At 47.9% G+C, this 132,757-nt stretch overlaps 23 protein-coding genes across 34 annotated transcripts in view; 10 read left to right on the top strand and 13 right to left on the bottom strand.

Annotated features, from left to right (window-relative positions):
* Positions 1–3,449, bottom strand: part of LOC117848326 (uncharacterized) — a 6,569-nt gene extending 3,120 nt beyond the window's left edge. The window contains exons 1-4 of one of the 3 annotated variants that reach the window (XM_034729681.2): positions 3,435–3,449; positions 2,730–2,803; positions 2,522–2,635; positions 87–252 (exon numbers count right to left, since the gene is read on the bottom strand). In XM_034729681.2, the coding sequence (XP_034585572.1) occupies positions 87–252; positions 2,522–2,528 (173 nt within the window). In that variant the 5' untranslated portion in view covers positions 2,529–2,635; positions 2,730–2,803; positions 3,435–3,449. The other 2 variants (XM_034729677.2, XR_011897692.1) reach the window with 2 other exon arrangements.
* On the bottom strand, positions 3,224–5,268 carry LOC117848328 (uncharacterized). Its single transcript, XM_034729684.2, has 5 exons — positions 4,724–5,268; positions 4,588–4,637; positions 4,396–4,483; positions 3,663–3,779; positions 3,224–3,548 (listed from the first exon to the last, which is right to left on the bottom strand). Exons 1-5 carry the CDS (start codon positions 5,180–5,182, stop codon positions 3,498–3,500), a joined length of 765 nt encoding a protein of 254 aa, XP_034585575.1. The 5' UTR covers positions 5,183–5,268; the 3' UTR covers positions 3,224–3,497.
* A 48-nt stretch (positions 5,269–5,316) lies between these two features.
* LOC117848329 (ubiquinone biosynthesis protein COQ4 homolog, mitochondrial) lies at positions 5,317–7,453 on the top strand. Of its 2 annotated transcripts, none has more exons than XM_034729686.2 (3): positions 5,317–5,485; positions 6,051–6,234; positions 6,752–7,453. In XM_034729686.2, the coding sequence occupies exons 2-3, from the start codon at positions 6,055–6,057 to the stop codon at positions 7,253–7,255; spliced, it is 684 nt and encodes a 227-aa protein (XP_034585577.1). In that variant the 5' UTR covers positions 5,317–5,485; positions 6,051–6,054; the 3' UTR covers positions 7,256–7,453. The 2 variants fall into 2 exon arrangements, with proteins under 2 accessions (XP_034585577.1, XP_034585576.1); XM_034729685.2 differs by lacking the exon at positions 5,317–5,485 and adding an exon at positions 5,503–5,764.
* Positions 7,454–7,633: 180 nt separating this feature from the next.
* Positions 7,634–14,689, bottom strand: LOC117848325 (vacuolar protein sorting-associated protein 41 homolog). The gene is made up of 19 exons (XM_034729676.2): positions 14,243–14,689; positions 13,446–13,715; positions 13,185–13,364; positions 12,551–12,814; positions 12,315–12,447; positions 12,147–12,237; positions 11,757–11,859; positions 10,565–10,668; positions 10,336–10,429; positions 10,100–10,255; positions 9,945–10,007; positions 9,779–9,844; positions 9,455–9,655; positions 9,250–9,327; positions 9,053–9,172; positions 8,863–8,943; positions 8,693–8,778; positions 8,352–8,433; positions 7,634–8,277 (listed from the first exon to the last, which is right to left on the bottom strand). Exons 1-19 carry the CDS (start codon positions 14,525–14,527, stop codon positions 7,882–7,884), a joined length of 2,853 nt encoding a protein of 950 aa, XP_034585567.1. The 5' UTR covers positions 14,528–14,689; the 3' UTR covers positions 7,634–7,881.
* A 1,729-nt stretch (positions 14,690–16,418) lies between these two features.
* Positions 16,419–20,453, bottom strand: LOC117847165 (BTB/POZ domain-containing protein At1g50280). 2 transcript variants are annotated; one of them, XM_034728330.2, is made up of 3 exons: positions 20,138–20,445; positions 18,847–20,013; positions 16,419–17,082 (listed from the first exon to the last, which is right to left on the bottom strand). In XM_034728330.2, the coding sequence occupies exons 1-3, from the start codon at positions 20,198–20,200 to the stop codon at positions 16,615–16,617; spliced, it is 1,698 nt and encodes a 565-aa protein (XP_034584221.1). In that variant the 5' UTR covers positions 20,201–20,445; the 3' UTR covers positions 16,419–16,614. The 2 variants fall into 2 exon arrangements, with proteins under 2 accessions (XP_034584221.1, XP_034584222.1); XM_034728331.2 differs by lacking the exon at positions 16,419–17,082 and adding an exon at positions 17,979–18,512 and having other exon boundaries at positions 20,138–20,453.
* Positions 20,454–23,552: 3,099 nt separating this feature from the next.
* LOC117848935 (anamorsin homolog) lies at positions 23,553–26,566 on the top strand. The gene is made up of 8 exons (XM_034730524.2): positions 23,553–23,759; positions 23,841–23,972; positions 25,051–25,211; positions 25,298–25,393; positions 25,478–25,637; positions 25,730–25,866; positions 25,990–26,064; positions 26,186–26,566. Exons 2-8 carry the CDS (start codon positions 23,849–23,851, stop codon positions 26,222–26,224), a joined length of 792 nt encoding a protein of 263 aa, XP_034586415.1. The 5' UTR covers positions 23,553–23,759; positions 23,841–23,848; the 3' UTR covers positions 26,225–26,566.
* Positions 26,567–29,065: 2,499 nt separating this feature from the next.
* Positions 29,066–32,407, top strand: LOC117848933 (protein S-acyltransferase 11). Of its 2 annotated transcripts, XM_034730523.2 has the most exons (5): positions 29,067–29,332; positions 30,364–30,598; positions 30,751–31,049; positions 31,140–31,633; positions 31,711–32,407. In XM_034730523.2, exons 1-4 carry the CDS (start codon positions 29,300–29,302, stop codon positions 31,629–31,631), a joined length of 1,059 nt encoding a protein of 352 aa, XP_034586414.1. In that variant the 5' UTR covers positions 29,067–29,299; the 3' UTR covers positions 31,632–31,633; positions 31,711–32,407. The 2 variants fall into 2 exon arrangements, with proteins under 2 accessions (XP_072148608.1, XP_034586414.1); XM_072292507.1 differs by having other exon boundaries at positions 29,066–29,332; positions 31,140–32,407.
* Positions 32,408–39,259: 6,852 nt separating this feature from the next.
* Positions 39,260–42,728, bottom strand: LOC117847551 (probable metal-nicotianamine transporter YSL10). The gene is made up of 6 exons (XM_034728770.2): positions 42,092–42,728; positions 41,455–41,618; positions 41,265–41,362; positions 41,031–41,165; positions 40,747–40,936; positions 39,260–40,682 (listed from the first exon to the last, which is right to left on the bottom strand). Exons 1-6 carry the CDS (start codon positions 42,444–42,446, stop codon positions 39,561–39,563), a joined length of 2,064 nt encoding a protein of 687 aa, XP_034584661.1. The 5' UTR covers positions 42,447–42,728; the 3' UTR covers positions 39,260–39,560.
* A 3,295-nt stretch (positions 42,729–46,023) lies between these two features.
* LOC117850252 (2-methylpropanoate--CoA ligase CCL4) lies at positions 46,024–49,081 on the top strand. The gene is made up of 3 exons (XM_034732064.2): positions 46,024–46,414; positions 46,981–47,362; positions 47,473–49,081. Exons 1-3 carry the CDS (start codon positions 46,359–46,361, stop codon positions 48,943–48,945), a joined length of 1,911 nt encoding a protein of 636 aa, XP_034587955.1. The 5' UTR covers positions 46,024–46,358; the 3' UTR covers positions 48,946–49,081.
* A 768-nt stretch (positions 49,082–49,849) lies between these two features.
* Positions 49,850–56,905, top strand: LOC117847946 (uncharacterized). Of its 7 annotated transcripts, none has more exons than XM_072292503.1 (19): positions 49,855–50,173; positions 50,577–50,710; positions 51,505–51,567; positions 51,698–51,869; positions 51,980–52,126; positions 52,452–52,543; positions 52,642–52,738; positions 52,946–52,989; positions 53,110–53,198; positions 53,842–53,933; positions 54,017–54,163; positions 54,261–54,408; positions 54,507–54,583; positions 55,128–55,199; positions 55,452–55,499; positions 55,635–55,762; positions 55,842–56,001; positions 56,113–56,314; positions 56,518–56,905. In XM_072292503.1, exons 4-19 carry the CDS (start codon positions 51,741–51,743, stop codon positions 56,586–56,588), a joined length of 1,743 nt encoding a protein of 580 aa, XP_072148604.1. In that variant the 5' UTR covers positions 49,855–50,173; positions 50,577–50,710; positions 51,505–51,567; positions 51,698–51,740; the 3' UTR covers positions 56,589–56,905. The 7 variants fall into 7 exon arrangements, with proteins under 7 accessions (XP_072148606.1, XP_072148607.1, XP_072148605.1 ...); XM_034729251.2 differs by having other exon boundaries at positions 49,855–50,177; XM_034729252.2 differs by having other exon boundaries at positions 49,855–50,177; positions 50,556–50,710.
* Positions 56,906–58,536: 1,631 nt separating this feature from the next.
* On the bottom strand, positions 58,537–60,786 carry LOC117848025 (uncharacterized; the record flags this gene model as incomplete). Its single annotated transcript, XM_034729327.2, has 2 exons — positions 58,537–58,783; positions 59,200–60,786. A coding segment is annotated over one exon (1,581 nt), but the record flags the coding sequence as incomplete, so codon positions are not given.
* A 4,326-nt stretch (positions 60,787–65,112) lies between these two features.
* Positions 65,113–67,249, bottom strand: LOC117851045 (2-methylpropanoate--CoA ligase CCL4). The gene is made up of 2 exons (XM_034732945.2): positions 66,947–67,249; positions 65,113–66,812 (listed from the first exon to the last, which is right to left on the bottom strand). Exons 1-2 carry the CDS (start codon positions 67,142–67,144, stop codon positions 65,337–65,339), a joined length of 1,674 nt encoding a protein of 557 aa, XP_034588836.1. The 5' UTR covers positions 67,145–67,249; the 3' UTR covers positions 65,113–65,336.
* A 2,042-nt stretch (positions 67,250–69,291) lies between these two features.
* LOC117847873 (endoglucanase 13) lies at positions 69,292–72,042 on the bottom strand. Its single transcript, XM_034729169.2, has 7 exons — positions 71,786–72,042; positions 71,419–71,631; positions 71,125–71,325; positions 70,942–71,031; positions 70,031–70,826; positions 69,869–69,922; positions 69,292–69,778 (listed from the first exon to the last, which is right to left on the bottom strand). The coding sequence occupies exons 1-7, from the start codon at positions 71,999–72,001 to the stop codon at positions 69,483–69,485; spliced, it is 1,866 nt and encodes a 621-aa protein (XP_034585060.1). The 5' UTR covers positions 72,002–72,042; the 3' UTR covers positions 69,292–69,482.
* A 2,259-nt stretch (positions 72,043–74,301) lies between these two features.
* Positions 74,302–93,416, top strand: LOC117849706 (uncharacterized). The gene is made up of 13 exons (XM_034731349.2): positions 74,302–74,829; positions 75,306–76,035; positions 76,592–82,578; positions 82,683–84,169; positions 84,344–84,607; positions 85,611–85,828; positions 86,559–86,830; positions 86,987–89,996; positions 90,069–90,201; positions 90,782–91,302; positions 91,675–92,586; positions 92,668–92,841; positions 92,965–93,416. Exons 1-13 carry the CDS (start codon positions 74,486–74,488, stop codon positions 93,160–93,162), a joined length of 14,250 nt encoding a protein of 4,749 aa, XP_034587240.1. The 5' UTR covers positions 74,302–74,485; the 3' UTR covers positions 93,163–93,416.
* Positions 93,417–93,713: 297 nt separating this feature from the next.
* Positions 93,714–95,641, top strand: LOC117849707 (chaperone protein dnaJ C76, chloroplastic). Its single transcript, XM_034731352.2, has 3 exons — positions 93,714–94,524; positions 94,599–94,782; positions 94,861–95,641. The coding sequence occupies exons 1-3, from the start codon at positions 93,884–93,886 to the stop codon at positions 95,518–95,520; spliced, it is 1,485 nt and encodes a 494-aa protein (XP_034587243.1). The 5' UTR covers positions 93,714–93,883; the 3' UTR covers positions 95,521–95,641.
* A 4,904-nt stretch (positions 95,642–100,545) lies between these two features.
* On the bottom strand, positions 100,546–105,393 carry LOC117850355 (dolichyl-diphosphooligosaccharide--protein glycosyltransferase subunit STT3B). The gene is made up of 6 exons (XM_034732185.2): positions 104,362–105,393; positions 103,237–103,770; positions 102,255–102,709; positions 102,005–102,127; positions 101,363–101,422; positions 100,546–101,084 (listed from the first exon to the last, which is right to left on the bottom strand). The coding sequence occupies exons 1-6, from the start codon at positions 105,220–105,222 to the stop codon at positions 100,955–100,957; spliced, it is 2,163 nt and encodes a 720-aa protein (XP_034588076.1). The 5' UTR covers positions 105,223–105,393; the 3' UTR covers positions 100,546–100,954.
* Positions 105,394–106,312: 919 nt separating this feature from the next.
* On the bottom strand, positions 106,313–108,512 carry LOC117850357 (uncharacterized). Its single transcript, XM_034732186.2, has 2 exons — positions 106,598–108,512; positions 106,313–106,517 (listed from the first exon to the last, which is right to left on the bottom strand). Exon 1 carries the CDS (start codon positions 108,318–108,320, stop codon positions 106,671–106,673), a length of 1,650 nt encoding a protein of 549 aa, XP_034588077.1. The 5' UTR covers positions 108,321–108,512; the 3' UTR covers positions 106,313–106,517; positions 106,598–106,670.
* A 152-nt stretch (positions 108,513–108,664) lies between these two features.
* On the bottom strand, positions 108,665–113,513 carry LOC117850354 (plastid division protein CDP1, chloroplastic). Its single transcript, XM_034732184.2, has 12 exons — positions 113,104–113,513; positions 112,646–112,759; positions 112,407–112,544; positions 111,683–111,787; positions 111,453–111,575; positions 111,005–111,373; positions 110,829–110,924; positions 110,626–110,751; positions 110,432–110,497; positions 109,602–110,342; positions 109,319–109,512; positions 108,665–109,233 (listed from the first exon to the last, which is right to left on the bottom strand). The coding sequence occupies exons 1-12, from the start codon at positions 113,350–113,352 to the stop codon at positions 109,149–109,151; spliced, it is 2,406 nt and encodes an 801-aa protein (XP_034588075.1). The 5' UTR covers positions 113,353–113,513; the 3' UTR covers positions 108,665–109,148.
* Positions 113,514–113,785: 272 nt separating this feature from the next.
* Positions 113,786–118,499, bottom strand: LOC117851039 (pentatricopeptide repeat-containing protein At2g13600). Its single transcript, XM_072292502.1, has one exon. It carries the CDS (start codon positions 117,786–117,788, stop codon positions 115,998–116,000), a length of 1,791 nt encoding a protein of 596 aa, XP_072148603.1. The 5' UTR covers positions 117,789–118,499; the 3' UTR covers positions 113,786–115,997.
* Positions 114,155–115,733, top strand: LOC117851040 (thioredoxin X, chloroplastic). Its single transcript, XM_034732940.2, has 2 exons — positions 114,155–114,478; positions 115,290–115,733. The coding sequence occupies exons 1-2, from the start codon at positions 114,155–114,157 to the stop codon at positions 115,491–115,493; spliced, it is 528 nt and encodes a 175-aa protein (XP_034588831.1). The 3' UTR covers positions 115,494–115,733.
* A 318-nt stretch (positions 118,500–118,817) lies between the features above and the next one.
* Positions 118,818–120,570, bottom strand: LOC117848021 (serpin-Z1). The gene has a single exon (XM_034729324.2). The coding sequence runs from the start codon at positions 120,568–120,570 to the stop codon at positions 119,803–119,805; it is 768 nt and encodes a 255-aa protein (XP_034585215.1). The 3' UTR covers positions 118,818–119,802.
* Positions 120,571–120,858: 288 nt separating this feature from the next.
* Positions 120,859–124,758, top strand: LOC117846931 (dihydroorotate dehydrogenase (quinone), mitochondrial). Its single transcript, XM_034728054.2, has 11 exons — positions 120,859–121,137; positions 121,723–121,805; positions 122,001–122,324; positions 122,442–122,697; positions 122,912–122,992; positions 123,072–123,179; positions 123,262–123,291; positions 123,417–123,554; positions 123,706–123,743; positions 123,825–123,924; positions 124,321–124,758. Exons 1-11 carry the CDS (start codon positions 120,964–120,966, stop codon positions 124,393–124,395), a joined length of 1,407 nt encoding a protein of 468 aa, XP_034583945.1. The 5' UTR covers positions 120,859–120,963; the 3' UTR covers positions 124,396–124,758.
* A 6,859-nt stretch (positions 124,759–131,617) lies between these two features.
* LOC117846842 (uncharacterized) overlaps positions 131,618–132,757 on the top strand; it is a 2,102-nt gene continuing 962 nt past the window's right edge. The window contains exon 1 of the mRNA XM_034727941.2: positions 131,618–132,738. Within this exon, the coding sequence (XP_034583832.1) occupies positions 131,760–132,593 (834 nt within the window). The 5' untranslated portion in view covers positions 131,618–131,759 and the 3' untranslated portion in view covers positions 132,594–132,738. The remainder of the gene's footprint in view (positions 132,739–132,757) is intronic.

Here is a 132,757-nt window from a genome sequence, read left to right as displayed (position 1 = left end):
TGCAACAATGGCCAATGCTAGTGATTACAGGCAAAAGCAGAAACCACGGCTGAGAGCGGAAACCAGCAACTGGCCAAGAAAAATACCTGTGGGGCTGAGGCCGTTTGGTAGCGCTACAGTTGCCTCCACGCGTGCTTCGCTTTAGCGCCACGCATCCGAAGCGGTGGGAACGAAACGTCGGCGTGGGAAACTCCGGCTTCTTCGTCAGGTCAGGTCGCCGCCCATCGGCTTTGACCTCAGGGGAAACTTGAGCTGCAAACAAGTACACAACACATGGATAACGAGGACGAACAAGTCATAAGATAGAGTATAAGCCTGAAATTAAGGATCCGTTGATGTAGACAGATCATTTCATCAATTTGAACTGATGTTTACATGTGGGGAGGTACTCCTGAAGTTTGAAATGTGTAACCTTGAACTACGGCAAGCCCACAAGAATTAGAAGCTCACAGATCAATATTATAAAACCTGACATATTATAGCAATGAGTCCTAGCAGCCAGTAGAAACAAAGTTAAGTTACTGAAGCATTTGATTTGGCATATTGTAGCACTCAGGGAAATAAAAAACATGGGTTAACGCATGCTGTGACGGGGAATGGAATTACAAGTGCAGATCAATAGACACAGATGATTCAGCATATGAACAGATAATGAAATTTCTTACCAGTCAGCTAATCATTTTTCTAATACAGTTATTGATATCCCAGGGTAGTGCAAGTCACAACCATATATGATTTTGTTTATGCATGATCGCACCATAAAGGGCCTCGTGAACGCATGCCTGCAACTGTAACAAAATGGCTGGTATTGATGCAAGTATTCGGTGTAATATAAATGATATGACCATTTCAACAATCTTAATGTGCAAGACAGGATGCGGTGTTGACCCAAAGTCAGGCAGACAATGTGCAAGCTCAGTCCGTAAGCTTTCTTTCTGTACACTGCATCACACGGGCAGCAAATCAGCTAAACATCACAATCAAAACAGCTAACACTTCCTTTTTTAATTAAAAATAGCATGCTAACTTGCTAAGAATGTTCTTATCATCTTGCATGTGCTTAAAACAATCCAGCTGATGGCCCGCAGTATGTTTTTTTTTTGTGCTATGAAATAAACTACCTATTCCTATCTCTAAAGCTGGTTTGGAATCCCAGCAAGGTGGCAACTTGCTGGCAGCATGGCAAAATGGTCCGGTCAGCTTTGAAGACCAGAATTGCAAGTTCAGACTTCAATGTTGTGGGCCATATGTAGACCCATATCCTTGTATATAAAAATATTTATGCACAATTATTTTGGGGACAAAAAAAGAACTGGCTTCCCACAAAATACGGGTGAAGAAAATGATTGAATTCCATTATGTGGGACAGACGAGGGGTACATGTTGTTTGACATTCAGACATGATGATAAAACTTGATAGGAACAAGCTTACCTTCATCAACAAAAAGGAATGGGTAGCACCGTGAAAAAAGGATAAAGAAATAGAAAACTCCAGGCAAGACGCATCTGCTACAATTTGAATCCTACAAAATTAGTGCTGGGTGGTGCTGGGTGCTATTTTGCAAATGCTTGGCTATTATATTTGCTAAATGTGTTCATTAACAACTGGCCACCCGCTTCCATCCTATTTTTTTTCCTTTCTAGTTCTTGTCTCTTTCCCTTGTTAAGTTTGGAGAAAGCTTAAGATACCAAGCTTTTAGGAAAAAAAAACCACTATTTGAGCATGCTCGGACTTACGGTGAATGACTTCTGTAAGTTAAAAGACCAGCAATTTTTGATGTCCAATAACGTCGAACACTTCTATTAACACACCATCGCCGGCTTGCCGGCATATGTGGTAATATAATTCAGGTGGGACTCTTCGTCCCCCCGGTGACCCGTCAAAAAAAACACCAACAATAGTACCAACCACAATGCCAAGAAAAAGGTAAACTGGCAGTCAAGGACGTTATTCAGATTCTCATGATTTACATGTGCAGCCATTAGTTGTTACTTCAGAAAGACACCATGAAAAGAGGGGAAAGTCCTCTTTTAGATGCCAGCATGCCTGAGTTCCTTAAAAAATGAGCACAATATATCCGCTGCCAACAAATCCTCCAATAAATAAACTGAGTCGTCTGGATAGTAAGCCATGGTTAAACATTTTGGTTTCTTTGGTTTAGGTCAAGGGAGAAGGCACCAGTTTTAATTCAAGAAAAACTCAGAACAATCCTCCTAGATATTCGGATACGCAACAGGACTTAAAAAAGTTATCACTACACAGAATAACACCCAAAGGATCCAAAGCAAGATTAAGAAAGATTCTACCTAACAGATGCACAAGGAACACAAGGTAAGATAAAAGAAAGATAAAAGTACAATCAAAGGGACGCTAAACTATTTTCTGCAAAGGACACCTTCTGGTCATAAATCCTCAGATGCACAATGAGTACAAACTGCAATTTTCAATCAATTTCCAGAAAATATGCATAAAAATCATATGTATCTGAAGTTTCTAGTTGCACAGCATGGAAATACTTACCTAACATTTTGTGACAGCATTTGTTTGGTAGGAATCCAAATGGATGAACATATCAGCTGGGAACTGATGCAAGCCAATAACAATGAGGCATTGATCATTACAACCCCGGAAGCCCTGCTAACACAAAGGTAGACAATTTTATGCGTTCCATAAGAATAGAAAGAGTACAGAGGGTGAGGATAACTGATTATCAACATCAGGTTAGTACCTCCTACTAAATTGAGGCAATCGATAGGATACAGAAAATGATGATTCAATCTTGAAAAAGAAAACTCTGAGAATCTGTATAAAATCCAAGAGGAGGTTATGTATACCATATATCTTATCAAATAGGATGGTGCGATGAATGGATAGAGAGCGGCCAATAGTTATTTTTGTTGATGCTTAGAATTAAATCCTTGGGAGTATTCCCAATTTCTCATTTACCAATAAAAATAAATAAATGCTAACCAGATGAGAGTACAAATTCACATCTGAGTGAGAATGACTCACAATACATAACTGCATGGTTTGGAAATCAGTAGCTTATATAGTCAGGCACAAATATACAATAAGAGCTATAAGATTATACTAAGTTTGTACCACATAGATTAGTTCAGGTGGGAAAAACAACAATGCCTTCCATTCATATGAACTGTTCGACCCTCCAATCTGTTGCAACAAACAAATTCCTTAACATTTGTAGTGGCTGAAGCCTGAAAGTGTGTGAACGTAATTACTTTCACATGTTCAATCATCAACATCTTATATTGAAAAAAAATCCAAAAAGGGATTGCCAACATCTTAATCTCCTCATCCCATTTATTCCAAATATGAAATTGATAACAATAATCAAGAAGAGACTGTACACTGTGCACAGCTAACCATAAGGCAAGGGATGCAGCTAGCCATGGATTGAGCAATTCAGACCTACCAAGTACATATCTACATTACTTGTTGGGATGAACTTCTGACGGGGAGGAAGTTTTAAAATGAGCTATGGATTAGTGGCACTGACAAGCTTCTCTCGTAGCCTCTCGACTCGGGCCTGAACAAAGGAATGTGACAGAATGCATGAGCTATTGAGCTTTCAGAGCTAAATTAGGTAGCTACAACAGAATAGGAAATTGTAGTGTCTGCAAGGCAAATCTCTGATCCAAACCTTGAAAGACTTGGATCGGCGAATAGATGGATCAAGATCCAAGGCATCTGCATAAGCATCTTCTGCAGCACAATATTCGCCCATTGCAAGAAGCGCATCACCTCGCAATAAGTGAGCCTGCAAAACATCATCAATAAGGGCAGCAAAGACCATGACATGCTTAATAATAACAATAAAAACAGCGGCAGTTTGGAGAAAAGGCATGCCTGGCATGCCTAAGGATACAGTGAAGACTGCTGTTCGTCAAAGTCATACCATGGAAAATGCATTTCAGAAATGTAAGGATACAGAAGTGGAAGCCATTCAGATTATGAATGATGGATTACTTTCAGATAATGTGTATATACTAACTGTGAGCACATATCACCCAAAGGCCACTAACACCCTCTGCATTAAGAAAAACAAACATTTTACTAAAAGTACAGTTCGACTGGATGAGGGTACCACTTGGTTGTGTTGATTGTAACAAGTACCAAACCTTCCTCACTTCACCTATCACCCAGCTACTGTGTAGGCATTCACACAAGTTTGCAGCAAACATTAGTGACTGGAACCAAGCAACCAGCCAATTCATAATTGAGACAATGAAAACATAAATAGACATTATAATTGGTACTTTTCAAGCTTATTCCCGTGGAGGTAGACATCATAACGTGAACAGCAAGGCATGAATATGAATATACAAGCAAAGTGATACCTAGGAAATTTGGTGGTTCCAAAAAAAATCAAATACCTGAGGAAATCTGGGAGCTATTCTTAGTGCTTCCTCGGCGTCCTCAAGCCCACCAGAGATATCCCCTATTGCCAGTCTCGCCTTAGACCTGCATAATTTACAAAAATCGTCACATGGCAAACTTACATGGAGCACACTATTTGACTTAGAAACATTAATTCGCACGCCAAACTTAGAACAACAGAATGCGACCTGCTCCTATACACCAAATGCCGACCACCACAAGCATTGAGCCCAATAACCTACAAATAAACAAGTGTAATCAAGTTAGAACGAAGCAACTGATGGAGCATCATGCACAGTTGAAGAGTGGGGCGTTTGTCCAGACCTCATTCAGAAGGGCCTCTGCTTCAGCCGCGTTTCCCTTCTCGAGGGCAGCCTCCGCCTTCTCCCGCGCGGCGAACGCGGCGAGGCCTGCGGCCGCGTCGAACTCCGCAGCGCCGAGGAGGTGCTCCAGGAGCTGCGCGCCGCGCGCCGCCGTGCCGACGTGGCCGAACAGCGCGGCGCTCCCGGCAACGGAGGCGGCGACGTTGGGCCCCGCGCCGCAGCGGCCGAGGCACCCGCACGAGCTCACGTCGACGCGCGGGGGCGCGAGGCCCGTGAGCGCAGCCAGGACCTCGCGCCCGCCCTGGCGCGCGCACGTGCGGTTCGTGCAGACCCGCACCTCCACCGCCCCCGACGCGCGCGGCGTAGCAGGACGCCGGCGGCGATGCTGCGCCCGCCGGGGAGCGGAGGCGAGGCAGTAGGAACGGTGGGTCGTGGTCACTCCCGCAACTGCCACCGCCATCGCCGTCCGTGTGGCCTCAGGCACAGGCAGGATGATGGGCTGATGAGGCGGGGACCTTTTCCGCGAATAGTATTTCCTTCAAGGGCTCCTCTGTAATGTCGACCGTTATAGTTCGCACGGTCCACGGATCGGGACTTCAGGAGTCTGGGACTCTTGGTGTGGCAATTTTGCGTAAACACCCTTGCCATCTTGAGTCGGACGTCAGGTTGAGCGGCAAGAGGCTCGTCTCTTCGACAATCGCCGTTGTCTCGCGGCAGCCGGGAGGGCGCCACCGTTGTTCTCCGCTCCGGCGTGCTGTCAATCGTAAGTATCACCTCAGGAGGTCTTGCCTTGCCCCGCGCGGCCGAGGAGTGGCTTCCGGGCGTGTACGCATGGTTCCGCCCCTATCCCTAGCCCACCCTAGTACTTGATCTGGTGGATTTGAGTCTGGAATTAGACTGCGTCAGGGTTCTCGGTGCCGTAGTTACCCTCGGTGCTTCCAGGTTTTCGATGATACCATGCAAGCTTCGTATGTTATGGAGTTACCTTAATGGTCAATTGTGCCAGAGATGCTGCTCTCCATATGTTCGATGAAATGCCTATGTAAGTGTGGTATCTTGAAGGCACCGACTGGCACCTACTGATCAGTGACCCGTTGCTCGAGCAATGTCATGTTGCTGACTTGCTCTTTTTCGATATAGTCGCTTAGGATTTCATTTGCACGCAGCATGGTCATTGATCTTACTAGTAGAAAACACATTGTGGTATGTTGTGGTGTGTGTGGTTTCAGTTGTATGTTGCTTCTTGCTAATTGCAGTTGTGACTGTTCATAAACTACAAGGTGGCATGAGGTAGTACCTTTCTGAATGTTGTTTCTTGGTTTGTGTAGAGCCATGCTGGGGGCACGTGTGCAGCTGAAGGGGTGGCAACAGGCGGCTGTTGCATTTGGTTCTGCATTTGGGGCCTTGCTTGACCCTAGAAGGGCTGATCTGATAGCTGCTCTTGGGGAGACTACTGGGAAGCCAGCATTTGAGCGTGTGCTTCAGCGAATGAAGAATAGCGCAGAAGGCAGGGTAAACCTATACTGCCCCTCTTTTGTCAGAAAGTTAAAATTCCTAACTTTTGGTAGTAGCATTTTTTTAGGAAGTTTGGTACTTGTAATTCATATGCAGAATTATCCCCATTAGTGCAACATAGTTTTCTTTTCTCATTTGAAATGTGAACAATCACCAAGATGATGACACTGTGACACTAGGATGCTTGTGAATTATTTATTATTTTTCACTGTTCATCTGGATGTTTATATAGCATGCTAATGTTATCAAGGAGATCTGATTAAGTCACCCCTTGTGATTAAGTATATTGTAGCCAGTTGCTGTATTCTACATAGTACATATATATCCAATGTACGATTCCTTCTTGTGTTGAACTTTGATTTACCAATTGTCTGCGCAACACTGAATTTTGACTTGCAATCTTCCGATGTAATATGAAAAATAACTTCACCTGTCCCTGAATATGTAATTGTCTACTATTGTGGCATGGATCTTCTTCATCTATGCATATTACTGACAGACCATTTTTGTTCAGGAAGTTCTTTTGGAGCGTCCTCGTGTTATCTCCTCACAGGTTTCTCATGCCTGGGACATGCCCCAGAACACATTCGGTGCAGCCTATGCTCAGTTCATGGGATCAAGGAACTTCTCGCCAGATGATCGCCCACCTGTCCGTTTCATGGACACCGACGAGCTCGCCTATGTTGCGACACGTGCTCGTGAGGTGCATGACTTTTGGCACGTGCTGTTCGGCCTTCCAACAAACCTGATTGGCGAGACGGCCCTCAAGGTGATAGAATTTGAACAGATGTTCCTCCCAATGTGCATGCTGTCAGTTGTCGGGGGCTCTGCAAGGTTCAGTGAGAAACAAAGGACGTTGTTTTTCCAGCATTACTTCCCATGGGCAACAAAAGCAGGTCTCAAGTGCACGGACCTGATGTCTGTATACTATGAGAAGCACTTCCATGAAGATCTGGAGGAAGTGAGAAGAAACTGGGGAATTCTACCATGCTCTGATCCCAAAAGGAGAGGTGTGTAGACTGAGACTGGCATATTCTGCGTGAACTTGTATTTAGGTTTCATCTTTGCTTCTGTCAGTTCGTTCTTTTGGAATAACGTCATGAGTAATGTTTACTGATACCTTAGCAAGTTACAAAGTATGTACGCTTCTGACATTTGCAATGCTCTGGGAGTCGAACAAGTTGCTTATATTATTTATACCTGAGATTTACTTCGATGTTTTTTAGTTCTATGATATTCTGCTTTAGTCAAGTATGATTTCTAACTTCTAAGACAGAAGGCCGTAAACAAGTAGCACTCCACTTACTCTCAGCTTTGCAGAACCATACACAAACGAACAGAAGGGAAAATCAAAAAGTCATAAATTAGCTTCTCTTATAAGTTTCTGAAAGAGCAATTCTGCATCTTGTAATAAACTTTTCATTATCTGGCAAACGTGGCATTACAAAAAAAAAATGAAAGATGCCACACAACTTGCTCATGTTTGTTCATCAAATTTACACAAAACTCCTCTGGCTGAGGACATGGCTACCCTCAAAGAATCATGCTATTGTACATATGTAACACCAAAAGAACACAATACTTACAAGGCTCAAAACTTACAACACAACACAAGGTAGCATGGACTACCCAACAAGGCATAAATTATGCAGAGGCAGTAGTGCACAATACACAGCGCATACGAGACTCACCAGACGGGGAACCATCCTCGTCGTCTGAGCCATTGTCAGTATCCTGATTACTGTTTGATCTCATTAAGTCCAACCCACCTTCCAAGCAAGATAGATGATACGCATGGCAGCAGTAGAACAAAATGACGGATATGTCCTGAATTGGCAAAGGATCGAAGCATAAGCAACACCGGGCACCACATCTCGTTCTGGACTTAATATCTAGAGCCCGAACACTGGATGATCTCTCATTTGCTCGCGATGATCCATCATCAACCCTGTTTCCATGTACCTCCTCGTCCATGCTTGCCATGTAAACTCCACGCCGAGCCTCGTGGTAGTATTTAACCAAAAGGTTCACACAGTCAGCCTGTACAAGACCAAGTTTGGAAAATGTTCTGAATTTCAGATGGATGAAAGATGGTAAACCAAAATATAGTTAACCTTAAGTATATCGTTGCATCCATTTCGCAGTGAAGTTTCCGTCCGGTAGTCCGTCACAATTTTCACAAGCCGATCCCGCAACCTATCAAAAGCATGAGGAAACAGTCGGACTAAACAAGGGCATGTATCAGCTGGATGAAAATTGACAAAATCCTATGATGGCCACAGTTTTCAATTGATTCTGGTGTCATCAGAGTTTTACAATATCAACATATACTCCTATAATGATTCATGATAATCTCAACAAGGGGCCATGGTAGATCATTTAGAATTTTTTTTGCTATTGTCATGTAAGATATTTTATAGATTTTCAACAAAAAAAAATCCTGGTGCAAACATACCGAGGTATTTCTAACCCATCAGGAACCAAACTGACAATGTACAGAGGATCAAGATTGCCAACAGTATGTTCCAATAGCATCCCAACCTGCTCAATAATCATAGAAATTGAATTAAGAAATAAAGAAGATGCTTCAGTCTCAAGGAAGGTTAAGCACATTATGCCAATTACCATTTCAGGCTTCTGGAGGCACTGTCTAATCAGTTCATCCCATAGTTCGTCATCATGTTGGTCCATAACAAATTCAACAGCCTGTATGCAGTTCAAGATTAATGTTACCATCCAACCTCATATACAATTTAGATAATATAGAATATGATTTCTTATAAAGTGGTGAGATAATAGATAAGCAAGCTAGAACCTCCTCTATGTTTTCCAGTTTGTTTATGATTGTTGAAAGAGCTTCTTTAGCATTGCCCATTCGACCAAGGACAAAAACCTGTTCCCTTACAAGTTCCCTTTGTGCAAAGATTTCATATGCCTGGAAGAAAACAAATTGTCAAGCCCATAATTAATTAAAATATAAATTTTACGATGTTTTTTTTGGGGGACTATGACCTTGTCAAGCCTGTAATGCTGACTAGTACGGAGGAAGGGTAGTAGCATCCTTTGCTCATAGTCTGCATAAAGCTCCACCTATAAAGCAAACAGTTTTGACTTACTAGTTATTGTCAAAACACAAAGTAGATGTAAACAAATGGGCATAATAATTAACAATAGGTAGACATTACAAGAACTATGTTTAAAGGGAGTAACCGAATACCTGCATATCATGAAAATCTTTTCCAGCATGTATATCTATCTCAAATAGAGCATGCAAATATAGGTGCAAAAAATGTCTCTTGTCACATTTTTTATTGGTATGCAACAACTGCTCCACAACTTCATATGGGGGAATGATATCACGATGTTGGATCAGTAGGTGAACTGTTCTTTTACTATCCAGTATCATAAGATTGACGACCTGTAGAACATAAAAAAAGCAATAAGTTCTTTAAGTCCAGGATATGGATGGCTTTTTCTAATTTATATCCCTGAAGAATATAACTCTGTATTAGAGCTAAATTAGACTCCGTCCATTTGATACCTTATCACGAATGGCATCATGCAAGTTGTACTTTTCAATAAACTCGAATACTTCTGGCTTCAGGAGCTGAGCCAAATAAAGTTAAAGTTATATTAGAATTGTATTTTGATAGTAAAAAAATACTTTGAGATGTACGTACAAATACTAAAATTTAGGATGTACTTACTTCAGCATACAGGGAAAGTGCCTTTTCATATTGACTATTGATTACATACAACTCAGCTAACGCCTACAGGGCACATAAGACAAAGATATCAATCAAAGAACTAAAAAGAATGAGATGTATATGTTTCACATCCATCAAACAATGTTCCTCCGCACCTCTTTCAATGTATCAGTCATCGATGATGAGTCGAGCTGTGGCTCAATGGCAGATATGACAGGTGAAGCTGAGTACAGTGTAGGTGGCCAATTTTTTACAGTGGTCAGCAGAAGTTCATGGAAAGAAGGATTGGTAGTTAGAGCAACAAGGGCAACCTGCACAAGGAATTCAAAATTGTATTACAAACAGATAGGTATTGAAATAAGTAAACAGAACTTACAAATTAGCACCACACCTCATATGCAGTATCACTCAGCTGAGGATTTTCTGTAGGTATATATGGGACCAAAACAGGAAGTTGGCGGAGATGAGCAAAGTGAAAGACCCATCTGCGGAGTAAAAGTCTTGGTTAAAAAATGACTAAACTAACAGTCTAACACAAAGAGGCCCATCAAATCTTAAACTCTCATCAGAGTTAAACTAGATCACATGACTGAGACGTGAGTATCAACATATTTTCTAACCTCTCCCATGCTGAAGGAGATCCTCGCAGCAACTTTGGACAGCGTTGAGCAGCTTCAGCATATTTTCTTTCAATTATCAAGTGGTCAAGGTATCTTGAACCAACCTGTAATGAAATAACATGAAACTAACTTTAATACTCGAGTATTTTCTTATGACATTAAGTCTTAGTTCTGAAGGTCCTTCGCAGTTCTCATACATGGGCTCGCACGTGGTACACCAATTAAATTGGCTGTTAAACATGCCACACTTTTTTTTTGAAAATACATTGGACTAGGTAACATATAAGATAAAGAAAATGGGACACTTTATGTGTTATTTGCATTATTAGGGACGGTTTGGAACATGACTGGCATGGGCCAAGCACCCATGGGTTGGCTCAGCCCACCCAGCAGTAATCTTTAGAAGTCTCCATTTAGGAAGTTTGAGACTTTGAGTCTTGTTTCGGTTTAGGAAGTTGGAATTGAGTTTGTTTTGGAAGATGGATCCAATCTTTAAGGATTCTATCCTCAGGCGGCTAAGGGGTCTAGTCAAGAGTCATCACTAACTATGAAACTTGAGGGGAGGGGATGTAATCAATTGAATCAGGCAAGGAATAGAGGTCCTCTACACCCTGCCCCTGCCTCCCTACTTATGCCACTGCCCCCTCCCCCTCCTGCACAGCAGGCAGCACAGCTGCCGAACACCTCAACGCCGGCAACGACTGGAGCTTCCCAAAACCTAGATCAGGGCCAGAACTACAGTTGTTTACCCGGTCAGATGACAATGACAAATTTTAGCAAATCCTATACCAATTTGCTATTTACTAAGAAGACTTAGTGATGACTAGTGGAGCTGACCCTGATGATTTTTGTGCCTGGGTCCACCCCTGCCCTAGACCCACCTCCCACTATGGCTACAATCTCCCCAATCCGCCCACGACAAACCAACCGCCTGAAATGAAACTCTGAAAAGTCTAAAAATGACCCATTTTGAATGGAAACATTTATTCATGCATCACAGATATCTCGTTCTCTGAAAAATAGCTAATAACCAAGTTTTATATGCACAAAAAAAAAAAACCAATACTAGAGACCTTGGTTGACAACTCCTTAGAGGTGCACACTGGTAGGTTCTTAACAAAGTACTAAAAGGGGCATCCTCATAATCATAGGGGTGACATCTACTACCTAGCTTAACTATTTTCTAGCTCACCTCATCAAGAAGCTCAGTCGGCCCTTGCCCTGCCTCAACAGCAGCCAATGCTTTTTCGTGACAATCATGTTGAAGAAGCCAAGCAATATGATCTTCAGCATCTCTAATTAGAATGAACATATAATATTAGATGAAACGGCCATGGGATCGTTGTTACAGAAAGGACATAAACCTCAGAAAACTGGCCAAAACTAAAAAGACTCAAATATCTAACTAACCTAGACCTCTGTAGTCAAGAGTAATGAAATAGAACCATATTGACATTTTCTTAATTTTGTCACTAGCTAGCTCAGCTATGCATTACTCATTTAATTGAAATTAATCAGATACCATTGGATACAAAAAATTGGAGGTTAATGCAAGGTCTTGCTTTGTAACATTTTCACAAACCTTGGTTTCGCCACCACAATATCCTTAGGAGACACGATGTAATACAAAGGTTCGTCGCCAGCAGCCCACTGTCCACCTGCATTGCTACTTCCTGAACAGCAAATTTTCCTTCATTAGGAAAATTTCCATAAAAAAATGCCACTACTGATAGAACACAGTCTATTAAACCTGAGAAAGGTGCATGCGCAAGAGCATAATCTTTTGCCTTGTAATGTTCATAACCATGAATAGGCAGAGCATCTGTAGTAACTTCATCATTTTTCCATGACACAAGATGTATTTCAGGACGCTGTGCAGTTCCCTACAAAATGTTACAATCTTAGCAGCAGCATTTTACAAGCAAAGGTTGCAGACGCAACATAGATTTAAAGAGTGTGATGTGAAGGACGAGTACTGATGAATACCTGTCGTGAAGTAACAGAAGTACTAATTTTTTTCTCTTTTTCATCCTCATCGGGAATATAGGCGAGCACAACTAAAAGGTCACCAAAAGGAGCAATCCCAGATATGTGGTAGCCTGTTTGGAATGAACCAACAATATCTACATACTTCTCGGAACCCACTGCAGCGATGGTCCTTTGTATGCCATTGAGTCCCTGAGATGAATCTGTTCGAATTGCTGCAATCTTGACACTTGTTCCCCATCCAATAACTAAGACAGTATCATCCTAAGCATGTAAACATCAGTAAATACAACAAATACATTTTACATTAAACTATAGAATAGAAAAGAAAATTTTAGAAGTTTGTCTTGTGACTCAGACATGCTAAAAAGGTGAATACTTTCTTATCTCCCCATCAAATAAAACAGCTATCATGCTCCTTGACACAATTAACAGTATGTGTGTTTTGGCTAATAGCCTCTGTCTTCCACTCAGTAAAGTAACAAGCAAATCTTTGATCCTTATCGCATTCAGCTCGACAAAATCTTTTGCTTTTGCACCCTTCTAATAATATTTTCCTTGTATGTCGATAAAATTGAAATGTTCGAGTACATGGTTCGACTAAATTATGCCTAATTGATATAGAGATATTTACCTGCCATACTAGGTGGGGAAGTAAGAACTCTGGCCGAGGAATGCCTTTCGGTCGCTCTATGAATGCAATTCCTTTGTCTGTTTTCATATCATGCACTTTCACCCCTGCATCGTTAGCCCAAGCAAGTAGGTCTGTTCTCCACTTCATAGAATGGATTGGCCCTTCGCCATCACGCAAAACCTACAAAGGAAGAGATGAAACAACCATTAGAGTTCACTGAATACATCAGATTATCTGTTATCCTAAGGAAATCAATCTTACCTTCTTATGGTAACCACCCCAAGTCTTCTTTGTCAACACAAGTACTTGACCTGCTAAACCACCAGTAGCAAATCTCCTATAGTTCCGGGAATAATTAGGGTCTAGAGCAATTGCTTTCATGGGGCGATGGTACTCAAACTTCAGTTTTTCATCAGTGAAGAGGCTGCTTATTGCTACTGTGCCATCATCTGAGCAGCTGCCTATATATTCACCGTCTGCGTCAAAGCTGATGTCATTGACAGTTGCCGTGTGGGCAGCAATTTCCTTCACCTAAAGAACATATTGAACACAAAAATGGGAATTGATGAGTATTGGTAGCATTTCTGCAGATGGAAGGAATACACGCAGGATGACAAAAGGCATTGGAGCACACACTTTACTTGTGCATACCATGCGCCATTATTTGGCTCCATAAGTTCCACAAACCATCGGACTTAGAAATTTGAGGCAGGAAAAACTACAGTGGTGTGATCATTATTACCAAAACTATAACGTGATTTGAAGCTGCAATGAAGGAAACTAGCAGCAACCTCAATTTATGTCTCCAGTAACGGTGCAAGGCTTGCAGTCGCAGCTATGTCAAGTTAGTTTTAGAGTTTAGCAGGTATCCTAATCAATCATATATATCATATATAATCTCTCAAAATTTCAACATTGAAGTGGCCAGCAAGCAGGGAGGAAGTTTTCAGCGACGGTGCCCCAATGCCACGATCCCGGTTTACTCCACGCCACGCCTCCTCCATTCCCCCACCACAAATCCCAATTCCGAAAGGAGAGCGCCCCGTCGCGAGGGGTACCTGATTGCCCTGGAAGTCGAGGATGTGGAGGGTGCCGTTGTGGGTGCCGAGCGCGACCATGCGGTCGGCGACGGCGATGGACGCGGCGGCGTCGGTGGAGAGGATCGCCGGCACGCTCCCGCCCAGCCGCTGGTACTTGAGCCGCGGCTCCTCCTCCTCCTCCTCCGCCTCATCCTCCAATTCCTCCTCCCCCTCGTCGCCGTCCTCCTCCTCCCGCTCGTCGTCCCCGTCGTCTCCCCCCGCGCCGTTCTGCAGCGGCGGGTGGGCGCGCCGCTCGGTGGACATCCTCGCCGTCGTCGCCGGCCGGCCGCTGGCGCTGATGGGCCGCCCCCTCCCCGCGAGATCTCCCGTTCCGAGACGATTTCTGGCGAAGCCGGGGGTCCGCGTGTAAAAAAGTTCGAGCCGGGAGTCCGGGACTTTGCTTGCTTCCCGTGTGTTTGTATTGGTGTTCGTCTATCAATTTGTCGTTAACGCTTTAAACTACTCGAATCCAGCCGAGTCGGGTCGGCTGGCGTATATAGGAGGAAGGAGCCGAGCCGAGCCTCGGCTCGTGGCCGCGAGTTTGATTTGGTTCGGGGGCTTCGGCTTGCTGGACGGACCGTGCGGAGTGGGTACACGTGGGCCTCCAGGACCTTCTGGTTCGGTGGATTGGATTGGAAGCCCAGCACAGCAATTAAGAATGTCATCGTCTTGCTATTGACGATGGCAAACAGTAAACACTTGTCACCTGAAAAATGGTACGCACTTGAGTACCTCTGGAGAGATGATCAAAAACAGTCAGCACCTACGCCAGACTATGGAAAAAACATAAAAAAGTCTGTGCACAGCAAAAAAAACATGCTTCGACACGGCGTAGTACAGGCGTCTGTATTTGCGCCATCTGAAAAGCAACGCTAAGCTCAGCTGTTATTCCTTTCGGCGTGGGCCGGGGGCCAAGGCCTCCAAAACGGAACATGCTCCGTCATCCGGCGGCGTCTGCAGACAACGAGGAGCGCGTGCGATCCGGAAGTTGAGACAACCCAGCATTACGGCGGCACCGACCTGTTTGGACTGGACGCAACAGCCACCTCCTTTCGTTTTCCCAACTTTTTTGTACATGCGACATTGTCCACGCGATGAGATCACAGCACACCACGCCGCCCCCGCCGTCCATGGTCCCAAAGATTTATACGAAAATCATGAGCTGGATTTTCTCCCTTGTCTAAACTTTCGGGGGTCATGCATGGGTGCATGGCCTGAATCATGCTGGTTGAAGGGAGGTCCCAAGGAATACTCAGTAATAATTACGTGGGCCAATGAATACCGATGGGCTATGTGGCCTCGTTTGTTTGAGCTGGGCCGCGCGGGTTGCCGTTTTGGTGAGCCGCATATAGTAATGGGCCGAGGAATACTTGCGAATATTTGGGTGGTGCCGCGCGCCTGCGGTGTCGCACGGTGGCGGTCGGTGCACAGGTAGTCAGGGGCTCAGGGCTGTTACACGACCACCCCGTCGGCGGCGGCTCGTCGCCGGGCACAAGAGCGTCGCCACGACCCACCCGGACCCGGCTCGCAGGCACGGTGTGTGCTTGTATATTCGTCTGCCAACTCTACCGCCGCTCGGCCGGGCGCGCGTGGTGTACGTCCGCGAGGGAGCACCGGGGCGCGAGAGACGCGCGCTCCAACTTGGGGGCGTCGCGTGGACCACGCCGACCTGCTAGCAGCTGAGCAGCGGCGACATTCACCTAAACGCTTTGCTTTGCTCAATTGCTCTGTTCCAGCCAGCGGCCTCCTGACTCGGCAAGGCTGCGAGTTGGTCCGTGCCGGGGTGTTGGCGACCGTGCCCGTTTGGGATTGAACCGATACTGGATCTTTGGCCGCGCCTGCACACACTCTGGGAATCTGGACTCTGATCCTTGTTGGAATACCAGATTCGGTACCCAGAGGATGTGGAGATCCCTTCTTCCAGAGTTCCAGCTTCATTTTATCCCCGGACAAAGATAGATAAAAGCTGCTCTAGTCCACGCTCCACGCCACTAGCTTTCTGCTCAAAAAGGTTTCTCAACGGGAAGAGGGAACTCCAGGACCAATGGCGTCGGACGTGTCCAAAGGATGCATTTTTAGTTACCCCCTTCAATCGGAGTGAGAGTGAGGTTCCAGGGTAAAGGAAAAGAATAGAAGAAACTAAGGAAGCAAAAAGGGACAAGGGTAAAAACTTTACATCCCTCTCATTCTTGCTCATCTATCTCACTCGCAGCCAACACCACACAAAGTAAAAAGGACCAATGCACCACGGAGTAATCAGCTTTACAAAAAAGGGATCAATCAGGAGGAAAATCTGCAAGCTACTATGTGACAGTCTCTTACCACAAGAAGCTCCTGCTCCATTAGCAGTTTCAGCACAGCCTCGGCAGGCCCCTGCCGCCGGTCTGGTGGCAGGAGGCGGCGCCGAAGGAGGACTTGCCCTTGGCCATCTTGGACATCTGGCCCTTCATCTCCTTGCACGCCCGCTCCAGCTCCACCACCCGGCTCTGCATCCTCTGCAGGTTCAGCCGCAGCACCTCCTTCTCGTCGCCGCCGCCGTCTAGGTCCACGCTCACGCTGCGGGTGCGCGCGCTCGCGCGGCCGGCGACCCTCCTCGGCGTCGTCCGGGACGGGTCGGCCCGGCCTTCCTTGGCTGCCGCGGCAGCGGCGGGCTTGCTGATCTGCAGCTTGCACTGCTGCGAGGCCAGCGCCTGCACCGCCACGCCCGGCGGGATCCGCCGGTTCTTGGCCAGGTCCTTGCACGCCTCCAGGGTGAGCTTCTCGTAGTTCAGGCACCGGCACAGCGTCGTGCGATCCTCCAGGGACAGTGCCGGGTGCGACTGCGTTCATGCAAAAACGCACAATTCAGAGCAAATTCAAAATTATTTTGCTGATTGTAGTGAGAGCAAAATGTTAGATTCAGTCGTTCAGGGAGCATTGGATGAAGTCAAAACAGCAAGAAAAGAGGAAAAGCGCCCGCCCTGCACAAAGAATTGTTCAGTGCTTTTGGTTTGTCTGACCATGCTTGAAGAAGAAAAGGCAGTGGATGCATGGGAAATTACAATGCACAGACATAAAGGAGGGAGATGATTAAAGAAGATCCATTTGATCATAGAAAGCATCAAAGGCCAGGCTAAAGGCGATCTGGCACAATGGCCATTGCACCAGTGATAAACAAAGCCGAGATCTTAGTTGTAAAACGATCAGAGATCAAGACAAAGGGGAACCGGCTCGATGGGTTAATGACAAGATGAACCAAAAGCTCACTGCAAACAGGGCAAAAGGTTAAGGTTACCTCTGCATGCATGCAAATAAAGTTTTGACAGCCACTCTCACATCCGAGAGCCTGCAGCTGAACTGCTCACTCAGTATCATCTCACAGCAGAGAATGCTCATAAGTAAGAACTAGATTGACTCGACACTGAAAAGCGTTCTGCGTTGCTGAAGAACAACAACGATGAAATGGCTAACTGCCAATTGTTCTAGAACTACTGTTTTACTGGGAGAAGCAACCAAGTCGATGTCATAGAAATTCTCAGTAACTTGGATTTATGAACATGAATCAAAAGTTACTTCAGACACCAAGAAAAGGCAGAGACATGTACAGTACCCTAGCATAGCAGCAGACGCAAGGCTTTCGGATGCGATGACCCAACAGTGCACGCTTGCACAGTGCAAAAGGGCTAAAGGCATCGCAACTAAAGGCTCCCCTCCATAAACAAAGTACTAGGCGATCTATCTGTCCATCATTAGCATCCCATGATAGTACTGCCAACCTTTATTCAGTTGATGTCCCATGGACTAGATAAAGAACAATCACCAACAAATGGAAGAAAGAAAAAAGAAATGTGGAAGGGAAAACAACAACAACAACAACACAACAACAAAGGATAAAGAAGAGGAACGCCGAAATGCAAAATGTTCTGCCACCTTTATGTAAGAGAAATTACACGCCCCCGAATCCCTGATGGCCTGATTTTTACCCTTGTCACCGTCAGCTCAGTCCTGCCTTGTGCCTAGCTGATCGTGACGCCAATCATAAACTAACAGGATATTCGCTGCCAGGTGACATCGGAATCCCGGTGCCCTACACCGTGTAATGTCTATCATCACCATAGCACTGTTCAGTCAGGAGTCAGGAGTCGTGAAGCCAGAGTATATGAAACCAGGTGAAAAGGACTTGCAGGCTTGCAGCAAAGCTGGCAAATGCAGAACTCCAGCTTGTGGTTTCTCCAAGGAATTCAGATAAAATTTCAATGAACAGGGAATTCTGAACATTGCAAAAGGGTAAAAGTAAATTTCTACTAGCAGTCTCTACTTTCTACTAGTAATTTGTAAGGTACTACTTCTTTTTCTTTTTTTCTTATTTAATGTATTACTATGGTACGATAAAGTACTGCTGTGTCTAGTATCTACCCCTAGCACCCTATGATTAGTTACTCGATAGCATCAAGCTTTCAGTTATCATGTCCCAAGCATGGTTCCAAACAGTAGCAGTACTATGTGTCCACTAACTAGGATGAAAATCAGCAAGGTTCCCTGGAGAAATGAATTTCGTGAATTGACGCAACTTGTTCGTGAAAGAAATTAGTCGAGTTGTTTACCTCGAGGTAGATGTCCAATGCCCTGTACACGCCGTCATAGCAGTCCCTGGCCGAGTCCGGCAGGCTCTCGGCGACGGCGAGGAACTTGGACACCTTCAATGCATGGTCCGGCGAGATCTCCCCGAGGTACTTGTCGATCAGCCTCCCCACCTTCCTCATCCTCTGCGACGGCGCGTCGGCTTCCTCCTCGGAGCCCACGAACACCCTGACCAGCCTCATGACCAGGTTCACGTCGTAGACGCCGCCGTCGTCGCCGGAGACAAGGAGGTCGTCCAGCGTCGCGTGGTCCAGCATCAGGCCCATGAGCCTCTCCAGCTTGTGCCTGCACTCCTTGCTCAGCCCCACGGCCGACACGATTCTCAGCACCCAGAAGAGGCCCCGGCACGAGAACGCCGTGCCGCCGACGAGCGCCACGCCGTGCACGGCCGTGTCCGCGAGGCCGGCGAGGGTGGCCTCCTTGCAGAGCACCAGCGCCGGCCTGCGCGTGGCCGCGCGGAGGTAGTGGAGCAGGAACCGCGTCAGTATCAGGTTCTTGTTCTCGATGCCGTAGCACCCGAGCACTCGCATCACCTTCTCGATGGTCTGCGGGGACAGCGACGTCATGTCGTCGAACCACCACTCCCTGCCCACGCAGGGCCACATCGACTCCGGCGTCTTGGTGGACGACGACCGGCCGAAGCCCACCGTGTCCGGCGACGAGGAGCATGACGACGAGGAGCGGTTCGGCGTCCCCACGGCGGCGATGGCGGTGGGCGTCTCTGGGCTGGCAGTGATCTTGGAGAAGAGCGCGGAGATGAGCCTCTCGAGGAGGCCGGAGGCGTCGGCCGCCGCGGCGAATGGCTCGCAGCTCTTGACCGCGGTGAGCACGTCGGCCCAGGTCCAGTAGTAGAGCCCGTTCACGAAGGCCTCCGCCTGCGCCAGCAGGTTGCAGGGGCACACCTCCTCGGTCATCTCCAGGAACACGGCGGCGCAGTGCAGGAGCGGGAGGTTGGAGGGGCAGAGCAGGACGCGGCCATTGTTGTAGCAGAACCTGGCGACGAGCTCGAAGCCCTCGGCGCCGCCCGGGAAATCGGCGAGCTTGATAGACAAGGCTTCCTTTCTGCTCGCCTTCTTCTTCTCCTGCTTCACCATTGTCCTCAGCCTCCCCGAGAAGGCGCACATGACGCTCTGTTACATTGCAACGACGGTGAGATCAATTCAGACTTTCAGAGCCAGGAAAGAAGAAAAAGACGGCCTCTTGATCTGAGACGCCTTTAGGAGGAAGAAGAACTTGGCAGGTGGCGGTACGTGCCTGGTGGAGATGAAGCGTGTGATGGCCATTGATGTGCACCTTGAGGTCGCAGAGCTCATTCATGGCTCACGAGAGGAGGAAGGAGAAAGGGAGGAAATGGGACGTGCAGGTGCAGCCAGTGGAGTATAAAATCTGGGAAGGTGAGACTGGGGAGGGAGCCGATAGGAAGATTTGCCTGCTTGCACGGCCGCTTGGGACCGGCCTCCTCAAGGCATGCACAGTCACAAGGTCACAGTAGTATGGGTTACTGTGAGACGAGATGCAAGTTGAGTGCGCATGTGTTGTCCCGTGCAAAGATATTGGGTGACTCACGCATGATCCCTAAGAAGAAAACAAAAGAAAGTTCAGGGTAGGCTCCAGGTTCTCTGAACTCTTCAATGTTGGTGACTCTGCGCCTCAAAGCATACCGATCAAAAAAGGGAGGTTACCTTCGAAATGCACTAGAGCAACAAACAAAAACGCATTATTCTGTTGCGCTGCCCTGAATGGGGTACCTCATTCATGGACACTGTGGGTTGAGCTTTTGCGCTGTTCAGAATCTGTATGAGAGCTGTACGTGTCAAGACTTGATCGACGCACCAAAACATGCAACGAGGAGTACCTTGCAAGCTCTTCCAAAAAATTGTTAAAAGTTTTGCAACGGCAAGATGCACTTGAAAAAGCTCCTTCTCTGTGCTTTTTTAATTGCTTGGCACATCAGCTTTAATCCTAATTCGATCTATAAGTAAGACATAATAAAGCCTTTTGGTATTTATGATGTACAATTTCTAGAGCAAAGCTAGGATGTAAAATTCAACTAGCTGTTTCGCAATAATAATAATAATAATAATAATAATAATAATAATAATAATAATAATAATAATAAAACTAGCTGTTGCAAGTTGCAAATGTTGTCCCCGTACTTTTACCTGGCGATACACTCATCTGCACGTGCTAGCAAGGATCCTATAACAATGCACTGTGAAAATCTCAAATTAAGAAAAAAAATAAACATATGGAGCAAAGAGAAGACAACAGGACACATCACCCTCCATATTTTAGTTTACTTGTGAGGCCGTGACAATTTGTTCAGGCATGTGTGCTTTTGTCAGGAGCTGGTGCAATTGCCGTGGATTTACTAGTCCAAAAACTAATCGTGCCAGGTTTGTCACATTGGTGGCTCAGGCCATCCAAGGTTTTGTATTTGTCTCTCGCTCAGACAAGTTTTCTGGAACTTCACTGTAGCTAACAGCCTTACTCCATGTGGGAGTTGCAAGGGAGGGTCCTTTCATTCTTAAATTATTTGGAGGCGTAAGGTGTTCGTTGAGGAGGAGCAGGAGGAGCGAGAGACCATAAATGCATGGACCATTTGCAACAATGTCTTTTTTGGTGACATGTTAGTGGATTTAGCTGAAGAACCTAAAAACATTAGGAGGAACAAGAACAAGCATGCAAAAGCAACAGCATCTTCTGGTTCAGGGATGAGCTGTCTGATTGCTATGCTATTGCGAGTAATAAGCATGGCAAGATTTGCCGGAAGTTTGGTTATCAAATCTTCAGGTTTAGGCTCTAACCTCAGATTATAGTCGATAAACAATCGGAAGCTAACAAGGAACAAATCGATTGAAGGCTAGTTCATTATTGTAATGGCGTCGACAGAACTAGGAGAGGGTTAGGACGAATAGCGCGATAAGATAATGCTGCAGATGCCTCCAAGCTCGGCAAGAACAACAACATGATGCAGCAGCGCAATGGTACCAGTACTAGCTAAGGAATCCATTCACAAGTGACAGAAGAAATGCCTCTGGTGTTAATTAATCAGCAGGTGGTGCAGCAACTCCAAAATGTGCAGCCACAACAATACCACCACCAAGTACACCCGGCGTGGTTGTGATGGAAATTAACCACCTTGGGAGCAGGGTCTAGAGCCATTCATTAGGGGCAGAACTTGTTCAGACAAAATCTGACCCTAAATTGCTTTGACCCTGCAGAACAATGCTACAGAACATATTATTCGAGGAATCCAAATTCGGTGCGTTTTGCCAAAATCCTCTTTATGCAATATGATGTGCAAAAGATATAGCACTGAACGTGGCTTGGTTTCATCAGTAGCAATTCAAATACCTTTGCATGTGGTCATTTTAGCTTTTCCAGATGTATAAATTTTGCTATGCACCGAGCACAAGTGCAGTGGCTATGTTTTACATTTTGATCGGTGGATACAGCTGGTAGATGATCTAGAATCAGAGCAATGGCAAGAACGGTACTGCTACTGAATAGCTCAGGCAATGACCAATCTGCATTATCATACGTGTCCATATGGAGCAGATATCCACATTTCGCGGCAATTATTCCCGGCGATGGATCACGGGAGATGCTCCGGGAGACAGCCATAGGTTGGCGTCGGCTAAAATAAGGTGTTGGGAAGCGGAGATGAATGTTCTCTTGGTTCCACTCACCAACTGAAATGGATAGTGACAATTCCCTCGGCGCCACGGCGTTTTGCTGGGCAGGGCTCACGAGCGCCGGGAGGCGGGAGCCAAAGGCAGACAGCAAAGAGAGAAGGATAAACAAACGCCAGACCTATCGTTTTCCTTGCATGACCGTGAATGCTGTTCCCAGTCTACTACTCTACTTGGTTGACAATCTTGGCTAGAACTCAACAAGGGGGAAAAAATAAAGCCTTAAATTGTTCGGTGACAAAGGTTTACGAGGCACTAGATCTTGTGGACAGTTACTCCAATTTTGTTGCTGCATCATGCGAATTAAACACACATTTAAACATTTTCTAACTCTCTGGCCAAAGGACACAGCAGCGAGCATAGGAAATGTGGAACTCCACGGCAAGCCATGAACACATGACTGATGACTAACATGGCATTGGTTCGGACCAAGAGTAGCCAGAGATGCCAGTGACATTGGTACCAAGAGCAGCCAGGGATGCTCTTTCTTATGCAGGAGTGTTACGTTTCAGACAGTTAAATTACTCGCGGAGCTTTGATCCGGAGCTGGTTATCCAGGGAGAGGAACACAAACAAGCAACTGTCGAGCAAATAAACAGTTATGATGAAGAAAAGAAGTCAGGACACGGGGAAAGCAAGATCCATTCGGAGCATGGGCTGCCATGGCTTGACGGTTCACGTTTGGTTGCGCGCAGGAACTTGACGACAGCGCCGCCCACGATCGCCCTCTCCAACCGCGATACCGCGCCGATCAGGCCGGCCGCCGGCCGGAAGTGACGGGGGCGGCGCCGCGCCGCGCCGCGCGCTGGACTGCCCATGATCCCGTGAAACTCGCTCGCCAGCATCATCTGGGTAGTGGGTCGGGTCCATGGGCCAACCCAACGCAACGCCTGAACAAGGCAAGCGAGCCCAGTCCAACCGACCCGGTCGGGCCAGAGAGAAGTAGGCCACCGACCTGTCCACGGCTGCGCGGCCCGTTTACTCCCACAGAAACGTCATCGCTCACCTCGGCGACGGGCTGAAACGGCGGCGGGAGGCGGCACGAACCAAAGGGAGGATTTGGTGATTGCCGGAAGCTTCGAGAGGGAGCCACGAACCCAAAACCCAATTTCTCCTCCCCAATCGATTGCCCCAGGGTTTCCTCCGCCGCTTCCGTCAGATCCGCTTCCTCTTCGCCTCAGGTACCGTGCCGTGGGCAGCGAAACCCATAACTGGATTGTTCGATCGGCGTGACGGGGTCGTGTCTCCGCTCTCGGTTGCAGGTGACTCCATGGCGGCGGCGCTCGCGGTGACGGACGAGGTGGCGCTGCCGATCCGGGCGGTGGGGGATCTGGCGGCAGCCGCCGACGTCTCGCGGGAGGAGGTGGCCGTCATCACCCAGTGCGCGTCGCTCGGTGAGCAGCTTCTCGTCGTCTTGCCCCCTGCCCCCTTTTGTTTATGCGATCAGAACTGGAAGCTCGTGTGGATGCAGAAACAGATGCTTTTTTCTTTTTCTTGCCCGCATGTTTGAGATAGCTAGCCTCGCCTGATGTTGTTCCCGCCTCAACATAGCGAGGTGCATGTTTTACAATCACATTGGAATAGGGTCTTGGAGCATTTGGACGTCTTGCTCCCACTTTCTGTTGATATAAAAGATTGAAGTTCATGTATGGATTCTGAAACCGATCGATTTGTTTTTGCCATCTTTGCCTGCATGTTTGAACTAGCGAGCTTTCTGGTATGGTTTTGTTGCAAGGGGTGCGTGTTAACCATTAAATTTGAATACACATTTGGTATAGGATTTTCATATGTTAAATAGAATTAGGTCATCAGCTATACCGCTGTCAGTATTGTGGAAAGCGCAGGCAAGAAGTGCTGATTTTTGGATATGTGTAATGACTAGTTCTCAGGGATAGAGTGGTGAGTAGCTTAATAGATGTGAAGGCGCAGTCAGTTGATCCTGAATTTTGGGCCTGTAATCTTTACTCAGTGGTATTGCTGCTTTTCATTGCTTAGAATGTAAACTTGCACTTATGTAACCAAAAATTCAATTAGCTCCCAACTTTGCAATAATTTTGAATCCATGAACATCCCTCAGAAACTTGTTCATACTTGAAGCTTTCTTTATAGTTTCTGACTTGATGGTTCAAGTGCTCTCTATCGATCCTTCACACACAGTGGAAAGATAGGAGGGAAAATGAAGAAGAGGTTTACATATATAGACCAGCCACAGAAGAAAACTAGGACAATAGTACGTGAAAACAAATCGATTTTTATCCATGGCTATGAATTTGAGCTGATGTCTTTTTGTGTGCATGAGCTGGGCTAGCACTTCGAATTTTTTTGGAACCTATGCTTAATTAATATTCGGAACTTTTCATTTTTGTAAAGCTTGGGTATGCTGTGTCTTTATTGAACTTTGGTTTATGTCATTTTTGTAAAGCTTGGGTAATCATAAACCTGTTATCTAACTATTATGTTTACATGGAACAGGTGGGAAGTTGCCTTTTGATGATGGATCAGTTGGTGCTGTTCTTGCTGTCATTAAAAATGTGGAAAGCTTGAGGGAACAGTTGGTTGCTGAGATTAACCGGGTTCTGAAAGCTGGCGGAAGAGTTCTGATTCACAGCTCTGCATCCTCCTCCAGCCAGAAGGTAGCTTATTCGAATATGCCTTACTGACAGCCTTTTCTGTTGTGCTGCATATACAAAATTCCCTAATTTATGAATGTCTCTGTCAGCCAAACACTGATATTGAGCGCAAGCTACTGATGGGGGGATTTGTTGAAGTGCAAGCATCCGCTGCAAGCTCGCAGGATACTGTGCAGTCTGTTACTGTGAGTGGTCCAGAATCACGTGTTACAGCGTGTTAATGTTGTTGCCTAGGTTTTAATTTGGATGCTAACTTTAACCACTTATAGGTTAAGGCAAAGAAGGCCAGCTGGAGTGTGGGTTCTTCTTTCCCCCTTAAGAAAGCAACAAAGGCCCTTCCTAAGATTCAAATTGATGATGACTCAGAACTTATTGATGAAGACAGCCTCTTGACTGAGGAAGACCTGAAGAAACCACAACTTCCAGTTGGTACAGTCATAAAATCCATCAACCTATTTTGACCTCTGTAAAGATACTCAATTCAAGTTTAGGTTCTGATAGTTCCTCTTGGGTTTCACTAGTTGGGGATTGTGAAGTGGGGGCGACAAGGAAGGCATGCAAGAACTGTACTTGTGGCAGGGCTGAGGCTGAGGCAAAAGTAGAGAAGCTAGAGCTCACTGCCGAGCAGATCAACAATCCTCAGTCAGCTTGTGGCAGTGTAAGTAGTGCTTCTAGAATTACAGTATCATTAGTTCTTGTGGAGAATCCATCGTATGCAGCAATTATCGTCTCCTGGGTTACTGATATTGCCTCTGGTGATCTCTTTGAATGATTCTTGCAGTGTGGGTTGGGTGATGCCTTTCGATGTGGCACCTGTCCGTACAGAGGTCTCCCACCATTCAAGCCTGGCGAGAAGGTAATAATTTGTATTTCACTTCCCTAAATTCTAGATTATCAAGGAGATCAAAGATGTCAATTGTAGTTTGGATATCGATTTGTAATGCCAGGTGCTCACTGCTGTTTTCTCCAATTGGCAGGTTTCCTTGTCTGGCAATTTCCTTGCTGCAGACATATGATGGCATCAGTTACGGGTGAACATCGGTAGGAGCAGGATATAGGAATTACCTTGGTCATTTTGTTCGTTCCAGTTCCTTTGGACGTTAAGTTGGTGGTTAAGTAGTGATGCTTACAGGAAGAACAATCGAGTTCAAGTAGCCCTGTTAGCCTATATGTGTGCGTGGGACTCGAGTTTGCTCTCTACTTTTCACACGTGTGCTGATGGGTTTTGATATCAAAACGTTGATGGGCCTATATCTACCTATTTTACCTACAGTTGGTCTGTGTATGTGGTTTGCGGATTTTGTAAGTAGCGTGATAATCTACATTCGTCATGAACTAAACTCATTTACGCTGCATCATCTGTTCATTCTCTCACCATGTCTGTGCAAGCAATCAGTCATGACTGAACTTATTTAAGCTGAATTCATGAATGCCTGGATCCCATGGCCGGTTCATTGACAAGATAATCAGGAATATCTTTTGGTTATGGGCTTTTCCATGGGCTGAAGCTCCTTTAGCCAGTTCCAAAATTAAAATTTTTTGATACTACAATTGCCTTGTGTGTCAAACAAACTATGACCATCCCTTGTTTACTTCTTTTTTAATACTATCCCTTGTTTACTTGAATGCTGCTGCACTGGTTCCCTGAACTCACTGAAGAATTCGACCTGTTTGTTAAATGGCGAGAGACATATCTTGCTGCCATCTTGTCGTGCAAGTGCAACTTTTGGTTTATAGTAGAACTGCTCCGCAGTAAGCTTGTCCTTGTCAATGTCCAGATGAGGCGTATGAACAAGTACTTAGTCTGCAATGTTCCCATCGACGGGTGAACTGCAAACTTCAGTAAGCAGATCATTGTCTCCCTGTCCTGCTTGACATCAGTAAACTGCTCTAAAAGATTGTTGTGCAGGTCAAGGTTGTGCGGCACATCCTCATCCCACACAATGCCTTCGACATCATCAAACTCGATTATCGACTTTGCCTTCTCTCTGTCAATTGCTCTTGCCCATAGCTAGCTAGTAACTGCAGCATGTTGTTGTGCCTGTTGAGGTCGGACATTACCTCCTGATTTGATTGCACCATCTCTGGAGGGGCATTGCACTGAACATTTCATCCACATAATCAATGACAAACTCCATGAGTAATGGAGTGCCATTGTAATGAGCAAGTGCATCATAACTCATAAGTAACTAGGTCACTGCCTACTCTCATCACCAACAAATTAATCTTTACCTTGAGCTAGCTGCATCAATAGACTGTCATGCCAGCTGAGGCCATCCAGCAACTCTTCATTCCATAGCAGTATAGCACAGCCTCGCAAGTCGCAACTCCCCAAAACCTCGTGCAACAACTCCGATGTCACTTGTGCCATGAACAGAGCCTTGTCAAGGTGTGCTCCTTCCTCTTCCTCAAGAGGCATATCCTCGAGCACTATACATGCAGCTCCTATGGATGGGAACCGGATCCTCTGAAGTTCGCTTGGCTGCTGCGTTCGGCTGCTGGCTGCTGCGCAGAGAGCTGCTGCGTGCTGCAGCTGCTGCGGCAGAGAGCCGAGCAGCAGCAGCCAGCTGCAAAGAAGCCAGCCGAACGAGCCGGTTGAAGCTACCTCAGAGAGAGGTCGGAGCCGCGGCGCCGTTGGATCCGCATCTGACGGCAGCGTACAGAACGAGGGTTCCTCTCATTTGGGCCCAAAGCGTGATGTCCAGCCTGGCCCGTCGTCATGGAGAGGCATCCACATCCACCACCGTCGCCGGCGGTGGTCGTGTAGCCACAGGCTAAGACGGCCGAGGTGCGGGAAGAGTCAGACGACGCCATGTCCGGTGTCCTCGTGAATCTCAGCGCGCTGCTGCTCGCTCGAGCCCTCGATTCATCTCGGATGGGGCTGTGTGATTCCGGCCGGGAGGATGGCGGTGAAGGGACGGCAGAGGACGTGCAGGATGATCCGATGAAACATCCAGGCCAAGGACCTACACGCGTTTAAGGGTCTATATGCAAATATTCGGATCGCGATTAATAATAGGGGGTCATTTGCAAAGTACTAAGGGTGTATTTGTAAATATTTGGGTCGCGAGTTTTTGCAAATGTTTTCCGGCCGGCAAGGTCGCTGCTTCGCGCTGCCGCCGGTGACATCCGTTACCCCCCGCCGGCACGCAACCCTCCGTCGCTCCCCGCGAAACCGCACGCGCCCAATCTGCTGCCTCCGCCGGCATCCATCCCCCGGCTACCTCCCTTCTCCTTCGGAGTTTGGAGAGCTGGCCGGCGCGGGTCGAGGACGCGCGCCGCGCGGTGGCGAGAGAGGCGAGTCAACTCCCCCTCCTCATCACGCACAGGCCCTCGGCCGCGTATCGCTCCCAACAGACGCCGCGCTGGCCGGAGCTCGCCGGAACAAGTCGTCGCCGAGAATAATGCCGTGAGTCAGGCAAGTGTCGCCGCACGGTGGAGACTGAACCGCGGTACGGGCCGGCGCGACTCCTACTTGGCTGAGGTGCGGCACAAGGGAACAGTGTTGGCCGGGGTAGGCGAAAGCGCAGGGCGGGAGGAGGAGCAGTGGAGGCTGCGCGAGGTGGAGGGCAAGACGACGGCCGCAACGAGTCATGCTCGTGCCCTTTACTTTCGTAGCGGTGGCCGGCGCTCGTCGGTGGGCAAGCAAATCGGCCCTGAGTGTGCTAGCCGATCTGTGGTGGCTGGCAAGAAACGAAAAATGGTGATCCTTCAGAATACAGACACATGACGATCTATTTGCTGACGTGGCTACGACCAAGTTGGCCTGAGCCCGTTCTTGTCTTCTTGGACCAACCAGCGACGCGCTTGGCCCCTTTCAGCCTTTTTCTTTTGCTACCGCTGCGCCTTTCGCCCCCTCCTCCTCGTCGGGTCCTTCGTTTCTGAACTCGCGTGCCTCTCGACTCGACCCGTCCCCCGAAATATCCACCAAAAAGAAAAGAAAAGAAAAGAACATTCTTCTTCTCCGCCTCGGCTCGAAGGCTTGAAGCTGCAGGCCCGCCCCCCTGCGAAGTCTCCAAACGCCGCCCGCGCCGATCCGGAGACCCCCCAGCTCTCAACCCCTCGCCCCGTGGATCTGCGGGGCCACGGCGATGGTGGAGCCGGAGCAGCGCCCGCTGCTCGAGGTTCGTCGCTACATACCTCCTCCAATTTTATCCAAGCATGACGCTCCCAGTCCCTGGCTGGGTTTTCTGCGCCCTCAACAAACAATTTGAAAATCCGGAGAAGTGAATTAGGCTGTGGGTTGTGCGTTGCTTCGCGGATTGGGTCAACGATTAGGAGCCTTATTCTTATTGGTGCTCGAATTTTACGGCTCGGCGCCCATCGTTTGGCTCCGTTTTGACCACGCTAGGGAATTTTACTGTGTACTGTCACCACTCCTTGATGTGGATTATATACCTCGTTTCATGAGTCTCCTATGTTACGAGTATGAAATTTAACCTGACAGCCATCATAACTGTTTTTTTAAATTAAGATCATAACTGGTTAACGATGCTACTGCAGTAGTGTTTTGGATGTTTAGCTTGGCGTGCAGATTGACTGGCTAGGATGCTTGCCCGTAGCAAAAGAAGGCTCTAACCACATTACTGTGTTGATTATGCTGAAGTTCGCTCTGGATTATAACCAAGGTCCATTTAGGGACATCTTTTGTCAGTTCAGAGATCATACTTGAGACGAAATGGGTATGTATACCTATGGTAATTGACAATTGACCAGCTACTAGTTGTGAACTACAACCATGGCAAAAGATGCAGGTGTGCAGTTTGTCATTAGAGAAATTATTACACAGTTAGCTACATTGCTTCAGTGAAGTGACTGTAACTAGAATGTGAAGTTGCACTGTGAAGTAACTGTAACTAGAATGTGAAGTTGCACTGAAGATTACTTTGGTATTGAACAACTGTCCTGATAAATGGAGGCAGTATCCTCAGTTCCTCATTCTCTAATACATGGCATGGGTATTCATGGTGTGCTGAGGGTACTAAAATAAACCCCGAGGGGGGAAAAACTACTGGAAACATGATGTCCTGTATAAAGTGCAATGCTTTTGCTCATCTGCAAATATGATATTCCGTATTGGTTCAATAACAGTACTTTTAAAGTTAATCAGTCTCTTCCGCGGCATTGTGCTAATTGCCACACTTGTTTTATTCAGGTAGAGCAATGTGTCACATCTATACCAGAAGATCATGAAGCCACATGTTGGGGCTGTGGGCTCCGGCTTGTTTTTGCAAGTTATTCACCTGTCTATAAGTGTGGCTGGTGCGGAGCAATTACACAAAGCAACCAGACTGCGAGAAAACCTGATAGTATATGTTTTTCCCACTGGAGGCGATTACGTGACAGGTTCTTTGTGACTGTGCTCGTGTTCTTCATGCTCTTTGTTATATGTAGGTTCCCTGTCTCTTGCAATCAGCATAAGTTATAACTTGCCTGAGCTATTTGTTTATTCATGCAGTTTCTGCGACTAGTATTTTAAACGTTAATGCCACGTTCTATCCGTCAGATGTTGTTTGTTTAGCCTGTTCTTTTCATTTAACAGGTGGTGGTGTCTGGGCGGTATATCCAATTGTTTTCTCAATCAGCAAATTTTGTGGTATCCTTCACTGCATGGTAACAGCTATGTTGGCTGTATTTACCATCTCAAGTTATTGTTTGGCCTCTTTTAAGTCTGCTGGTGCACCGACAAACATACGATGGGGCAGCTATCCCATGGTTGGGAAAAATGATCTTGAGAACTATACATTTTGTACATACTGCAATAAACCAAAGCCCCCGAGAGCACATCACTGCCGATCTTGTAAAATGTGTGTGGTGGACATGGATCATCATTGCCCATTTGTAAGTATGATAACTGATATATGTGGATTCTTACATTTTATTTTGTTGATTGGTAGGCTTACTTGTTTATTTCTTCCTCTTTGTGTTCAGATTGGCAACTGTGTGGGAGCATCGAATCATCATTTTTTTGTAATTTTTCTGATCTCTGTGGTTATTAGTTGTGCTTATGCTGCTGGAATGACCATATATGCGAGCTATCAGATGTGGCCCTCTGTCGATTTCCCAAACCTAGCATCATCTCATCAATCAATGAGTTATATGAAAATATTGTTGGAAATTATTACTACAGTAGCAGGCTCTGCATTCTTCTTATCCGCAAGGGGTCTAGTTCTGGTATATCTAGCATTCGCTAGTTTATCAGTCAATGCCGGTATTAGTGTATTACTGTGCCAGCAGCTTAGTTATATTTATGAAGGAAATACATATCTCAACCATTTAAGTTCACCAAATGCCATGCATGGAGAGAGGGGGTTGCAGAACATTGTTAGATTTTTTGGGTGCCCCTATCTAATTTCCAGAGTTTTTTTGCGATATTCGAACGCTGGCAAGTTGCAGGATAATTCAGGTTCAAAACTTCTTTAGAGGTATAGATTAAATCCCTGTTTTTTTTTCCATGCTCCTACTCAGTCATGAGTTAACAAATAGTTTCATTTATATGTAGGTTTTGGTGCTTTACTCTATGTTGCAGTGATTATGACTCGTATGGAACTATTTGCAGTCAAGATGGTTCTGTTACCCATAGAATTGTGAATCTCAGTTGACCACCATTAAGTTAGTTTGTATAACTGAAGTTGTTCAGGAACACAATACTCATGATTATCCATATTCTGGAGCTAGCATTAGTTATTTAGTGGATGTTTCTCTCACATTGATTTACCAGAACCATTTTGGCGGATGCTACAGTAGCATGCGGCCTGCATATTATTGCCCTGCAGACAATCATAAGGCGCTGATGGTCTTGCAATAAATTGCGATATCTGAAATTCTGCGGATCATCACTATCTTTTTCGATGAATTGAAGATCGCGGCTTCACGCTTGGTTGCTCCAGAAGAAATGGACATCAGGATTGAATTTGGCAGTGGCTTGAATGACGCTGGAGGTCGAGAGAAAAAAAAAACATGGACCACGTGTCCACGTCTTTTTGATGTCAATACACTGACATGTGCAGGAAAACAACCCCACAGTTGTTTTTGTAACATTCACTCTGAACTAGACATCGTAAATTGGTCTTCTAACCATGTAGATGCGTGTGGTACATCTATTTTCCACCTGTTCTTCTGCCATTATGTACTGGTGGCATACAAATTCATCTGGGATTCGGGCCTGGTTGACCAACAGGAAGTGGCTCTTATATTCAGTTTGCTCTTCCAACCATTTGACTGCATTTTCTTTTGTTCCTCGTGGGGTTGCGTGAAATCAGCATTGAAATCTCGGAGCCTTGCATCATCAGTTCGTTGAATGGTTCTTCTGACTTTGCAGGGGTGTTTGGTTCCTCTGACTTATTTTTAACACCCGTCATCGAATGTTTAGATACTAATTAGGAGTATTAAACGTAGACTATTTACAAAACCCATTACATAAGTGGAGGCTAAACGGCGAGACGAATCTATTAGATTCGTCTCGCCGTTTAGCCTCCACTTATGTAATGGGTTTTGTAAATAGTCTACGTTTAATACTTATCTAAACATTCGATGTTTGCTAAAAATAAGCAAAGGAACCAAGCACCCCTGTAACTGACCAAGCTGCAATGATGCATCAGTTCAATTCACTAAATTATTGTGATATCAAATTTGTTTTCCTACAGTATTCGTTTTCCTTTGCTTTTGCAGTAACCGCAAACAAATCCCATCACGTATCAAAGGCTTCTCCGGGCCCACCGCTCCGTCACGTCGCGTGGGGCCAGACCCGGCTTTCCCGGAGTGCGTTTCCGTCCATACAGCGTTGCACCACCGTCCGATCCTTATCCTAGGGGCAGGTAGGGTGATCTCGACGGCAGGCAGCGCGTCCGGAAACACGCCCCAGGAAACCGCGGACTGAGGGCACACACGCCCACACGTGCGGGCAGCCGGCCAGCAACCCTCCCGGGATCACCTCCTCTTTCCCGCGGGTTCCGCGGCTTCGGCCACGCAATCCCCGGCACGAAGCCATTGGCACTTGCTCCATATAAACCGACGGCTTAATCCCTTGCTCCCTGTGCTAGGGTTTTGGCCACCCCATGAAACAAAATTGCCTTAGCGTTGATGGTGTAATGGAGCAAGAGCGTGGCCATGCTCTCCACAGGCTTTCTTGAACGACAGGCCTGAATTCCACTGTAATTTTGGCGCCAGTCGTTCAAGAAAGTTCATGGAGACCATGGCACATCTTTGGACAGCCGATGAGGAGAGGTGGAGCCGGCAGATCGGGCTGCCGCTGCCGGCCGCGGCGTCGAGATCGTCGACCTCGGGCGGGGTACGTGCGCCCCTGAATTTCAGTTCCTCCACATGCTTTCCTTGGATCACAAGCGAGACTGTCACGGCTGGTTTGATTGGCTGTCCTTGCGTGCCCCGTTGTCCCCGGAAGCCCCCCTTCCCTGATGAGGAGATCGAACACATGACAGATCTCCCTGTTCTCCATGTCCCATGAGCTAATCCGCTCTGTTCCTGCAGCCACATGGCATGTGCTGGCCAGTTACGCCCCTCATCTGCCTCCATGCAACTTGTAATGCAGTTTTAGTTGCTTTTGTTCAGTGTACGATGCACATGTAGACGTGGTGCGCATAAGCTGCACGCACAGATTAGTAATTCACTAATTCAATGACCCGTCAGCGTTTGCGAAGTCAACAGGCAAATGCAAAACAAAAGCCGGCCGGACCTCGGCTCGGCATGTTGCCATGTGCTCGCCGTGCTGCACTGCCGTGGCACTCGCCGGCAGCACCGTTGCACGACGCGAATTATACTGCTACTCTATTAGGTCCAGTTAACCAATGTCTTCTGAGTGACGACAAATCAAAGCAAATGTAGTTAAACTCGAGATAATCTGTGAACGGAGGGAGTAATTCGGCAATCCAGTGTGCACAAGAGCAATGTAGCAAATGAAAAGCCACTTGTGCCTGCCGACTGTCGTCTCATGTGAATCTTTTTTGTATGTGTTGCACAGTTCGCACTTGCAGTGTCCAGGGCGCGCGATCGAGGAGGGCGGCCCGGCCCCCGTCGTCTTTACAGCTCAAAGATTCACAAATGGCACATGGCGCCCCCCTGGCTGGCTGGCTCACCCTCCGGCCGGGGGAATAAACAATAATGCTGGCTGGCCGCCAATCGGCTTCAGATCCAACAGAAATCCGCTTTCCGATCGGAGCCATGAATTGGCGCTCGCTCGCTCGTACACCCCTGCCGCCCGCTGCTGGGGCCGGCCGGCGTCGATCACCGCCCTGCTTTTTTTCCCTTTCGCGCGCGTGCCTGCCTGGTGAACCTCCATGCCATTGTGTGGCTCGCTGCTCTCCTCCTCTGCTCACTGCTGTGCTCCTGGGCCTTAAATGGCCATGCTACTGATAAGCTGTTGGTGCCGTGCACTTGCCGTCAGGTCGGAACCAACCGGATGCTTGCTGCCCTGCCTGTAACAAACCCCCAAATCTTTTGCAGGTGAACAATGCCAAGGCAGAACAGGTAACGACGGTATTCTAGGGCATTTTTGGTTGTTGCTGGTGACCACCAAGCTCTGAAGGCAAGATCAGAAATAGGCGTGTATAAATTCACCTTATATACATGCCATCAGAATCCTGTAGTGCTGATTGCTGTCTGACTGTAAAAGCACACCATTTTCTCTTTTGTTCCAACAGGCTGACCAATGCCCATCATTCACGTCTTTCCGCGACGACAATGATATCCTTGCAGTGCAGCAAAAGCTTTGTTAATCAATCACCCGGCGAATGTTGCATGCATGGTGGTGTCATATGCTCATGATAGCGACCTCCACCGGGGAAGGATCGGAGCTGCATGGTGTGTATCTGCCACTGCCAAGTATTCACCGGACCTCATGGCCATGGCGGCAGATTAACAGTGTACTTCCCCATGTAGAAAAGCCCTGTTCCAACAGTGACTTCACACCAATATTTTCCCACTCATAGAGAGCAGGGGCATGTCCGATCCATTTCCCTGACAGTACTTGTGGTCCAGATCTTCCTTAAATTCAGCGCCCAGTACAAAGAGCGAGCCCTGCATTGCATCAACACAGGGTTATTACTGTCCTGTCCTGCCGGTTATTCTGATTGGGCTCTGTCTGAAGACGCATCGTATCGATGCTTATCTTTGAGGAAAGATTATGAGGTTTGTTTATGCAGCAAACACATGGCCATGATGAAGAAAGTGAGGGCACAGGCCATTCAAGATGGTTTAGAAAAATTTAGAGCGCATTGTCTGATAGCCAGCGGAGCCGGCCGGCCAGGCGGCACATGGACGCGACACCGAGGCGGTGGCCACAAATGCGCACGACAAGCTCGGGTTTTTTTTACATCTCGGAGCTAGGACAACTGGAGCAACCGAACAAAGCCTCTTTTTAATTGCTTTTGGAAGAATGGAAGGAGCATATGTGCCTTCCTGCCTGCTCGATCTGGAGGCTCGTGGTTGGTGGTGTCGATCTGTTCCAGCTCCTCCTACTCGTTCGCAAGTGGCAGTTGGTAACTGCGTTTCCTTTCCCGGTTCTTGCAATGGCCAGTCGTGGCGATACAGAATCGCGAACTCGATATGGCGTGTTCGTCAGAGCGAGAGATCGGCGTCTCTCCCATTCCCATCTTGGGACATCCGATACGAGCTCCCCGATTTGAGCAATAATGCGCGGGGATCGAGCATGGGCCGCTCGCTAGGCGGCAGCAGCGCGCAGATAAAGAGGCCGGCCTCGATTTGGCAGATCACGTCCTGCGTCGCGCCGAAGATAAGCGGCATGTGTGCGGTGTCGCCGGCGACTCCGGCTGGCAGCGGCGGCCATCCATGCATCCACCACGAGCGTCACGCCTGAACCCTGAATCCCTGATGCGCGCGAGGCAGATCAGAGATCGCAGATGCGAAGTTAACGCCGGTGATGGCCTCGGCTCACCGATTCATGGCGACCTGGTCGATCCGCCAGCCCACCGATTCATGGCGACGCGAGGCGAGGTGAAAGGTAGCTGCCAACGCGGCGATCAGGCAGCTAGATCGCTAGAGTACACCAGGGGCTAGACCGCTAGCCCTTGCAGCGCGGATCGGCGATAAAAGCTGGACCAGGGGGGGTGGGATTTTAATCCGGGCCGGCCTGCCCTAACCGTGCCCGGAATCCTCGCCTACTAAGCCGTAGGGCTCCGGACAAGCAGTGTAGGTGGGTGCGATGTGATCGGGAGATAGATGCAGCTGGCCTGGCACTGCAGTTCCTTCGTCCCTGTCTCTACGAAATAGTAGTATCCCTGCTTTCTTTCGTTTTTTTACGAGCATAAAAAATGGCCATCAACAGCACGAGATCAAATCGTCAAATCAATGGCGGGCGGGAGGGAGCGGGATGGCTGGATGGGGACGTGTCGGGTTAAATATTCTTCCCCGGTGCGGCGCTGCGGTGCCGGCACTGGCAGGCAGGCAGGCGCACGGAAAAGGAGGGGGCGCGTGGGGCTCCTGCCCGCCTGGCTCCGTCCGCTCGCCATGAGCTGAGCCCTCCCTCCCGTCCTGCCCATCATCCATGAGAGGAGAGCTACCGCCGGCTACGGCTCGGTACCGGCCCGTGCCTCTGGGCGCTGCCGCTGCTGCTGCCCTCTGCCACACCACCCGCCCGGTTGGTTACTTCCCCCCAGCTATTTATATCCCCCGGCCTCTGTGGGCCGTTGCTCTCACTCCAAAGCAAACCTCTCTCTCTCTCTCTCTCTCTCTCTACCTCGCTCTCAACCACCTCTGAGGCTCTGCTGCATCCCCTTTCGCAGTGTTTCTCTCTCCATCTCTCCATAGCCCTCAACCCTCTCTTTCTCTTTCGGCGGTCTCGCTGTGGAGCCGATGGCGACGAGGCGAGAATTGTGGTCTGCGTGTCCCTCGTCCTCGCCGGACGGGGAAGGGAAGGGAAGGGAAGGGAAGGGAAGGGAAGAAAGGTGCGCGGGCATGCTTTCCACAGGCTTTCTTGAACTGTGAACTCGTGGGGGGCGTGTCGGACGGATGCAAACTCCCAGCAATTCTCTTCCCCCGTGAATTGAATTGCCGAGCTCTCGGGCTCGCCTCGGTCGGCTCTACCTGTTGATGGTTCAAGAAAGCCCATGGAAACCATGCAGCCTCTTGTGCTCTAGTGGAGAATTCTGTCGATTGGTGTGCTTGCTCGAGGGAATTGTGTGTCCTTGCTCTGAATTTGGGTGTTTTGTGGGTCTCCGGGGGGTAATTCAGTGAGAATTCAGGGAATTCGTTGCTCAGGAGATCTTGTTTCTTGCACGCATGAATTCCCTTCGTACCTGGAGAGAATTGCGGCGCAAATTGTCTTGTGATGTTGGCTAGAGTCATGCCGAGGCTTTAACTTGGTGGAATTCAGGTATGGGATGGTTCTGGCCTTCTGAATTTCGCCTTCTCGGATGCTTGTTTAGGTGCAATTCAGTGCAGATTTCTTTGCTTGGGTGCTGCCTTCCCTGGATCTTGCACTATTTCTGCTTTGGCTGTCTCAATTGCTGAGCGAATTTACAATTTTTCCAAACTAAATTCGGTGTGAGGCAATTCTCTTTCGGGTGGCAATTTGAATTTGCTCAGTGCCGTGCTGCTGTTTATGAAAAATTCAGTACAGGTTGTTATGAAACATTAGCCTGAAGAATTCAGAGCACCAGAGAAGCTTACGTTGTCAGGAATTGCCGCACGACGACGTCCCACATGCAGAATTCACATCACAATTCGCTTCGGAAGGTTTGGCTGGAGCAATTTTCAGATTTTTGTTTCACTGAAAGCAATCTTCAGATTTTGTCCTGCAGGCACTTCGACAAGAACTCATACCTGAAACGTCCTGACGGCTTGCTTCCAGAACGCAGCATACACAATTCATGCCTGCAGGGCACAATTCAGCATCTGCGCCTTACAATCGCCATGTTCAAAATTCAAAACTCGGCACCCACAGCTCCGCTAGATCTGCAGTTGCCGTAATCTGAACCTGACGGGCCCGTACTTGTCCGTTCAGAAGAACACAACCGGAAACCAAACTTCCATTTTTTAAAATAACATAATATTTTATTTTTCATTGCTGAACAGAAACGGCCGGAGCTCCCTGCCAAACCCCATAGTAATTTCCAGTTCCAGCACCTGCAGATTTTAGCATGAGGCACAGTTCAATTACTCGCCGCCGCGTTAAAGGCACAGACACAGAGAGAGGGAGGGAGGGAGGGAGGGAGAGGCAAAAGCAAACAGAAGGGCAAGCTGGTGCTTTTGGCCGTGGCGTTTGCTGCCCCCTGGCCGGATCAGTTTTTACTCGTCCAGTCCAGGGCCAGTGCAGCAGCAGCAGCAGCAGCATCACAGTTAACGCACGCAGCCATGCAGCATTGATGCATGAGCCCCCCTGGCCTTCCCAGGGCACAGGGCAGTGCATGGCATGGCATGGCATGGCATCCTCTGCTGGCTGCTGCTGTCCACGGGCACGGCAGGTGGTGGAAATCACGCTCGCGCAGGGGAAAAGAGATCTGACGAGGGACAGGGAAAAAGCAGCAAAAGGTTGGTTTGGTTGGCACATCCCTCCCTCCCAAAGGCTAAAAAATAATCCCCACATTCTTAAAGCCGTGCGATTCCCCCTCCCCCTCCCAACAAACCATGAAATCACGCCCATCTATCCGCGCTGTCCGAGTTGATTTGAACTGCCGGCCTGGTGCAGTGGTGCCTGCGAGCCTCTGCAGTCTGCACCCGATCAGCCGGGCTCCCGGAGGTCATTGGCATCTGATCTACTCCACCTGCTGCTGCTGGCCTGCATGAGCTCCGCATGCAGGCTGGCCGCGGCCGGCCGGCGGCCTGCGACGCGGGTGCGCAGTGGCCGTTGCGGTGGGCGAGGGCGAGCAAGCGAGTTTATATGGATCACATGATTCGCAATGATGGGCGGAGGCGGGAGAGGCCTGGCCCTGAGCCCCTGACCCACTCTGGGCTGTGCAGATCCAGACCCTTCCTGCCCCGGCGCCCCGGGTCGAGGGGAGGGGACCAACCAGATCTCCCACGGGGCATACGAGATATTCCATCCATTCATGCGAGCCACAGCTAGCCGGAAAGGTGAATCCTCCTACAGAAAGGGCAGGCAGAGCACTTGCACTTCACAGCTTCAGAACCTCAGTCAGAGCTGCCTCACTTCACTTCACTTCATCACCCCAAATTCAGCACTGCTCGTACTTACTGCTCCCCTTCCTAGCAGCTATTTATGCAGCAGCAGCAGCCGGCAGCAGTGTGCGCCTGTACGCCACATTGAAAGCATCTTCTGATTCCAAAGCGAACAAGACACGAGCCTCCTCCTCCTCCCTACGCTGCTAGCTACTAGAAGATGGCACGCACGGCGCGTTTGGTTGGTGTCCGTCACAGCAGTCAGTGCCTCCTGCCGCGGAGGAAGGCGTCCACCTCGGCGTTGGCGGCGCGCGTCAGGAACTTCATGCAGATGGGCGGCTTCACGCCGGCGAGAGCCAGCACCGACTGCGGCAGCGTCCAGATCCCGTCGCCGCAGATGAGCCCCGACGCCACGGGCGGAGCGAACGCCTTGGCCCGCGCCGGGTCCAGCCGGTCCCACACCAGCCGCACCAGGCTGCCGATGCACATGTCGATGCCGAAGTAGGGGCCGAGGTAGAAGGGGATGGCCATGGCCATCGGCAGCGGGATGTACGCCGCCGCCCGGGGCCCCGCGAGGTCGCGCGCCAGGTTGATGGCGATGGCCGCCGCGAAGAAGGCGATGCACAGGTCCAGGCAGTGCCGGGGCAGGGAACCCAGGCCCTGCACCCCCAGGATCGCCATGTTCCGGTACACCAGCGCGTTCGGGGAAGGGTACTCCGACCCCGGCATCCCGATGTCGCCGAACGCGTTGTAGAAGAGCCAGAACACCGACGGCGCGATCACGCAACCCATCGCCGTGCCAATCACCTGGCTCACGAACATGGACCGCGGCGACGCCAGCGTCATGTAACCCGTCTTGAAGTCCTGGGTCAGGTCCGACGCCGTGGAGACGATGCCGATCATCACGCCGCAGGCGGCCAGCCCGGCGATGATGCCGCCGTCCGACGCGCCCGCCCAGGCGCCCACCGTGAAGATGGCCAGCTTGCCGTACGTCGTCGCCAAGGACCAGTCCGTGAGCCCGCACCCGTACGCGTTGCAGAAGGCCAGCACGGGCGCGATCACGTACGACACCGCCACGTGGTACCACTTGAGCTGGTGGAAGATGTGCGGCACCGTGGCGATGGATACCACGGCGATCACCGCGTACGCGCCCAGCGCCAGCGTGTTCGGGATCTGGTCCTTGAGGAACAGCTCTGTCCGCCGCTTGTCGTCGAACGTCTCCTCCGGCGTCGGGAAACTCGCGTCGCCGCCGCCCGAGATCGGGAGCGTCGGCTCCGACATCATCCCGCGCACCTGCACCACCAGCGCGCTCACCGTCTTGGTCATAACCTTGAGGAAGTTGTAGAGGCCGTCGCCAAGAATCAGCGCGATGGAGACGAACACCTGCATGATTACTTGATTAGGAACGAATTCATTAAGTGATCAGTGAAGAAATCGATGAACGCACCCGGTAGCCGACGATGCCGCGGAGGCTGCTGGGTTTGAGGTCGGCGGGGTACCAGTCGCCCTTCTTCTGCTCGATGAGAGGCCACATGATGCCCCACGACACGACTCCTCCCAGGAGGACGGAGACGTTAACGATGTAAGGGCAGATCATCCCGACGCCGACGTACGTCGCCGAGAAGTCGAAGAAGAACCTGCGATAAGCATCGAACAGCATCTGCAGAGTCGGTACCATCCATGCTGACTGAAGCACCGAGAATTCAGTTGCGAAATGTGACACTTGCTTACTTCTGTCTGTAGGCCTCGAGGCCCAGCGTCGGGAAGGACATGAAGCCGCAGCCCTCGCCGGCGGTGTAGAACCACTGGAAGAAGCCCCAAGTGAAACTGCCGGCAAAGAATTTCCCCAGCGTCTTGACCTGCCTCCTGCAGCAATCAGTTCAGACACATGCATTTCAGGTTATGAGAACAGTTACCAGAAACAGAGATAGATACAGTCTCTGCATCAGAGAGTAGTCAGTGTACTTGGCAAGCTTGGCGCCCTGGGGAGTGTGGAAGCTGTTGATGAGGTGGGCAGTGGCAGTGCCACTCGGGTAGATGAGCTTGTAATCGATGATCATTATCTGAACACAACGAACAACACCATCATCAAACTAACCATGCTGGACTGGACAAATTGGAGTGTCAATCATAGTTTAATAATGAATGTGTGTACCTTCCTCAGGGGCACCACAGAGAAGAGGCCGAGGAAGCTGACGATGAAGAGGAAGCCGATCATCCAGCCCAAGGCGGGGTTCTTGATGTTGTGCTCGTCCAAGGTTTCCCCCGACTGCTCGCTGATCCTCTCGCTCATCCCGAACATGTAACTTCCAAACCCACCTGCAGAATAGGCAGATCAGCGAAGCAATCCATTCGAGAGGAAGGGACTGAAATCTCTGACGCCGAACAGAGAAAGCTGCTGTCGATACCGAAAAGGAACTGCAGGGTTCCATTGCATTCCCAAATCTCCATTTTTGGACCATTTTTTTCCTTGGACTTTGTTAATTTTTAGTTGAGCGTGGAAAATCCCTACCCTCCAGTTTCAAATCGATATGTATGAATGCATTTTTTTTAGAAAAAAAAGAATGCAGTTAAATTGTTGAAGACGAACATCCAAACCTAACCGGGCCTGAAAGAAGAACGGAAGGTCCAGAAAACCTGCTACGTACGGCCCACGATGAAATGCAGAGAGCCCAAACGAAGAGACACGCGATGCAGTTTTGCCATCTTCATCGTGATCGGATAGCGATCATTCGCAATGGAACGGGTTGATGATAAGCCAAAACGCAATCGACGACGCAAGTGCTCATTACCGCTGAACGCGATGCCGGAGCAGGCGACGACGCACGTCTGCACGACGGTGTTCTCCTGTCGCGTGAAGGGGCGGACGCTGGCGACGCCGGCCTTGTCGAGCAGCTTGGTCCACGAGCTGAGGAGGAAGAAGCCGAGGAGGCCCGCGGAGACGTTGAGCGAGGGGATGATCCCCGTGGTGAGGTTGAGCTTCATGACGATGACGCTGAACATGGCGCCGAGGAGCGCGCTCACCGCCAGCGCCCGCACCGTCAGCTGCTCCCGCCACCCGGGCACCACCCGCCCCTCGAACACCCGCTCCACCGACTCCGACGCCTCGTCCTCATCGTCGTCCACCTCCTCCCTTCTCCTCGCCATCGCCGCCCGGCCGCCCGCGCGCTGGAGAGTCGATCGGTCGCTCGCGCCGCGGCGGTTCTCTTCTCTCCCGTCGACGTCGACGGTTCGCTCCTCTCCCGTGCCGTACGTACGTGTGGCTGTGTGTGCGATCGAGGGGGGGTTAGAGTGATGGGGCCCGCGTGTCAGTGGGGACGCATGGTCGTCTCGAGTTCCCTTCAAGCGGTTTCGCCGGGGCAGGGGTCCTTCGGTCAGACACACCTATGCCGGGGGTTGCGGTTAACAGGAGGGAGGAGTTCGTCTCGGATCCGGTTCTCTCGGCCACTGTCTCGCGCGCGCGCGCGCATGTACTCGCACGCGCTCCCGCAGTCTGAAGACGACAGAGATATATCCATGTCAGCCAGCCAAATCAGAGTAGTACAATAGTATTTGTGTCAAGGAAAAATGGTGATCTACTACCGTACTGAAGAGATAACAGAAATTTGTGAATCCAAAGTACGGTACTGTGTACTCAGTGGTCAGTAGTAATGCAATCATGCAAACTCTTAATCGTTCTCGTTTACGGAAAGTAAAAGAGGAACAGCAGTTGATTAGGTATGGATAAAGAGGACTCACTGATCGGATTCATGGGGGACGGTGCGGGAGCAGGACTCCACGACACCTGCACACATCATCAGTCAGAAGCCTGTGAGGGAATTTACGGATCTCTCATTTCCCTTTTCCCCTATGTTTCACTTCTGTTTCCCCTTGTGGATTTGGTTCATTTGATTTGTTGGTTGCTCTAGGGTTCTTCGATTTCCCCTTTCCCCTCGGATTCAATTCCGTTTTCCCTTGTGGATTTGACTCGTTTTGCTGTCAACTGTCGGGCGAAATGCGCATCTGGTTCATTTTATTTGTTAGCTGCTCTGGGGTTCTTCGATTTCACCTTTCCCCTGCCATTTCATCTTTTCCCCACTGTTTCACTTCCATTTTCCCTTGTGGATTCCACTCGTTTTGCTATGATCTGTCGGGCGAAGTGTGCATCTGGTTCATTGTATTAGTTGGCTGCTCTAGGGTTCTTCGATTACCCATTCCCTCTCTGATGCTCTTCTGTATTTGGTTGTGGATTTGAATCCTTTCATTTCGAACTATCGTCCAAGGTTAGCACACGTATGATATTTTGGATTCGCTTCTGGCCACAAATTCTTCTATTTTTTTCACTTTTCTTTCTAATTCCCTTCTTTTGTTGCTTGTGGATATGAATTATTTCATCGAGAACCATTTTCTTTAAAAATGAATCGGGCTCGAGAAGTTAGTGCACATCTGGTTTATTCGATTTGTGAAGTGCCTAAACATTATTCTGCTCCCCTGTCAGCCTCTACAGGTGTTTGTGTAGAAAGGCGTAGACTATATTTAGCTTTACCTATTTTGAGATACACATTTGTTGATTTGCTAGCTTCGTTGGTTAATTTGTTCTATCAGATTTAGATAGAGTTAGCTTTGGTTAATTTGCATATTTGACAGAAAATAAAACCTTCTAGTTCCATTTGCAATTACATACTTATGCGTAGCAATATGACAGTGCTACTTGTGGTGTAAATTATTTGGAATTTGTGTGTAAGTGTCAAGATTTTGCGTATGAATTTGCCTATGCTATCCTTTTCCTTTGCATCTTCAAGGTTTTATTACCTTCCCAACAATTTTGGTATTTTACGGAAAATGCCAAAATGGCTGTAAATTCGAGTGCTACATGGTTCTTAAATACACGATTTCTTTTTTCCAACCAATCGTGTATTTTTGCCCCGTCAAAAACTCGAGCGTCCAGACCTGCTAAAATGCTCGAGTTATGTATAGAGTAGAGATCAACTTCACAGGCAAAGGGATTCGCAGATACTTTACTACAGATCGAGGATCGATCGAGTATCAAGTTTGCGTGCCCCGTCCGTGACTGAATAAAAGAGGCTGTCAGAGCAGTAAGTACCTCCTCCTGGTTGGGACGATCAACGGCGGCCGCGACACCCAGAACAAGCAAGAACACAAGGAGCCCGCAGGCGACACGAGCCCGGCCGGACGCCGCCGCCGCCATGGCACACCGCACGACTGCTTAACCCGAGTGACAACTGGAGATGGTCTGCAGGAGCTTGAACTGAATCACCTCTCCACGCCAAGTGCGTATAAAGGCCTCGCCTGATCGTGACGTACTGTGAGCCGGCGTGACAGTAGGGAGTGAGGTGGGAAGGAAAACCCAAGTGCTGGAAAAGAACAGGTAGAGAGCAGTGATGATTCCGGACGCCACGGCGGCGGCCTGGCCGTGTCCGGCAGTTTCCAAGCCATGCAAGTGCGGCGCAGCCCTGCACGGGATGGGCTGTTACGGCCTGGAGAAGAGGGAGCCTTTTCCCCCGGTCTTCGAGACGCCGGCCGGGGCTCGGCGACAAGGTGTGTTTGGACGGTTTGCAGGACGCGCCGCTGCACTGCAGCCTGCACCGACGACGGCACGTTGGCACGGTTAAATTTTGGGCGACCGTGTATGTGTTTGACTCGGTCTCCGTTGATGTTCTTAGTTTCGAGCCGACGAGCACGCTGCTCCACTCTGCTGGTGATGTTCCCCCGGCCCGTTGCCGCTGATGATCTCGCCCTCGCTTGCAACGCCGAGAGGCAGATCGATACGGGCAAGTTGGCCAACGGTCTCGGTCGATCAGCCCGGTGTTCGCGCGTCAGCTAGCTCGTCTGCTTCGCACTCGTGCGTACTCCCTCCGTTCCAAATTACAAGCTATCCCAACTTTTTTCAAGAGTTAAAATATCTCAAGTTTGACCAAATTTATACAATAAACTACTAACATTTCGTGATATCAAATAAGTAAAATAATTTTTTTATTAAATATATTTTCATAGTATATCTATTTGGTAGCATAAAGATTCTCTATAATTTTGGTTAAAGTTTGACTCTGAGTTGGAATGACTTAGGGAGGGTCACATCGGATGTTCAGATGCTAATTAGAAGAATTAAATATAAGCTAATTATAAAACTAATTGCACATATGAAGTCTAATTCGCGAGACGGATCTATTAAAATTAATTAATCCATCATTATTAAATGATTACTGCAGCACCACACTGTCAAATCATGGACTAATTAGGTTTAATAGATTTGTCTCGCGAATTATACTTCATCTGTGCAGTTAGTTTTATAATTAGACTATATTTAGTACTCCTAATCAGTATCAAACATCCGATATGATGGGTGATGAAGTTTAGCAGAAACCCCTTACCTCCTCTTCCTACGTGTCGTGAATGGACTACTCGTGATGTGTGATTCGACAGAAACACATGCAGCTCCGTACACGCATGCTACTGCTGCATACTGTAGCATAACATTCTTGAATGTGTGTAGGATATGCTTCCACGTAACCACATCTCATTGCTGCCTCCAGCTCCACCAATAAGGTTCCTTCCACGGTGTGCCTGCCGCCATTCTCGAGCTGGCTAGCTTCATGGAAGGTACTGTACGCATCTCAACGCATGGGCATGGACGTACGGTCATCTTTATGTGCACATCAGTATCAGCGCGCAGACTTCATTTAATTAATCTCCTACTTCTTCTTCCTTTTTAATTGAAAGACGACGATGGCTTGCTGTGGTCCTACTCCTACCAAGTCTCCAACTTGAGGCATGCAAGCGAATGCGAGACGCAGACATGGACTCGTTGAATAGAGCCAGCTAGCGTAGCGTTACGTTCTCGATCTCGCCTTCCCTTCGCCAACCCGGTCGACACACCACCACATATAGCGCATCGCACACCATCAACTACTACCACTGCGTTAAGTTGTTGGTGTTCGCTCAACGCACCCGCTTCATTCCGCGCCATCATCCTCGAGCTTCCTGCTGGTTCAGCCGCCACGCCACGAGCCCACGAGAGCACCACTGCCCGCGGGCTCGGGCACCGCACTGCCGCGAGCCATGCAAAGCACTGCTGCCTCGTGGTCTTCTCTCTCGTCCCGGTCACAAGTTACTAGGTGCGTGAGTCTTGACTTCATCCAAACAAAAAGCTAAGATTATTGTAAGCTGTAATTTGGTTTATTCCTTGATATACAGTTCAAATTTTCAGTTGGCAATTAAGTTTCAGACGTTTTTTAATTAGGAGAGAGGTTTCAAGTATCTTACACAAAAACTTCAATTTTCATGCTCCGAGATGTTGATTTCATTCTTTTCCATGAAAATATGCTTCATTTCCTTTGTTCCACCTGAATACTACGTGAACCAATAAGCTGGCTGATTCGTTAAAAAACAACTGACTGCTGGACTGCTAGGATCTTTTTTTTTTAATGTTGAAACTTCGAACCGGTTCCAATTGAAGTCGTTTATTTCGTGTTGATAAGACCACCATTTGAAACCGTTTTGGAAGCTACCGTACATCAACAGTTTGAGAGTAAAAAAATGAGCCAGAAATGCAATAATGCAACTCCAGTGTTGGTTGGTCTGGTCGGTTTCTTCTGAAAGTGTTTTCGGTGGAGAATGGAAGTCGCTCAAAGTTTTTCGTAGCTGTCCAACTTTTTTCTTTTTCCATGCTATTTTATTTCAGCCCGAAGTTGACACTGAAGAGTAGGACAACTGGAGGAGTATCCTTTCGTAATCCTAAGCATGGAAAGGGGGACATGGCCACCGTGGCTAACCTTGCAAACCAACCAGCACGGTCTAGGCAAGTGGAAACATCACCGTCTGCACAACGCAAGGCCGAGCCAGGCCGCATCCGGCCACCCCATGCCACGGGCTATCTCGGGGCTAATCCGGCCAACTCGTGCCCGCTCACGCCGCTCGGCTTCCTGGAACGCGCGGCGACCGTGTTCGGCCACTGCCCCTCCGTCGTTTACCACGACACCGTCTTCACCTGGTCACAGACGCACCGGCGTTGCCTCCGCCTCGCCTCCGCGCTCGCCTCCCTCGGCATCTCCCGCGGCGACATCGTAAGCCACCGACCATTTTCCTCGGTCAATTCCTCTCGTTCCTCTGCACGTATCTGCTATTCTGCTTCACTGGCGAAAAATTGACACGGCGATCGATCGAAATGGATCAGGTGTCCGTGCTGTTGCCCAACGTGCCGGCCATGTACGAGGTGCACTTCGGCGTGCCCATGAGCGGCGCCGTGCTCAACACCATCAACACGCGCCTCGACGCGCGCACGGTCGCCGTCCTGCTCCGCCACTCCGGCTCCAAGATCGTCTTCGTCGACCCGGCGTCGCTCCCACTCATCCGAGACGCGATGAAGCAGCTCCCGCCCGGGCACCCGGCGCCGCGCGTCGTCCCCGTCGAGGACCCCCACGAGGAGGAGTTCCCGGCCGCCCCGCCCGGGACCTTGACGTACGAGAGGCTCCTCGAGAAGGGCGACCCGGAGTTCAAGTGGGTGCGGCCGGCGAGCGAGTGGGACCCGATGGTCCTGAACTACACCTCCGGCACGACGTCGGCGCCCAAGGGCGTGGTGCACTGCCACCGCGGGCTCTTCCTCATCACACTTGACTGGCTCGTGGAATGGGCCATGCCGCCGCGGGCGACGTACCTGTGGACGCTGCCCATGTTCCACGCCAACGGCTGGAGCTTCCCGTGGGGGATGGCCGCGGTGGGCGCCGCCAACGTCTGTCTCCGCCGCGTCAACGCCGCCACTGTGTACGCCGCCATCGCGATCCGCGGGGTCACCCACCTCTGCTGCGCGCCCGTCGTGCTCAACATGCTGGCCAACGCCCCCGAGGGCGTGCGACGGCCGCTCCCGGGAAAGGTGCGCGTCCTCACGGCCGGCGCGCCACCTCCCGCGGCCGTGCTACAGCGCACTGAGGCCATCGGCTTCGAGGTCAGCCACGGGTACGGGCTGACCGAGACGGCGGGGCTGCCGGTGTCCTGCACTTGGAAGCGTGAGTGGGACAAGCTCCCCGCGCCGGAGCGCGCACGGCTCAAGGCGAGGCAGGGCGTGCGCTTGCCTGGCATGGCGGAGGTCGACGTCATCGACGGCGAGACCGGGCTCAGCGTACCCCACGACGGATCCACGATGGGCGAGATCGTGCTCCGCGGCGGCTGCGTCATGCTAGGCTACCTGAACGATGACGAGGCAACCAGGGCGGCGATACGCGACGACGGGTGGTTCTACACGGGGGACGTCGGCGTGGTGCACCCGGACGGCTACCTGGAGATCCGGGACCGTTCCAAGGACGTGATCATCAACGCCGGGGAGAACATCAGCAGCGTGGAGGTCGAGTCGGTGCTTTACGGGCATCCGGCGGTGAACGAGGCGGCGGTGGTGGCGCGGCCCGACGAGTTACGGGGCGAGACGCCGTGCGCGTTCGTCAGCCTCAAGGAGGACGCGGCGGGGGCGGTGACCGCGGCCGACCTCATGGCGTGGTGCCGGGAGCGCATGCCGCAGTACATGGTGCCCAGAACGGTCGTCTTCCGCGCAGAGCTGCCCAAGACCTCCACCGGCAAGATCCAGAAGTACGTGCTGCGGAACCTCGCCATGGAGATGGGGCCCGCACGCAAGGGCGGCGGTACCGCGGTAGCATAAGCTAACAAAGTAATGATTGGATTGTTTGACATTATCAATTACCCGATCAAGAATTCAAGATCCAAGACATCCGCAATGATTTTCAACATTCGATTGTGTGTCTTTATCTTGATTTTATATCTATTTATACTATAAAGATCAAGTTCTAGATTAGATCCACCGTACCTCTCACATTGGATCCACTTGACAGACGAAAATTTTCAGAAGAAGAAAAATACAACAAAAATACAACGTTTTCTTAAAATGTTACGTGTTTAGTTTGCATACTTAGGTTGTTACGTGTTTGAATCACACGCTTAACAAATCATTAATCCTCATCCCTCGGTCATGAGCCGGCCAAACGGGACGAGCTGGCTGCGGGACTATGCGCGAGCACGTCCAGTTCACCGTGTCGCTCCGAGCTCTGCCACGACCACAAGCGTCACGACGACAGGCCCGACAGCCTGCTGCCCCCTTCACCAGTGCTGCGCCCATGCGCCAGCCTACCTCCCTTACCTCCGCCGCGACGTGTTGACGGCCGCCCCGGCCCTCCTCTCTCTTCTCCGATGCAGCACGGCACGGGAGATCGAGTCCACGTGCGCGACTGAGATCCTCCCGCGCGCAGAAGATAGCAGCGTCCTCCCCGCGGAGGCACTTATCTCCTTCACGGCGTTAAGGAGGATGTTAATTATAAGTATTAAATATAGTCTAATTATAAAATTAATTGTACAAATGGAGTTTAATTCGTGAGACGAATCTATTAAATCTAATTAGTCCATAATTTGACAATGTGGTGCTGCAGTAACCATTTGCTAATGATGTATTAATTAGACTTAATAGATACGTATTGCGAATTAGTGAGTTTTGCTGTTAATTTTATAATTAACTCATATTTAGCCCTCTTACACGTCTTATCCCAACACCACCTGACCCGCGGTCCCAATCTTCCTCTCCTCTCCTCGTCCCAACTTCCCCAACCACGAACGCATCTCACAAGTCCCAACCAGGCCGCCGCCGCCGCCGCCCACCTTCTCTTCATCCGGAATCCGGCCTCCGTCGCCCATCTAGACCCCAGCCGCTGCCGCCGCTTCACCCGGAAGGTCGGAACCCCAGCTTCCGCCGACGTTCTCTTCCCCCAGACTCCCGGCCCCAGCCACCGCGGTCGAGCCGGGACACCGTCGGCACGCCCTTCACCCAATGCTCCGTCGCCTCCCTCTAGTTCATCCGACGCTACCCCTGCTGTGAATCTGCAAGTTTCGTTCATGGAGACCTTTTCCTCAGTTCTTCGTATAAATTCATTTGTAGTAGTAGCCCTGTGCATGTTTCTTTAAAGAATTTGATGCAAGACCAAATATTTGGATACATATTTAGACTTTTAGAGTAAAGATTTCAGATTGATAAAAGACTTGTTACTCATTTTAAATTGTGACCCCTCGTCTCATTTATGGATATACGGATCTCTACTACTGTCTGAATACTATTCAGAATCGCACCTATCTGAATGACTTGTGTGGTGTCTTTTCCTGTGAATGGAATTCAATAGGGTGTTTTGAATGCTCTTCTTTGGCAAGAATCATGTCTTTGACTGTTTCATTGTTTTTTCAAGAACCTAATGTAAAATTATTTGACAGACACTCATTGCAAAATTGCAGTATACTTGTAAGAATGAATTTTGAAAGTCTGACTTTGCACAACCATTGGGGAATATTACAACAGACATGGCAGTGAATCAGTCATGTGGAACTCTTCTGAAAGAAATTGAGAATCTTATCAATCTCATCTCATTGTAAGAAATTTCTTCTTCCTGTGATATTATTGTGTGATTATTCCCAATGTATATAGAAATCTCTTCTTCCTGTGACAATTATGCTACCTATATAGAGCCTCTGCTTCATATGTTATTTTTTATGTGACCAAGCATGCCAATGTGAGATTATGATGCCCCTTAATTATATAGTAGATTTCCGAAAGTACCAGAACTATTGCAGCAAGTGTTTAATAGTTCTTGCAGAATTCCATTAGCAGATCAGCTTAAGAGATCAGCACCGTTTTGCTAGGTTCAGTACTAATAATGTTGTGTCAGAAAACCCGAAAGTGACTAGTGAGTAGTGACCCTATGCCTGTGAGCTGTGTCAGAAGTAGATATCAGTAACCCTTCAATATGTCATACTGGTCATACTCGTCAGTTTACACAGGTAATCATTTAGTGACCAATTACTGGGTCTGTTTTTACAAGTTTCAGTCACTGTTAAATTGCCAATCACTGTTACCAATCTACCTTCACCACCTTGGCTTCTCTCCTTTTTTATACCTTTTTGCTGCACCTATCTGGAAATGGAAGCAGTTTGATAAAATTAAGTGATGTGATAGATCAATGATTTTCTATATTATTGTACTTGTTTATGGCCAAACTATAGCTATCACTTTTAGATCTTCCTACAAACTTTGTTGCAAACTCATCATAGATTATCATGTATGCAAGATGGTTCCATCATACAGTGTTGCTTGTTTCAGCTGAATGTTTCTTTGTGAGCTAATCTTTTCTACTACTAATTAATTCGATGCTCTTGCTCAATGTAGGAGTGCTGCATTTGCCTCAGCTACGATGATGATGCAGAGCTCTGTGCCTCAGCATACATGTTGGTAATGATTTGGTCTAAAAAATGTGTCAAACTACAAAACTCTAGTATTTATCAAACTGTTTATCTGTTTTACAATCTGTCCAAATGATGTTGTTTCTCACCATCCATTTTTTTTAAAAAATAATCTTAAGGTAAAATATATTATCTAAACACGAGGCCACGACGGCGACGGCCATGGCTTCGCCGGAGCTCCGCGGCAGCGACGGCAGCAGCTACGATTTCCACCTCCGCTCGCTCTCCGCAGCCTCACGGGACTCCGCTGCAGCCGCTGACCCCGCCTCCGACCCCAACCTCCTCCAATCCGTAACCACATCTCCCTTGGAGCCCTTCTCCCCATGTCTGGTTTATTGGATGTATACATACGGATTTTTAGTTTGTTGCTTCTTGCGCCATTTTTATTTTCCCGTGTGAAGGTGAGGAGGGTGTGCGAGATGTGCCGGGAGGCGAAGGAGGCGAGGGACGAGATGGTGGCGCGGGCGTTCCCGGTGATGAGCAAGCTGTTTCAGCGATGCGCCACTGCTCCGACGCAGGCCGTGGCCTCCACCGGCTCGCTGCTTCTTGTAAAGATCTTATTATTAACATTTTGATGGATAAATGCTTGGATGTTTGGAACTATGGTCCTTTCGCGTAGAAATGTACTTCTCCCTTACAACTTTATTGAAAATTATCAGTAACGTGCGTATATCTAGTCATTTGGGGAGAGAGTTAATATATTGCTAAGCACATGATAAATGCATTACTTCCTGATTCACTCAACAATCAATTTTATCTGCACGGTTATTGGTGTCAGATTACTTTTAAATGTTTCCTTATTTCATAAAGGGTTCAGTTATACTTCTAGCAAGAGTTGTTTAGACTTTAAAGACATGTATTTTTCCTTCACAGACCATTCTGCAATTCGTCCTGGACTTTGGGGAGGCAGTCTTGCATGATGCTGATGATAGTTTGAAAACCTTCTTCCGCTCTTGCTTAAGTAGGTAATATTGCTCTCTGCGTTTGTCTCTTGGTGTCTATACTGTTATGTATTGCTTTCAAAAGCTTCTAAAATCACTCCAATTTTCTTTCTTATAAATAGGGAGTTCGCGGATCCTATTGTTGCAGAGCGCACACTTGAATTCCTTATAGCAAACAAGACAAAGATCCTTGGTTCTTTTCCCACCTTGATTCCACAGGTGCATACACATGAAATGATTACTTACTTCGAAATAGTAAATAATGCAGTTTATGTTGTTGCAAACCATTGTTTTTAAATATATCAATGTGTCAATTAAGCTTCCTTGTTTGTTTTTAAGCATATCTATCTCTTCTCTTTCTATTTTCCAAATTGATCTAAGCATGCTAGCACGTGACAATGCTTGTGTACTGTTGTTTATATGCAGTTTTATCCGCTGCTGTTGAAGTTAATTGCATCAAATGGTGAGAGGTATATCCCCTTTATTGCTGGAACTTCTGAGAGTTTTATGTACATGTTTCCTGACACTGGTAGCATAAATATTTCATATGAATCATGTCGAACTACCTAATCTGTTTGCTAACATTCTAGACTGGAAAAGAAGTTTTTGGAAGTACTTCCATTAATGATGTCAGCAGGATCTTTTCTTCCGCTCTTCCTGTCCCTTATGGATCTGCCAAGTAAGCCTGTTGATTATGTGCTTTCAGGACTTCCTTGAATTTATTTTAAGCTGCATGATTTTAGCAGCTAATTAGCTTATGACAGGGGCAGAGCCAGGGCAGTTTATCGTTGACCCCGATGGTTTTTGTATTTCAATGGAAAACCACGATTCACAGTAACTAAAGACCCCCATCCTGCATTCATATAGTGAAGATGACCCCAGTCATTAGGTGGCCTAGCTTCGCCCCTGGCTTATGAGTTAGGTGCACAATGGCATAATTAAATTCTTGTTTCTGCTTTCATCTGGAGCACATCCTTAAATGTGAAGGATTTGCGTAATGGATATAGCATGATTACATAATCTAGTCCCTGCGTGTCATGATTCACTTTTTATTTATGCACATGAACTAAACTAGTTGTTACACTATATGGATTTCTTTTAATAAAGAGCTGTTTTTTATCTTTAATTTTTAATATTCTGCGCACATTATCAAGCAGCTCTGACTGATCTTAATTAGAGATTGCAAAAATTGATGGTTTGCTTTAGATATTTATCTCTTTTTCTGAGTGTTTTTAACTTTCAACCATGCATTGTTGGTCTTTGTTCTGTAATAACGGTTGATTTCAACTCCTTTGTTCCTCTCTCACTACTTGCGCATCCAGTGTTGGTGGTGGCACTGGAGAAGGTGGAAAGAAGTTCTGGAACTCTTATTGGTAGTAGTATAGCTACAATTCAGAAGAGCGCTGCTCCTGAGGTTATCATTGAATAAATTCACAAAGTTATGAATGAATTACCTAGTCCAAATTGGCTAAGCCATTTTTCTTTTCTATTGTGCAGATGCTTCTTGCACTGATGGATGAGGCATACACTGGTTCTGCAATAGAAGATTCTAGTGGTATTTCAGGTTCTGATGATAGTAGCCCTCTAGACCTCGCTGACCCGATGTTCCTAGATCTTCTAAAAGATGAGAATGATGGCATTGCCGTAAGTAGTTTCTCCTATACAATAGTGTATGTTCAATGTTTCTATATTCCCCCTTATTCTTAGTACTAATGGTATCTTTTTCTGTTGTTTCCTTCAGGCAAAACATTGGATATCCCCTACAATATCTTCGACACTACAAGCAGCAGTTAACAGCACACAATCAGACAGATTAAAACAGTCGCTGGAAATGGCACCTCGCTTTCTTTCTTTGTATTTTGCAACTGCATTGCGGGATGTTAACGACTGTAGGTTTCCTACCTTTTTTAAATTATGATTGCTATTGATACATATACTAAATTACCAACATATTGTTCATGTGAAAAATCTGTGTTTGTTGGTTCAGCGCTGTTGTGTGCTCTTGTTCCAGTGGTTATGTCAAGATATGCTGCAATGTTCCCTGACAAGGTTTTCTCATTCGAGGTAGACAACTTAAATTTATTTCGAATTTTCCTAGCCTTTTATGTGACATACTGATATTTTGTAACTATAGTTAGATATATAAGCTGGGTGCTGTTTGTAACCAAGGATATATTACCTTTCCAATATCTCTGTTTGCTTGATCTGACGTAACTGATTAATTCTGTTGGAAACCAATTGATAAGCAATTAATAAACAACGTCGCAAGCTAAAGTTGAAGGATTCACCATATATGTTGAACTATTGCAGCTGTTGTTTTTGCCAAACTTACTAATTCTGAAAGCCATCCTAAATGATCCTTTGACCAACTGATGGAGCAGTGATATGTTAAGTCCATCTACTTTTTTGTTGGAATATGTTGGAAGAGCTAAATGAAAGAAGTACAAAACTTAAAATTCTGACATACCCACCTTCACCCATAATCCACAATGATGCTATGTTTTTATGTCTTGTCTGGCTCTGGACTTGGTTATTTGCCTAACATGACTTCTATAAGTTCCAACTTCCAATTGTATATACTAGGTTCCCTGATATTACATTCTTGTAGGTTAGGAAAAGACTGTCGGATTTCATATTGGCTGCTTTCCAGCGGTCTCCTGACATCATTGCGATACTAAAGGTAATGGGTGTAAATTTTTGTTGTTTTATTTCTTACTATACATACAAGTCAGAACTCCGAAGTCTGAACCAAATAAATGCCCATGTTATGTAGTACTTAGCAGCAATAAGGAGGCCTTTAAGAACTTCCTTTATATACAGAGTTTTGTTAACAATTTCGCATGATAACTTTGGATCATTCTGCTTTAAGAACTTCCTTTATATACAGAGTCTTGTTAACAATTTCACATGATAACTTTGGACCATTCTGCAGAAGCCTATTACTGACAGACTTGGTGAGGCTTATGATGATCCTGGAAAGGCAAGTATATCTTTCGAGTTCTTACATCTATGTTCGAGTTCATGGTACCACTGAAATCGCTACATCATCACTTGCTCAAATAACTGTTATGTCCTTTCACTGCATCTGCATTTTCTTATGGACTGACCTATGCAGACAGAATTAGCATTGCACTTGTGCTGGGCCATTGGTGAGCATGGAGCTGGAGGGATAAATCGCAAAGATGTAGCTCGTGAACTATTTGAAAATTTGGAATTGTTACTGTATGAAAACCTGGCAACTAGGTGAGGCCAGTCTACTGTTTTTGTTTTCTATACTTGCATGGCATGACACATGATTTGACTTCTTTTATATCTTGTCAAGTCGTTTGGGATTAAGCCAGGAACCGGGATTTGATTCGATGGGTGCGTCTTCTAGAAAATCATCCCAAGCTAGGCTCCTCTGCTTTGTGGTGACGGCAATTGCAAAACTAGCAACATGCCACAGTGAGTTGCTTCCGAGAGCACGCGTATCATTGGCTAAGGTGCTGACTCAGTCCTTCCTTTATGTGATATAAATGATCAGTGTAGATGTGTTTACATCATCCATCAGTGTTACTTCTCACACAGCATCTTAACTGCTTTGTTTCCTGCAGGTTGCTCGTACCCGAACCTCAGACAGGAGAGTCTGGCAACGTGCCTGTGACTATTTGGGGCTCATGAATGAACCGGCCATCTGTTTATCTGTACTGGGACCGTCCACTGCCCAAGGAAATGGTCCTGGTATTGTTGACTGGAGTGAAGGAGGAACAAAGATGGTAGCTCATGTTCCCTTTTACCTTTTAGCTGAGCAAAAAGGTAAAAATTCTGCAAACCCTTCAATAGTTAGATGTAGAATGACCATCCTTTCATTTTCTTAAGAGAGCTATGCTTGCGATTTAAGTATAGTGAGATGAAAAATTATGCATGTTAACTAAGGATAAAACTAAAGTTTTATAGAATCAAGCGAAGAATGCTGCATTGTAAACTGACTTACTATTTCTTGCTTCAAATATTTTCAGGTCCACCATTTCATGATTTTTCATTTGCGGACCTCCTCCCAAGACAGAATGAAGAGAAATTACCTTCATGAATATATCATGAGGGCCATGGTTCAGGTACTGATTTCGCTAGCAGAATGCCATGTCCATAGAGAACTTATTTCGTGATCATAGGATGCTGAAGATCCAAGCTCATTTTCAAGAAAAGGAATTGTATTGTATCAGTTACATGATTTTGATTATTTGAGAGGCACTCAGGGCTCGAGTTTGTACATGAAGTGACTCCTGCTTCTTCTGAGGGGAAAACAGTGTTGTAAATGTAACGTCTCTGCCTCTATGTACATCAGAAGGATAAGTTGTACTTGTACCATATGAAACGGCTCCTAAACATGCTGAGGTGCCTGGCAAATAGTCTGGGACATTGGAGTGGTGGCATGGCCATGGAACGCAATCATTTTACCCAGCATAGCATATTGTGACAAATATAAGGCTCATCTTCTTGAAAACAGCGGGAACATAACTGATAAATTGGCATTCCATGGTCATGGCACTAAAGCCGAACAAATCGAGAACTTGAAGGAACAAAGGCATGCAGCAACGCAAGCACATCACGTACAACACATTTGGGATTGAAATGGTGGCCCGATACCAGAAACGCTGCAAAGTATAGAACTGAAGGCACACAAATATCTATCCTGGAACAACTACAAGGATGCTGGAGAAGTCTGAACAACAGCACAAATTACAGGCTAAATTACGGTTTTGTACTCCACAAGACAAGAACCCAAAAAATCATAAGTAGCAGCATCCGAGAGGCCAACATGAAGAGGAAGTCAATACCCGAAGTCCCGAACCAACTGCCCTTGCGTAGTGGTGACGCATTTTCTTTGACAACTGAAACATATTTTGGAATTTCCGGAAATTTTGCGGAAACTAGGTGAAAAATAACCCAAACTATGAGCACCACACCACATGGCAAGGAGAGTCTGAGGTGCGTTATTGACTTCCCACTGATGAAAGCTCTAAAATTTGCTGCTCCCGCAAAAGGATCACTGATAAAAATCATCAGTATTCAGAAGAAACCAAATGATGAAATTTTGCAGGTTCTAACGTTGCACATACCTCCAATGCAAGGATAAGAACACTTTCAGATTCAACGAAGCTGCTGGGGATTGCTCTCGCCTGAGACCGCGGCCTTGATGCGCTCCACGGTGCAGGCGATGAGGCTGTTCACCGTTGCCACTGAACCCAGCGAGAGCTTGGCTGTGGGTACAGAGCCCACTGGTATCTGGAACGCCACCGTCAGTCGTCAGGCGCGAGCCACCTGAGCCGACGCCGCTGTCCCCTTGCATGCTGGCATGCTGCCCCCAGCTGGGCTGTCGGGTAGGACGGCAAAGCCCGATGGCAAGAGCGCCACATAGTCAGGATCACCGCCGTTGAGGACAACGTTCATGGCCACGACATCCACTGGTGCGTAGATGACGTAGGAACCCGACGCGTCGGTGCAGCTCTAGTATGTTGGTAATGATTTGGTCTAAAAAAATGTGTCAAAACTCTAGTATTTCTCAAACTGTTCATCTTTTATTTCTATCAAATTATAAACTCGCAAATACGATTGAATTATTCATTCGTCGCTAACTTTATCTTTTATTTCTATCAAAAACCAAAAATCAGTGTACCATAGCACGTCAATCCGTTAGCTATATCTACTAACGCCCAAAAGTCAATGAATTTCTAAGAAAAAAATTACATAGTGCTCGAATGCTCATTACGATTAAAAAAAATTGTACGAATTTAATATTGGATGCGATCAATTTGATTTTAGATTATGTTTTATTTTTTATTTGGTTCGATTCATCGATGTGATGCTACTTTGAGTGTATAAGATAACAAATCATATTTCATAATTATTTTAGCTTAACATCTTTCATGTCAGCGCGCCAACGTGACTTGTACTCCTAACCTGGCCCCTAACCCGGCGGGCAGCGTACACGTTGAGAGTTTGTCAACAAAATGTGACTCAGTGGTTAATTCGGTTACTGTAGAGAGAAGCATACCACATTTATTATAACAAACACATTTTTTTTCAACTTACAACAAATCCACACTATCAAATAATGTAGAATGCAACAGATTACAATAGCTCAATAAGCCACATCTAGTTGGATGAGAATACATACCGTCCAGCTATAATGAGGTGCATAATGTATACAGCTGCCCAAACCCATTTGAATACAAAGAAAACTGACATTTGAATCAGCGTCATGCGCATCCTTGCTGTTTGTACCTGAATTGACAGATACATGACCACTACCAAATTATATTGACCACTACACCATTATCTGCTCAAATATACATCAATTCAACGATTATGTTGCACGTAACCAACATCTGCGATTACATACATCATTGATGCAACAACATAATTAAATTGCAATAGAAGAACATGGAATTTGAGATTTACTGTGTTATTTCCATGCCAATTATTTGAAGACATACAGCAGCACATTCTTGGTCCTCAGTTTACATGTGAGGCACCAAGAGGCTTGCCATGACAAGAATACAAGTATAGTATATACATTCAATTGTATAGTTATAAAGTTGCATACACAAGTAGTACAGAGCAGCAGCACCTTATTCCAATATTCAAGTAAGAGTACACTGAAATCAAGTATTCATCAGTTGCATTCTGAAGGGGATTACCTGACTTCAGAATGGTCCTTCGCATGGCAATAATGAGCCAATCTTCAGTCCTTTCTTCTGAGCGATTGCCTTCAATTCCTCTGATATCACGCTCTCCTCGATGATCATATGATTCAATCGAGTGGCGCGCTGAGCAAAGAGTTCGACATTGCCAACAGCAATGCTAGGACAGCGGGAGAGGTCGAGGATCTCCAGTGATTGCCCACAGTGCCTGAGAAGCGAGACCAGGGAGCCCCCCGTCAGTCCCCGGCATCCCCTGAGTCTGATGTCGATGAGATTCCGGCAGGATGACAGCATGGCACCAATCACCTTGTCACTCAGTGTCTCATTGTAAGACAAGTCAAGACGACGAAGATGCCGCATGCTTTGACTGAGAAATGTCAGTAACCCGGGCTCCCGTTCCACGACATCACAGCTAACCAAGGCAAGCTCTTCGATGCCCGCCCCAGTGGCTGTTCGCGCGAGAGACCGGAGTCCATCTCCTGTGATTAGGACGCAGCTCTGAAGGCGAAGTGCCACTAGGCTATGTTTGGGGTCCCGACCGCCGTGAATTGGCTCGGCTCCAATGGCAAGGAGATGATCATTGTGCAGGTCGAGCGGTAGGCGAAGGTCCAAGGTGTGCAGACCAGCAGCACGCTGTTGGATGAACCGGTGAAGGGCCTCGCTGCTGCCACCGTCATAAACAAGGAGGGATGTCAGCGCGTGGCAATGGTCAGCTGCAAGGAGGAGAACACGGTCGGCGACAGAACGGCAAGCACGAAGCTCAAGCGCGAGCAATCCAGCGAGGCAGCCCGCGAAGGCCAGCGACGCGGGCCCGTCTCCAGTGCCGTCGCAGGCGCGCAGTTGCAGCCACTTGAGGCTCCCGCACCGCCGCCAGAGCCATCCAAGCCCTCTGTCGCCTGAGCGGATGCCGCAAAGCGAAAGCCTTTCCAGCGGCAAGGCCCCCGCGGCCTCGGCTTCGCCACCGCCGGCATCATCCGAGCTTGAGCCGGCGTAGTCAACGCTGGCGGCGGAGTTGACGAGGGCGAACGACTTGAGGCGCGGCAAGAGCTCGAGCCAGCGGAACGACAGGGGGCGGACGGCGGTGAGGTGGAGCGACGTGAGGCCGGACAGGGCAGGGCAGGCGGCGACCAGCGCGGCGGGGGAGACCGCCGAATCGGGCAGCAGCCGCAGCGTGGAGAACCGGGCGGCGGCCGGCGCGGCCGCGACAGCGAGCAGCACGGCGTCGGCGTCGCCGGCCGGAGTAGCAGCGGAGACGACGGTCAGGGCGGAGAGGAACGGGTAGTGGGACAGCAGGGCGGCGAGGGTCGCCGTCCCCGCCGCTGGCGCGGCATCCGGGGAGGCCGGCAGGCGGAGGGTCAGGGACGATGTGGAGGCCCTGAGGAGCGAGAGCCAGCGCCGGGAGACGAGGGACACGGCCGGCGCGGCGGCGGGCGGCAGGAGGCGGAACACCTCCTGCAGCAGGTCGTCGCAGAGCGCGGCGTCCGTGCCGGCGTAGCAGCCAGGGCGACGGCAGACGCCACCGCCGCCGCCAACGGCGGCAGCGTGGCGGGAGCTTGTAGGTGCCGTGGTGCGCTGGGGGGGCAGTCAAGCCATCGGATTGGCCCGCCCGGCCGGCAGCGCGGGTGGGGAAGGAGGGGAAGGGTGAGTGGCCTTTGCTTGTGGCCGCAAGATTTGGGTGGGGAATGGAATGGGACGGGTGGTTTGCTCGTTGGGGAAGGTGCGGGCTCACACAGTGGGGGCCCACCGAGGGGTGTCTCCGCCGGCTGTGTGGTCGTGCGTGGCGGTCAGTGTGAGCGCTCTCTCCTCTTCTTCGCAAAGATGGTTCCAGAGGCGGCGTTAGGCGAGCGAGACCTTTCTTCCTGAAAGAAACAAGTAAAAGGATACGTCTGACCTTTTTCTTTTAGAAAGGAAAAGAATACGAGACAATAACCTTGGCAGGCAGTTTTGTGTTGTCCTTAATAAAAAGGGAAAAGAAGAAGACGTGACGATAACCTTGTCTTGGCCTTCGTCGTCTTTGAGCATGGTGTCTAGGTCCTAGCCCATCATCAGTTCATCACACCTCATCTAACCGCAGAACAGAGCACTCCGTTGGACTTTGATCTGTAAATTCCATCGTGGTCGATGCGAGGACCATTGAAGCGAACGTTGCAATTTTTTCCATAGTTTAAAGGTATCATATCAATTGAAAGATTTTTCATTTCACCTTTAACGATTTCCTAACCAAATCAACATATAAATGGCTTTGCTAATATGTTGCGTACCAACTATTCAAGCCTACACACAAATACACAATGGCTGTTAGTCTTGATAGTTACTGTAGATCACCATCATGCCCTATGTTTTAGTGCATGCTACCCCTTGCCCTGCGTTAGATCGACGACGACATTGCTGGTAGGCAGGGGCGGAGCTAGGCCACTTTGTTGGGGTCAATTGACCCCGACGACTTTTCTAAAATCAATGAGGATTACTATTTCTCATACTGTCGTGTTATGCTGAATGATCTCGGTATCTAATGTTGATGAACTCCAGCATCGTTTCGAGCCGGCTTCGCCCCTACTTACCAGCTCTAGCCAAATCAAGGCGTAGCATGTCTTAAAATTTGGTCCCTATTTGATTATAGGTTGAGATTTGGCTGTCCTACACCTACACGTGCCAACTACAAATCAACGGTCGAGCCTTGCCTCCACGGAGGTAACGTAGCTGCCTGGTTGTATTGTAGTTCCCTTAAACGATGAGATGTTAAGCATCCATGGGTTGTATGTAAAGTTTTTGGATTATCAAACTTCAAATGCTAATATTCACTATCATACATTTGATTTATGATTTTTTTCTCCGTAATATTCTTTGTAATTTATCTTTAAAAATAAGATTGCACATGACTATATTTCAACACAAAAAAAATATCACATGGGCTCTTATATTAACAATAGTTATGACAAAATTTGGCGTGGCTACCATTCAAATGACCTTTTTTTCCAAGCAAGGATGGCTCAAACGAAACAATTTTTTTTTCACGTTTTGGCTTTGCCCATATTTGTCCATAGCCAAATTTTGGCTTGGCATGTTGGGGGCAGCAAGCACCAACCAAACAAATCCTTACTATACTATCTTTATGTTTCTCTCTCCCATATCTCTCGTGTCTCCATCTCTGCTTTTTTTTTTGTGTGTGGATCTGATCATCAATCTTTTTACTTGAATGTCAATCAGTGATTACATGTGAAACTCAAATTGCTCGATATATCCAGCCATTGATATAGACCGGGTCACTTTTACTTGTGACTCACATGAAGATATGCAATGCCATGCTGCTCAAGTGCTCATTCAGGCTGCACAACAAACCTACCCATCCAGCTTGTTACAGCAAGAAGTCCGACCCCTCGTCATGGTTTGCATATTGCAAGTAGCTCTAGTAGATCGACGTGAATCTTGTATCATCTGTAATAAGGAGATACAAAAATCATTTGCGCCCATGTCGAACTCATACATGATGTCCCTGAGCACACAAAAATTTGCAATCGAGTTCCTTAGATCATCGCCTAATATGTGTTTATCGACGCAGGTTGAGCTCCTTTTTTGTCAAATTGAATTCTTTGTCCTTCACTATTTCGTCCTCACGTGCTCAATGTTTTTTTGTTCTTCCATCGAGTTTGTACGACGATTTGTAGCTGTACGCTGTAGCCTACATACGGTTACGTGATAAACCGGTGTTTTGGGTCTAGTCTATGCTCCTGGGACAATTTGTATGGTAAAGGCTAAGATAAGAATACAAAATCAACAAATTAGTTCCAAAGAAACAATAGCACAATCTATTTTTAGTCCTCAACAATCCTTATAGATGGTGCCGGATCTTTCAAAAAAAAAACAATCCTAATAGATTATGAATATGATATCATGGTGATATGCACTGTTGTAAGTCGGGTCCGTCCCCCACCTACTTTTCATTGATCGAAAGACCCCGAACAGGACGGTTACAAAAACTTACACAGATCATCTCGGGAAACCGAGGAGGAAAACATGAGATCGGCAAGGCCGAAAGAGAGAAAATTACAAACAAAGAGAAAGAAAAAGGTTGAGCACACCTCCAAGTACCACCCTGAGTAAACTGCCGATCACCGGATTGCCCAATTACCAAGCGACTTACTTTGCCGAGTCCACACTAACCATTTATGAGCTTCAACCCCGGTTACCCACCCTGGTTTTCTGATTGCCACTCTTCTTGATACCCTCCGACGCCCTCCGAGGAGAACGGTGAGAGCTTGAAGGGGGGAGGATCATCTTAAAAAGAACGAGCCCCCTGTCCACACTAACCCGACTTCAGACAGGAGAAGAGATCATAAAAGCCAGCACTTTTTCGAACACAAAAAAAACCCATCTACGAGCGGTTGCGGAGACACCAAAGTTTGTCAGTCTGCATCCAGCTGCCGCACTTCACTGAGTTGCCAATGGTATCCCAAACTCGGAGTTGACGAGGCTGCCCGCATCAAGATAGAAAAAGGGGGTTGGCTTCTCAATTTACCGATAAGTCAAGGTCCCTCCAATGCCCTGGGGGGGGAAGCCCCAAAGGAGGGAGGGCCACCAACGAATGCAGCCACCATCAACCCAACAGATAGGGTGAAGAAGAAGTAAGAAGCCTAGTAATAGAGCTTGCCAGATCCTGGCTGTAACCACCAGAGCAGAGCGGAGCCATGACATGGAAGAAGAAAGATGAGAGAAGAGAGGGTGAGATGAGAAGCACCACGGGTACAGGACAACGAGAGGGATCACCGCTGAAGTGTGGAAACACCATGGTAGTAGTTGCGCAAGGCACTCCAAAGCGGCACCCCCAAGGAGGTCAAGACGTGGGAACGCCAACACCACCACCCCCGAAAACCGGAGCAAGATTTTCACCTAGGAGACCAGTGTTTGAGAGAGGAAGGGTGCGCCAAACCGACGCCTCGAGGGAGGGGAGCAGCGCCCAAGGGCGTCACCGCCGGCGAACTGACCAGCAGCTCAACAAAGCTTTCGCGGTGCATCCCGATCATCCCAAACGCCATTAACCTCCACGGCTGCCATGACCATCGCCTGGATCCATAAGCCATTGTCCACAGCAGGAATCCGGCCGCCACCGATGAGCAACAGCCCCCACAACAGGGATCCGCCCGTCACCGGCATGCCGCATGTCGCCATCGAGAAGCAGGTCGTTGAAGCGTGGAGGCCACCATGGGGTGGATCCAGCCTCCACCGGCCAGCAGCAAGCAGCCACATAGCGGATCAGGCTGTCGCCGCCCTCCGCGGCACCGTCGTCACCGGCGGAGCACCACTGCAAGGCTTGGGAGTGGAGAAATAGAGGAGGAAGGGAAAAGGAGAGGAAGAGAGGAGGGGGGAGGCCACCGCCGCGCCCGACCGTGGATGAGCTGCCAACGTCCACCGCCGCTGCAAGACACAACTGCCGAGATAGGGACGCAGCTGCCCCGCCAGCGTTGCCGACGGCCCGATCCGGGTTCCCTGAGGCCCGCCACTATCCCTGTGGGTGCTGGACCGACAACCGGGACGCCACCACCCGCGCGCAGCCACGTCAGGCCGCCGCAGGGCTGCCGCCGTGCGCCGCTCCCGCCCAGATCCGATGCACACAGCTAGCCATCTTGTCGAGAGACCCCGGTGCCATCCTAGGGAGCCGCTCGGACTTCCGGCGGATGCCTCCGGTGACGGTTAGGGTGAGAGGAGGGGGTTGGGGGGGGGGAGGATGCGGGGCCGGTCAGAATGGTCCGTCCACAACATTGATCGGCATATACCTTCAGGTGATAGAATTTGATTTTTTTTAAGTGGTTGCGGGCGACATTGCCCCTCTTCAGATTGATAGAATTTGATTTTGATTCATCTATAAAAAGAAGATAATAGATCTGTTTGCCGTGATCATTCTTTGGACTTGGATAACTTCACATCGGCCGTATCAATCATATTTATTCACTTGTGAGTCACCACAAGAAAAAAGGAGACAAATCTGTTATATCACAATCGTCAACCCTTTGCAATCATCCATCGGCGAGAGAGAGAGATTGGAGGCCTTTTGCTGATCCCAAGAAGATGCATGTCGAGCCCATGCTGCAGAGCACATGTCCATGCCAAATTGCCAAGCAAGACGACAGCACCACGCACTACATCTTGCTGCTGCTACTGGCGCCCTTGCGCGTCGGCCCCATCTCCTTGGCAAGGTTCCGGAGCACGTACTTCTGGATCTTTCCCGTGGATGTCTTGGGCAGCTCGGCCCGGAACACCACCGTCTTGGGCACCATGTAGCGCGGCATGCGCTCCCGGCACCACGCCATGACGTCGCTGGCGGTCACCGCGGCCGGCGATCCCTCCTTGAGGCTCAGGAACGCGCACGGCGTCTCTCCCCAGAACTCGTCCGGCCGCGCCACCACCGCCGCCTCGTTCACCGCCGGGTGGTTGTACAGCACCGACTCCACCTCCACGCTGCTGATGTTCTCCCCGCCGCTGATGATCACGTCCTTGGACCGGTCCCGGATCTCCATGTACCCGTCCGGGTGCATCACGCCCACGTCCCCCGTGTAGAACCACCCGTTGTCCCGTATCGCCGCCCTGGTCGCCTTGTCGTCGTCCAGGTAGCCGAGCATGAGGCACCCGCCGCGGAGCACGATCTCGCCCATCGTCGACCCGTCCCGGGGCACGCTGCGCCCGGTCTCGCCGTCGATGATGTCCACCTCGGCCATGCCCGGCGTGCGCACGCCCTGCCTCGCCTTGAGCCGAGCCCGCTCCGACGCCGGGAGCTTGTTCCACTCGCCCTTCCACGCGCAGCTCACGACGAGCCCCGCGGTCTCGGTCAGCCCGTAACCGTGGTTGACCTCGAAGCCGATGGACTCCGTGCGGTTCAGCACGGCCGCCGGCGGCGGCGCGCCGGCGGTGAGGATACGCACCTTTCCCGGGAGCGGCTGCCGCACACCGTCGGGGGCGTTGGCCAGCATGTTGAGCACCACGGGCGCGCCGCAGAGGTGGTTGACCCCGCGGCGCGCGATGGTGGCGTACACCTCGGCGGCGTCGACGCGGCGGAGGCACACGTTGGTGCCGCCCACCACGGCCATCCCCCACGGGAAGCTCCAGCCGTTGGCGTGGAACATGGGCAGCGTCCACAGGTACGTCGGCTGCGGCGGCACCGCCCACACCACGAGCGAGTCCATGGTGACCAGGAAGATGCCGCGGTGGCAGTGCACCACGCCCTTGGGCGCCGACGTCGTGCCGGAGGTGTAGTTCAGTATCATCGGGTCCCACTCGCTGGCCGGCCGCACCCACGCGAACTCCGGATCGCCCTTCTCGAGGAGCCTCTCGTACGTCAAGGTCCCGGGCGGGGCGGCCGGGAACTCCTTCTCGTGGGGGTCCTCGACGGGGATGACGCGCGGCGCCGGGTGCCCGGGCGGGAGCTGCTTCATCGCGTCTCGGATGAGCGGGAGCGAGGCCGGGTCGGCGAAGACGAGCTTGGAACCCGAGTGGTGGAGCAGGACGGCGACCGTGCGCGCGTCGAGGCGCGTGTTGATGGTGTTGAGCACGGCGCCGCTCATGGGCACGCCGAAGTGCATCTCGTACATGGCAGGCACGTTGGGCAACAGCACGGACACCTAGAGATCGAATCCAATCGCCACATCAGTATGCGGTTACCAAATAAGGCTTGGCTCCCGCGCGCTCGCGAGGCGAACACGCGCACAGGCGAGAGCAATCTGCGGAACTGAGCGAGAGAGGACGGGTGGCTTACGATGTCGCCGCGGGAGATGCCGAGGGAGACGAGCGCGGAGGCGAGGCGGAGGCATCGCCGGTGCGTCTGTGACCAGGTGAAGACGGTGTCGTGGTATACGACGGAGGGGCAGTCGCCGAACACGGTCGCCGAGCGCTCCAGGAAGCCCAGCGGCGTGAGCGGGCACGAGTTGGCCGGGTTAGCGCCGAGCCTGTCCATGCCGCCGCGGGGTCGCCGGCGCCGGTGGAGGCCTGGCTTGCGTGGACCGACCCAGCACGCGGGGGGTGGTTGAGGAGACTGGAGAGTGAGCAAGTGAGACACGGAGACAAACAGAGCCAGTGGCCTTATATGAAGCCAGCCAGCCAGGTGTTTGGCGAGAGGCGACCTGCCCTGCAAACCCGGCTACACGATGGGGAAAATCTAGGGTCGCGATCAAGTGCAGGGGAAAGAAAGAAAGAGTAATCTAGGATTCCAGAGAGCAGAGGTCATCAGTAAGTCTAGATGCTAATCCAAAGATGGGGACTAAAAAATGCGATGCCATCTTCTGTCTCGTCTCTGAATTTTCTAATCCCGGTTCAGTGGGAGCAGCATAGGCAACCAAAGTCGCTGCAGGATAACAGCAGCTGCTGACCCGAGACTTTACCAGATCGAATCGATCCGATTTCTTGCACGTTCTGAGCTGGAGCTCTGTCCCTTAGCTACGGAACGCTGCCCATCCACCCATCCAGAAAAAGGGGGAAAAGCACGGTTTTTTCACCGTGTTTGCGTTGTGCTTTTTTGAAACCCATGTTTGCGTTGTGCTTACGGGACAGATTGCTACGGATGAGGAGAGCTCATGGGCCAATGGCCAGCCTCTTGCTCTTGATGAGCATTGACCTGGCCTCGTGTATCCACGAGATCATCAGCTCCACGTATTTGGACGAAGACCAGTCACGGAGCAACCATATCCTCCATGCCTGCGTGTCGCTTTCGGAGTTCCGTGTTGCACGTAAACTTGGGAAGAAACTGCTCGCACAGTCACGGTCTCGGCCGCTGTAAAATCTTTTCTGCCGCGCTGGTTATTACTCCCTCCATTCTAAATTATAAGTCATTCTAATTTTTGGAGAGTGAAATCATTGTATGTTTGATCAAAATTGTAAAAAGTATCACAAATGTTTATATCACCGAATAGATATATTTAATGAGAAAACTAATGATAATTATTTGATGTCATAAATGTTAGTATGATCAAATTTAAGATTCTTTAACTCTTTAAAGAAAATTGGAACGACAAGTGTGTGTGGTTGGTGCGCCTGGACATGTCCGAGTCTGCCTGCCCGGACCCGTGGCACTACCGGGCATGTACCAATCATCCTCGATTCCTCTCATCCATCATGAGATATTCGTATTCCCTTCTTCTCCTCCTGTTCAAACATTCAGTCGTATTCGGAATTCAGGATCGCACAAGCTGATGAAGCGGCGCTGTGAACTCTGAATCCAGCCGTCTGAATGTCTGAAGCGAGCGATGTGTTAGTTTTGACCTTTCTTGACAGGCGAGGTATTTTCCTACCCATCAGGCATTCAGGCGGACTACTACTGTAGAACCCAGTTTGCGCCACGTACCGAAAGCTGCCTTTTGTTGCAGGTTGCAGTCTAATCATCGCCGTGCCTAGCTGAAAACGAAGGCCAGCAACGCCTTGTTTCCTTCCGTTTTGACGAATCTGTGCCATAACTTCACGGAAAAATCTTAGACGACTCTCGGGTGTTTTATGCGTTTTGAGCACTCGATTTTCTATGTTTCCCAATGCATGGCGCATTCACGCTTAGTCATCTTCCTCTGCCTCGGTGGTTGTCAGATGAGGGCACCATCACACCAAGGTGGCTCCACAAAGGGTAAGGATATGAGCGCTTAATTTGGGTAAAGGTAGGCTACGCCAATGTTGGGGCAACAAAAGAATGGCCCAACCAGACCGATCGAATTAGTCTCTGACGCGGACAGCCGTAGAAGACCAAGTGCTTGAGCTTGCAAGCTGCAGCCGATGGAGGGAGCAGGTCGCCCACAATTATAACGGTCGTATTTTGGTTGTTTTTTTCTCGAATAAGCAGGATTGATGTACATGTTTATTGCAAAAAACAAGTTATTTTTTCTCAGGTAAGTAGGAGATTTTGTTTCTTTTTCTCAAACGCGCACAAGAGCTGCTCATCTTTGTCATTGGCTGAAAAAAAAAGGAGTACTCATGTGGGATAGATCGAAGATCCCAGAGGTGGTAGACAGCCCCTGACTCTACCCACAAAAGCTTGCAACGGCATTCCAAAAGTCTAATCCTGTTTTTGGAATGGAGATTCACGGTAAATCGTTCAGAAATATTGCTGTGTCACTCTCGAAGGAAAGAAAATAAAAGCATGTATTGATACATACAACTGAACGCGTCGCACGATGTTCTACATACTAATCACTTCCAATCTCGTCGACAGATCGATACACACCCAAAAAAGAATGGCAAATGGACCGTAGAATTGGACAGGAAAAATCTGACGTGCAAAGCAAAACACCGGCCGGCAGCTTCTACCATCCTCCTCAAGCGGTCTTGTAGTTGACGACGGAGATCTTGGCCGCGGGGCCGCCCTGGATGTACACGATGGTGAGCTGCTCGCCGGCGCCGAGGCGGGTGAGCCACGCGGGGAACTCGTACGTGTCCTTCTCCTTGGCGGCGGACACGCCGTAGATGGGCCCGGACAGCTCCTTGATGTGCAGCTTCAGGGACGTGATAGGGTGGCCGCACGTGTTCTTGGCCGTGACGACGTGCCGGTAGTACTCCACGCCGTTCGTCGTCCACGAGTTGCTCACCGTGTGCACCAACTCCAGCGGAGAGCCTGCGGCCACGGAGAGAAAACAAAGGAGATGTGAATCATGTTGCCATCAGTATAGTTCTATGCATTTGGGTTTCAGTCCTTCGTCCTTACCCTTTGATGGCGAAGATTCATGTCGCGGCGAGTAGGCAGGCGCCGAGCTGCTGTCTGCAATCACAACGTCGTGTAAGCACCTCGTTGTTCAGTGACTGAACGATCGATGTCGCAAGCTCATGTCTGAATTCTGAAGAAAAGAGTTATATCTAGCTTGTTTACCGGAGGCGGCGGGCGGCTCGGAGGCGAGGCGGGCGAAGACGCCGCAGATGGGCGCGTTCCCGGCGATGGTGGGCTCGGCGCTCTGGTAGTTGCAGCGGTCGTCGACGAATCCGTCGTTGCCGTCAGGCCCGCCGACGATGGCGCCGTTGAGCACGTTGGGGTCAGCGCCCTTGCTGTTGTAGTACTTGTCGAAGCCGTCCATGCACCCGACCGTGGCCTTCTCGCCGTGGACGGACGGGATGGACGCGCCGCGGTGGTGCACGTGCGTCGGGAAGTAGCTGCCGTAGCCGACCATGTAGCTCATGCCCTTGGGGTTCTTGCCCAGGACGTAGTCCACCTGGGACTTGGCGAACCTGACGATCTCGTCGGGCTTGACCTCGCCGTCGGGGCACTTGAGCGATCCGTGCGACACGGCGAGGTAGTCGGCGTAGACGGTGAGGAGGAAGGTGGCGGAGCTCACGTACTGCATGTTGTTCCAGTCGTCCACGTACAGGAGCCCGCCGGGGGTCATCCTGATGTTGTGGCCATTGTTCTTCTGGAGGCAGGCGCAGAGGAAGAACTCGGCCTTGGCCTGGAACTGCTTCAGCGTGTCGGCGTAGGCGGCGACGCCAGCGCCTCCCTCGAAGAGCACCTTGGAGAGGAGCACCTGGAGGCCGGCGTACTTGTTGTCCCAGGAGAACTCGAGCACGGACCAGCCGATCCCGCCGAAGGCCTCGGCGTTCTGGGACACGTACCTCAGGTACTCCTCGTCGCCGGTCGCCTCGTACAGCCACACCGCCGACCAGAGCAGCTCGTCCTGATCAATCAGTCAGATCGTGGATTTCTATCAGTTATCACCCCCAAATTGATCGATCGATGGTCACACGACTGCGATCAATACAATCTTTCCCAATTGCATTGCTTGTTGGTACCTGGTAGCCAGATTCAGAAGGATAGAACTTCTTGGCGCTCTGCAGGGAGTCATCGTACCTGCCTCTGAACGTGTCGGCGAATGTGAAGAGCTGTCACACACGCAAGAACAAGATTTCAGTGGAACATTCAGAACTCTGAGTCGCACGCTCTGCACAGTTCACATTTCAGTCACGGGTACGTACCTGCTTGGCGTGCAGCAACAGGAGGTCCGCGTACATGGAGTCGTACGGGCGGAAGGCCTTGGCCGCGGCGGCCAGCGCAGCCGCCGTCTCGCCGGCGACCTCGGATCCCGGGTGGTTCCTGTCGATCTTGAACGCCGTCCTCGGCGTCGACATGTCCTCCGCGCGCTCCCAGCACAGGTGGTCGCTGTCCCCGTCGCCCACCTGCAGGCAGAGGACACACACACCCGCCGTTTGAGTGAGATTTGCAGTGCTGGGCCGGGAATCTTGAGCTCAAGATGCGGCCTTTTTATTTACCTGGACCCATAGGCCGTTGGGCTCGGTGTGGGCCTTGATGAAGTAGTTGGTGCCCCAGCGGATGGCGTCGAGGGCGCGCTGGAGGTTGTTGGCGGCGACCATCTCCTTCTCGAACTCGAGCACTCCCCAGGACAGCATCGTCACCGCGTACGCCATGGGGAACCCAAACTTGACGTGGTCGCCGGAGTCGTAGTACCCGCCCACCAAATCCACCTGTCCATGCATCACAACGTCCACGAATTCTTACACCTGATGTTGAACTGGAGATCCACGCATTCCTCGAAGCAATGCAGTGGTGACCGGTCAGCACCGGGCGATCCGCTGATCGGGCCGGCGATCGAGAGAGGATTGAATCGGGAGTGCGTACCCCCTGGGAGAAGCCGTCGGTGAGGGCGGAGTCGCCGCGCCACTTGACGCGGCGGTCGGCGGGGAGCTTCCCCGACCGCTGCGCCTCGAAGAACTGCAGGCACTTGTCGAACGCGCCGGCGTAGTCGTACGACGACGACGCGTCCGCCGCAGCGAGGAGGAGGAACGCGGCTGCCATCACCAAGGTGGCCGACGTCTTGGTCATCAACCGCGCCATGGCTCGACCTCAGGTAATGCTTCCGTCGTCGTCGTCGTCTCTTCCGTAGTGGCTTGAGAGACGACGACCGGCACGGCGAGTTTTATAAGGTCTGGTACGGTTGGAGATGAGTGGGCGGCCGCGACATGGCGCACGTATACGTATGGTGCCTGGCACGTCGGGAGGGAGGGCGGGAGCCTGCCGGAGTTTGAGCCACGCACGTCTCGGGGAATATGCACAAATCACAAATTCACAATGCTGGAAATGCAAAGCCATATAGGAGCTGAAGAAACAGCATAATACTCGCAACATTGAAATATCAATATACAAATGGAAGACTAGGTACGAGTTTGGGGTCTCGTGGGAATCTGGGATGATCATCCGTGTCAGCCACCAATGTGTTGTGTCGGCCGCGATAAGAGACCCCATTAGCAAGGGCCAATAATCACTGAACGTCGTCCCACTGTGATCTTCGAATGTCTGACCTGAATACCTGATGCGAGAAAAAACATCGCGTTGTGCCATTTCTGAACGTGCAGTTGGAAGGTCAAAACCTTATTTAAGCTGCAATCCACGAAGACGTGGCACCACGCCATGGCATTATCAATTTTTTTTTTTGTGTAAACAAAAATTGATACTAGCGCAAACAAACTCAGCTAAGTCAAATAGTATATGTATCTCTATACGCATTTGCGTACATATTGCGCATTATGCAAGATATCCATAAGTTCTGCTAATTTTGTCAATCCGAAGTCAATTTTCATAATCATTGGCTCGTATGTGAAACATATACACTTCAGAGTGTTATGCACCATGTTCATGTGTTTTCATAGCTTAGATGGCTCATATGCGAAACATTTACTAATTATCTTGTCAAAAACGTCATATTTTTAAAAACTGAGGAAGTGGCCCGGTTGGTAGAGAAGTAAGGCAATTTTGATAGGGCTTGGATAGTGAGTAGTGACAGCCCATCAAAAGTTTGTTTTTGTCAAAGGGGAAAAAAGAAAATTCTATATTACAGGCAACCAAAAATCAAAGTTTTTTAAACACGAATGTCTGACCATAATATGAAGTTTCTAGTGTTTCTTTCAACCTCTGTACCTCTTTTAGCACTCTAGTGCCTATTTCTTTCTTGATTTCATACCAAATACCAGCATTCACTACCCCACTCCGCACTCCGCCCTTGTGCCTTTATCCTTGGTGGCTCGACTAGCTTCATAGCCACCGGCATCGGATACGTACCTAGTGGCTGCCCCTGTTCTTGCTCCATTTTTCCACTCCCCAGTCGCTGTTGCATGCCTAATCGAGCCTATTGGCACCCACCATCCTTCGTCAATGGGCCTATCACTACTCGCTACCCAAATCCTATAAATCCTCAACAACAATGGAGAACCCCCTTCAAACCCAATCCTTTCACCAGACCCATCGCTAAACCATCCTTTTTCTCCGGCTGCGTATGTTCATGCGGTTGGCAATTGACTCCATGGGTGTGTTTGGTTGGTTGTATCATTTGATTCATATATGAAATGATTCAAAATAATAATGATCCTTTTGTTTGGTTGGGTGAATTGGACCAACTCATCCAGGATGAGGCCATCCCACTTAATACATTATTCTACTAATTAGAGTGAACCATATGGTACAATCAAATTGGTTGAACCACTTCAGGATCATCCATGCATGCATCATGTGATGCATGTAACCAAACACACCCTATATGTACTCCAGGAGCCATGAAAACATAGTTTGTTTCAAACCTTTTTAGCCTCCTTCTTGAACCAGACGCCTAGAGATTTCATTATTGATCCACTCTACGAATTAATAGTGCTCCTGCCTCATTCCATGAAAACAATAATAATCTTACAAGTGTATTGATGCAACGAATGCTCACCAGACAACGACATCCAACTTATGCTCACCAGGCTGTGGTGGCTAGATTTCACCACTCGGTCTATGATCCTCTGATGAAATTTCTTCATAAATTATTCAGGAAAGATGGGAGAAAATATTGTAAAAATTATTTTCAGACGAGTTAGCACGCAAAAATAGGAATTGAGAAGTTTTTTTGAGGGGGTATAGGAATTGAGAAGTGCCGAAAATGGACTGTGCTGCTGCAATCCCAAAGCTGGGCCATCGCCGATGATGAACATCCGTGGGCCAGACTACCCCGCCGGCACACAGAGATCAGTACACGGCCCAAGCCCACATATCCCTCTCCTCCGTACGGTCATGTACCCGGGTCATCGGTGGTGCGCGGGTCCCATCCGTCAGCCGGGAGCTGCCGCCGCGAATCCCTCGGTTCCCGCAATCCCCCTTTCTCGGCTTCCCTTCCCCTCCAAGAACACGGCGACGAAAAGCCAAGCCAGAGTCAAATCCCCGGGAGACCAACCAACCCACGCACCGCCACCAGCACGCCCAAATCGGAGAGCCAAACCCTTCCCTCCGAAACCCTAGCCTCGCTTCCGGAATGCCCCAGTAGCTCCTCCGATCGGCCCCCTCACCGCCATGGATCCGGGCGGCGGGGGCGCGATGCTCCTGGAGGACTTCGGGCAGCGCGTGGACCTCACGCGCCGCATCCGCGAGGTGCTCGCCAACTACCCGGAGGGCACCACCGCGCTCCGGGAGCTCATCCAGAACGCCGACGACGCCGGCGCCGCGCGCGTCCGCCTCTGCCTCGACCGCCGATCGCACGGGGAGGCGTCGCTGCTGGCCCCCGCGCTCGCGCAGTGGCAGGGCCCCGCGCTGCTCGCCTACAACGACGCCGTGTTCACCGACGAGGATTTCGCCAGCATCTCCCGCATCGGGGACAGCAGGAAGGTCGCGCAGACATGGAAGACGGGCCGCTTCGGGTACGCCTCTACTGTCCCATTCTCACGCGCGAGCTTGCTTGGAGCTGTAGCTTGCAATGCCGAGCTTCCAAACTGGTGAAATTGCACCGGCGTGTTTTTACTTGCTGTGGTGTTACCTACATGATTGCTTTTGCGTTATGGACCACTGCAATGTGTCAAGGTTGCCAGCTATTCTGAGGGTGGTGACCACTGGGAACTGATTATGAAATGCATTAGTAAGCTGTGCAAGGAGAGACTTGGGATACAGTGACAAATGAATGGATAGTCTGTGTTCTATCTACTGCCTTGTTCTATGACCCATTTTATTTCTGTCCTTTACATTTGTGTTGCAATGTAACTAGCCTTTTTTCACTGAAGTACAATGTCTTGTAATGTTTTATTTAAGGATGATCTCCATGCTTTTTTATTCCATCATTTAGTAATTTATTTATTATTGGAAGGCATCTGAAGCACAAAACACAATTGTATTTTTGCAGGGTTGGTTTTAACTCAGTTTACCACTTGACTGACTTGCCATCATTCGTGAGTGGCAAGTATGTTGTCCTATTCGATCCCCAGGGTGTTTATCTCCCAAATGTCTCAGCAGCAAATCCTGGAAAGCGCATAGACTATGTCAATTCATCAGCATTTACGATGTACCATGATCAGCTTTCACCCTATTGTGCATTTGGCTGCGACATGAAAGCATCATTTCAGGGAACTTTGTTTCGTTTTCCTTTGAGGAGTACTGAGCAAGCATCTTCGAGCCGGCTATCAAGACAGTCATACACAGAAGATGATATTTTATCTCTTTTTGCTCAACTGTACCAAGAAGCTGTATATAATTTGCTTTTCCTTAAAAATGTAGTGTCACTTGAGATGTATGTATGGGAATCTGGTATGACTGAGCCAAAAATAGTATACTCTTGCTCCTTAGGATCAAATGCTGAAAATCTGTCCTGGCATCGCCAAGCCCTCATCAGGTTCTCTGGCAGTCATGCTGAATCTTCTAAGCATAAGGTGGATTCATTCTCGATGGATTTCATATCAGAGGCATTCTTGGGCAACGAGTTTGAGAAAAAGAGGTCTACCTATTTTATTGTTCAGGGAATGGCACCTGCATTAAGTAAAATTGGTAATTTTGCAACTGCAGCTGCCAAGGAGTATGATCTTCACTTACTGCCTTGGGCTTCTGTTGCTGCTTGCATCTCTGAAGCAGGGCTCGAGGTAATACCCAAATCATTTTCATTTTGATTTCCAGTATTGGCTTTTAGGTTGCCAGGTTGTTTATTCTCCCATGTAAATTTTGGGCTTGGCCTGGGCTTGAACGTTTTTTTTTCCTCCTAATGCAAACTGCGCAAGCTCTTGCATGTTATCTGGAAAGTCAGTTAAAATACCCAAACCTTTTCTCAGTCACTACCTAGGAACTATCTCTTTCTTTCACTACCTTGGCTCATGACTGTAGGAAGCATTATTCATGCATGTAATCATGCAACTATCTTTGTGGTTCTTAGTTAACTGAATTAAATATGTTGTTGTGAGGCGTCAACTTCGTTTATTTTCATCTAACTTCTCACTTATGGAAATTGGCAAGAAGGGTATGTGATAGGCCCAATCTGTGGAGTTCATAGGTGCAACTTTGGTTAGGGATCAAGACTAATGTGGTGTTCTGTATTTTTGGTTTTGCTATATGCAATTTGTGGCAATAGCTGGGCGCTGCCTGTTGTTGTCTACTGTTGGTTATCAAAAGAATTCATACCAAGTCTGTTGGTTAATTTTACAGGATACTGTTCTCAGACAGGGGCATGCATTCTGTTTTCTTCCTTTGCCAGTAAGGACAGGGTTATCTGTGCACGTCAATGGTTATTTTGAAGTTTCATCCAACCGTCGCGACATATGGTATGGTGCTGACATGGACAGGGGTGGTAAGCTTCGCTCTGACTGGAACAGGCTACTCTTGGAAGATGTTGTAGCTCCACTGTTCAGGGAACTGCTGATGGAATTGCGGATTATTTTAGACCCCACAGTATCATATTATTCATTGTGGCCAACTGGTTTATATGAGGAGCCCTGGAGTATCCTTGTGGAACAAATTTACAAAGTTATTTACACCTCTCCAGTCTTGCATTCAGAGATTGAAGGTGGGACCTGGATATCTCCAGCCAATTCTTTGCTTCATGATGAGAGATTCTCAGGATGCAGTAATCTTAATGAGGCTCTTGTGTTGATAGGCATGCCCATTGTTCGCCTACCTAAGGCAATTGTTGATATGTTTTCAAAATTTTATACACAGTCTATGCTCAACATAATAAGTCCCGCTATAGTGAGGAATTTCCTCAAGAATTACAGAAAACTTGCTACACTAGGAAAATCTCATAAGCTAGTATTATTGGAATATTGCCTCACTGATGTTGACAGCGCTGATATTGGTAAATGTATGAATGGCCTCCCACTGATTCCACTAGCAAATATGCAGTACGGGATGTTTTCTGATAGTTCCCAAGAGGACTATTATTATGTGTGTGATAACATAGAATATGAGCTTCTCTCTGAAGTTGGTGATAGAATAGTTGACAGAAGCATCCCCCCTGTACTACTAAACAAGCTGTATCAGATAGCCAGTGATTCTCAGGCCAACATTAAGCTTATTGATGGCCCAATCTTTCGTCAGCTCTTACCCAGGATATTTCCTCCAGGATGGAAGTGTAGAGATCAAGTTCCCTGGAATCCAGTATTGGATGGGTCATGGCCTTCAGCAGCCTGGTTTAAACTTTTTTGGAAGTATATAGGGGAACGCTCCTATGACCTTTATTTGTTTAGTGATTGGCCTATACTGCCATCTACTTCTGGTCACCTTCACAGGGCACATACAGGCTCAAAGTTAATCAAGACAGAATCACTGTCGAGTTTGATGAATGAACTCCTGGCAAAGTTAGGTTGCAAGATACTGGATACCGAATATCTTAGTGAGCATAAGCAATTGTCATATTATGTGTATGATGGCAATGCAACTGGAGTTATTCAGTCAATCTTCGGGGTTGTATCATTGGAGGGTGTCGATTTGCAGTCTCTGTTTCAACGCATTACTCCCGGTGAAAAAAATGAACTATACCAGTTTCTTCTGGATCCAAAATGGTATTTAGGAGCCTGCCTTTCTGACATAAGCATAAGTAATTGCAAAAAGCTGCCAATCTTCAGGGTATTTGATGGAGGTTCTCCCAGTTCTTATGGCTTCTCAGATTTATTTAGTTCAGTAAAGTATCTGCCACCTCTTGGTGTTCCTGACCACTTACTCAATGCTGACTTTATCTTCTCTATCTGCCCAAGCGATGAAGATATCATAATGAGATATTATGGTGTCAAACGCATGCCAAAGTCAAACTTCTACCAGAGGTATGTTCTGAATAGATTAGACAAGCTGCAAACAGATTTGCGTGATTCAGTTCTATTAACCATCTTACAAGATCTGCCTCAGCTGTCCTTGGAGGATCCAATGTTCAAGGAAGCCTTGAAAGTCCTTAGATTTGTTCCCACTGTCAATGGGACTTTGAAAAGCCCGCAATCTCTTTATGATCCCCGGGTGGAAGAACTCTATGTTCTTCTCCAGGAATCAGATTGCTTTCCGCACGATTTATTTCAAAATCCAGATGTTCTTGATATGCTACTTTGCTTGGGGCTTAGGACTTCTGTTTCTACTGATACCATAATACAAAGTGCTCGGCAAATTGACTCACTCGTGAACATAGATCAGCAGAAGGCTCATTCAAGGGGTAAGGTCCTTCTTTCATATCTTGAAGTTTATGCTCACAAATGGTATGTAAATAAGATATCTGATGGTCGGAAGAAGGTAAACATGCTGGCTAAAGTTACCACTGCGCTCAGGCCTCGTGATAAATCTTGGGAATTTGATCTTGAAAAGTTTTGGAGTGATCTGAGAATGATTTGTTGGTGTCCTGTGTTGGTTACTGCACCAAGTCCAGCTTTGCCATGGCCTTCAGTATCATCAATGATAGCTCCACCTAAGCAAGTAAGGATGCAGGAAGATATGTGGATTGTTTCTGCTAGCTCACGTATTCTTGATGGTGAATGCACTTCCTCAGCCTTGTCATCCAGCTTAGGTTGGTTGTCGCCTCCATCAGGAAGCATTATTGCAGCTCAACTCCTTGAATTAGGCAAGAACAATGAAATTGTGACTGATCAAGTCCTTCGGCAAGAATTAGCTTTGGTGATGCCTAAGATTTATTCTCTGCTGACAAGCTTGATTGGTTCTGATGAAATGGATATTGTGAAAGTCGTTCTAGAGGGCTGCAGATGGATTTGGGTGGGGGATGGATTTGCGAAAGTGGATGAAGTTGTTTTAAGTGGCCACCTTCACCTGGCACCATATATCCGTGTTGTTCCAATTGATTTGGCAGTGTTCAAGGACTTGTTCTTGGAGCTTGGCATAAAGGAGCACCTGCACCCTGTGGATTATGCTAGTATTCTCAGCAGGATGGCCATAAGGAAAGCTTCGGCTTCACTTGAAGCTGTAGAATTAAGAACAGCTATCTTAGTTGTGCAGCATCTAGCTGAGTTCCGGTTTCAAGACCAGCAAACACAAATTTATTTACCTGATTCTTCATCTAGGCTCTGTCTATCTTCTGAACTTGTATTTAATGATGCTCCTTGGCTGCTTGATTTTGGTCATGACATCTCTGGGAGTGCATCAAGCATGGCTTTAAGCTCGAAAAAGTATGTTCACAATTTTGTTCATGGGAACATTTCAAATGATGTGGCAGAAAGACTTGGTGTCCGCTCTCTTCGCCGCCTCTTACTTGCTGAGAGTTCTGATTCGATGAATTTGAGTTTGTCAGGGGTTGCTGAAGCTTTTGGACAGCATGAAGACTTGACTACACGACTCAAGCACATTGTTGAGATGTATGCAGATGGCCCTGGAATTCTCTTTGAGTTGGTACAGAACGCAGAAGATGCTAAGGCTTCTGAGGTTGTGTTTTTGCTGGATAAGACTCAGTATGGTACTTCATCCATTCTTTCACCTGAAATGGCTGAATGGCAAGGGCCTGCTCTCTACTGCTTTAATGATTCAGTTTTTAGCCCACAGGACCTTTATGCCATCTCACGAATAGGTCAAGATAGTAAACTTGAGAAACCTTTTGCAATTGGAAGGTTTGGTCTTGGCTTCAATTGTGTGTATCACTTCACAGACATTCCTGGATTTGTTTCCGGGGAGAATATTGTCATGTTTGATCCACATGCCTGTTACTTGCCAGGAATATCGCCATCCCATCCAGGTTTAAGGATAAAGTTTGTAGGAAGAAGGATCTTAGATCAGTTTCCTGATCAGTTCGCCCCATTCTTACACTTTGGTTGCAATTTGCAACAGCCATTTCCAGGTACACTCTTCCGGTTCCCTCTTAGGAATGAGGCTGCTGCTTCAAGGAGTCAAATAAAGCAAGAGCAATATGCACCGCAAGATGTGGAAATGCTTTTCTCTTCATTCTCTGAAGTTGTATCTGAGGCTTTACTTTTTCTCCGCAATGTTAAAAAGGTAACTCTATATGTCAAGGAGAACAACAGTCAGGAGATGCGGCTTGTTCATTGTGCCTCGAAGCATAATAGTTCTCAGATGGATAAAGAACCTCATGCACTTAATACAATGCTTGCATATATACACGGAAACCAACCATCAGGAATGGATAGGAATCAATTTTTCAGTAAGTTGAACAGGACTAAAGACAGTGATTTGCCCTGGAGTTGTCAGAAAGTTGCTATTCTTGAGCAAAATCCTTCTGTGCACTGGGTGCATTCATGGATTTTAGCTGAGTGTATAGGAGGGGGTCATGCTAGAAAGTTGTCAACTGCCTCTGGTAGTAAATCTCACTTCTTTGTTCCGTGGGCATCTGTTGCTGCATATCTGCATTCAGTGAGTGTAGATGATACAAAAGAACTACCTTCTGTAGCTGAAGCAAACCATGAAAATTCAGTTTCCACAAACTCAGACATTGGATCTTCTCGGTTCAGGAAAAATTTTGAGGGTCGGGCCTTTTGCTTTCTTCCTCTACCAATCAACACTAGCATACCGGTTCATGTAAATGCTTATTTTGAACTATCTTCAAATCGAAGGGATATCTGGATTGGAAATGACATGGCTGGGGGAGGAAGAGTACGATCAGAATGGAATCTAGCGCTGCTTGAAGATGTCGTTGCTCCTGCTTATGGCCACCTGCTCGCAGCCATTGCAGAAGAGCTTGGTCCCTCCGACCTTTTTCTGTCATTTTGGCCTAGTGCTGTAGGTGTGGAGCCATGGTCTTCCATGGTTAGGAAGCTTTATGTATCTATTGCGGAACTTGGACTTCATGTTTTGTATACAAAAGCTCGAGGTGGCCTCTGGGTGTCAACAAGGCAAGCTATTTTTCCAGATTTCAGTTTTCCGAAGGCAATGGAGCTGGCAGAGGTTCTCTCTCAGGCTGGTTTGCCTTTAGTGTCTGTATCCAAGCCAATAATTGACAGCTTCATTAATGCATGTCCATCAGTTCATGTACTAAATCCTCATTTGTTGAGAAACTTGTTGATCCGACGGAAGCATGGCTTCAGAAGCAGAGAAGAGGCTATACTTGTTCTAGAGTACTGCTTGAGTGATATGGGGGATCCTTCCTTTTATGATAAATTGCAAGGTTTGGCTCTTCTTCCTGTGGCAAATGGATCATTCACAACATTCAACAAGCGAGGGGAGGGCGAGAGAGTATTCTTCACTTCACAAATAGAATTTGACCTTCTTAAGGATTCCATACCACATCTTGTTATTGACAACTCTTTACCAGATGGTGTTCTGAAGAAGTTGTATGACATAGCTTATTCTGCACACATGAACATGTATCTATTCACATGTACTGTTCTCCTTGAACTGTTACCTAGGATCTTGCCACCTGAATGGCAACATGCTAAGCAGTTATCTTGGTTTCCAGAGCAGCAAGGTCAGCCAAGTGTGCAATGGATGATGTCACTCTGGAATTTTCTGAGGCATTCATGCGAAGATATTTCAATTTTTGCAAAGTGGCCTATACTACCTCTTTTAGATGGCAAGGTCGTGCAACTTGGGAATGCTTCAAATGTAGTAAGAGATGATGGATGGAGTGAAAATATGTACTCGTTGCTTCAGAAACTGGGATGTTTCTTTCTGCGATCTGATATGCAGATAGAACATCCCCAGTTAGCAAGTTTTGTTCAGGAATCCACTGCAGCTGGTGTTTTGAATGCTGTGCAGTCTGTAGCTTCTAATCTCCAGGATATTAATGAATTGTTTGTGGGTATTTCATTGGCAGAAGCACATGAACTTCGCAGTTTTATTTTCCAATCAAAGTGGTTTTCAGGAAATCAGATCACCTCCTCCCATATGAGTACAATAAGGAACCTCCCTGTATTTGAATCTTATAAATCTAGGGAGCTTGTTAATTTGACAAATCCTAGAAAATGGCTTAAACCAGAAGGTGTTCATGAAGATTTATTGAGTGCAAGTTTTATAAGAACTGAATCAGCAAAGGAGAGGTCAATTTTGGTATCATACTTTGATATCAAGGAACCTCAAAAGGTTGATTTTTACAAGGATCATGTTCTTCCTCGAATGTCAGAGTTTGTATCCCAGCCAGCTGTTGTTTCAGCAGTTATTCGTGATGTCAAACTGTTGATAGACAATGATAATTCAGCGAGAGCTGCATTATGTGAGACCCCTTTTGTCTTGTCAGCCAATGGAGAGTGGGTCCAGCCCTCCAGGTCAGTCTCTCTTCGCTTACCCCCCTCCTGTTTCACTCTCTGGCTTTGATATTCGACAATGTTTATTATTTATTACAAAGAAGTAATCTTTGCTTTCTCTTCAGGCTTTATGATCCCCGTGTGCCTGAGCTACAGAAGTTGCTGCACAAAGAAACCTTCTTTCCTTCAGAAAGGTTCATGATGACTGAAGTTATTGAATTGCTAGCTAGTTTTGGACTGAAAAGACATTTGGGCTTTAGTACTTTGCTTGACATGGCGAGATCAGTTTCATTGGTGCACGGTTCAGGGCAAGATGATGCATTTACGTGTGGGCAAAAGGTACTTACCTATCTAAACATTCTTGAATCCAAGACTTCAAACATGGAGGACAGAAAAACTTTCCTCAGGGATGAGAATCCAGAAGCACCTGAAATCAGTGAAAATTCGGAAGCAGAAACTAATGGGGATGGGTGTGACCTGAGTGACCAAACTATTGCATCTTTGTTCTCGAATTTTGATCATGATATGCCAGAAGATTTGTTTTGGTCAGAGCTGAAAAATATTTCATGGTGTCCAGTCCATGTTGCACCATTGCTCAAAGGACTTCCATGGTTTTTATCTGAAGATAGTGTAGCACCTCCAGTCATCACAAGGCCGAAATCACAGATGTGGCTTGTTTCATCAAAAATGCGAATTCTTAGTGCTGATTCCTGTTCCATGTATCTGCAAAGAAAACTTGGCTGGTGTGATGCACCAAATGTGAACATTTTATCCTCCCAGTTAGTTGAGCTCTCCAAGTCTTATGATGAGCTCAAGACGTCTTCTGCAGACACGGACATTGATGCTATTCTGCAAAAGGAAGTTCAAATAATCTACTCAAAATTGCAAGATATCATTGGCACTACCAATGCCATCATTCTAAAAGAGTATCTTGATGGATTTCCATGGGTTTATATCGGGGATAGGTTTGTAACACCACAGGCACTTGCTTTTGATTCACCTGTAAAATATCATCCCTATCTTTACACAGTTCCATCTGAACTGTCAGAGTTTAAAAAGTTACTCTTAGAGTTGGGTGTGAGGCAGACATTTGATGCAATGGACTATCTGAATGTGCTTCGCCGTTTACAAGAAGATGTGAAAGGAGAGCCGCTATCTACGGAACAACTGAGTTTTGTTCATTGTGTATTGGAGGCATTTGTTGACTGTTACCCTGACAGTCAGGTACCTGATGTGTTACTGAACTCATTGGTGATTCCAGATTCATTTGGGGTTTTGGCACCTGCTAGAAACCTTGTATATAATGACGCACCCTGGATGAATGCTGATTCAACTTCAATGAATTTCGTGCATATTAGCATTGGCAATGATCTAGCTAATAGGCTTGGCGTACGATCTCTTCGTGGATCATCATTGTTGGACGACGAGTTAATGAGGAATTTGCCATGCATGGAATATGCTAAAATAAGTGAATTGTTGGCTTTGTATGGTGAGAGTGATTTTCTTTTGTTTGACCTTATGGAGCTAGCAGATTATTGCAGCGCAAAGAAAGTGCATCTGATCTATGATAAAAGAGAACATCCCAAGCAGTCCTTGCTGCAGCAGAGTCTAGGTATGGTCGAAACTGTCTCTAGTCAATTATTTCGCTTGTATTTTTGTTTTCAATATAATTGGGCTGTCTGTTTATGTTTATATATGTACTTAATCTAATTACTGCAATTCAAGTTCACTTAAAGATTTAAACCTTTTGACCATCTGCTGTTTTGTGTGAAAAATTTATTTATAGGTGACCTCCAGGGTTCTTCGTTGACAGTGGTCTTTGAAGGAACCATAATGAACCGAGAAGAAGTTTGCAGCCTTCAACTTCCTCCTCCCTGGAAATTGAGGGGAAACATGCTTAACTATGGCTTGGGACTTCTTAGCAGTTACTTTGTGTGCGATACATTGACTATTCTTTCTGGTGGCTATTTTTACATCTTTGATCCCTTGGGCTTGACTGGTGGTGCTACTTCCACTGCTACCTCATCAGCTCGATACTTCTCTTTGTTAGGTGCGAAACATGATCACTCAACATATATTAGCAATTTAGCATCGCAATTTCTTTTTCTGCTGTGCACACTTGACATAACATGTAGATTCTGTAAAAGCATATCCTCTCAAGTCATGACCTTTTCCTTCTGCCAGGTTCGAATTCTACATTTTGGTATCTTATAACATGGTGCACTCAAAGTGACCAAAGCAAACTCTGAAATCTGCATGACTGAATTACAGTACAGACTTGGTTAACTTGAATTTCTTTATGTTTGTGGAAATTCCATTAAATTCACTATTATATTATATTTATACCACATTAATAAGGAAAGAAGCTGTTTATCCTTGAGAAAATTATATCATGCTGCAAAGCATGTCAATACGTTGAATATTTCTGTTGTATAGTTTGCTTGCAAATGAAGAAAATAAATGGAAAACCTTTCATTATCTCACTCATGAAAACAATGAGAATCACTTTGTAGCAAACCGCATCACAATTTAGTTTTAAGGGCATCTACGTTCCTACTTTTGAGTTTCTGATTGTGAACTTGCATGATATGTGGAAGATGGTCTATTATATTCGAGAAATCGATATTCAATCTTTAGTTTCGACAACTGTTATGCAGAAACTTGTATGCTGTGAGTTAAATACTTAAATTTAACTGATGTGCCAAACCACATGACATTTATTTTTTATATTCTTAGAAACTAGGCAACATAAACAGTAAACCTAGAAAGACAAGGGGAAAAAAACATATGCACCATTTCCTTTTATGCAGATGACTATACTGATGGTCGAAATCTTAATATAGAATTTGTTGACCCACAAAGTCTGTTTTGGCCCCATGTTTGAACATGTATTAAGGCTGCTATATTCTTTATTTGTGACAATGCGACAGTTTCTTAATATAACTGTACTGTGCCTGTTGATGTGCATATTTAGCACAGTGCATTATCATCTAATGTTTTGGCATTGATGTCTTTGTTCTGGATGAATTCGTTAAAATGCTGTTGCTTTTCAGGAAATGATTTGGTCGAGAGGTTTCATGATCAGTTCCTCCCAATGCGTGTTACACAGGATGCTTCATTATCTACTGCAAACTCCACAGTCATTCGAATGCCTTTATCTTCAAAATGCCTGAAAGAACTCGAAGCAGGTTCCAATAGAGTAAAACAGATTTTTGATCGATTTACACAGAATCCATCCAGTACTCTTCTGTTCCTGAGGTCAATCATTCAGGTATGGATTATTTGTGACAGGCTGTCAGCCTGTTGTTGTAATCATTACTTGTTCAAGCTTTCCTCTTCAAAGTGTAACCTTTTTTGGTTTTGTTTTCTAGTTTTTACACTCATAATTGGTTACGTTATCATGGAATTTTGTTCTGAAACCACATCGATGTACTTTAATTAGAATAAGGCACTTTGTTTTATGATGAGGTTTGTTTGTACTTCTCCTGAGAAAGCACCTAAGCTGATATCTTTGGACAGACATGCCTATCCTTCCATTGTTACAGTACTGAAAACTTTTGTTGCCTTGTAATGGTCAAGCTTTAGTACTATCTGGATAATGCATGGTCGACTGCTTAACTGAAATTTACCTTTCAAATTTTTTATTGAAAGATGTTCAGTATCAATATCAGTGACTTCTGTTCACTCTATAGTGTGAAATGTTATAGACAGATGAACATATTTAAACTAAGAAATTGGATTTGTAATAGTGCAAAGCATGCTGTACCACTTCAATGTTTTAGTGTTTTTTTTAGGTACATTGTTAGGTGTTCTGATATCTAAACTCGAGATTTGATAATCCAAATTTTAAGATAGCCATACTTACGTTAGAGACGTGTTAGCTGTTCACAAATAGTGGCAAGGAAGCTTTATTGGATGATTTTGAAACATGGCCATGAAAACCTCAGACTAGACCTTCTGATGTCTAAACTCCAATGTTGCTGCCAATGTAATTCAAACAGGTATCTTTGTCAACATGGGAGGATGGAGCCTCTCAGCCAAACCTGAACTATTCTGTGCTTGTTGATCCATCAGTTGCTTCTTTGAGGAATCCATTTTCGGAAAAGAAATGGAGGAAGTTCCAAATATCCAGAATATTTTCCAGTACAAGTGCAGCTATCAAAATGCAAGCTATAGATGTGCATGTGATCGAAAGTGGCTGCAGTTATATTGACAAGTGGTTTGTTTCCCTTTCCCTTGGATCAGGTCAAACACGAAACATGGCTCTGGACAGGTATCTTTGATTTATTTCTGTTTCAGGCAGTATCGTGCCTTGTCTACTTTTGAACCCCACTTGCCTTATCTATTTTCAACATTGTCCAAGAAACTTCAACGACTGATTCTAAAGTTATGTGCTGATTGAAGGATCTTTGGTTTATTTCTGTTTCAGGCGGTATCTTGCCTATAACCTAACCCCTGCTGCTGGAGTAGCAGCGCACATAGCTCGAAATGGAGTATCGACCAATATCCATCCATCCAGCTGTATATTATCTCCCTTACCACTATCTGGGTTTTTAAGCATGCCAGTCACAACTCTGGGTCATTTCATTGTGAGGCATAGTGGTGGGCGCTACATTTTTGGCGGCACACATGATGCATCTCTGCCAGAACTTAAACTGGACAGAGACAGATTGGTTGAAGCATGGAATAAAGAGCTCATGCTATGCGTGCGCGACTCATATGTTGAGATGGCACTTGAATTTCAAAAGCTTAAAAAGGACCCTCTATCTTCTACTATCGAACTAAGGTCTGCAGAGTCCATGAGTGCTATATTACAAACATACGGTGATAGGGTATACTCTTTTTGGCCAAGATCGAAGCAGTATCCAACTTCATTCACTGGGCATGGTTCTGCTGTAATCAATTCGGATTCACCTAGAGCATCTAAAGCTGATTGGCAATCCTTAATAGAGCAAGTGATAAGACCTTTCTATCTACGATTAGCTGATCTTCCAGTGTGGCAACTTTACCGTGGAAATATTGTTAAAGTGGATGAGGGTATGTTCTTAGCCCACTCAGGAAATGGAGATAATGATAACCTCCCATCCGCTAGTGTTTGTAGTTTCATTAAAGAGCACTATCCTGTTTTTTCTGTACCATGGGAGTTGGTTAGTGAAATTCAGGCAGTTGGAGTTACCATAAGAGAGATCAGGCCTAAGATGATTCGGGATCTGCTAAAAGCTTCTTCGTCAATTTTACTTCGATCCATCGAAACATATATAGATGTTCTTGAATATTGCTTTTCAGATATGGATCCTTACCGCTTCTCAGATCTTCGTATGCCTGATGAATCACGAGTTAACAGCCAACATGTTGGAACAATGAATTCTTCCAGCTCATATTCTATGCCATCTTCAAGCAGCTCACTATCTTACAATTCAAGTACTCAGTCGCCAGGTACTTCTGGAGGTGATGCACTGGAAATTATGACATACTTTGGAAAAGCCCTATATGACTTTGGCAGGGGAGTTGTTGAGGATATCAGCAAAACAAGTGGCCCAACATCCCACAGATCTCAAGCTACTGAAAATAATGTGTTGTCATCTATCATTGCTGAGCTCAAAGGTGTTCCATTTCCAACATCGAGAAAGTGTCTAACGAGGCTTGGAATTTCTGAACTCTGGATAGCCAATGAGGAGCAGCAGCTACTGATGAGCCCTTTGCTGGATCACTTTATCCACTATAAATGTCTGGAAAAGCCCTTCTTGGCACTGCTGCTATCCACTCTGGTAATCCATGGGCCTCTGAAGTTGAGGAGTTTTTCTCCTCAGTTATTAGCAGGTAATTTGAAGCACATACTTGATGAGCGTTGGGTACACTTTGCACTAGATAACAAGTCCTCATGGATTCCTTGGGATAATAATGCCGAACCATCAACTGCCTGGCCAACTCCCAAATGGATTAGAAGCTTCTGGACAATATTTAGTTCCTTGAATGGTGACCTTTCTCTTTTGTCTGATTGGCCCTTAATTCCTGCTTATTTGGACAAGCCGGTTCTCTGTTGTGTAAAGGAATGCCATCTAATATTCGTGCCACCAATTGATGATTCAAATACAGTTACTGGGCCTGTTAATGATGTATCTGGACAGCTGGATACATCAGATCCGCCCAGAGACGATGCAAGAGAAGCGGAACAGAAGAATGTACTTGATACTGCATTCGAGTCAATGAACTCAAAGTTTCCATGGCTACCTGCACTGCTTAACCAGTTGAATGTACCAATTTTTGATTCCTCTTTCCCAGAGTGTGGTGCAATATGCAATTTGTTTCCTTCAAATAGTCGGACTCTTGGACAGACAATTGTTTTTAAGTTGGTCGCAGCAAAAAATGCTGCCAATTTACCTTCGCCACTTAGTCTATCAAGTGGAGACTGCGATAAACTATTTGGATTATTTGTTTCGGAGTTCAGGTTAGCTAGCAACCACTTGTATCAGAGAGAAGAACTGGATGTCTTGAGAACACTTCCAATCTATAAGACAGTTACAGGAAAATACACCAGTTTGTTAGGATCTAATCATTGCATTCTTTCTCCTAGTGCATTCTTTCACCCCAGTGATGACCGATGCCTTTCTTGCTCATCTGATGCAACCTTGTTTCTTCAGGCTTTGGGGGTTGAACAACTAAGCGACCATGAAATATTAGTGAAGTTTGCATTGCCTGGATTTGGAAATAAAACAGCTCAAGAGCAGGATGCCATTTTGACCTACCTGTATGCTAACTGGAAAGATCTACATCTGAACTCTGCTGTAGTAGAAACCTTAAAGGAGACCAATTTTGTGGCCAATGCAAATGAATCTTGTAAAGAGTTTTTCAAACCAAAGGAATTACTTGACCCTTCAGATGCTTTGCTGACTTCAGTATTCTCAGGGGAGAGAAATAAGTTCCCTGCTGAAAGGTTCATGTCAGATGCTTGGCTTGGTATACTCAGAAAAGCAGGCCTTCGGACATCCACAGAGGCTGATATGATAGTACAGTGTGCAACAAAAATAGAAACCATGGGGCATGATGTCATATCGTCTTCAGAAGATCCTGACGACTTTGTGGCAGACTTCTCAGACAGCAAAAATGAAATTCCTTTTGAGATATGGGCTTTGGCAGAATCTGTTCTAAATGTGATTTTTGCAAATTTTGCTACTTTGTATGACAGTTCTTTTTGCGAAAAGATTGGAAAAATTGCATTTGTGCCTGCTGAAAGAGGTTTTCCAAGTATTGGTGGTAAGAGAGGTGGTAGAAGGGTACTTGCCTCATATAACGAAGCTATCTTGTCAAAAGACTGGCCATTAGCATGGAGTTCTGCACCAATTCTTACCAAGCAAACAGCTGTCCCTCCTGAATATTCATGGGGAGCATTTCGGCTTGGGAGCCCTCCTGCCTTCAGTACAGTTTTTAGGCACTTGCAGGTGAGTATCGTCCAATACTTTGATTATGTCATTTCAAAATGATTTCTTCCTTAACTTTCTGAAATGGAACAGATTGTTGGGAGAGGCAATGGTGAGGACACACTAGCACACTGGCCAACCTCTTCAGGGATAATGACGGTGGAAGATGCCTTTCAACGGATCTTGCAATACTTGGATAAAATATGGGGAACAATCTCTTTCTCAGGTAGCACAAAATGCGGTGTGCTTGTGTATGCCTATATTTGTGAACTGTCATTAATTTTAATTGTTAGAAGTAAAATTAGTTATTTATTTAACTGGGATGCACCTGTTGCTATACTTGCACTTTGTTGTTCTGAAATACTAATTCTATACTCTCCTTGCACTGAATATGAGTAGCGAACATTTGTTCTTCTGTTCAACTTTTGGGAGTACTAACATGTTAGAAATTAGTATACAATCTGGCCCTTAATGTATCAAGAGCTGTGCAATTCAAAATGGTGTACGATCATATTTCACTGAAGCAAGGCAAATATTCTATGTGGGCTTTTGGATGGACTAGATTCATATGGACTTGAGGGTCATATTTCCTAAGCCAAAACTCTTTATGAGGGCTGTCCAGAAATAGAGGGACTAAGTAGTCATAACCACAGCCAAAAATTTTAATATGAGATTATGCAACAGGACCTTGATTCTAGTCTGTACAAAGATAGGCATAAAGAATAAAGAGGAATTAATTTGTATTGCTTTGGGATAATTTATTTGTCAGTACTCTTAACCAAGTGTTTCTTTGCTTTTATTTTCAGAAAAAAAAGAACTGGAGAAACTGGCATTTATACCAGTTGCAAATGGTACTCGCTTAGTTCCAGTGAAATCACTTTTTGCTCGTTTGACAATTAACATGTCACCTTTTGCTTTTGAGCTTCCAAGTCGGTATCTTCCATTTGTCTCCCTTCTTAGAGAAATTGGGATGCAGGAAAGCCTTACAGACTCTTATGCTAGAGAACTTCTTTTGGATATCCAAAAGGCGTGTGGATACCAACGCTTGAACCCAAATGAACTCCGTGCAGTGATGGAAATCTTGGATTTCATGTGTTCTGGAATCAACCAAAATACCACAGATCGATCAGATGGGATTATTGATTCAGTAATACCAGATGATGGCTGCAGGCTGGTCACTGCTTCATCATGTGTATATGTTGACCCATATGGTTCTCATTTACTGAGTAACGTAAATACATCAAGGCTAAGATTTTCTCATCCAGATCTTTCTCAGAATATTTGCAAGACCTTGGGCATAAAAAAACTCTCTGATGTCATCGTAGAGGTATACAATAATGAGATTTTTTTTTCAGTCTTTTCCATTAAAGTAATTTGGTAGATGTACTTTAACTTTTTTAGCAAAGTAGATTTAATTAATTTTCTACTAAAACAACTTAAATGTTACCCAGTAGCATTTTATGTGCCCTGTGTGCATGTTAGGGACAAGTCGTGTGCCTGGGATATTGCTGGCTCCATGCCGTGCATATCTCTTGATTGGCTAGGAGTTAGGCAACACTTCCCTTGGATGGTGCTGTTTCCATAAATCATATCCAGGGTCTCATTGCCTATATATACCTGTACACATGTATCTCCTATAATCAATCTATTATTCCCTGGCAACCTCTATTGCTTACATTAAATTTGCATTTATTGTCAGGAACTTGATGAAAAAGAAGGAATCAAGCTGGTCAATAGCATTCACTCAGTTACTCTAGGCAGAATAAAAGAGAAGCTGCGAAGTAAATCCTTGCAAGACGCATTAAGAATTGTGATGATCAGCATAGCCAATCATTTCCCTTCATTTGAAGCCCTCACTTTGGTCCAGATAGAACTTATACTAGAGGACATATCACAGAATCTGCAGCTGGTTCAATGCATCCATACTCGTTTTCTCTTACTTCCCAGTCTCCAAGATGTTACAAAAACCGTTCAGCATCCTTCTATTCCTGAATGGTCAAGCAATGGAATGCACCGAAGCATTTGTTTTGTCAACAAATCTACGGGTTATATCCTAGTTGCAGAGCCCCCTAGTTTTTTGACAATATATGATGTTATTGCAATTGTTGTTAGTCACAGATTGGGGGCACCAGTAATCTTGCCTATTGCTTCATTGTTTGCATGCCCGGATGGTTCAGAGAAAGAAGTCCTTAAAATACTTCATCTGGGCACTGACATTGGAGTTTCAAAACGTGAAGGGGGATACGATGCTTCCCTGGGAGCAGAGTTGTTATCACAAGATGCTCGTCAGGTGCAATTCCTTCCTCTAAGACCATTCTATACTGGCGAAATTGTGGCATGGAAGACAGGAAAAGAGGGGGAAAGGCTCAGGTATGGTAGGGTCCCTGAAGATGTAAGACCCTCAGCTGGCCAAGCACTTTATAGGTTTCCAGTGGAGACAGCTCCTGGGGAGACTCGCATGCTGCTTTCCAGTCAGGTTTACTCTTTTAAAAGTGTTTCAATGGCTGATCTCTCATCCACACCTTTCCAAGTGGATGGTGATAGAGTGGCACAAGGTGGACCGGAGGACCTCTTGTCCATCAACACTAGCACTGAAGTCACCGAGGACTTGGTTGGTTTCCAAGTGCATCTTCTACTTTCTCAAGCTGGATTCTTGATTTTGCCCTAATTCTTGTAGTTTTACTATTTGCAGGCTGCTGGGCTTGAATATGGCAAAGTGTCTTCCACTGAGCTGGTACAAGCAGTCCATGATATGCTTTCAGCTGCAGGAGTAAGGATGGATGCTGAGAAGGAAACACTGCTGCAGACTACTCTTTCCTTGCAAGATCAGCTTAAAGAATCTCAAGTTGCTCTCTTGGTGGAGCAGGTTTGCTTACTTCGATACCTCCTATTATCTTAAATTCATTTTTTTTATCTGTAGCATCCTGAATATACGGTTGTTTGTGTATGCCTATTTTTACACTGAACGTTGTTTAAACTACATTTGCAGGAAAAGGCTGAGGCCGCCATCAGAGAAGCTGATGTTGCCAAGGCGGCTTGGTCATGCCGAATCTGCCTGAATGCTGAGGTCAACATGACTATAGTACCATGCGGTCATGTCCTATGTAACCGATGCTCTAGTTCGGTTTCACGATGCCCATTTTGCCGGACGCAGGTGTCTAGAATGATGAAAATATTCAGGCCATAGAAATATTAAAGGGGCATTTAGTCTAGCTTTAGTGTGGATGTGTTACGAATTACGATATTGGGCTTCCTGGTGGTGGTACAGTACGAAAATTGCGTATCATTTTCCATGATGTGCTAAACTGGAATGGTTGCGGTGCGGTGGCCCTTCGGTAGGAGTGTAAATATAGTTAGTTTGTACAGCCACAGTGCATTGCAGTGTACAGATTATTTTACAAATGCTTGCTCCGATACGTTGACAAAAGCTGGTTTCCTTCATGCTCAAACTCTCGTAGCGCTCAGTGTTGCCTGGAATCAACGTTTCCTTGTATGAGCTATCAAGATAAACTGACGCCAATTTTCCATCTTTTGTGATCCCTGGTGGATTTACACGCACGGATGTGCATATCGGCGTCAGAAATTATCTGTTACTACGTTTTCTGGACCGAAGACGTGACCGTGAATCCCCATTTTGCTTTCCTCGCTGTTGGATAATCCTATGCTAGCACGCCCAGCGTCCACGTTGCCCCTCTCCCCAAAATATCTTGCACTCCACATTTCCACCTGTACGTACGCGGGGGAAAGGGGCGAAAAGTGCAGAGGAGCACGCAGAAATATCTGCCCTTCAACCGTCGACTCCCGCCCTTCAAGGTCACTCCCGCCCTCAACTCATCACTTCCTCTCTGCTTCTCTTCCCCATCCCCTGCCATCCGAAGCTCTCGCCGTCCAGTTAGTGTGTAGCAGCCATGCCTGCGCTTCTCGTGAACACCATCTCGGTCTCCCCCGCCGGTCCAAAGCTATTGCCCACCACGGCACGGCGAGCTAGCAGGAGTCGCTACAGGTGCCGAGCGGAAGCATCCGGCAGCGGCGGCGGCGGCAGCAGCACCAACGGCGACGGGTACAAGCCGGGTGGCGTCCGCGGTTCGTGGGTCTCGGACTACGACCTGTACGAGCTGCTGGGCGTGGAGCGGTCCTCGCCGCAGTCGGAGATCAAGGCGGCGTACCGGTCGCTGCAGAAGCGGTGCCACCCGGACGTGGCCGGCGCCGCCGATGGCCACGACATGGCCATCGTCCTCAACGAGGTGTACGCGCTGCTCTCCGACCCGGCCGCGCGCCTCGCCTACGACCAGGAGCAGGCGCGCCGCTCCGAGTTCGCCGGCTACACGGGCCGCCCGCTCTATTCCTCCTGGCTCGGCGCCGACGCCGAGCGCCGCGCCGTCTTCGTCGACGAGGTCCGCTGCGTCGGCTGCCTCAAGTGCGCGCTCCACGCGTCCAGGACCTTCGCCGTCGAGTCCGTCTACGGCCGCGCCCGCGTCGTCGCGCAGTGGGCCGACGACGAGGACAAGATCACCGACGCCATCAGCACCTGCCCTGTCGACTGCATCTCGTAACAAATCTCTTCACATGCACACGAATTCTCGACGCCCATCGCCGTCCATCTGATTCTGATTGGTTGTTCAGGATGGTCGAGAGGTCGGACCTGGCGGCTCTCGAGTTCCTCATGTCCAAGCAGCCGCGCGGCAGAGTCCGCGTCTCCGAAGGCAACGCCGTGGGAGCGCGCGCGCCAAATATCTTCAACGAGGTCGCCAAGTTCCAGAAGAGATTCGAGGAGATGAAGCAGAAATCTGCAACAAGAGAATCCCAGGTGATCCATCCTATCTAGCAATTAGCATCCTATCTTCTCTGTCGAACTCGTCTGAAATCTGAATTCTGCACGACGCAGGAGTCGGAGACAGTCAAGCAGTCGAGGACTTCAGCAGTTCACACCATCAGATCCATGTCAAACTGGTGGTACTGGCGCCCATTCGGGTCATCGGCGCCGGCCACCATCGTCCTCGCTTCGCGCCTCCTGCCGCCGCCGCCGGCGGGGGCGGCGGCTAAAGCCGCTGACCCCGTGGCGGACAGACTCCAAGAAGCCGTCGCCGCCCGGCGCAAGACGGAAGGCGCGACGACCGCGACCGCGGCGCACGCCCGCCGCGACGACTACTGGACCCCGCAGCTGAACCTGCCGTCGTCTGCTTCCCCGCCGAGCATTCACCAGCGGGGAAGGGACGCACCGCGAGGCCACAACCGCGGGCAACGGACCGCCGCCGGTGATGAAGCGGCCGCCGGGTCCGGGAGGAAGGGTGTGAGCATCGACCTGACGGTGCCGTTGCTGATGGGGATCATCGCGGCGGGGTTTGTGGGTTACAACGGGGAGGAGATGGCCGGAGGCGCCGGCAGCGGCATTCGGGAGCACTTTGGCGGCGCCGTTGCTCTTGGGATCGTGAACAGCTTCGAAATGAAGGTCATGTTGGCCGGGGTAACTTGGTTCATCATCGGCGCTGCCATTGCCGGTGTGATCCAGGTGCTTGGAAGAAGCGAACAGGACATCTGGAAATGAAGGTGCTTGTGGAATTGATGTGTATATATCTAGGATAGTGAAGAATCGAGCATACAGAATTATCAACCGATGTATTCGGATGTATAAAATGATTAGCATAAACTAGATTTCCAAAACTGAACGAGCTCTGGCGATTGGACCGATGAAGGTAGGTTCCTGTAGACGCAGCGATTGAGAAACGGCGTAGGAGGGAGCTCGAGATGAGAAATTGGATGCGGGAGGGGTAGAGCCGGAGGAGGAGCGGGGGTCCATTTGCCGCGGCGAGCGCGGCCGTCGCCGGAGGAGGACAGGAAGGTCAGCCACCAGTTCATTTGTAAATTGTCCAGACCGCCCGCCAACACCTGTGACGGCCCCGTCTCGGCGCCGATTCTTGGGGCGGCGGCTAAAGCGGCCGCGTCGCGACCTCCCGACGGTGCGCCGCTCAACGGATTCCGTGCCAGTGAAGCCAGTAATACCATGGCCGAGGGCCTCCGGTCCATGCCCTTGGCGACGCGAGGTCCGGCGGAAGAGGTGATGAGGAGCCCGGCATGCGCACAAATAGAAAAATGACCTCTCTTCCCTGTCATTGAATCGGTCACTTTTGGACCTAATGTTACCATTAGTACCAGATTTAAGTTTGGCATTCCCTAGAGGCCCTCTAGTATCAGATTGGGCTCCATTCGGTACGATGGAGGCTTCAACCGGTACTAGAGGGTTAAAGCCCCATCTAGTACTAAAGTCCTCCCTCTGTCCGCGCAATTTATTTTTCCTTTTTTCCCTCAAGGCGCGGCCCTCCATCGCCTGGCCTCCTTCTCACTCCAGCGCTCCTCCTCTCTGGTTCTTATCTTCTCCTTCTCATTCCCTCCGTCCTAGCCTGCTCCCTCTCCTAGCTCACTTCAGCACCCCTCCTCTCTCCCTTCCTTTCTCCCTCCCTCTCTCACTCCACCTACCCCCTCTGCCTCCCCTCCCCCCTCCGCTCGCCCCTCACCGGCGGTGAGGAGCAGCGGTGGGTGAGGTGAGGCGGCAGCGCGGATAGGCGGTGGCAGTGGGATGGCTCGAGCGGCGGCGGCGGATCTGCGGGATGGCGGCGGTAGGATAGCTCGAGCCCCTCCCTCTCTCTGTCTCCAGGATGCGGCGGCGGGAGGGCGAGGGCGAGTGGATGCGGCGGGCGACAGTGAGAGAGCGTGGCAGGATGGCTCGAGCAGAGGAGGGGGCTGACGGGGGAATTTTCTTTTTTCTTTTTAATTTTTAACACCTCTAGTACCTGTACCGGTTGCACAACCAGTACTAGAGGGGGTTGGGAACCGATACTTGAGCCACCTTTTCTAGTAGTGGCGGCACCAACGTCCGGCGAGGACAGCGACGCGTAAGCTGGAGGACCGTGAGGCCTCGCCGCCGGCCATGGAGGGGGAGGCACAAAAGTAGTATTGCAACTTGCTGCTTTCAAGAATTTAAGCAGAATAGCATCATAATTCATCAGTACTGCAAGCTGAAGGAGCTGCAATCGAAGAGATGATTGTGGAAGAAAAGAATTTTTACCATGGCAAGCTCCTCGGTGACATGTTCCTGATATTCTGCACCTCGAGCTTCCACCCGGACGGTGGCACCCAATACACTTCATCTTCGTGGCATCGCCACCGATGCCATCCTCGCCCCCGCATTGAGCCGCTGCCCGCTGGTCCTTCCCCTCGACGGCGGCCCGGTCAGGAGCGCCAGACGAGACCGGCCGGTGCCCGGGTACTCGACACGCGCTCCCTGCTGCCCCGGAGAACAGGGAAGAGGAGGAGGAGGAGCACGACGTGAGTTCACGCAGGATCGCGAGCCGCCTGCATTTTCTGACGGAAAGGACATGATCGGACCCTGAAAGAAACACTTACAGCTATTGGATTGGATTTGGACGTCGGATGCGGAGGCTCAATCTGAGGCCTTGCCGCCGGCCATGGAGGGGGAGGCAGTCGGGCTAAAGAAGCCAATGAGTTGCAGTTTCTGCCCCACGTCAGTCTTGAGATCCTTACTTTAAGGTGTGAGGCTTCTCCCTGTTTTGTCTTGAGATTTGTATTAATCTAACCTCAAATGATTCCTAATCTTTAATTTATTGAATAAATAGGATTGTATTGAAGCTATTGATGGAACACATGTAAGGGCATCTGTTTCTAAGGATATTGAGCATTCCTTTCGTGGTAGGAAGCCCTATGCCACACAAAATGTAATGGCAGCAGTAGATTTTGATCTCCGATTCACCTATGTATTGGCTGGTTGGGAGGAGACAATACATGATGCACTAGTTTTACGAGATACTTCAGAATGTGAGAATGGCCTTCGTGTTCCACAAGGTAATAGATTAGCACTCTCTCAACTTATCCATACACTTTTATGTATATAGAAATATAACAAGTCTGTCCATCAAATAATAGGAAAATTCTACCTAGTTGATGCTGGATATGAAGCCAAAACAGGATTCTTGCCCCCTTTTCATGGTGTTCGTTACCACTTGAATGAGTGGGGGAGTAATCCGGTGCAAAACGAGAAGGAATTGTTCAACCTTACGCACTCATCTCTTCGTGTCACAGTAGAGCGTGCATTTGGGGTACTAAAGAGAAATGCAAAATTCTAGATGATGCCACTCCATCCTTCCCTTTTCCAACTCAACTAGATATTGTTTGTGCTTGCTACATCATTCATAATTGGGTAATACAAGATGTAAGTGATGAGTTTATCACAGAGGTTGAAAATTAGCCAAGCTACTAACCACATGAGCATGTTGCTATGGTTAATTTCAGGTAGCAGCTAGCAGATCAGATGTGGACAGACCACCAAAATAACGCTGTTATCTAGTATTTGTGGTTCAAACTTTAATTTGTAAGGACATAATATTCCTATTTTTCAGTTGTATTTGGTTCAGAATTGATGTATTTGGTTCAGACTTGATGTATTCCTATTGCAAGGATATGATTTCAGTTGTATTTGGTTCGGACATAATAAATGTGTAATGTGTGCTTGCTGAATATTTGTATTTGGATCTGTTTGCTTGCTGAATCATGTGTAATGTGTGATAAATTCAAGTTTTCTCTCCATATTGGATCTATTTGCTTGTTGAATCATGTGTTAGGGCTTCAAGAAACACCTTCTTAATGGTTACGCTAGGGCTATCAATGAAAAGTTTAACACTAAACGTACTGGTGAGCAAGTCAAGAATCATTTGAAAACATGACAAAAAAGGTATGCAAAGATAAATAGGCTGAAGAAGTTGAGTGCTTCTCTCTTTGATGAAGATAACTGCATGATTACACTAGATGTTGAGCACTATAATGGCCATGTCCAAGTAAAATTGTAGTATCTTTGCTTAAGTTCTTGTCTAATGCTATTCAATAGGATTCTAATTGATTAACAAATGTCTCCTCCATTCTAGGATCATAAGTCTGATGCTGAGTTTCTGAACAAGTCCCACTTGCACTATAGAGAGATGGAGGCAATATTTGAAAATAGCATGGCTACAGGAAACTTTGCAAAAGACTCAAGTGCAGCTCTAGGTAGAAAAGAGGAGGAGGAGGAGGAGGATGAAGATGAGGAGGAGGTTACTGGACATCGGCTGAGTGATGGGCATAACACTCTAGGGGCAACACCTTCTGCTAGGAGACCCAATAAGAAGGCAAAGGTAGCTAAAATTGAGGAGGAGGGGTTGGTTGCTGTTTTCAAACGGGTAGGTGACAAAACAGGTAGGTGACAAGCTCGCAGCAGCTATACAAATGGTTGCCAAACCGGACACTAAGCTGCCAGTAGACCTATTTGACATCTTGAACATCCTTTCTGGTTTTAATTCAGCCTACATCTCTTTCTACTATGCTCATTTGGTGGCTAATCCTCATATTGGTAAAGCTTTCTACAACCTGCCATTCGAGCACAAGTTAAATATAATGGTGATTTGGATGAGTGAGATGTTTCTTTTGTTAGAACTAGAATGTTATGGTAGATATGTAACAGTGTATTATACCTTAAAACTTTCTTGTTATTCCTTTATTTTCCTGCCCTTCTCCAGCTAGTGTTCTTACGATAGAATCTGAGAGATGTTTATCGGAGTTTAGTAGCCATTGCTTCTCCACGAGGCTCATACCAGGCGCGCTCATTTTGTCTGGGCTTTCAGTTTAATGTTTTTATTCGAATATAAAAGTTCCTAAGAAGAAATTTCACTTATATCATGTAAGGCTAGAACTTGGTGCTGTTGCATACATGGTTATTGTAGTTGCTATATTTATATTCAAGTAAGATTTGAACTTGTGTACGGTTGTATCGAATTATTATGACTTTGGGTTAACTCAATTGACTCGATGCATATTATTATGTACCTTTCATTTTATCCTTTTACCGTTTTATGAATATGCTTTGATTTGATTGAAATTGGATATAGTTTCAATGTGTGTGATAATGTCACCAAGAAGGTGACCATATTCAATGCCCATGCCTGTGCCTCCATCCAAACAAGGATGGAACTACTTCAACCCACTTTATCCCTCCAATCAAACAAAAAAACTAGGTCCAACCTGCTCCTCTAACCAAACAAGAGGTGGCTTCAACCCAATCTAGAAAAGTGGGATGGAGCCAACCCATCTCATTTGGTCCCCGAACAAAATAAGATGTAGGTTCAACCCAACCTAGAAAAATGGGATGGAGCCAACCCATCTCATTTGGTCCCCAAACCAAACACAGAGCATGCAATTATCACGCAGTTGAATATACACAATGGTCGGTAGTAGTCAGCTGATAAGTACTGTTACATCTTCCGCTAAAGAAACGGGGGTTTACATCTTCCGCTAAAGAATCGGGGGGAAACTAGGGAGTGTGGCGGGTTGGCACTCGAAGACTACCAATGAATGCATCTGTCACTTTTAAAGTCTTCAGAGTTCAGAAATTCAGAAGTTTTTCTTTCTTTTGTTAAGGAAGAGCAAATTCTATAAACCAGGGGCGCAGCAGAATTGAAGTATTTAACGACTACGGGCTTGAAATAGCACCCTCTGCACCAGCATTAGGTACGATTAAACACGCAAGGGAGAACAGAACCAACAGTCTTTCATCCTTTTAGTTCCGAGAAAATTTTCATTGCCTTGCAATATTAATCAAAGACAATCCCAAGTTACTACTCAAATAAGCCATTGTGCCTACAAAAACTTTTGATGTTCGGTCATGACATGCTTAAGCTTAACAATCAAAAAGTGCTCGTCGTTGTCACAATTGGTCCTTCTGAATGACACGGATCACCAAACCAAATGAGGGGAAATATGGTTCTTGACTTTGAGCAGAACTGACACTACGGCTACTACAGTCAGTCTCGCCAAAGCAGCGTCCATGTTTTGAGGGGCTCCCGTCGCAAATATCAAAACAACCGCCCCATCTCCTGTAGCCACTCAGATTTTTGACAATAATACTTGTCTGAGGTTCCAAACACTTCACCACCGATACCTCAGGACCTGTTCTTCGGGGGTTTGACCTTGTATATGCGCACTATCCAGTTTGATGTTGTAAATGCCTCTTCCAAGTATTCAAGTTTTATATCTTTGTTGCCAATCTCCACTCCTCGTACACGATCATATCTGCATTGCAACAAAAAAAAGGCAAAAAAGAAGAGAGAAATATGAGTAGAACTCCAAAATCCATTAGTAGATGGTCAATTATCTTAGTCATCTGAAAAGTCATCATGTCATCAATGTGCAAGCTGTAAGGAGCAAGTATACTTCTAGCATATATGAATTGTCAGTTATTTCTGAAATATCAAAAAGTATTGACATCTTCATTTTAGACTCTGAGACAATCTTGAACTTGTTAAGGAATACAAGAATGTCTCACAGCAATGTAAATAGTTAAGACATACCCTGGAGGCTTTCCATATTCTGTGGTAAGTTCTCCAAATCGGTAGTAACAAAGCTTGTACCTGCCAAACAGAGTTTATGATAAAGCACAGAAGAAATGAATAACAGTAGCACAGATTTGGAAAGACAACATGACAAATTGAGTGTTTCCAGTGGTGGCATTTGGAAATAAATAAAAAGGCAGTTTTCAGTAACAAGTATTCCTGACAAAAATCTAATCAAAATACAGGTATAGGGCAGCAAACTAAAGCAGTCCATTTCAACTAAAGTTTGACTACCATGCCCTTACCATAACAAGTCAAATCATGCATCTTCTACTACAGTTATGAGATCAAACATAATTTCCTTATAAAGACATAGAAAAGGTATCTCCCAATTAACAAACTCTGGCCGTGCTGTTGATATGCCAGCTTGACACAAGGAGGTGAGTGAAGTATTGCACCTCCAAAAAAAAAAACTATTCACGAAAAGCATCAGCTATGATTGGGCAAGAATGAGAGCAAGCAATACATACAGTAAAGCTCACCAAGCAAATTGTTCACTTATTGAAGTTTATTGAAATTTATCAGAAACTTCTTTCATAGCAAATGTTTCGCTTATAACACAAAGAAAGTCCTTTGCTTGTAAATGTATCGAGAACTTACATTAGGCAGTTCAACATTTTTGGTGCTGCACCCTTATCAACACGATATTCCCCATTAACAAGGTAATCAGGCTCTTTGATTACAGGAAAAACACCCCCACCAATACGCACCATCCATAAGAACCTGGAAAAGACCAGCTAAGTAAGATAAGGTGTTCCACACAAAAGAAAATGTAAGATAAACTGTTTTACAGTTAGTCATCAAATACAAGGCATTTAAAAATGCCTCGTGGTTAAATAGATTAGCTTACTTATTAATGTCATCTGAAGAATAGCCAGTAACACCTCCAAATACAACAAGCACATAATTCACGTCCAGTGACTGCATAATCTCATATGCTTCATCTTCATAAGAAGACATCGCACGCCCAACAGTAGCTATGTGTGTGTTATTCCATGTGTTGTTGTCGACGATAACAGTTCTGTTACCCATAGCTGTAATTTGATACCCATAGTCCCACCAAGACATAATCTTGGCATCAGGAGGAGTGTTCTGACGAAGCCAATAGTATGCCTCACGATAATCATCAAAGATGACTCTTCCACCATTATGACCCCTTGCGGCCAAAACTATAGATGGAGAAGAGTAAGCCTCAGATGTCACCCAAGTGCAGTGAATGGCATACCTACTGAGCAAGTAAAAGGCACCCAGAAGAAGAGCAATAGCTGCGTTATGTTGGAATGGCAAAGATTGATCAACCGCTCCCTGTTTACACAAGAGCCCAAGTCATTTAAAATTTCAATAGATAAATAAAATTCTTTGGTAAACCACATTGAAAAAGGATCTAATTTAACTTGTGGCAACAATTGAAGTAAACATATTTTTCCTTGTTAAAATATTTCATATTTGCAAGTCCTAAATAAAGTACAACGATGACTTAAAACAACAGGGAAGCACACACATTTTTTAAGGAGCGATCTGGAGAAAATCTGGCAAACAAGTGACAAGGGATGCGAGTTAAGGTGGTGATCGACTGCCCATTGGGTACCCATGTGCACAACCACCAGTGACCCTTTTAGACCCATCAGTTTCATCAGTATGATAAATTATGAATTAGCTTTCCACCTTTTTTAGAAAAGGAGGTAAAATGTCAAAATGGGAATTGTACAAGCAGTCAACAACTTGATCGATCTCTGAAGGGCTGAGCCTTTTAACAAACCCACTACTAGCTTTGCAACTGGACTACAATAGCTTCAACAGAATGCAAATAAGATAAAACGAGAATAAAATACCTTTGCAGCTGCCTTTGAGCCAGTTGTTTTTCCAGAAGCAGCCTGTGGACTTTTGCTCTTTGCCCGGATCAAGGTAGTCAGATTTTTAATTGTAGCAGATGCAGCAATGGCACTGATAAGGCAAACAGCTGGTGCTGCCACAAGAATTAACCGAACCATCACACCAGCAAAGTACATACTCGTGAGGCCATACATAACAATGAATATCGTGGCATCTGACAGGCGCTTGAAACAGAAATAGAGGCCAGCTGGGAACAGGAAAAGGAGGATGTGGAAATCAAACATGAATGATGACCATGCTGTTGGCTGATGCTCAGAGACAGACGCAATGATCGGAATATGGTCCTTCGCATAGGTAGGATCAAGAAGGGAGTAAAACCTCCCTGTCCAAGGGGAGATGTAACCAGATGCAGTACCAATTCCAAGAGCCAAGGCCCCAACAGTAATCACACATGTAAGAGTAATTCGAAGGAATGACTTGAATAGTCTGGCATCATTCAGCAAATATTTCACCCAGTCCAAGAAGAAGAAAACCTGGTAAGGGAATGTTTTGTTTTAGCTCTCATGTATTTAAAGAACATACAGAAGACCTTCAACTAGAATCAATAATTAGGCAGAAAATGTATTAAGAACCTGCATGACATCTACACTTTTACTGACAATGAAAAAGATAGGTAACAAACATCACATTACTGGTGAGACAGATGGCATTTCAATAATCTAGTGTTGCACATTTTGCCTTTACTAGCCAAATACATAATCGACAACCAAGTATCCTAATTGAAACATGGATAAGCAGTAACACTATCTAAATATGCATAAATTGGTAACAGTAGTGCCTAATTATGTTGACAGAAACTATAGGAATCTGAATGCATTTTCCCAAATCAGTTAATCTTGATGTATGCTGTGGTCACTTAACAATTTAAAGATCCTAAGCAATGAAGATGGCATTTAGTTTGATCTCACCCTTCAAGTCAATTTTTACTATTCTAGCATGTCAGCCATCAAACCGTTGCGGTGTTTTAAATATCTACTAAGATCAGCTAGTCTACAAATGGATGTGCAAGTCTCAATTCCAAATTCCATCAGTCCATACCATATGAGTGTCCGAATGAAAATTACCTGCAACAGGAAGAAGACTCCCATTGCGGCCATGTGCTCCCCGGACTGCACATGCTGGAACCCGACAAACCGGATCTGCATCGCAAGCAGCATCCCGAGCACATACATGCAATTGTAGGCCACATAGAGCCTCTGCGAGTACCTCCCAGTGACAAGCAGCACAAGCACATAAAGTGGGACGAGATTGATAATGAACACGTAGCCTCCCCATGCCGACACCATGTAGAAGTAGCCGAACGCGGAGGCGAGCGCCCAGGCGAGCGAGCCCGTGTTGACGGCGCGCACGAAAAGGTAGAATGTGAGCAGCAGCGCGAAGATGGCGACACCCTCGTTGTCGTAGGACCCCGCGACGGAACGGGAGATGTACCCCGGTACGATGGCGATGAGCGCGGCGGCGACGAGCCCCGCCCCGGAGTCCCAGATCTCGCGGCCGAAGGCGTAGGCGACGAGCGTGGTGTTGGCGGCGAAGAAGGGCGCGGTGAGGACGCAGACCTCCCGGATGTGGACGGCGAGGGAGAGCGCGCGGAGGAGGCGGTGGAGCAGCGCGGCGGTGACCATGAGACCCGGGAAGAGTGTCCCGCCCACGACGCGCCCGAGCGGGTACCAGCTCTCGGAGTCGAACCAGTTCCAGAACTCGCTGAAGCCGTTCTCGGAGAGGAAGAGCGTGGTGCGGTAGTTGAAGTAGGGGTCGAACTCGTGGATCATGGACTCGTAGCGTAGGACGGAGAAGAGGCGGACGGCGAAGGCGAGAACGTAGATGAGCGCCAGCGTGGAGACGCGAAGGAGGAGCTCCTGCTGCTTCGTCTTGAGCCGCAGCGACCGGAGCGGCGCCGGGAGGAAGTCCAGCGCGGTGGTCGCCATGGCGGCGGCGCGGTGCGGCGACCCGGGACGCGGAGATCTGGATGGTTCACTAGGGTTTCATGCGCGCGCGGCGTGCGGCAGGGGGGGTTTAGTGTGGAGTTCGTGTGGGTTGGATCTGAGATCAGGGGACGGGGAAGACGAATGCGGCCAGTCCAAGCGGAGGCGACGGCGAGCCAGGTCCCAGGTTCGGGTCGGGGATCCTAGTGGATATCCATTTGGAGGACAGGGCAGGCCGGCCGAGGCAGTTGTCTGACGTGGCGGATGGCTCGGAGGCGCCGCTGTGTCACGGAGATCTGGGTCCCACTGGAATCGGAGCATGCGATTGCTGAAAGGGCAGTAGACACGTGTGTTGACGGCGTGTCAGCGTGTGCACTTGAGGAAAACGATGGTTGGATCTGGGGAGCCCAGCTCAGTAGCTGTTGAACAGTTGAAGGGTACTGTAGGAATCCTACAGTAGGATGCAGTGGTCAGACCGAAGGTACCATACAATGCAGTGGTTACGTTCTATGAATCCATAAAAGAAAAATAGATGCCAAATTGTGTCCTTACAAGATGAGGATTTCCGCCAATCCCTGATAACCATGAACTAAACATGTTCAAAATCAAACCAAGTGCCCTACAGCATAGTTCTTCAGAGAGAAGACCAAACAAACTGTTGAAAGCAATAACGTATGCAAGTTTCTACAGGATCACAAAGGACTGTATAGGCATTTCATATTCAAGTGAACATAATGAACAACCTATGTGTTACCTTGATCCTCAACTCCAAATTCTAGGAGAAAGCAAAACAATCTTCTCCAGAAACTCTTGAGTACTGAAACATATCAGCACGAATAGTAGTGAACAAGACCCTTGGTTGCTCCATGTTTCGCTGCAATAAAGTCTTTCAGTCCAGATAGGAAGGCAAGTGCGCTAATAATTTGTCATCCACAACTTAAGTGATCAGGAGTTTGGAAAACAGTACCAGTACAGGTCCATCCTTTACCACAGAACACTAATTTGGTTGAACAAACCAACTCAATACACAATTTATCCACAGAACTGAAGAAGAATACCACAACTTTAGTATAGAACATTCTATTTAAGTATATAGCTCCAGAAGCCAAACACGATTAATTCTCAGATCACAGATTGTATTTCACAAGTGTATTTATGGTAAAGAACTACATGGAGAAACCAAAAGCGCACTGTACCTTCAGGCCTTGTTCGTTAATCCCCTTCCCAAAGGGATTGAGGGGGATTTTGACTTGTTGGGATTTAATCCCTCCCAATTCCTTCCAATCCTCTCCAATCCCCTTCAAACCGAACAAGGCCTATGGGTATTAGGTACTGGTACAACCATACAAGTTAAAGAAAATCATATATGGATCTCTACCATGCAAAGTAGTGAAAAAGTATCAGCAGAGCTCCAAGCATTTCCAAGTTATAAACCCATGCAACAGAAAAGATTATCCAATCCCAAGCATCCTATCCAATACAGAGCATAATTGTGACATATCTGAACATTCTACTGGACCCTTTCTGCAGAAAGCCTTGATCACATTAGCAAAAATCTTACTATCCAGAACCAGTCCTTTTATTTGGATATCATCAAACAGCCTCAACGCCTCATGTGTATTTCCACTCCTAACTAACCAATACGTCAAATGGGCAACAGGCTCCGTAGGGTAGCCATCATCGATATGCCTGACAAAATTGGCAGCCTCCGACCTCCTCCCGGACCTAAAGAGACAATCGACCAGTGTATTATATGTGATGGTATCTGGGGCAATTTTTCCTGCATTCACATCAGCAAACAAAAAACCAAGCTCACCCTCCTTTCCGGCTTCATAGAACTCATGGATCAGAATGTTACAAGTAACAGTGTCTGCCACAAACCCCTTGCTGCTGAACATGAATTTGGCAAACTGAAACTTGCCAGCTCGGCACAGACATGAAATCAAAATGTTGTATGTCTGCACATTGGGTGTTATGGGTTTCTTGAGAAGGTCCGTAAACAGCTTTAGGACACGCAGCCACTTCCCTTTCTTGGAGAAATGATCCATGACAGTGTTGTATGTCACGACATCAACCACAAAACCAAGCTCTTGGCATCGCTCCAGGACCTCCTTGCCTGCCCACATATCAAGATCCTGCGCGACGTAGTCCAACAGTATATTCAGACCAACTACTGTCAGCTGTAGCCCCTTTGCTACCATAATTTCCAGCTGCCGAAATGCTTCCTCAATGTATCCGAACCGGCAAAGTCCAGCAACGTATGTGCTGTATGTGACTGCATCCGGCACCCACCCATTTCGGCTACTCTCATCAATAACCTGCTCGACAGCATCAAAATACCCCATCTTACATAGCCCCTGGATGTAGATGTTGTAAATAACGACATCAGGGAGGCAACCGGAGCAGCGCATGGAGCTGATGAGTGCGTCGGCTGCTTGGATGTCAGCATTATCGCAGAATGCCTTGAGGATCGGCGCGAATGTATGTGGTGTGAGTGGGTAATTGAGGGCGCGCATTTCGTCGAGCAGCTGGAGGGCGTCGGCCAGGCGGCCGGCGCGGCAGAAGGAGAAGATGAGGTCGGTGTAGTCGATGGGGGTCGGCGGGAGGCCCAGGCGGGTCATCCAGAGGAGTACGGAGTGCGCGGCGGCGGGGAGATGGAGGTGCGAGGAGTAGACGTGGAGGAGGAGCGAGAAGGCGGCCCGGTCCGGGGTGACGCCGTTGGCGAGCATGTCGTCGAAGAGAGATGCTGCGTCGGCGGGGCGTCCGGCCTTGGCGAGCGCGGACATGGCGGAGGTGTAGGAGACGGCGGTGGGTGCGCAGGCGGGGGAGGAGAGGAGCATGCGGCGGAGCACGCGGAGAGCCGCGTCGCCGTCACCGTCCCGTGCGAACGCGGCCAGGAGGCGGTTGTAGTCGTGGAGGGTGTGCGACGACGAAGAGGAGGCGGCGGTGTCTGAGGCCGTCGTGGTGGTGGTGGCTGTGGTGGAGTGCGGGCGGTGGGCGCGGGGGAGGAGGCCGCCGAGCGTGCGCATGGCCGCGCGCACCGCGGCGGAGAGCGGAGCGGAGGTGGCTGCGGCTGCGGCCGGCCATGCGCCGGCGGGCATAGAGGACCGCGGAGGCGCGGTGATGCGGATGCAGCGAAGAGAAACGAATTTGCGGCGGGACGCGCAGCTGCAATGGCGACGACGGCGAGGCTGCACACGGCAGTGACCGGGATGCTACGACTACGAGGTGGAAGATGGTGGACGTGAGATCTGGTGCTGTGCACGAATCAAAGCGTCGACCTTGTCGTCAGCAAAGCAGAGTTGCAAGAACACAACCGTTCAGGTCTCGGTAAACTGGGACTGAAATCATCGGCAGATGCAAGAGCTGGCGCGTTACGGGAATCTTATTGAATAAATGGCCCAAAACCCATCGAGGTTAATAACATGATGATAGATCAAACAGATGCAAGTAAAAATGTGTTTGTTTCATTGAGCTGTGAGGCTAACGAGGATGAACAAGGAAGCCTCGAGCTTACAGTCACACAAACAGGTGAAGGAAGATTTAACAGCCAGTCAGCAAATTGCATTGTTCTTCGAACAATGGCGGTCGCAAAATCACGCACACGTGGGTAAAACTCTCACTAGATCACATGATCTCACGCCATGGAGGTAAAAAGGAACAAAGGAATGTGGTATCAGCAGCGGTTAGCATCTGTACTACCAGCAACTATTCTGTCAAACCCTGGCGCGAGAAGTCTCCGAAGCTTCCTAATAGAACTCAGCTAACTATTGCATGGTACTCAAACGGGATCCCAAGGTAACCTAACAGTGCCACTAAATATTTCCAATATGTTTCTTGCTTGCCATGTTGGAACTCTGACAAGATCAGTACTACCCTGTGACCTATCAGCTGATGATTATGTAGTCTTTTTGCCCTGTTGGCAGAAATCACGTCAAGTCCTGGACAGCAGCTTCGCAGATTTTCCATGATCCATCATTCTGCCTCCTCAATATGTACTGAACTTCGTATGTGCTGCAATTACATCCATATAAATATTACCGTGCTTATCATCATAGAGCAGAACGCAAAAGAATACTCAACAGCAATGATTTAATACCTGTAATAACTGGGTTTCTTGGGCTGGGAGTCATCAACAAGCTCAGCCGCCTCCTCAAGTACAGCATCAATTTCTGCTGCTTCACCAGCACCAACTTCATCCAAGATTATCTCAGCTCGAACAACATCGAGATTTAACAAAACAAATCTCCAATAGCAGGACTGGTCCTTTGCCGATAAGGCTAAATCTTGCCACTGCACCACAAGATGGTCTTCGATTATGCACAGTAAAATAAAGAAAAAAAATCAAATGCAACCACATAGTCAGGAAAAGAAAAACAAACCTTAGAGAGCATTGAACCGTCGAGAATCTCGAGGAGCATGTCAATTTGATAGTCAGGGCCAAGAGCTTCAGATTTTATGTCTTGCCACTGTTTTACAAGTGCTTCTGCTTCTTGAATATCCATCTTTTGCTTGCAAACTGCAGCGGTGGTATCTTTAGGCACTGGGTATCTCTCTCTTTCTTCACTACTTGAATGAACCCTATCACTCAGCCAAAGCAATTTCGACAAATTTTCAAAATGCTTCCTAACACTGCTGGTAATAAAGGAACCTTCTGGTGCAGATGCTTCATTCAGGGATGACATGGATGCAGACTCTCTACTTGGGTTGGCATATTTCATGTGCCCTAACTGAAATCTGAACAATTTTAATGTGCCAAACACAACAAAGCCTAGGAGTGCGCTATAGGCAAGCTTTCCAATAACATCTCCAGTCGGTCCCCATAATTCCAGTGTTCTGAGAGGATGGGATCCAGGGTTGCGCTTTAGGGGAACAGATGTTGTTCCTGAGCCATTTACTTGCCTATCCATTGATGAATGGAGCCCTAGGTTAGTAGGCGCAAGTTGCTTGACAGCCTCGCCCAAATGGCTGTTAGGACTCAATCTTGGGGTCTGCTCCCCTGAAGTTCTGTTGCATGATGAGACACTAGAAGACGGCTGAGAGCTCAAAAGGACTGATCTTGGGGATCCCAGTTTCTGCTTGGATGTGTTAAGGATGCGTTTAGGAGCTCCAAAAAAGTTGGCCTGTCATAAGAGGTTGAGAAACTAAATTACTTCATAGAGATGATGTTGTAATGTTGTGGATGCGATTACTAAAAGTAGTTCACACGAACCAAAGATGGCAGACAATCTTTTGTATCTGCAAAACGAGAGAGCGCCACATCCTTCAGCCACAGTTCCTGGTTATAAAAAGTTGCCCACCATGAGAAAGATCTAATCAAGATAGATACAGTATAACTGCATAGATAGAACAAGTCATATGGAATACAAAAGCTTCTCAGAAGCATACAATCAACAGAACACATACCAGTGATTGGTTGACAGTAACCTTGTCACTGCTGTCTTTCTTTTTATCTAACCCATAATTCTTTGAATTTGAACTTCCATTACTTTGAAGCTGCTGAAGCTTTTCAAAAACTGCGGCGCTAGTTTCCTGAGAGCTAATCGTTAGTCCTAGTAATGTGAGGAAACAAAACTAACAAATTATACAACTTGACATAAGCTTATCACCTCCCCAAGAAGATATGAGCAAAAAGATTCCTCAAATTTTAGATCTGTGCTCTCAGATGCAACTAAACATTCACAGATAGTTTTAGCTTTCTTGATCTGCACAGAGGTAAAATAAATTTAAAATAATGTATAAACAACTTCTATAGGCTATGAAGCAGGTGAGAAAAAGAGGGTACCAACTCAGTCTGGCGGGTTGAAAATCCAAATGCAAGGTGAGCAAGCATTGCCACATAGAAGCAGTTGAAGTCAACTACCACTCGCTGGCTTTGGGACTCCAATGATCTTTTATTTTTACGAGTTGTAGCCAAAGTGTCCCAAGAAAGTAGATCCACGATTTCAGTGGCTAATAATTTGTTTATCGCTTGACCTAAGAAGCAAGGCCAGTCATGGACTCTACAAGAAGATTCAACATCAAGGCCCTGTCTAAGCAATTCACAGAGAGCTGCAATAGCACCTCGCCTGCGTTCAGAATTTTCAGGTGTCTGAGGCAAGCTTAAAAGCTCCAAAGTGCAAGCAGGTGCAAGCTCCTCAAGTGATTCTTCAATCTGGATCACCCGATGAAATAAGTTACCACATGATTTTATATTTAGAAGAACTGCTCGAGTAGAAGTAACAACATTTTACCTGTTCAAGAAGCGGCATCTTCTCCAATGATGGTTTTCTCCTCAAAAGATATTGAGCACGTGCTAGAGCCTCAAAGCCAAGGGAAACCTTACTTTTCTCAAAGCTGGCTTTTGCTATAGAGCACTACAAAAGAAAAATCATGAAATCATCTGAATGTGCCAAATAGGTAAATGTGCATTTTATCAAGCAGCTTCATAAAATGAAACAAAAAGATCCTATGCAATTCTTACTTCTGCTAATGCCATTGCAAGAAGTATGTCGTGAACATAAGGCTTTGAATCAGGGCGTCGCAGAGCTGCTTGACCGATTTCCAAAACTAATTTTTCTTCTCCAACCTGCAATGATACTGCCACATCTTACATTGACGATAAACAAATATCCAGCACTGCAAGTGCATGATGGTAAGCCAAAAATGCATATTGAACTTCGATAATTGGTACCCTAACATATTGTGTTTAGTCCTCAAAGCTCAAAGTACATGCTAAATATACAAAAGAGGTACATTCCCTATATTCAGCATGGAAGATTTTTCATAGTGATATTTTCAGCATTTTATGGACAGAAGTTAGTATCTAAATACACCACACCATGATCCTAAAGATGTTGACTTGGCTATGCCCTTTCGTGACTATTCCAGAGCTTAGGAGCATTAAATTAGAGAAATTTGTTCCATTCCATATTAAACTTTAGTTCTGAAATCGAGTGGCATAAATCTTAAACCTGAAATGTGAATTGTACATTACCAAGAAGCACAAGATAGATCTACAATAAAGAATACTCACAGACAGTGATCTACAGAATATTTATTGTTTTGGTGGATTTCGAAAATAAAGCATGGTAACTACTTAATCACTGAGCATATCCACCAATAGAGAAAAGTCTTAACCACATTATACCAGCATTAACTTGATAATGGCATGTTATTTTTATGAGAAATGTCTGTGTATACATTACCTCCTGCAGGACACAAAGAGCAGCAGGCAACCAGCTCCAAGGTATATGAAGAGAGGATCTAGGTGGAACCTTCTCCTTTGTGTTTCCTGCGTAATCTTGTTCAAATAGAAGTTTATCTCTGACATCTACCAGTAGAGCCTGATAAATGACATCTCTGACATCAGGATTCTTGCATCCCCTCATCAAACAGACTACACAATATATCTATAATAATATAGTTGCAGAAATCAATCAGCAACCTGTCTGAAAGCGGAAACTTCAGCTGTGTATCCATCTTCTATCCCAGCAATTTTTAACTCCATTGCTGCCTTCACAATCTCATCCTTCTCAGCCTTCTCTGTAACGCCTAGAATCTGCAAGTCCATTTGAAAGGTGTCAACAATTAATAAGAAAGCAGATGGCCCAATCACTTCTGAAGTGATAACAACGAACTACCAATGCCCGTTCCAAACATTCTACTCCTAAACGAGGGAAGCACGTAAACTTCAGATGCAGGTTTTAGAGGGCAGTTGTTTTGTACAGATTGAATTTCAATTACGATGGTAAAATTCCGACTCAATCTGTAACTGAGTCACTGCGATAACTTGGCCGGCAATGGGCGGAACCAGATCAAGCGATGATCAGTACAACAACCGAACGGGAGCGACATTTCCAAAATTGCAATAGGTAAACAGACCAGGTGACTCAAATAATTCACCTGATAGCAAGTGACGGGGATCTCCACCATCGGGGCAGCGGGAGCCTCCTGCCTGCTGCCCTCGGCGGCCACCGGCGCGGCCTCCGCCACCCTGGCACGCACCGACCCCGCCGCCGCCGCTCGCAGCCCGCCCGCCAGGAATCCACCCGCCGCGAGGAACGCATTGCCGCTTCCGACCCCCAGATGCCGCGTCGAGACCGCCGGGTGAAGCGACGCCGCGGCCGCAGAGGCCACCGTCGGCATCACCATGGCCGGGCCCCCGAGAAACCAACCCTAACCGGAGGCCTCCATGTGCGGAGCTTTGGGGGTTTTGCGGGGGGTGGGGGTGGGAATAAAGCAGGAGGCCAAGGGGGGAGAAAGCGTCAGTGAGGAGGAGGGAGGAGGCGTCGTGATGGCGAAGCCGCCGGAGGGCTCGGGGGCGACGGGTCGTGCTTTCTCCGTGGACTCGGTCCATGCGACGGGCATGGTTACATGTGGGACAATTTCAGGTGCTGACAGTGACATGGCACTTTTTTTTTCAGTTTTTTCATCACTTTTGATTTTATGGCCTAGCCCAGCAATTTCATTTCGACGCGTTTTTATGAATATTAGTAGAATGGTTCGATATTCTTTTGAATTTAGAACAGCTATCCATAACCATAAGGTAGCACTGAACTGTCCTTGATCCTCAGGAAGGCACAAGTTAACAAGATCCATACAAAATGTCATTTTCTCTATGTCGAGAATCGCTTAGATTTTATGATATTTTTTCTACAAAATTTTTCATATGAAAAAGAATCTTCCTCGCTGGACGAACGGGTCACATCTTCCCACACCGTTCCTCTGCCAGAATTCCGGGAAGACGTTAGACAAACAAACAGGCCGAACGGGCCGCTCCTGCAGTTTTTACTGGGCTGGGCCGAATTCCACGCCTCAGAAGACGAGAAGAAGAAGAAAAATCGGCTCCTCGCCGACAAATCTCGCCCGCGGAAGGAAACTGGTGGCGGACTGGCTATTTGGCACCTTCCAGAAGAAGATTCCTCCTCCCCGTCCCCACTCATCGGCTCCGCTCATGGCGTCCGCGCCGAGCACCACCGCGTCCACCCTCGCGCCGTCCCTCCGCTCGCCGTTCTCCTCGGTCCCCCGCGGGACCCGCCTCCCGGCCACGCTCCGCCTCTCGCCCGCCCAGCCAGCGTCGGCCGGCTGCCGTGCGGCGCCAGGCCGGCTCACGTGCCCGCGCACGCGCGTTCGGTGCGCCGCGGCCGCGAAGTTCATTGCGGAGAGCGAGTTCGCGGCGGAGGTGCTGGAGTCAGAGCTGCCCGTCCTCGTTGACTTCGTCGCCGACTGGTGCGGGCCGTGCCGCCTCATCGCGCCTGTCGTCGATTGGGCCTCAGAGGTATATACACTGCTCTGCTGCTGCTTGACAGAAATGTTCATACAGATATGTGAAAGAATTGTTTCTCGATAGATATAGTGAATGATGCAAGCGTTAGCAATTGTCATAGAATTTGCCACATGGCACCGTTAATCCGGTAAAACGCAAATGAAAGCCGCAAATCCCTGACAAGATCAAGTAGCAGCCCCAAAGAGATAAACTGATATACGAGACTGATAGTACATATGCACTGAGACAGGTGAGAAAATGCGGTTACTATAGTTATAAACAATCTTTAGGATAGTTATCATGAGGTTACAACAACAAAGCTTCACATCGGCAATATAATAAGTACAGTTTGTCAGTTTGATTGTGATAAAACTCCAAGGCAGAGTGTTTTATAAGAAATTCAGCCAAAGCCAATCCTGACACACTATAATTGCGGGCTACAGAAACATGGTGGTATGTTTGATTTCCAATATGTAATGTTAGACCAAAGCCTTAAGGACTTTATCCATAGTGTGATACTTCCCCAAACTGGTGTAGAAAAATCAATGGAAGACCTAACTGGTGTAGAAACTTAGTGTTTTAGCTATTGATCCATGTACATGAGACAATTTCACATTTTTTTTCTTAGCAAAAGCAAACTACCCTGTTTTTCTTTACTGGAGGGAAATAGTAGTTCAAATGAGCTGCAATGTAGCATCACCAAGACCAATTGCACATATGTATTCCTATGTAGGAACTTTTTAATGTGGTTCAACATGCTGACTTTTTAAGAGGAAACTATATCATCAGAATTGCATTTATAAACTGAAATTTTGTGAAACAGGAATATGATGGGAGATTAAAGATTGTCAAGATTGATCATGACGCAAATCCCAAGTTGATTGAAGAGTACAAGGTATATGGTCTTCCAACTCTCATTCTCTTCAAGAATGGGCAAGAGGTGCCAGGTAGCCGAAGAGAAGGTGCAATGATAAAAGACAAGTTCAAGCAATACCTGGAGCCTCTATTGGCGACAACTGTTGCTTAATATCAGTGCCAGCAGTTTGAGCCCTGAGGAAGTCAATGGCATTGGCTTGCACAAAGCATCGGGAATGTTGAAGAATCCATCCTTACATGAGCACTGTTTTTCCTAGTTTGTAATTAACTACACTATCTTGCTTGACTACATACGATTGTCGTTGGCAAATTGAGTATATATGATGGCCTGTGATGAGTATGTACCAAAACTAATTTTAAAAGCTTAATATCAAGCAAGTTCATTTTATGATATCTTTGTGCATAGAACGGTTTGTTGTTTCCCAATTGTATGAATGATACAAATGATCAAACTGCAGTTCAGTTATGATATAGCCATGTTAAATTGTTGGTCAAATACAAGCCACTTCCCTTCACCTGTGAGGTTTTGCAGAAGCCTGTCCAATCAGATATAGATGATCTAAGTACCTGCTTCTTTCTGTAGTCTGATGCTTCCAGGTCAAATGCACAACCAGATGCTTATATTCTGTTGAACTGAAGTTTACCTGATACAAGTTTAGTTTCTGTCAAGCGGGGACTGAAACCACGAAGATCCAGGTAGCTTTGTGATTTCTGTGTCTCCCATGAATCCTCTCACCCTTCCTGCACTGTCCCAATTTTGACGGCCGGCAAGAATGTTGGACAGCAACGTGTATGTCGATGGATCATCGTTTTCGAGCGCAAGTGCATGCTCTGCAGCTCTCCTGCCTACAGTTTCGTTGCCATGAAGACGGCAGGCACCAAGCAATGCCTGCCAGACAAGGACCCCAGGCCGGAATGGCATTCTTGATATCAGCTCTTCAGCCTCCTCGATATGGCCTGCTTTTCCAAGCAGATCGACCATGCAGGCGTAGTGGTCCTCGCCAGGCTGAACTCCAAACTTACCCTCCATGGCGTTGAAGTATATCCAACCTTCATCCACAAACCCACCTTGGCTGCAAGCGTAGAGAACGCAGATTAATGTGACATAGTTGGGTGCCACGCCTTTCAACAGCATGTCGTCGAACACCTCCACAGCCTCCCGAGCTAGCCCGTTCTGTGCAAAACCCATGATCATCGCTGTCCAGGAGATAACCGGCCGCTGCTGCATCGACTGGAACACCTTGTAAGCACAGCTCACTGACCCGCACTTTGCATACATGTCAATGAGGGCATTGTTGACGCCAACATCTGATTCATCTCCCAGCTTGATGACATATCCATGAACTTTCCTTCCTTCATCCAGATCAATGAGGCTTGCGCAAGCATTAGCTGCCGTTGCAAATGTGTAACTGTTAGGCATAACTCCATCCAGCATCATGTGACTGAAAATGCCAATTGCCTTAGCAGGTTCACCACAATGTAGGCAGCCAGCGGCCATCTCTGTCCATGACACAACATCTTTGCAGCGAATCTCGGTGAAGGCTCTGATGCCATCAACTAGGCACTTGCTCTTCATGTACATCTCCACCAAAGAGTTCCCCACATATACGTCATCCCCAAAGCCACTCTTGACAAGCTGCGCATGAACTTGCAAGCCGCTTGCCAAGCTCGCCCTTGCCGCCAATCCAGAAAGCACGGTGCTGAACGAGAACCCGTCGGCACCAACAGCTTCCCTAACCATCCTTCGCCATAGAATCCATCCCTGCACGCACCAATGGCGCGCGAACCCTGCAAGCAGCGTGTTCCACGAGACGATGTCCCGGACACAAGCGTCATCGAACAACTGCATCGCGTCCGCGAGCTGCCCGTGACGGACCATCGCAGCGAGGAACGCGTTCATCAGGAAGACATTGGACTCAAAGCCAAGGCGCACGGCGAGAGCGTACAGCTGCCGCGCGCGGCCAGTGCCCGTGGCACCTACGAACGAGCTCGCGTTGAGCGCGCTCACCAGCGCGAACTCGTTGGGTGGGCACCCGGCAACACGCATCCGCCGGAACAGAGCAAGCGCTTCGCGGGGCTGGTCCCCCTGCGTGAGCCCCGCAATGGCGACGGACCATGAGACAGCGTTGCGCCGGGGCATTTCGTCGAGCAGGCGGAGGCCGTGGCGATGGAGGCGAGACTTGAAGTAGGCGATGAGGAGGTGGTTGGACAGGAAGAGGTCGGAGGAGAGGAGGCCCGGCTTGAGAAGCGCCGCATGGAGGGAGGCGGCGAGGAGGGGATCGGCAGTGGCGGCGCTGCACTGGAGGAGGGTCGCGTATGTGTAGGCAGGGACTGGGACGGGATCTTGGTGGTGGTGGTGGTGGTGGGTGGCAGCGTGGAAACGACGGGGTTTCACGGAGGCCGGAGAGCGAAGACGCGGCACGGCAGGCGGTGCGCGCAGCGGCATTGCGGCCGCACCGTCGGTTGCACGCGCAGCCGGGGCCTCCGGGTTTGGCTCGAGCGGTTAAGCCTGAGCGGCCGCGGTTAAGGCATGCGCGAGTTGTCGAAGGCACTGGCGCCTCCACATGAACCCCTCGTCCTCTCGAGCCCAGTCGAGGCTCCGTGTGAGGGCACCCAGCCGCCGCCGGAGGCGGAGAAGAGAGGAGGAAGCGGAGCAAATATGATTAGGCGGAGGAAAAGAGGAGGAGCACCGATATTGTGGCAAGGCGCGAACATAGGATCGTCTTGCACCGCCGGTCGCAGCTCTGCTGCACGTCCATCTCGCCGGCGGCAGAGGGGAGCGCGGCCACGGCCATGGGAGAGAATGATGCGATGGAAGAACGAGGGGCTAATGTGCAAATAATCGGATCGCGGAGAATAATCGCGATCCAAAATAGGAGGTTATATGTAAATAATTGGATCGCGGAGAATAATCGCGATCTAAATAAGGGTATATTTGTAAATATTTGGACCGATTCGGAAATATGTTTTATCGCAGTCGCGATACGATCTCCGGCGTGATCTCTCTCCGATCGCCGGCGGCCGGCACCCGACGGCCCAGTGGGAGCTGCGGCGAACTGGGGATCCGCCGCTCCTCTCCCAAACGTGAATGCTTTCGGGCCGAAGGTGCTCCAGACCTCGCCAATTCCATCCGAGAAGACTAGTGGCGGCGAGAGGCGCGAGGAGCCGAGGACACGACGGGCAGGGCGGAGGCCTCCAAGGCCGCGACGGCCGGCCGTCGGAGCCGAGCATGGAGAGAAGGAGAAGTATAGGACTATAGGTGTCCCGCTGAACGCCTTCTCGGCTCTCGGCGTTGTGTCCTGCCTCGCGTCCGACGGCCAAATCTTGGATTAGCTGATGTAATCTGCTTTCCTTTTTTAAGAAAAACCTGTATTATTGAACTAATCAAATTTTGAAAATAAAGTTAAGGCTAGGATATGAGTATATTGAATTGGATCTGTTTTTTTTTTATAGAAAAGTGAGATCATGAATTTCAAGCAGAGTTGCGATGATTTGGCTCGAATGGGAAGGCACGAAAGAAGCGTCTTCTTTAGCCCGAGATGGAGGTGGAGGCTGAGACGTTGGGCAAGTCTCCACCTTCATCTTGTCAGGGGCGTGGATGTTCTCGCAGAGGTCATCGTTGCAGTAACAGAGGAGCTGCAGCGTCTCCGTGTCATGTAGCTTGACGACCGGCTTGTTCAGGGTGGTGATGTTACACCGGAGGCAGAAGCAATCGTCCTTGAGGTACTCTGACATCTCCAGCTCTTCCCTCGCCATGAAATCCATGGAGCCAAAGCAATTGTCCGTGTACTTGCTGACGAAAGTCCTGCGGCCGCCGCCGGTTCTACCACCGTGCTGCGCCCTTGTCAGCTGGCCGTGCGGTACCAGGATGAATTGGAGTTCAGCGTGGACGTCCGTGGATTCGCCGGCGAGCTCGAGGTAGAGCCCGATGTGGCCTCGCGGTCGCCGTCGGGGAAGCACCAGATGCGCCACGCGTGGCCGGCCTCCTTGAACTCCGCGGACTTGATGTGCTTGCCGTTGCCAGGGAGCAGCTTGGTCTGAGAGTAGCCGCTGACCTTGACGACGTGGCACCCGGTGGGCGGTGCAAACCACGACGCCGATGGTCGAGGCGGAAGGCAGCAGCTTCGTCTCCTGGCTCTGCGACGTTTTCTTCTTCCTGCTGCCGCCATGGAGATGGAGGTTCTTGCACAGGCCGTCGTTGCAGACGCAGAGGAGGTCAAGCGTCTCGAGATCATGCCGCTCGACGCCCGGGTCGTTCAGCACAGTGATGTCACACCGGATGACGGGATGAGGACAGTGTCGTCCTTGAGATACTCTGGATCCTCCAGCTCTCCCCTGGCTCCAACATCTTCGTAGCCCCCAAAATCGTAATCAAAGGGTGTAAAAATCGGATGTTTGGAGGTAAAAAAACACTAGATTTGCAGATCTGCCAAAGTCGAGTGTTCTGAGGTTTCCGACACTCAGGTGTCGGGTCCTCGAGAAAGACTAATGCTAAGGCAGGCAGCCTCTTCTGTAATGCCATGCAACAATCGACCTCGCTCTGTATGTACAGTTTGCCCAGACGATGGCATACGTACAAGAAGGCGCAAGAACCCATCAGCATTGAACGAGAAGGAGTTGGCGGCAGGGTCAAAAGGCAGGTCACGCAGGAGTCGTGAGGCCTCCACCTTGAGCGACACCTCAAGCTTGGGTATCCTGAGCTCCCCCACCGTGACAGGCACCTTCGGCAGGATCGTCTTGTGCAGTAACGCGGCCGGGTTGGAGCTGATCTGGCGCATGAGGCCAGGCAGGCCGTCGCGTTCGTCGGGGAGGTAGATGCACATGGCGAACATCCCGCCGCCGCCGCCGCCGCCACCGGTGCAGTAGGGCATGCGCAGGACGTTGAAGCCAGGATGGCAGCCGATGTACATGAAGGTGCGCTGGTGACTCCCTGTCATGAAAGGCACGCGCACCGCGTGGTCCGGAGTGACATGGAAGGCACCATCTTGGGTGAGGCGCGGGAAGAATGGGTTGTACCAATAGCCATTGAAGTAGAGCGAGTTGGCGAGGACGACGGCCGTGCTGCCGTCGATGGAGCCCTCGGTGAGGAGGTTGTCGACGAAGCCGCCGGCCTCGCTCCTGAACCAGTCGTTGATCTCGGCTCTGGCCGCCGCGGGGTTGTCGCCGAACGCAACCGTCCTCGCGGCGGCTTTGAAATCGGAGGCTGCCGCGTATCCAAACAGGGCCATTAGCTACTGGCAACGGACCTCGTGCCATGATTCCTCAAAAGAAAAGGCCCGGGTTGATTAAAAAACAACGATGCACAGTCGCAAAGAATAATGCAAATAAATATCTTGCACAAACTGGGCAGAAGTTAGTAACCTGGGCCAAACCCAAGACGCGAGTCTAATCTAGTTAGGAGTTGCTGGCGAAATGGGCTGAGACACGTGAAATATCATATCTGGGCCCGACCCAATTCGTGCCTCTGTTCCTTGCTCGCTTAAGCCCTTCAGAACCCCTCCTCTTCTGCTTGCTCCCCACGCTGACCATCCCCCACATCGCCGCCACCGCCGCCCGCCCTCCTCGCGCGCTCCAACGCCTTCCGCCCTTCCCGCGCGTGGTCTCCCTCCCGCCCTTCCCCCATGTCTTCGTCCGCCGCGGCTCGCGTGTGGCGGCGCTCTCTCCGCGACGTCCTCCTGCGTGGCTCCGCATGGCGCGGCGGCGCATCCGCGCGGTCGGCCAGCACGGCCTCGGCGTCCGGCGCGGCGGCGGAGGCCGCAGCCGCACCGAAGAAGGTGCCCCCGCCGCCCCGCAAGGTAACGCGCCCGCTCCCGCCTCCACCGTCGCCTCGGCATTTGAACATACATGTCACGGGCAGTGATCTTGCTGAGCTCCCCCGCTGCTTTTTTCAACAAAAGCTGCTTAGCATGAGGAGCAATGGTTTTAGAATCTGTGGACTGTAGTCGGCGTGCTGCTTATTTGTTTCTTGCTAACTTTAGCGAGCTTATTACTGTGCTTGATGCTGCTGATTGGTTGCATCTTTCATGCCGCCTTAACGTGTTGCATCTAAAGAAAGTTGTCTTTTGTTAAGCCTTTTGCAACAGTTGTTTACAATCTGTCTTTACATGATGTGCTATCAAGGCTAGCTCTGATTTTGCATGTCCTGCAACAATGAATGGCACACTCTTCAATATGAGATTCTGAATATGTTGCGAACAACGTGTGATTTTTCCAGCAATACTAATGAACTAAAACAAGCTTATGAATTAATTGCTGTGACTGTGGAGGATCTTGTGAGGTCTCAATCCTAGATTTGAATTTGATTTCCGGTCTGACTCTTCTATGGCCTTTTTTTGTGTTTTGTTTCATTAATTTGTTTTGTGTTTCTTATCATTTGGCAGGGAAGGCTTTTAACTGGGGCCTTGATAGGGTTGGCCATTGGTGGAGGTGCTTATGTTAGTACTGCTGATGAGGCCAGGTTTTGGTGCGTGTTCTTGGCAACTATTTCTCTAGAACTATTTTTAATTTTTACAATTTGGAATGTCATGGAACCACCCCCTTATGTGCTTGGAAATCTGTGCTTAGTGGTATTTCTTAAAAGCTCATTAATCTGTAACTATTTAGCATTATTAATCGACTAAGCCCCTTTGCTAAAGCTAAACCCTTGCTGATTGTGCAGTGGCTGGTTATTCAAGTCGACAGAACTCGTAAATCCACTTTTTGCACTGCTAGATGCAGAGTTTGCTCATCGTTTGGCAGTTAAAGCTGCTGCCCACGGATTTGTTCCAAGAGAAAAGAGACCTGACCCACCGGTTCTCGGGCTAGAGGTTTGGGGAAGGAAGTTTGCCAATCCAATTGGTCTTGCCGCTGGCTTTGATAAAAATGCTGAGGCAGTTGAAGGCCTCTTAGGCATGGGTTTTGGCTTTGTGGAAGTTGGCTCTGTGACACCTCATCCTCAAGAGGGAAATCCCAAGCCTCGAGTTTTCAGATTAAAGGAGCATGGGTAAGCATTCGTGTCTTGTTATTTATATTCAAACTGTTCCATGTCAATCAAGTTCCATAAAATTCAGAATGTTACTAATTAGTTTCTTCTGCTGCTGTTTTCTTTGTTTCCCTTCAGTGCTGTAATCAATCGATATGGATTCAATAGTGAAGGAATCGTAGTTGTTGCTAAGCGTCTTGGGGCACAACATGGTAAGCGGAAGATGGAAGAAACTTCCAGCTCCACGCCCCCCTCAACCAGTGACATAAAGCAAGGAGGGAAAGCAGGACCTGGAATCCTGGGAGTCAATCTTGGCAAGAACAAGACTAGTGAAGATGCTGCTGCTGATTATGTGCAAGGAGTTCATACATTGTCACAATATGCTGATTACTTGGTATCCGTCCTTGCACTTACTAACTTCACACTACAAACTTTGGTACTTATCGTTTCATATGGACTGTAGGTTTAGAAGCCTATCTAGAGACTGGAGAAACAGAATGTCTGAACATTTTCATTCTTTTGTTTTTATTGTGAAGTTTGATTGCTTTTCTGGGTGGACAGTATTTTTGGAGGTTTAGTATGAGGCTTATTTTCTACTATTAATGCAGGTCATTAACATTTCTTCCCCAAATACTCCTGGTCTTCGCAAATTGCAAGGTAGAAAACAACTGAAAGATCTTGTTAAGAAGGTGTGTAGCTGTTTAAATTGAAGTGCATCTTCTCTTATGTTTGCATGGGAAATCTATATGACTCAAATTGGATGTGCAGGTGCAAGCTGCACGAGACGAGATGCAGTGGGCTGAAGATGGTCCTCCACCATTGCTCGTGAAAATTGCACCAGACTTGTCTAAGCAGGATCTTGAGGATATTGCTGCGGTGACATACTGAACTTAGCCTTGTTAGACAAACTTGTCCATCATATAATCAAGAATCTTATGCCTCTCTTAATGTTTTCCAGGTTGCACTTGCTCTTAGATTGGATGGCCTGGTAGGTTTACAATCCTGCCACAACTTATGGCACTGACTGGCCTAGTCTTGTGTAACTTTCATTCTATTTGTATTTCTCTCATCCAGATTTTGTGCTAATTTTTAACGATGTTGTTAACCACACAGATTATATCAAACACCACAGTTTCCAGACCACCGCCCACAGATACACATCCATTGGCTCAGGAAACCGGTGGATTAAGTGGGAAGCCTTTATTTGACTTATCTACTAACATTCTCAGGGAGATGTATATCCTTACACGCGTAAGTGTGTTACCCCTGTTGCTTACGTAAAACTACATCTATTTTTTTAAGCTTCTTTGCGCTGATCAGCAAATGTATTACCTTTATTAAAATAAAATAGCAGTTTATTGGTATGCCTTGTTCATGAGCAACTCTTGTGTATCACTTGCAGGGCAAGATTCCCCTCATAGGCTGTGGTGGTGTAAGCAGGTACTGGGATTTCTATATCTACTTTTTTTTTTGCACTTTTAGTGCGCATAATTTCAATCAAGTTTATGTATATAACTACAGCGGTGAGGATGCATACAAGAAGATCCGTTCTGGAGCTACTCTTGTTCAACTTTACACTGCTCTTGCTTATGGTGGTCCAGCTCTTATACCTAGAATAAAGGTTAGTATAAGTTAAACACGACTGCTACATATGAAGTACATCATTATGTTCTTAATTCAAAGTTTAGAGAGTAAAAATAAAAATGCTGTTTTCGTAGTCAATATTATAGGATTCTGAGAAGAGATATTTTCCCGAAGTGCACCTACTTCATCTAATGTGTTCTACACTTTACAACTACAAGAGTATGATATCTTTATTCATTGGCCATAAGGCAATAGGAGACAAACAGATTTAGCTAATGCAAAAGATATGTAGTTGTAAGTTATAAACATATAAAAGAACATGTTTTTTCCCGGAGTGTTTTCACTGTTTTACTGGAAATGATTCCAACTATCTGCTCAAAATATTTTAGGAGTCATTTCAAGTTTGATACTAATAGATCATTTGACATTTCAGGCTGAGCTAGCAGAATGTTTGGAAAGAGATGGTTTCAAATCTGTTCAGGAAGCAGTTGGGGCAGATTTCAGGTGATCCTAGCAGATGAGAAGGCCTGAATAACCATTCCGTTAGGTTCATATGATTCTGTTGAGAAGCAAACAACTTTTCTGTTAGCATGCTTGCCAATTTCATTTGGCCAGTACTTGAAATGGAATACCAAGTTGAAACTTTTTTGGGTGAGCGGTACTCATTAACCTGAGTAACGAGTGGCTGTATCACGTGCATATACATGAGCTCTTTGCCTGTGTTCGAGCAAGTTGTACAACAGATTTTGGTTAAGTATGTGTATATTTTGCGGCGTCCTTTTGAAAGATACACGTTGGTTTGATGGGTCAGGAGTTCAGAACGGTTTTAAAGTTCCATAATATATCAGAAATTGCAGGTTGCCGTTTTTAATTCCCTGAGGAATATCTTTGGTCTGCATCTCACTGTATTAGCATGCATGTTTTCTAACGTAATGATAAGGAGTTTCATACTTGGCAGTTGACATTGACATTGAATTCCTGCTGGTTCTTGTCACAGCTTTGTGTAAATAACTTATATATAATGTCCTATAATGTACTTCACACCCGTGACATACTTTCCTATTTAACTCATTTGAAATGTACTTCTGTGCAAGTCTAAGAAAACATGATGAAATGTTATCAGTCGTCTTCCTTAAGCTGAATCGTGACTGATCACTCATTACATGCTCAATCATATGTATATTATCTTAGAATTATAAACCGGACCAAAGTAGCTGTCATCTTTTGTTTGAAATATCTAAATATCATGATTATGCAAGGTGCCCATAATGTCCCAGTTAGCTCATTTGAAATGTCCCCGTTTACAAGTCTAAGAAAACATGATGGAATGCATCATGCATCTCCCTTCCAGTTTGAGCTGACCACCCCTGGTGCATGTCAGCATGTGCATGAACAGAATCCTTGATGCCATCTACAGGGTTGGTAAGGTGTCATGTTAGTTGTTGCTACTCCTCACACACGACCATCAGCAACTGTTTGTTTATTTACTACTAATGTGAGGTCTACTGGCCTCCTGGTGGTTGATAGGTTTACTTATCATTGAGCACTTTGTCATGTACTCATGTTAATCGCTTGCTAATCGCATCCTCGAGCCCCACATCGACGGACTCGAGCTTTCTTTAGTCCCCCTGTCCATTTGTCGCCGCATGACTGATGTCAGCATCAACCAAGATCGATCGATCGATCGTTGTTACATGGGCTCCTTTTGCTGTTTCCTAGTGCTAATCTTTCAGGCCGATAACGTAATGTAACTCGGCGCCACGATCAAATGATCCAGTTTTCAATGTTTGTAATAACTCGGTGCCATATGATCTGAATATTTTACCGTCAGTGATGGCATCCTTTTCTGATCACCTGCTCCTCTCGATTTGTTTAACGAACTTTCCATGGGCTTTTGGCCGCCCAGATGAAGTGGTGAGCCATTCTGCTGCTTCGTGACACGTCTCTGTCGCTTGTTGATCGCCACTTGTTCGCGTTGGTTGGTGCGGCCGGGACTGGGGCTTGACTCTTCCGGAAGGCACCTCTTGTAGTACTCGTACAATGCAGCCACTTATAGACCTAACAAAACCATAAACAAGTTGAATTTTGGGGGCCATTGAAAGCAGCAGCAGCATCCGCCCAAGATTCTTCGAGACAGCATCGTCCAAAATGTGATGACCTCATTGTCCTGAATCCAGACGCTCTGGAACGATGAAGCTGCTTCTTCCAGGCAGCAACTTGAAGGCCAGTAGGGACTGCTTGAGATTGTAGTAGAACTCTACGGTTTTTAACCCAAAACATGAAATTGAACAGTTTTCGGCGAAATCTCTGTGTAAACTATACGTTGCAGTGACAGTCAGATTGACGCAGGTAGAAGAGTCGAGACATCGCTGCAACCTGACAGGAGCAAGACGACATGCCATGGCTTTGGCGTTGGACTTGACCCACATGGGCGGGCGCGCTGACCAGGCCGGCGCCGGGCCTCTCCGCTTGCCGAGTCGGTCGCTAGTGGCGGCCGGCGGGCGACAGGATTTGTGCTCACCAGCTGGGCGCGTGCGGGGACGGGCGGACAGCCCGGATAAGCTAGGCTGCCCCGCCGACAGCGATCGCCCAGCTCGCGCACAAATGCAACTCCGGCTACTGCTGCTGCTTGCTACTCGAGTGGCCGGCTCGTAGCCGTAGCTCGCCGTCGCCGGCCGCACGGCACGCCCACCTGACAGCCCCGCCCATGAAAATGACACGTCTGACCCTATTCTGTTGCCTGTTGGCTAGTATGACCGGCAGTTATATGTACAGACCAGCTGGCAAAAACACACCTTTTTTTACGTACTCGAATCGTGTCAGTGGTAAAACTGTCGCTGAGGTGCCGTGCCAACGCGTCGAGGGGGGCTTGACAGACGACAGTTCGATCGACCTCGTGTCGTGACTATCTCTCTGAATGACGGCATGTCGCCGGACGCGGCCGAATCGCCGTCGGTGCCTTTGCTCGCGCGCCGATCCACAAGGGGGCAGCCGTTCCCGGCGCGCGGGATCCCGCACCAAAACAAGACTCACTCTACCGGTTGTCGCCAATCCATCGCCGGGTCCAGCTGCTCCTGAACCGTTGCATCTGCCGCTTGGAGTTCATGTAGCCTCTAGCCCTCTACCACGACCAACCGCGTGACGGCCTACTTGCCGGGCACGGGCAGTCATCTCCATAGTCTGTTCTTCACTGCACTTGCAACGAGCAGACTACACTGCTCACTGCTAATCTGTTGATAGATCTTTCATGTTGATCTGTCTGCTGTTGATTGCTTGATCAGGTTTCAGCTCTAACAGATTGTGATTTCCTTTCTTTTCTTGTGGCGTTAATGGGTTGTTTGCTTCACGCAAACTCCACGAAGAAAAAGCATTACCGTCGGCTAATGCTCCCAACCCAACAGCAGCAACATTCCAGAGATGCTGCTGGCATTAGTAAAAAGTAGTAAATGATTAGCCTAGCCAACCCCACATGCAAACGCCGATGCGCGGCAACGCCAAAACGAGCGGCTCGGGGCAAGCAAGGAATCGGAGCACACATGCCATGATGGCGCCGGGAGCAATGGGGGCCACGGCCAAGCCGACGGCGCCTCTCCATTCGCCGGTGGCCACTCCACCCAAAGAGACCAGAGCAGCATTGCCATGGGCGGATGCACCAGCAGTGTTTGATCAGTTCAGCAGGCAGGTTGACGCCAAGTAAAGCATCGTCCATCCATCCGGCACTTTCCTCCCAATCATAGCCCTGCATAATCATCAGGATCCGATTCGATGGATCGATCCGGCAGGAACGCAGGATGAACAGACTGGGACATCGACCGCTGCAAATATCTCGTTTTTTAAAACGCCTGCAAATCCTGCAAGTCCCGAATTTCAAATTCAGAGACTTTGACTGCTGGACGCACAAGTGCAGCGCACAGAAATTTCGCCTCGTCCGATCCACTGCTGCATTAGCATTTAGCAATTTAACATTACCCTTGTCAGTTGTCACCAATCACCACTGAGGCGGCCGTGCTTATCCCGGAACTTTGCAATCGCCAGATCCATTGGCGCGCCGATCGCTTTCACAGAGATTTTCTCCCATCAGCACAGTGACCACGAATTAGTAAACATGCTAAACAAGCAAATTAAAGCTTGAATGAACACATCACACCAGGAGCTCCACACAACTTTCAAACAAGACAGGCCAGGAAAAGTTAGAGGAGAATGAGTTCGTCGTTATAAGAAGAAAAATTGGGCATGGATTATTAGTGAGTGGCAATGATGATAGCAATGGTCTAAAGAGGAAGGAAGAAGAAGAAGAAGAAGATGGAAAGAGAAGGGCCAGGCCATGCACGATCGCACCGCCCATGGAAAGATCAGAGCCCCACCACCATCCGCTTTTATCACCATAGTTGTTGCTCCGCGCTCAAGTGATGGGGATGCCTGCCAATGCCAGGGCCCATCAAGAATGGTCATCAGGCCGCAAAAGCACCCCTCCAGTGCACTAGTTTTTCGAATTTGAATTTGAAAGTGATGTGCGTTTGATTTGAAGTTGGGTGTATATGTTTCGCCAAAAAGGGAAGAGGAGGATTGGTTTCTTAGCATATGTTATTAGGACCATCACTGATTGATTGCGATCGAGTTCATTATTGTTCTGGTCTTTTGGATGCATGCACAGTGCTAGTGTTGGTAGATGGTGGCAAGGAGAAGTCTCACTTTTCTCACCCAAATTAAAAGGATGCTTAAAACTTATTTGAAACGCCATTACAGGCTTACAGCATGCATCATCACGGTGTCTGGCATGGCTGGCTTAAACTCAAACCCTCCCTGATGACTCTCAACCAACCTGAAGGCACAAGTGGGCATGAAAATTGATCGACTAAAAAATCACGATCTTTTTAAAAAAAAAGAATATTTAAAGAGAATGGATTATTCCACCCTTTTTTGTGAGATTATGCGAAATCCCTGCTGCTTAAATGCCTAACAACACCAGCTCATCACAATTGCCTGAAACATCACTTGTTCTCGAACTAATATTCAATTGCAGCTGGACCGAATTCCATAATCCGCACCACTAATTGTGGTCAGTGGATCAGATATTTCGAAGAGCTTAATTAATCGAACTATAGCTTATTCTTCCAACTAATAATTAAATAGTAACCGATCGAATAATGCACGGGCACGTCTGATCCAATCGTTCATTTGCGGCATGCATGCATCAAGTGGTATTTAGTTTAGGAGAAGCAAGGAATAAAGCAGGCTCTGAAGAGGGAGGGCATCAGGGAAAGCCACCTCTGTTGAACTGGACTGTACGGAAGGGAACCAAACTTGGGCGGTTAGGGTTCGAGTTTGAACTTTATTTGGCACATTGTTTAGTTTAATTAACCCGAACTAACCCCTCACTAGCTACAAACGCTTTAGTTTAACAAATGCATGGACAGGGAGTGCTCTTTTGTTAAGAATGGAGAAAGTACATGAACACGCCATTCCTTTCCCATTCAGAAGAGGGTATTTTAACGCCGAGTTTAGTATAATATGAGATGTACTCTTACGCTTTCGTGAATTTTGTAATTTACAAAAAGCAAGCCAGAATACCATTGATGATGTGACGAGCGATACGAGGGCCCTTTTCGAACAACGAAAGAAAAACTAGTTTAATTCCGGCAGAGAAAAGATAGAAATTCGTCCTCCCAAATCCAGTTGTAAATCTTATGAATTCAGAACCCACAGGCCTTTTCTTTTGTTTATTTTTCCTCTACGAACATGCTGAAGATTTGTACACGCATCTGACCTACGCAAACGTTGTTCTTCTTCCCTTGCTCACGGCATGATCGATCGATCGATCTGCCGGACCACCTGATTGACCTGCCTTTGGCAAAGCGAAGGAACAAAGCTAGCTCAGAACTGGCGCTTCTGCAGCAAGCTACTACAGCATAACAAGAGACAGCCTTGCAGAACCGTCGGGCTTGCTTACGTTGTTAATGCTGCGGATTCAGCTAATCTCACGTGATTTAGACAGCCGGCGTACGTCGTAGTTGATGTTAATCTGGCTAGGCACACGCCGGCCGTCAGGTGGTCAGGATGAGCGAGGGCGAGGCGAGACCCTTCACATCGGTGTCCGGGGTGGGATCACGTCGGCAGGTCGGTCTCGGTCGCCGGCCGGCTGCACTGAATGCACGCATGGCCGGTCGCCATCGGCGACCCTTCTGCAGCAGCGCCAGCGCCTCGCCTGTGTGCCGCTGTCGGGCGATAGCAACGGCGACAGCCGCTGATAATTCGGACGAGGTGCAGGGTGACAGCTGCGGCTCAGCGTGCCGTCCCGTTCCGTGTCCCGGACATCAGGGCCATGGAATGCAGTTCATCACAAGTTCAGTATGGCCCCGTTGCGAACGCGGTGTATCGCAACGCACTCTACAGTAGCGTGAGTTTTTCTTTTTGGCCACCCCGAAGGAGAGAGCGAGAGAGAGGGAGAGACGGTGACGAGACAGGCCGTGTACGCGTAGCGTCTCGGCTGGTTGACCGCGCCTGCCGACGTGCCGGAGATGGAGCTCGATCCCCGCCGGCATCTCTCGGTCCAGCACGGCCATCCCGAGTCCTCTGGGATCGGCGAAACGGCTGTGCGCGCACGCAGCGACTGCTCGGTGGTGATGCTGATCCGACGCGCGATCGGCATCCACCACCACCCGTGGATCAGCGGCGGGTGACGTTGGTGAGTTTGGTGGTGGGCGGCGGCGTTGGGGGCAGGAAGAATCTGGAAGGCCTGCCGCTGGAACCCAACAAATCCGTGCCTCCATCCATAGCAAATAAGCAGTGCTTTCGTTGTATTCTACTCCTGCTAATCAAAGGTAGGAGTAAATTTTTTTGGAACATCTGGTGAATGGCGAGTGGTTAGTGGTTAACCTAAACAAAGCTAGAGCGCTAACGGTTAGGTAAAAGACTTGTTCTGTCTGGAACGTTTGGCCTTTGACCATGCTCGGCTGATCTGGATCCGGCGAAATGCGGTGATCTGGGAAATGCATTGTTTACTTGAAGGAGTTGACGAGCCAGAGGGCAGATGGCTGGGCCGGCCGTGTGTACGCACTGCGCTGTCCCGAGTTCCATGACCATTTGTAGCCGGATCGGGGAGCTCAAATCCAAATCCAATCATGTGAGGCTGCTGCACTGTCAGATGAGAAACAGTGCTCGTGACAGGGCCTGCCGACGCTTGCGAGTCCAAATTGTTTATACTTCCACAGAGTACGTACGTATTGCTCTCAATTTTTCTTTTCCCTGAAGGATTATGTTGGTCTGGCACCAAATTATCAAAGAAGAAAGCCATCCATAATCCAGATGGATTAGCCGAAAAGTGGAAGCTAAAATGATTACTGGGAACAGCGAGGTCCAACAGCGAATGAGGCTGCTGGGTATGGCGCACAGCCACTCACCTCGCCACCGGTTGGTTGGTCGGTCCCTCCCGTGGACGATCCCTTTCCTTCCCTTCGCAATCACACGGGAGAGCCTGTCGATTACCACAAATTACTACTCCTGCCGTCTACAGTAGTGGTAACATTTTGGGAGTTTCCTTTCCCTAGGTAGAAAACGCAACTTACCATCGCCATCAACAACGCAAGGAGATGTAAATACTCGATTTACTTTCCTTAAATTAAATTTTAACCAATTCAGTTAAGTTGTAAATAACAAATCAGGAAAAGAATAATCCAGTTCAGAGCAAATCCACAGAACCCTCCCCCCAATAAATAGCCGCGGCACCCGCTCCACTCCCCTCTCCTCCCTGTCCAGCGCCTCCTCCCATTACTCGCGCCGCGACGGCGACACGCGACACCTCCTCCTCGCGCTCGGCTCGTCTCGCCCTCCACCACCTCCCCGCCGCCCAGCCCAGCACAGCGTCCAGCCGCCATGCCGTCCGCCTACGCCTCGCGGCACCGCGGCAGTGGCGGCGGGGGTATGTCCACGACCACGGTGCTCGCGGCCAAGGTGGCGTTCGCGTCCGCCGCGCTGGCCGCGGCCGCGTCCTTGGCGCGCCTCGCCGTCCCGCAGCTCGTGTCCGTGGCCGGCGCCGTGCTCCCGCGCGCGTGGGCCGTCGCGCGCTTCTGGCTCGTCCCGCCCTACCTCTTCGTCACCGTGCACCTCATCATCCTCGTCATCTGGAAGCTCTCCGACCACAAGCACTTCCAGCAAGCGCAGGCGAACCAGCACAAGGACCCCTGGCCGGTCGCGCAGCACACGCCGCACCCGCCGGCGGCCTCTGTCCCCGCCGCCGAGGTGGCTTCCCCCGCCGTCAAGGCCAAGGAGGAGTTCGACGCCGACGCCGGGTACGCCGGCCACCTGGAGCACGAGTTCTCCCCGGACTCCGGCGGCGGCGAGTCCTGCGTCACCACGGAGTCCGACGAGGACGCCTCTTCCTCCCCGTCCTACGTCACGGACTCGTGGCGCAGCATGGCGCCGGCGCAGGAACGCGCGGTCCTCGAACGGGAGCTCTCGCTGCCGTCCCAGTCCGTGGACTGCGACGGCGACGGCGACGACGACATGGACGCCATGTGGAAGGCCATCATGCAGAAGACGCGCCCGGCTGCTGCCGCGGCACCAGCGCCGGCGTCTCCCCCTCCCGCGCAGCGATCGCCGCAGCGGCCGCCACCGAGGGCGCGGGACCCGTCGCTCGGCGCGGAGGAGATGAACCGGCGGTTCGACGACTTCATCAAGAAGAACCGCAACTCCTTCGGGCGGCAATAGGCGCCCTCCGATCCGACCCACCCTCCCCGCCGCCGCCGTACGATGCGTATATAGACACATGCATCTTTGGTTTTTCATCTTGGTGTGCCTCCGAAGAGATCGCCGGAGCGGAGGGAGGCGGGTCAATCCCAATCGCCATGCTTAGGTAAAATTATTAGTGATTG

This window comes from Setaria viridis, chromosome 3 (assembly GCF_005286985.2).
Source record: "Setaria viridis chromosome 3, Setaria_viridis_v4.0, whole genome shotgun sequence".
NCBI lineage: Eukaryota > Viridiplantae > Streptophyta > Magnoliopsida > Poales > Poaceae > Setaria > Setaria viridis.
The sequence above is the reverse complement of the archived record's forward strand: the minus strand, read 5'-3'. Positions and strand labels throughout refer to the sequence as shown.

Bases quoted from the DNA above. Each gene is read 5' to 3' on its own strand.
- LOC117847873 (XM_034729169.2), bottom strand. From the start codon at position 72,001: ATGGCGCGGTTGATGACCAAGACGTCGGCCACCTTGGTGATGGCAGCC. The intron at 71,326-71,418 runs GTAAATAAAAAG...CTCTGCCTGCAG, and splicing joins CCAACGGCCTATGGGTCCAG to GTGGGCGACGGGGACAGCGA. The intron at 70,827-70,941 runs GTACCAACAAGC...CTGATTGATCAG, and splicing joins CTTCTGAATCTGGCTACCAG to GACGAGCTGCTCTGGTCGGC.
- LOC117848325 (XM_034729676.2), bottom strand. From the start codon at position 14,527: ATGTCCACCGAGCGGCGCGCCCACCCGCCGCTGCAGAACGGCGCGGGG. The intron at 9,656-9,778 runs GTATCAAATGGA...TATGTTCTACAG, and splicing joins ATGATGCCATTCGTGATAAG to GTCGTCAATCTTATGATACT. The intron at 9,173-9,249 runs GTCATAGTCCCC...GTTTTCTTCCAG, and splicing joins AGCATTACAGGCTTGACAAG to GCATATGAAATCTTTGCACA.
- LOC117847551 (XM_034728770.2), bottom strand. From the start codon at position 42,446: ATGGCGAGGAGAAGGGAGGAGGTGGACGACGATGAGGACGAGGCGTCG. The intron at 41,619-42,091 runs GTAATGAGCACT...CCTATTCTGCAG, and splicing joins CTCCGGCATCGCGTTCAGCG to GTGGGTTTGGAAGTTACATG. The intron at 41,363-41,454 runs GTACACACATTC...CGTTGTGTTCAG, and splicing joins CTGTGGTGCCCCTGAGGAAG to ATAATGATCATCGATTACAA.
- LOC117850355 (XM_034732185.2), bottom strand. From the start codon at position 105,222: ATGGCGACCACCGCGCTGGACTTCCTCCCGGCGCCGCTCCGGTCGCTG. The intron at 102,128-102,254 runs GTAAGCTAATCT...GGTCTTTTCCAG, and splicing joins TCTTCAGATGACATTAATAA to GTTCTTATGGATGGTGCGTA. The intron at 101,085-101,362 runs GTATGTCTTAAC...GTTGCAATGCAG, and splicing joins GAATATGGAAAGCCTCCAGG to ATATGATCGTGTACGAGGAG.
- LOC117848933 (XM_072292507.1), top strand. From the start codon at position 29,300: ATGGTGGAGCCGGAGCAGCGCCCGCTGCTCGAG. The intron at 29,333-30,363 runs GTTCGTCGCTAC...TGTTTTATTCAG, and splicing joins AGCAGCGCCCGCTGCTCGAG to GTAGAGCAATGTGTCACATC. The intron at 31,050-31,139 runs GTAAGTATGATA...CTTTGTGTTCAG, and splicing joins TGGATCATCATTGCCCATTT to ATTGGCAACTGTGTGGGAGC.
- LOC117851045 (XM_034732945.2), bottom strand. From the start codon at position 67,144: ATGGACAGGCTCGGCGCTAACCCGGCCAACTCGTGCCCGCTCACGCCG. The intron at 66,813-66,946 runs GTAAGCCACCCG...TTCGATCTCTAG, and splicing joins GCATCTCCCGCGGCGACATC to GTGTCCGTGCTGTTGCCCAA.
- LOC117849707 (XM_034731352.2), top strand. From the start codon at position 93,884: ATGCCTGCGCTTCTCGTGAACACCATCTCGGTCTCCCCCGCCGGTCCA. The intron at 94,525-94,598 runs GTAACAAATCTC...TTGGTTGTTCAG, and splicing joins TGCCCTGTCGACTGCATCTC to GATGGTCGAGAGGTCGGACC. The intron at 94,783-94,860 runs GTGATCCATCCT...TGCACGACGCAG, and splicing joins CTGCAACAAGAGAATCCCAG to GAGTCGGAGACAGTCAAGCA.
- LOC117850357 (XM_034732186.2), bottom strand. From the start codon at position 108,320: ATGCCCGCCGGCGCATGGCCGGCCGCAGCCGCAGCCACCTCCGCTCCG.
- LOC117847165 (XM_034728330.2), bottom strand. From the start codon at position 20,200: ATGAATGAGCTCTGCGACCTCAAGGTGCACATCAATGGCCATCACACG. The intron at 20,014-20,137 runs GCACGTACCGCC...GCAATGTAACAG, and splicing joins ACACGCTTCATCTCCACCAG to AGCGTCATGTGCGCCTTCTC. The intron at 17,083-18,846 runs GTAAACAACTCG...GCATGAACGCAG, and splicing joins CATTGGACATCTACCTCGAG to TCGCACCCGGCACTGTCCCT.
- LOC117850354 (XM_034732184.2), bottom strand. From the start codon at position 113,352: ATGGTGATGCCGACGGTGGCCTCTGCGGCCGCGGCGTCGCTTCACCCG. The intron at 111,374-111,452 runs GTAAAATGTTGT...CGGGTGATCCAG, and splicing joins AGATGCCGCTTCTTGAACAG to ATTGAAGAATCACTTGAGGA. The intron at 110,925-111,004 runs GTACCCTCTTTT...ACCTCTGTGCAG, and splicing joins CAACCCGCCAGACTGAGTTG to ATCAAGAAAGCTAAAACTAT.
- LOC117849706 (XM_034731349.2), top strand. From the start codon at position 74,486: ATGGATCCGGGCGGCGGGGGCGCGATGCTCCTGGAGGACTTCGGGCAG. The intron at 82,579-82,682 runs GTCAGTCTCTCT...CTTTCTCTTCAG, and splicing joins GAGTGGGTCCAGCCCTCCAG to GCTTTATGATCCCCGTGTGC. The intron at 89,997-90,068 runs GTGAGTATCGTC...GAAATGGAACAG, and splicing joins CAGTTTTTAGGCACTTGCAG to ATTGTTGGGAGAGGCAATGG.
- LOC117846931 (XM_034728054.2), top strand. From the start codon at position 120,964: ATGTCTTCGTCCGCCGCGGCTCGCGTGTGGCGGCGCTCTCTCCGCGAC. The intron at 122,325-122,441 runs GTAAGCATTCGT...GTTTCCCTTCAG, and splicing joins TTCAGATTAAAGGAGCATGG to TGCTGTAATCAATCGATATG. The intron at 123,925-124,320 runs GTTAGTATAAGT...TTGACATTTCAG, and splicing joins CTCTTATACCTAGAATAAAG to GCTGAGCTAGCAGAATGTTT.
- LOC117848328 (XM_034729684.2), bottom strand. From the start codon at position 5,182: ATGGCGGTGGCAGTTGCGGGAGTGACCACGACCCACCGTTCCTACTGC. The intron at 4,484-4,587 runs GTCGCATTCTGT...TAAATTATGCAG, and splicing joins CATTTGGTGTATAGGAGCAG to GTCTAAGGCGAGACTGGCAA. The intron at 3,549-3,662 runs GTTTGGATCAGA...TCCTTTGTTCAG, and splicing joins GCCGATCCAAGTCTTTCAAG to GCCCGAGTCGAGAGGCTACG.
- LOC117848329 (XM_034729685.2), top strand. From the start codon at position 5,712: ATGGTCAATTGTGCCAGAGATGCTGCTCTCCATATGTTCGATGAAATG. The intron at 5,765-6,050 runs GTAAGTGTGGTA...TGGTTTGTGTAG, and splicing joins ATGTTCGATGAAATGCCTAT to AGCCATGCTGGGGGCACGTG. The intron at 6,235-6,751 runs GTAAACCTATAC...ATTTTTGTTCAG, and splicing joins AGAATAGCGCAGAAGGCAGG to GAAGTTCTTTTGGAGCGTCC.
- LOC117851040 (XM_034732940.2), top strand. From the start codon at position 114,155: ATGGCGTCCGCGCCGAGCACCACCGCGTCCACCCTCGCGCCGTCCCTC. The intron at 114,479-115,289 runs GTATATACACTG...TTTGTGAAACAG, and splicing joins TCGTCGATTGGGCCTCAGAG to GAATATGATGGGAGATTAAA.
- LOC117850252 (XM_034732064.2), top strand. From the start codon at position 46,359: ATGCAAAGCACTGCTGCCTCGTGGTCTTCTCTCTCGTCCCGGTCACAA. The intron at 46,415-46,980 runs GTGCGTGAGTCT...ATTTTATTTCAG, and splicing joins TCCCGGTCACAAGTTACTAG to CCCGAAGTTGACACTGAAGA. The intron at 47,363-47,472 runs GTAAGCCACCGA...GAAATGGATCAG, and splicing joins GCATCTCCCGCGGCGACATC to GTGTCCGTGCTGTTGCCCAA.
- LOC117847946 (XM_072292504.1), top strand. From the start codon at position 51,741: ATGGCTTCGCCGGAGCTCCGCGGCAGCGACGGCAGCAGCTACGATTTC. The intron at 53,199-53,841 runs GTAAGCCTGTTG...TTGCGCATCCAG, and splicing joins GTCCCTTATGGATCTGCCAA to TGTTGGTGGTGGCACTGGAG. The intron at 56,002-56,112 runs GTGCTGACTCAG...TGTTTCCTGCAG, and splicing joins CACGCGTATCATTGGCTAAG to GTTGCTCGTACCCGAACCTC.
- LOC117848935 (XM_034730524.2), top strand. From the start codon at position 23,849: ATGGCGGCGGCGCTCGCGGTGACGGACGAGGTGGCGCTGCCGATCCGG. The intron at 23,973-25,050 runs GTGAGCAGCTTC...TACATGGAACAG, and splicing joins CACCCAGTGCGCGTCGCTCG to GTGGGAAGTTGCCTTTTGAT. The intron at 26,065-26,185 runs GTAATAATTTGT...TCCAATTGGCAG, and splicing joins CATTCAAGCCTGGCGAGAAG to GTTTCCTTGTCTGGCAATTT.
- LOC117848021 (XM_034729324.2), bottom strand. From the start codon at position 120,570: ATGGCCCTGTTTGGATACGCGGCAGCCTCCGATTTCAAAGCCGCCGCG.
- LOC117851039 (XM_072292502.1), bottom strand. From the start codon at position 117,788: ATGCCGCTGCGCGCACCGCCTGCCGTGCCGCGTCTTCGCTCTCCGGCC.